Raw genomic sequence first — 144,179 nt, 5'->3', positions numbered from 1 at the left:
GAATTATTTGGTCAACAAATGCAAAGCCTCTGGTGCCTGTAGTAGTTACAGCAGTTCACTTTCATGCCAGACTGCTCCACCATTAACGTGACGTTTGTAATCAGAGCACTGGCACAAAGGTGCCTGGAGTTCAGCAAACAGTTTTTCACAGCCTTTGTTGATTTCCAAAAGGCCGATGATTCAATCAATTGCAAGGCTTTATGGCTGCTGCTGCTGGCAGGAAACAAAGTGTCATTGATTGAATTGTTACACAATGGCTTCAATAACTACACTCACGTTGGAATCCAGCCAGACTTTATATTTTGAGACGAGTGCAATGTTCATTACAAGTGTGCTTTGGCTTCTGAATTCCTCATCGCATCGACAAAACAAATTATGATGGCAACAGTGATATAGCCAATGGTTGGGATTCACATTGGCCACACTTGCATTGCTCGCTTTGTGCTACAAATGGAGACAATTGTCCGAGACCCATGGTTGTCTGTCCAAAGGACTGTCAACTTTGAAATGAAAATGGACCCGCCTGCGAGGAAAGAAATATGCTTCAACTGACAACACTTGTCTGAAAGTTGGAATTGATTCTATGCACAATGCCAAACGGTAGATCTACTTTGATGGAAACCGACTGTCACAATATTGTTATGGAAAACAGCCACAAATTTGCCTTGCCTTATCCATCATGTCAAGCCATCTGTGTATCTGTGCTAGAGAGAATTGGCCATCCTGTGGACAGACTTCCAAACCTTACATTGGCCCAGGGGAACAAGAGTACGCCATTCAGTCCTTTAAGTTTGTTCCACCATTCGGTTGAATCATAACTGATAATTCTTAGGTTCTGTAACCCTCAATACTCTTGCCTCGCAAAAATCTGCCAATCTCAGTTTTGAAATTTTCAGTTGACCAACTCTCAATTCCTGATTGTGGGAGAGAGCTTTAGATTCCCATTATCCTTTGTGAAAGAGTTTTCCTGACATCTCCCCTGAATAGCTAATGTGGTACCGCTGTTTAAGAAAGGTAGAAGGGATAATGCAGGAAACTATAGGCTGGTGAACCTCACATCGGTAGTAGGTAAATTATTGGAGAGAATTCCCAGCGACGGGATTTATACCCATTTGGAAACAAATGGACACATTAGCGATAGCCTCATTTTGTGAAGAGGAATACGTGCCTCACTAAGTTGATCGTGTTTTTTGAGGAGGTAACAAAGATGATTGATGAGGAAAGGGCGGTGGATGTTGTTTACATGGACTTCAGTAAAGGCTTTGACAAGGTGCCTCATGGCAGACTGGTTCAAAAGGTAATTCACATGTCATCAGAGGTGAGGTGGCAAGTTGGATACAGAACTGGCTCGGTCACAGAAGGCAAAGAGTAGCAGTAGAAAGGTGTTTTTCTGAATGGAAGGTTGTGACTCGTGATGTTCGACAGGGATCTGTGCTGAGGCCTCTGTTGCTTGCAGTATACATAAACGATTTGGAGGAAAATGTAGCTGGTCTGATTAGCAATTTCGCGGATGACACCAAGGTTAATGGAGTGGTAGATGGTGTTGAGGATTGTCAGAGGATACAGCAGGACATAGATAGGTTGGAGATTTCGGCAGAGAAATGGCAAATTCAGTTTAATCCAAACAAATGTGAAGTAATGCATTTTGGTAGATCTAACATAGAAGGGAAAGATACGGTAAATGGCAAAACTCTTGGAAATATAGGACGTCAGAGAGATCTCGGCGTGCAGGTCCATAGATCTTTGAAAGTGCAACACAAGTGGACAAGGTAGCCAAGAAGGTATGTGGAATGCTTGCCTTCATTGGACTGGACATCGAGTATAAAATCTGGCAAGTCATGCTGCAGTCGTATAGAACCTTGGTAAGGTCGCACTTGGAATATTGGCAACAATCCTAGTCGCCACACTATCAGAAGGATGTGGAGGCTTTGGAGAGGGTGCAGAGGAGGTTTATCAGGATGCTGCCTGGTGTGGAGGGTGTTAGCTATGCGGAGAGGCTGAATAGACTCAGAATGTTTTCAATAGAATGATGAAGGTTGAGGGGTGACCTGATAGAGGTCTACAAGATTATGAGGGGCATGGATAGAGTGGATGGGCAAGCACTCTTTCCCAGGGTGAAGCGGTCAGCCACCACACCAAGGGGCATATGATCCGTGGGGAAAAGTTTAGAGGAGATGTGTGAGGCAGGTTTTTTACACAGGGGGTGGTGAGTGCCTGGAAAGCTTTGCAAAGGGAGGTTGTGGAAGCAGATACATTAACAGCATTCAAAAGGCATCTTGGCAAATACATGGATAGGATGGGTATCGAGGGATATGGCCTAGGAAGCGCTGAGGGTTTTGGCCAAGGGTGGTATCATGACCGGTACAGGCTTGGAGGAGCAAAAAGCCTATCACTGTGCTGTATTGTTCTTTGTTCTTTAAATGGCCTAGCGCCAATTTTAAGATCATGCCCCCTTGTTACTGAGTCACCAACTATACCTTTTTGAGTATAAGAATTGGCAAGTCATGTTGCAGCTGTATAGAACCTTAGTTAGGCCACACTTGGAGTATAGTGTTCAATTCTGGTCGCCACACTACCAGAAGGATGTGGAGGCTTTAGAGAGGGTGCAGAAGAGATTTACCAGAATGTTGCCTGGTATGGAGGGCATTAGCTATGAGGAGCGGTTGAATAAACTCGGTTTGTTCTCACTGGAACGAAGGAGGTTGAGGGGAGACCTGATAGAGGTATACAAAATTATGAGGGGCATAGACAGAGTGGATAGTCAGAGGCTTTTCCCCAGGGTAGAGGGGTCAATTACTAGGGGGCATAGGTTTAAGGTGAGAGGGGCAAGGTTTAGAGTAGATGTATGAGGCAAGTTTTTTACGCAGAGGGTGGCGGGTGCCTGGAACTCGCTACCGGAGGAGGTGGTGGAAGCAGGGACGATAGTGACATTTAAGGGGCATCTTGACAAATACATGAATAGGATGGGAATAGAGGGATACGGACCCAGGAAGTGTAGAAGATTGTAGTTTAATCGGGCAGCATGGTCGGCACGGGCTTGGAGGGCCGAAGGGCCTGTTCCTGTGCTGTACATTTCTTTGTTCTTTGTTCTTTGTTGTTTTTTGTGACAAACTCATAGTGGGCTGGATTTTAACTGTTTGATGGGCAAGCATTAGGGAGCCCAGTCGTGCATGAAGAATCTGTATGTTTCAGCAATGTGCACTTGTTGGTGACTTTTCAACATGGCCATGATATGAGCAATTGACTTCCATGTGTCGTGCCCAATTAACAGAAGGAAAAAATAGTTGGACAGGTACTCTTATTTCCCACTCTACTGTTTTTTACATCTGGGTAGTGCGAAGGGGTATGATGATGACCCACAATTAGTGCAAATGGCTACGATGGTGAACCATAATTAGTGCGATGGGGTATAATGATGTCCCAAAATTAATGTGAAGGGGTATGATGATGACCCAAAATTAGTGTGACAGGGTATGATGGTGACCCACAATTAGTGTGATGGGGTATGATGGTGACCCACAATTAGTGTGACAGGGTATGATGGTGACCCACAATTAGTGTGATTCGGTATGATGGTGACCCACAATTAGTGTGATGGATATGATGGTTACCCGCAATTAGTGTGATGGGGTATGATGATGGTGATCCACAATTAGTGTGATGCGGTATGATGATTATCCACAATTAGTGTGATGGGTATGATGGTGACCCACAATTAGTGTGATGGGGTATGATGATTATCCACAATTAGTGTGATGGGTACGATGGTGACCCACAATTAGTGTGATGGGGTATGATGGTGACCCACAATTAGTGTGATTGGATATGATGGTTACCCGCAATTAGTGTGATGGGGTATGATGATGGTGATCCACAATTAGTGTGATGCGGTATGATGATTATCCACAAATAGTGTGATGGGGTATGATGGTGATCCACAATTAGTCTGATGGGGTATGATGGTGACCCACAATTAGTGTGATGCGGTATGATGATTATCCACAAATAGTGTGATGGGGTATGATGGTGACCCACAATTAGTGTGATTGGATATGATGGTTACCCGCAATTAGTGTGATGGGGTATGATGATGGTGATCCACAATTAGTCTGATGGGGTATGATGATTATCCACAATTAGTGTGATGGGTATGATGGTGACCCACAATTAGTGTGATGGGGTATGATGGTGACCCACAATTAGTGTGATGGGGCATGATGATTATCCACAATTAGTGTGATGGGTATGATGGTGACCCACAATTAGTGTGATTGGATATGATGGTTACCCGCAATTAGTGTGATGGGGTATGATGATGGTGATCCACAATTAGTGTGATGCGGTATGATGATTATCCACAAATAGTGTGATGGGGTATGATGGTGACCCACAATTAGTGTGATTGGATATGATGGTTACCCGCAATTAGTGTGATGGGGTATGATGATGGTGATCCACAATTAGTCTGATGGGGTATGATGATTATCCACAATTAGTGTGATGGGTATGATGGTGACCCACAATTAGTGTGATGGGGTATGATGGTGACCCACAATTAGTGTGATGGGGCATGATGATTATCCACAATTAGTGTGATGGGTATGATGGTGACCCACAATTAGTGTGATGGGGTATGATGATTATCCACAATTAGTGTGATGGGTATGATGGTGACCCACAATTAGTGTGATGGGGTATGATGATGATCCACAATTAGTGTGATGCGGTATGATGATTATCCACAATTAGTGTGATGGGTATGATGGTGACCCACAATTAGTGTGATGGGTATGATGGTGACCCACAATTAGTGTGATAGGGTATGATGGGGACCCACAATTAGTGTGATGGGTATGATGGTGACCCACAATTAGTGTGATGGGGTATGATGGTGACCCACAATTAGTGTGATGGGTATGATGGTGACCCACAATTAGTGTGACAGGGTATGATGGTGACCCACAATTAGTGTGACAGGGTATGATGGTGACCCACAATTAATGTGATGGGGTATGATGGTGACCCACAATTAATGTGATGGGGTATGATGATGGTGATCCACAATTAGTGTGATGGGGTATGATGATGGTGATCCACAATTAGTGTGATGCGGTATGATGATTATCCACAATTAGTGTGATGGGTATGATGGTGACCCACAATTAGTGTGATGGAGTATGATGGTGACCCACAATTATTATGATGGGTTATAGTGATGACCCACAATTAGTGTGATGGGGGGTCGGCACGGTGGTGCAGCGGTTAACACTGCTGCCTCAAAGCGCCGAGGAACCGGATTTGGTCCCTGTCACTGTCCATGTGGAGTGCATCAGTCTCACCCCCACAACCCAACGATGTGCAGCGTGATGGATTGGCCATGCTAAATTGCCCCTTAATTGGAATATTTTTTAAAAATTATTGCGATGGACTGTGATGATGATCCGCATGAGCCCATGTAAACTGAACTATTGAGATTCTGATGGGAATAAAATTGAAGGATTTTTCAAGTGTTTCAAAAGAGCAAGGTACTGTAGCAATGTGCTTACAACAGTGCAAGCCTGCAGCTAGCTATACTGCTGTTTTCCATGCGATAATGGTATTAGCTGTAAAGGCCCACATGGAGATTTAGGTGGAAATTTCTCAAAAAGTGACGAAGAGTCATTATGTGAGGGAATCGCGTGGTGATTTCACCCCAGGTGTTCGGGCATGATCCTGATCACAATTCACCCACGCCAAGTGCAACATGGCTGGAAAATCATGCCCTGCATTTCCTGCCACCTGGAGTCGGATGTCTGCCACAAAGAACAATAAGGCATGATGGGAATGTGTTGCTATGTTACAGAATCCAGTGTCAGAAGAGGTTTAATAACCTAATCAGGTTAGGAAAGATGACTGACATGGCACATTCAAATATACCCTCATGTGCATCTATCCACAATGCTCTCACTCTACCTTCACAAACTTACTCCTTTACATCGCTCCTCATAGTAAGTTACATTTTGTCCAACCATCCACCAAACATATTCCATTACTCTCAGACATAGGTTTCTTCTATTCCGACTTGGAGAAGAGTGCAGAACACGAGGGTGAGGCAGAGAACCAGAGGTGTCCCTCCAGACATTTTCACAATGACTGTGGTAGAAGAGGAGTTGTTGGAGAAGAGATGAGTCCCAACACATCCAACCATTAGAGATGGAGAGGTGGTAGTCTCCAGCTACCTGGTGATGGAATTAAGTAACACGTAACCACACAGCGAACAACATTCACTCACTCTGAATGATGAGATAAGTGAATTAGAATGATAAGAAATTAAAAAGTGTAGATGTGCAAAGGGACGGCTAGGTATCGTTGTCCATAAGTCACTGAAGGCAAGTATGCAAGCACAACAAGGTATTAGGAAGGCAAATGAAATGTTAGCCTTTATCCCAAGATATCAAGTAACCTTTTCATTTCTAAGAAATGGTGAGACAAGAGTTAGAGATGAGCAATAGATGTCTGTGACTGGGATGCTTTGTTAATGTAGGACTGCTTTGTATTGGGGATGATGGGATGGGCGTAGGCGATGGGCCAATTAGGTTCAGAATCTGGCCGTCAGATGCTGCTTCAGGCTTACAAAACCCTTGCCAAAAATTAGGGCATGCAAGGCAGCTAGGTGCATCACTGCTGATGTCCTTACAATGTCAAGTCCCTCCTCCTTCTCCTGCTCTGAAGAAGCAGCGCACTCAGACTGGACTTAATTTTTCCTTGGAGGATCAAGTTCTGCCGCCTGGGTGGAAAGTGAGGGTCTCAACAGCACCACCACTAGTAGTGGCCACTGAAGCTACAGCATGAAGGAGAGGGCATCTCGACACTGAAGTGCTTCAGAGGCAAGTGAGTTCCTTTAAAAGAGCTGGACCTAGTCAGCAGGCCCTAGTGATTGTGGGCATGGTCGCCAAACAAGGAAGGTGTCTGGGCTGCAGGGGTGACTATTGTTGCTGCTGGGTCCCTCTATGTACCCTGCAACAACCCCCCCTCTCCCCAAACAAATCTGCTGGAGGCCCAGTGATGGCAAGTGGCCCTTAATTGGGCCCACAATTGGCTCAAATGACTATAATTTCCCATCACTGATAATATGCCTTGGCGACAGGAAGACATTGGATTGAATTTGGATTTTGTTTATTGTCATGTGTACCGAGGTACAGTGAAAAGTATTTTTTTGCGAGCAGCTCAACAGATCTTTAAATACATGAAAAGAAAAGGAAATAAAAGAAAATACATAATAGGGCAACTAAAGGTACACAACATAATTACATAACACCGGCATCGGGTGAAGCATACTGGGGTGTAGTGTTAATGAGGTCAGTCCATAATAGGATCGTTTAGGAGTCTGGTAACAGCGTGGAAGAAGCTGTTTTTGTGTCTGTTTGTGCATGTTCTCAGACTTTTGTATCTCCTGCCCGATGGAAGATGTTGGAAGAGTGAGTAAGCCGGGTGGGAGGGGTCTTTGATTATGCTGTCCGCTTTCCCCAGGCAGCGGGAGGTGTAGATGGAGTCAATGGATGTGAGGCAGGCTTGTGTGATGGACTGGGCTGTGTTCACGTCTCTCTGAACTTTCTTGCGGTCTTGTGCCGAGCAGTTGCCATACCAGGCTGTGATGCAGCCCGATCGGATGCTTTCTCTGGTGCATCTGTAAACGTTGGTAAGAGTTAATGTGGGCATGCCGAATTTCCTTAGTTTCCAGAGCACATTTAGGCGCAGTTGTGCTTTCTTGGTGGTAGCGTCGACATGGGTGGACCAGGACAGATTTTTGGAGATGTGCACCCCTAGGAATTTGAAACTGCTAACCATCTCCACCTTAGCCTAGTTGATGTTGACAGGGGTGTGTGCAGTACTTTGCTTCCTGAAGTCAATGACCAGCTCTTTAGTTTTGTTGGCATTGAGGGATAGATTGTTGTCATTGCACCACTCCATTAGGTTCTCTATCTCCCTCCTGTATTCTGACTCGTCGTATTCCGAGATCCGGCCCACGATGGTCGTATCGTCAGCAAACTTGTAGATAACCAAATTGGAACCAAATTTTGCCACGCAGTTGTGTGTGTACAGTGAGTATAGTAGGGGGCTAAGTACGCAGCCTTGCGTGGTCCCGGTATTGAGGACTATTGTGGAGGAGGTGGTGTTGTTTATTCTTACTGATTGTGGTCCGTGGGTCAGAAAGTCGAGGATCAAGTTGCAGAGTGAGGACTCTCCTCCCAAAACCTATCCCTGCCATATTATCAGCCCTTCTTCCTCCCAGCACATTGGGATGCAGCTCCGCCAGGAGCTCCAGTCCCCTCTGCTATCTATGTTATGCCAGAGGTACAGCACACCATTCCCATTCTCAGTACCCAGGATGGTGCAGACTATAGGATGCCCCGAGGTCTGTCCAGGTATCTAAAGTGCATCTTCAGCCGAATGATTGCTTGCTCCATTACAGCTCCTGTTGTCAGACAGCTTTCATTGGATCTTGGGTGGATCACTGTCTGGTTTCCTAATTAGTGTCATCAGTAAGTAGCCCGAGTTACCTAGAAACCATCTGCTAATACTGCTTCGAGGTGTGAAGGGGGAGACTTGGCTTGTGCCGGATGAGAAAATCATGGAAACTCCCTTGTGCAGATGTCTCTGATAATCTTTTTGTGGTTGTACGCAAGCTGCACGTTAATGGAATGGAACTCCATGTGATTGATGACAACTCCAGGGTGGTCGGAGGTACCTTGGTTGCCATATGTGTCTGGTCGATGACTCGCTGGATATTAGCGGCTTCAGCCATAGGCACAAGGTCAAGCATTTACTTTTTCTGACTGGCCCTGTTAAACATGTCGTTGATTTTCAGATGATGCAAATATCTCCTGCAAATCGCTCGGAGACAGAAACAAGGAAATTAATGAAGGTGGTGACTTTGACGGAAACCGACAATACCTGCCCACCTGGTGCAGTTGGCAGAAGGTTTTTGTTTCAGTGGGCGACACCTGTCAGTGAGCACCTGGCATGATAACTTGAGCCTCCTGAGGCAAGGGTGCTCGGATATGTTGAAGAAGATGATCCTCTGCCTCCGGAGTTGGTGTTGGGTGTACCACAGCCTGAGAACTGCACCTCTGTGATCATTCCCTCTGTCTGTGGAGCAGCAGATGGTTCAGGGAAAGTGGCTGTAGCCTGGCCGTCGGTCCCAAGCGCCAAGATAAAGCTTCATAAGTGGCACCCATGCTGCACTGACATTTGACAGATGGGAAATGGAGATCAGGTGCACAGAACTCCAAAGCAGTTGAAATGATCTCCAAAAAGTGGAAATCACCTCCAAGGCAGTGAAGGCCCTAACTCAGCACACTTCTATGGGAAAAACATAAAAGTTAGGCAAGGAATCAACTGTGAGCTCTGAGTACTTATCAGACTTTTTGCCTGTCATGTATTCAACCTCCTCAATGAATGCTTTGCCTTGCCTTGCGTTCACTGTCAAATTCCACAAAGCCCAGAAAACTGCTGCACTCAAAGTGAAATTGCAAAGACAAGATAAAACAGCTGCTAATTGCTTTTTTACGTATTCTCATTGGCAGCCCATCTCTCCTGAGTGGGTTTGCTGCTTGCAGACAAGCACGTCGAGCTTTAAGACAAAAGTCAGCAGGTTCCTGCCATCATTTCAACATACCATCAATTTCAGTCCTTTTAACCATCCCTGGCTGGAATTTTCTGCAATCTTTGGCAACAAGCCGTGAGGTGAGGCCATAGGCAAATAGTGCCGAAAGGCCTGGGGGAGGGGTACCTGAAATCTTCCCTCTGCCAGGCTGATGCACAATCAATTGCACAAAGGCTAAAGATGGCTGCAACTGTGGCTTTATTACAGTCAGATGCGTGGCCTCCTGCTGCAGCTGGTGAAATGGCAGGGCACTGGAGGTCATGCATATTTATACAGTTCTCCATGGGCGGAGCCAGCTGGCAGGAGCTACCGGCGAACCTGTAGTGCAGGTCCTACCTTACATCTCCTAATACAGTGGTTCACCAAATTCACCCCCTGTTAAAAATGAGTCCGGCGGGGGTGACATGAAACTATATACAATTGGTGCAATTATTTACAGTGGGAGGAAAAAGAAAAGTCCATGTTGACGGTCCGGAGTCCGTCAAAGGTTCAGCCGGTCCGGTGCTTTGGTGCTTCGTTGGGAGTGGCATAACGGTGGCGGCGAAGTTGGTGCTGGCGGTGGTGGAGGTGGCACCGATGGCGGTGGTGGCGGTGCTGAAGCTGGCCAGTCATCGGGGAACTCCAGGAGCATGCTGAAGTCCTCTTTGTCCTCTTGTGCAAAAAAGGGGAGGGGGGGTAGTCTGGTGGGGTCAATATTGGTGGCGCGGTGGGAGGTGGGGGCGCATGGGTGGGGGGGGGTGTTGGGGTGGAACCTGACGGTGCCAGGTCCCTGAGTGAGACAGTATCTTGGCGGCCGTTGGGGAACTCGACATAGGCATATTGAGGGTTGGCGTGGAGCAGGTGAACCCTGTCCACCAAGGGGTCCGCCTTGTGGATTCGAACGTGCCTACGGAGAACATAGAACATAGAACATTACAGCGCAGTACAGGCCCTTCGGCCCTCGATGTTGCGCTGACCTGTGAAACCACTCTAAAGCCCATCTACACTATTCCCTTATCGTCCATAAGTCTATCCAATGACCATTTGAATGCCCTTAGTGTTGGCGAGTCCACTACTGTTGCAGGCAGGGCGTTCCACGCCCTTACTACTCTCTGAGTAAAGAACCTACCTCTCTGACATCTGTCTTATATCTATCTCCCCTCAATTTAAAGCTATGTCCCCTCATGCTAGGCATCACCATCCATGGAAAAAGGCTCTCACTGTCCACCCTATCCAATCCTCTGATCATCTTGTATGCCTCAATTAAGTCACCTCTTAACCTTCTTCTCTCTAACGAAAACAGCCTCAAGTCCCTCAGCCTTTCCTCATAAGATCGTCCCTCCATACCAGGCAACATTCTGGTAAATCTCCTCTGCACCCTTTCCAATGCTTCCACATCCTTCCTATAATGCGGCAACCAGAATTGCACGCAATACTCCAAATGCGGCCGCACCAGAGTTTTGTACAGCTGCAACATGACCTCATGGCTCCGAAACTCAATCCCTCTACCAATAAAAGCTAACACACCGTACGCCTTCTTAACAACTCTCTCAACCTGAGTGGCAACTTTCAGGGATCTATGTACATGGACACCGAGATCTCTCTGCTCATCCACACTGCCAAGACCCTTACCATAGCCCAGTACTCTGTCTTCCTGTTGTTCCTTCCAAAATGAATCACCTCACACTTTTCTGCATTAAACTCCATTTGCCACCTCTCAGCCCAGCGCTGCAGCTTATCTATGTCCCTCTGCAACTTGTAACATCCTTCCGCACTGTCCACAACTCCACCGACTTTAGTGCCATCTGCAAATTTACTCACCCATCCTTCTACGCCCTCCTCCAGGTCATTTATAAAAATGGCAAACAGCAGTGGCCCCAAAACAGATCCTTGTGGTACACCTCTAGTAACTGTACTCCAGTCTGAACACTTCTCATCAACCACCACACTTTGTCTTCTTCCAGCTAGCCAATTTCTGATCCAAACTGCTAAATCTCCCCGAATCCCATGCTTCCGTATTTTCTGCAGTAGCCTACCATGGGGAACCTTATCAAACGCTTTACTGAAATCCATATACACCACATCAACTGCTTTACCCTCATCCACCTGTTTGGTCACCTTCTCAAAGAACTCAATAAGGTTTGTGAGGCACGACCTACCCTTCACAAAACCGTGTTGACTATGTCTAATCAAATTATTCCTTTCCAGATGATTATACACCCTATCTCTTATAAATCTTTCCAAGGTTTTGCCCACAACAGAAGTAAGGCTCACTGGTCTATAGTTACTGGGGTTGTCTCTACTCCCCTTCTTGAACAAGGGGATAACATTTGCTATCCTCCAGTCTTCTGGCACTATTCCTGTAGACAAAGATGACTTAAAGATCAAAGCCAAAGGCTCAGCAATCTCCTCCCTAGCTTCCCTGAGAATCCTAGGATAAATCCCATCCGGCCCAGGGGACTTATCTATTTTCACACTTTCCAGAATTGTTAACACTTCCTGCTTATGAACCTCAAGCCCTTCTAGTCTAGTAGCCTGAATCTCAGTATTCTCCTCGACAATATTGTCTTTTTCCTGTGTGAACACTGACGAAAAATATTAATTTAGCACCTCTCCTATCTCCTTGGACTCCAAGCGCAACTTCCCACGACTGTCCTTGACTGGCCCTACTCTTACCTAGTCATTCTTTTATTCCTGACATATCTATAGAAAGCTTTAGGGTTATCCTTGATCCTACCTGCCAAAGACTTCTCATGTCCCCTCCTGGCTCTTCTTAGCTCTCTCTTTAGGTCCTTCCTAGCTAACTTGTAACTCTCGTGCACCCTAACTGAACCTTCATGTCTCATCTTTACATAAGCCTCCTTCTTCCTCTTGACAAGTGTTTCGACTGCCTTAGTAAACCACGGTTCCCTTGCTCGACCATTTCCTCCCTGCCTGACAGGTACATACTTATCAAGGACACGCAGTAGCTGTTCCTTGAACAAGCTCCACATTTCCATTGTGCCATCCCCTGCAGTTTTCCTCTCCATCTGGTGCATCCTAAGTCTTGCCTCATCGCATCATAATTGCCTTTCCCCCAGATATAACTCTTGCCCTGCGGTATGTACCTATCCCTTTCCATCACTAATGTAAACGTAATCGAATTGTGGTCGCTATCACCAAAGTGCTCACCTACCTCCAAATCTAACACCTGTCCTGATTCATTACCCAGTACCAAATACAATACGGCCTCGTCTCTCGTTGGCCTATCTACATACTGTGTCAGGAAACCCTCCTGCACACATTGGACAAAAACGGACCCATCTAAAGTAATCGAACTATAGCGTTTCCAGTCAATATTTGGAAAGTTAAAGTCCCCCAGAATAACTACCCTGTTGCTTTCGCTCCTATCCAGAATTATCTTTGCAATACTTTCCTCTACATCTCTGGAACTTTTCGGAGGCCTATAGAAAACCCCTAACAGGGTGACCTTTCCTTTCCTGTTTCTAACCTCAGCTCATACTACCTCAGTAGACGAGTCCTCATCAAATGTCCTTTCTGCCACCGTAATACTGTCCTTGACTAACAATGCCACCCTTCCCCCTCTTTTACCACCTTCCCTGAGCTCACTGAAATATCTAAACCCCGGCACCTGCAACAACCATTCCTGTCCCTGCTCTATCTATGTCTCCAAAATGGCCACAACATCGAAGTCCCAGGTACCATCCCATGCTGCAAGTTCACCCACCTTATTCCCGATGTTCCTGGCATTGAAGAAGACACACTTTAAACCACCTTCCTGCCTGCCGGTACACTCCTGCAACTTTGAAACCTTACTCATGACCTCACTACTCTCAACTTCCTGTATACTGGAGCTACAATTCAGGTTCCCACGCCCCTGCTGAACTAGTTTAAACCCTCCCGAAGGGCATTAGCAAATTTCCCCCCAGGATATTGGTACCCCTCTGGTCCATGTGTAGACAATCCCATTCGTAGAGGTCCCACCGACCCCAGAATGAGCCCCAATTATCCAGAAATCAGAAACCCTCCCTGCTGCACCATCCCTGTAGCCACGTGTTCAACTCCTCTCTTTCCCTATTCCTCGTCTCGCTATCACGTGGCACGGCTAACAACCCAGAGATAATAACTCTGTTTGTCCTAGATCTAAGTTTCCACCCTAGATTCCTGAATTCCATCCTTCCGTTCCTATCCCTTTTCCTACCTATGTCGCTGGTACCTATGTGGAGCACGACTTGGGGCTGCTCCCCCTCCCCCTTAAGGATCCCAAAAACATGGTCCGAGCATCACGCACCCTGGCACCTGGGAGGCAACACACCAACCGCGGGTCTCTCTCGTTCCCACAGAATCTCCTATCTATCCCCCTAACTATGGAGTCTCCAATGACTAATGCTCTACTCCTCTCCCCTCTTACCTTCTGAGCAACAGGGACAGACTCTGTGCCAGAGACCTGCACCCCATGGCTTACCCCTGGTAAGTCCCCGTCCCCCCCCAACAGTATCCAAAGCGGTATACTTGTTACTAAGGGGAACGACCACAGGGGATCCCTGTACTGACTGCTTCCTCCCAGCCCCTCTCACCGTCACCCATCTATCTTTATTCTTCGGCGTAACTACATCCCTGAAACTTCTATCTATGACCACCTCTGCCTCCCGAATGATCCGAAGTTCATCCAGCTCCGGCTCCAGTTCCCTAACATGGTTTCTGAGGAACTGGAGATGGGTGCATTTCCCACAGATGATATCAGCAGGGACACTGATGGCGTCCCGCACCTCAAACATTCTGCAGGAGGAACATTGCACTACCTTCCCTGCCATCCCCTCTAGATAAAAAAAAGAAAAAGAAAGAAAGAGCTTACCTGTTATTCACTCCCCTTATCAGCAAGCACTCACTCAGCAACCTTTGCGCCCTGCACGATAAGACCTGAGGGAAAATAAAATAAAAACTACTTACCAGTCCCCAGCCAATCCCTTACCTGCAGGCTGTGATGTCATGGTTCAACTTCTGTCTACTTCTACCTGACCTCGAGCCTTCCTCTTGATCTTTACAGCGGTTGTTGTTTTTTTGGTTAGAGGAGGGGGTAGGGAGCGAAAGACTGAAGAAGTGTTTCGGGTTTAAGTGTCACTTGACAACAGCTCCTCCACAAACCATCTTCAAGTTCGGGTGACCACGACGGAGGTATGCAAATTTCCCTTGCAACAGCCAATCAGCAGCTCCGCTCTACTGCCCTCTGCTGGATGAGAAGGACCGATCCTGGAGCTGCGAGCCAAGTCGGGAGCGACACCCCGGATGTGGACTTCTTGGGGAAGGTAAAAACACGTTCATGCGGTGTGTTACTAGTGCCGGTGCACAGTGGTGATCGGATGGAGTGTAGAGTGTCAGGAAGGACCTCCTGCCAGCGAGAGGCTGGGAGGTTCCTGGACGGTAAGGCGAGCTGGACGGCCCTCCAAACCGTCCCATTCTCCCGTTCTACTTGACCGTTTCCTCGGGGGTTGTAGCTGGTCATCCTGCTGGAGGCTATATCCCTGCTGAGCAGGAACTGACGCAGCTCATCGCTCATGAATGAGGATCCCCTGTCACTGTGGATGTAGGCGGGGAAACCAAACAGAGCGAAGATGGTGCTGAGGGCCTTGATGACGGTGGCGGACGTCATATCGGGGCATGGGATGGCGAAGGGGAATCTGGAGTACTCGTCGACCACACTGAGAATGTACGTGTTACGGTCGGTGGAGGGGAGGTGCCCTTTGAAATCCATGCTGAGGAATTCAAAGGGGTGGGAAACCTTCACCAGGCGCGCACGGTCTGGCTGGTAGAAGTGCGGCTTGCACTCCGCACAGACCTGGCAGTCCCTGGTGACTGTCCTTACTTCCTCGACTGAGTCGGGCAGATTGCGAGCTTTGACCAGATGGCACAATCGAGTTACCCCCGGGTGACAAAGGCTGTCGTGTAGGGCCCGGAGTTGGTCCACTTGTGCGCTGGCACATGTACCTCGGGAGAGGGCGTCTGGGGACTCGTTGAGTTTACCGGGGCGATACAAGATCTCGTAATTATAGGTGGAGAGCTCGATTCTCCACCGCAAGATTTTATCATTTTTGATCTTGCCCTGCTGTGTGTTATTGAACATGAAGGCTACCGACCGTTGGTCCGTAAGGAGGGTGAATCTCTTACCGGACAGGTAATGCCTCCAATGCCGCACAGCTTCAACGATAGCTTGGGCCTCCTTTTCGACGGATGAGTGTCGAATTTCAGAGGCATGAAGGGTGTGGGAGAAGAATGCCACGGGTCTGCCTGCCTGGTTTAGAGTGGCGGCAAGGGCGACGTCTGAAGCGTCGCTTTCTACTTGGAAAGGCAGTGACTCGTCCACTGCATGCATCCCGGCCTTGGCGATGTCTGCTCTGATGCGGGCGAAAGCGTGTTGTGCCTCGGCCGCGAGGTGGAATTGGGTGGACTGAATGAGTGGGCAGGCCTTGTCCGCATAGTTTGGGACCCACTGAGTAGGAAAAGAATCCCAGGCAGCGTTTGAGGGCCTTGGGGCAGTGGGGTAGGGAAGTTCCATGAGGGGACGCATGCGGTCGGGGTTGGGCCCGAGAAGTCCGTTTTTGGACTTTTTGGCCGAGAATGGCTAACCGGGTCATGCAGAACACACACTTCTCTTTGTTATAGATCAGGTTGAGAAGAGTGGCAGTGCGGAGGAATTTATCGATGTTGGCATCGTGGTCCTGCTGGTCATGGCCGCAGATGGTGACATTATCTAAGAACGGAAAGGTAGCCCGCAAACCGTACTGGTCGACCATTTGGTCCATCTCTCTTTGGAAGACCGAGACCCCATTTGTGACACCGAAAGGGACCCTAAGGAAGTGGTAGAGGCAACCGTTCGCCTCGAAGGCCGTGTATGGCCGGTCCGACTTCCGAATGGGGAGCTGGTGGTAGGCGGATTTCAGGTCAATTGTTGAGACGACCCGGTACTGCGCAATCTGATTGACCATATCAGATATGCGTGAGTGGGGGTACGCGTCGAGCTGCATGTACTGATTGATGGTCTGGCTGTAGTCCACGACCATCCTGTGTTTCTCCCCAGTTTTAACCACTACCACTTGGGCTCTCCAGGGCCTGTTGCTGGCCTCGATAATACCCTCCTTAAGTAGCCGCTGGACTTAGGACCTGATGAAGGTCTTGTCCTGGGTGCTGTATCGTCTGCTCCTAGTGGCAACGGGCTTGCAATCTGCAGTTAGATTGGCAAAAAGGGAGGGGGGATCGACCTTGAGGGTCGCGAGGCCGCAAACGGTAAGGGGGGGTAAGGGCCCGCCGAATTTGAGGGTGAGGCTCTGGAGGTTGCACTGGAAGTCCAGGTCCAACAGGAGTGCAGCGCAGAGATTAGGAAGGACATAGAGGCAAAATTACTAAATTCTACACCCTGGACCGTGAGGGTGACTGTACAAAAGCCTTGGATCGGGACGGAGTGGGATCCGGAGGCTAGGGAGATCCTTTGATTGCCAGGGTGAACCGTGAGGGAGCAGCGCCATACCGTATCTGGGTGAACGAAGATTTTGGTGCTCCCGGAGTCCAGCAGGCACAAGGTCGCGTGGCCATGGATTTTAACCGTCGTCGACGCGGTGGCCAGGTTGTGCGGGCGAGATTGGTCCAGCGTCATCGAAGCGAGCTGCGGGTAGCCATCGGATGCTTCGGGTGGTGAGCGTGTGCGGTTCCGATGTCGGGCTGTCCGGAGACCCTGTGGGGGACAAGATGGCGGCGCCCATGGTGCTCACATTGCAGGGTCGGGACAAGATGGCGGCGCTCATGGGGCGCACGTGGCCGAAGTGGGACAAGAGAGCGGCACCCATTGGTCGCACATGGACCCGAGAGGAGAGGATGGCGGCTCCCATTGTGCATCTGGCGTGGGGGAGGGTCGATAATGGGCTCGATCGCAGCGACTGCGTGAGCCTGGCACACAGCCGCGAAGTGGCCCTTTTTACTGCAGGCTTTTCAAACTGCAGTGTGGGCTGGGCAGTTTTGGCGGGGGTGCTTCTGCTGACCGCAGAAATAGCAGCGGGGACCCCCGGGGTTCGCGGATCGGCGTGCGGTGCAGGCGTATTGCGAAGGCAGGGCCCCGGCTGAGGAGGTCGTCGGCGGGGTCCAGGAGGGGTAGGAAGGAGTAGGAGGGTGGGCAGTGCGGCGGGAGGGATACGATTGTACGTTACGGGATGCGACCGTCATGGAGAGTGGCAAGGTTTTCGTCTCCACCAGTTCGAGCGTGGCCCCTTCCAGTAATCGTTCTTGGATGCGGTCCGATGCAATCCCCGTCACAAAGGCATCGCGCATGAGGAGATTCGCGTGTTCAGCGGCCGTAACGGCCTGACAGTCACAGTCCCGGACGAGTGGAATTAGGACCCGCCAGAAGTCTTCGATGGACTCACCAGGTAGTTGCGAGCGGGTATCGAGTACATGCCTGGCGAAGAGCGTGTTCGCCTTCTGCGCGTAGTGTTCCTTAAGGAGTTCCATTGTTTTTGCATAATTCGTGGCGTCTTGGATCAACGGGAACACGCTGGAGCTCAGTCTGGAGTACAGGACGTTTATCTTCTGAGCCTCCGTTGGTGCGGGGTCCGCTGCGTTGATGTAGGCCTCAAAACATGCTCGCCAGTGAGCAAAATCTTTCCTGGCGTCGGGCGAGTGCGGATCCAGCTGCAGGCGATCGGGCTTAATTTGGATATCCATTCTGTGGACAATCTGACTGTAATAAATTGAGCATGATCAATTGCACAAAAACTAAAGTTGGGTACAACTGTGGCTTTATTACAGTCAGATGCGAGGCCTTCTGCTGCAGCTGGCAAAATGGCAGGGCACTGGAGGTCATGCATATTTCTACAGTTGTCCGTGGGCGGAGCCAGCCGGCAGGAGCTACCGGCGAACCTGTAGTGCAGATCCTACCTTACATCTCCTATTACAGTGGTTCACCACACAGACCATTTTGCCAGCAGCATGAATTGGCAATCCGGTTGCCAGCTGGGAGGCCAACTGCATCATTAAAGTGGCCAAATGAGGACTACTAATTACCTCCATGCCACCCCAGGAAAGCAGGGCTAAGCATTCCCAAATCCCACATACCTTTCTTCGAGCGTGCCTCACACCACTTGTGTACCCTCTCCCTGGTGTGCAGCCTTGGCATTGGCCACCGCTCGAAGTGGCACTGCTCAGGCTGCTGAGCAGCCAGTCCACCAATCAGCTTGCTACACCTGGGTGTGAGCATCTGTTAGTAATCGGGGTGGCAGACCTGGCAGAAATGATTTCATTGTCTGATCCCTGTAAAATGGAGCCAAGGGTCCCGCAGATAGCCAAGGCTACATTGCCCCTAGTTTTTTGGGCATGTCTTCAGGAGCCCCGCCAGCAGAATAAAATTCAGTCTAACAAAAATGTTTCGTATCTATCCTGTTCCCAGGTCTACTGTGACATTATTGGTCATGTGTAATTGATCGACTGACCTGTCACACACATTGTAACAAACACCTGATTACATCCATTTGCCACTCATACAAAGGTCTTTGATCAAAAGGCAAAATAAAGGCACGTGAGTTTGAAATGAGTGCAATCAGTGCTCAAATTGAGGAGGTTATAAAAGAAACCAGAGAACTGGGTAGTTTTCAAGTCGCCATAATAACCAACAGTCAAGGGAAAGGTTGGAAAAGAAAAATAAGATCAATAATATTGCAAGGTTACAGTTCCCTTTCTTTACCCTGCACATCAGGGAGAGGGTAGCATAGTGGTTAACACAGTTGTTTCACAGCTCCAGGGTCCCAGGTTCGATTCCCTGCTTGGTTCACTGTCTGTGCGGAGTCTGCACGTTCTCCCCGTGTCTACGTGGGTTTCCTCCGGGTGCTCCGGTTTCCTCCCACAGTCCAAAGATGTGCGGGTTAGGTGGATTGACCACGCTAAAATTGCCCTTGGTGTCCAAAAAGGTTAGGCGGGGTTACTGGGTCACAGGGATAAGCTAGAGGTGTGGGCTTAGGTTGGGTGCTCTTTCCAAGGGCCAGTGCAGACTCGATGGGCTGAATGGCCTTCTGCACTGTAAATTCTATGTTTAGTCTAAGTTATTTGAAATTCAGTTGAAGATTATTTTCATGTAATTTGTTATGAGGACAATTTGGCAATGTTCATGGCACTTGCCAAACTTACGATTATTTCTTGTCGATAGAAGAATATATACAGGGAAACAAATAAACTTACCCACATTCCATAAGCAGCTTATGAGACTTGCATTTGCATGAGAGCTGCTGAATCTCAGCCAAATCAATTACATCCAAAATCATGTTATTTATATGCAGATACATTTTGTGACCTCAAAGTGTGAACTTCCACATTCAGCATCAGAGTTAATATTAATCCAACTTAAGCGACATGACAGATAAAATATTGCGCTCCAAGAATCATTTGCAAATTATTTAAAGATTCCATGTATTAGAAATAGAAAATATTGTAAGTGTACAAATTTCCTTTTCTCATACTTTCAAAAACCAACAAACCATGACTGGCAATTACTTTGAGCTATTAGATTTATCCTATGCCTCCATAAATTTTCACCTCAGACATCATTTAGAATTTAAAATGTTAAGGGAATTATTTTATCAAAAAATGCCAAACCATTAAGTCACTGTCATATCAAATACTGGCACTAGGCTCTCTTCCACACAACACCTCAACTGGACAAGATATAAAAAATATCATTGCCCCAAAGTTCCTTGTCTTAGAAAGAGTTACAGGATGGACACTAACTGGGATGGGGTTAATGTTTTCAGTAAGGTCTTCCATCTGTTATGGGTGAGGCTTTTCAGAACTCCAAAATGTATCATGGAGTTCAACCAACCTCTCCCTTTAATGGATCTGTTGCTTTTCCGAGCACACGGCTTTTTCCCTAGGTGTGGGATTACAATTATGGACACGTGGGTTTTTAAACACAAAACACTGTTTAATCCATGAACTCAACTTAACATCTTAAATAAACATTGGATCTCTTAACACCCCTTACTTCAAAGATAACTCAGAAAATATTGCAACAGTAAATAATTCCTTAAAATGTTCCTTCAAACTTCCAAGAAACTTAACACCTTTAAACAGTGTCACATCAAGTTAAAGGATATATATTTTTTCTGTAGAATGACAGAGACTGTTGCAAACTGGCTTTCTACTTTTAAACTGCTCTCAGCAAAAGCAGCCAGGCACCTTTTAGCTGCTCTCAGCAAAACCAAACTGGAAAACTTGCAGCTCTCTGGAAACACACAGACACTGCTTTTAAACTGAAACTAAAAACCTGCAAAACACAGACTGCAAAATGGCTGACCTGAGTTGAGCTCCACCCACTCTCTGACATCACTGTTTACTTAAAGGTACTTGGCTTACACATCCGTTTCTTAAAGGCACTCTCGCATGACACCTCCCCCCAAGAAAAAAAAATAAACCATCAACTTCAAGATGGTTTCATTTTCCACTTTTGCACCATCCACTTAGAAATGCACACAGTAAATATACATTTTCATTTAAAGAAAACATCACACGCAAACAGGTATAATAATATAGTCCATTTTTCTTTGTTCTTCTTTCTCCAGTCCCTTTGAACAAAGTCTCTGCACCATCCATCCATTCCTCTACTCCTCGGCATTTCTCTTTCGAATCAGATACTTTAGTTCACTCTGACCACAGAGCCCCTTGCAATTCTCCAATACAGGAGCATTGGTGATCACATCTTTCAGGCAGTCAAATGCCTGTTGAAAGTCCGCTGTCGATTGAAATTTTTTAGGTTTCTTTAGCAAGTCCATCAGTGGAGTAATCACGCCACATAGCTTTTGCACAACTGTTCGATCAAAGCCATTCTTGCTAAGAAATCGCATTATTTCCCTTCGTCTTGAGGATAACGGAAACTCCTCAAGGAAAGTGATTCGGACTTCTCCAAATTCACTTTCGGCTAGGTTCATCACCAAACTCGCCTCCTGAAGTCGATCAAAGAACTCCATACGATGTTTTAAATGTTCTTTCCGTGTCTGGAAGTTGTAAATAAAAGCATATAGTCCCACTTTCTCCATGCAATCCTTCAATGGTGGGACAGGATAAGAGTCCGTTCTTGTAACTGCATTCACCTTTCTATAGTCCACACACAACCGTTGGGTACCGTCTGGTTTAGGTACCATCACTATGGGTGAGCTCCATTGGCTGCAACCCACTTCACTTATGCCTTTCTTCAGTATACTCTCAATCTCTCTGTTAACCTGTGCCAATTTTAACAGGTTAAGTCTAGATGGATGTTGTTTTATCGGAAAAGCATTTCCCAAATCTAAATCATGTATAGACATTTTAGTACTTCCCAATTTATCTCTACAAACTTGCCCATGTGATATCAATAACTCTTTCAGGTCAGTTTGTTTTTCCTCTGGAAGGTAACTTAACAATTCGTCCCAATTTTTAAGAACATCCTCATTTTCCAATTTAATTTGAGGTCTGTCAAATTCACAGTCATCTGGATTTGGTTTGTCACTTTGAGTTAGAATCATTAAAACCTCCTTTTTCTCTCCTTCCCTTTCAAAGTACCTTTTAAGAATATTCACATGACACACTCGGTGAGTCTTCCATCTATCTGGTGTTTTTGCCACATAATTCACCTCACTTAATTTCCTTTCAATCTGATACGGTCCACAAAACCTTGCTTTTAAAGGCTCCCCTACCACTGGTAACAACACTAAAACTTTATCCCCACTGGCAAAACTACGAACTTTGGATTTCTTGTCCGCTACCAGTTTCATCACATTTTGTGCAACTTTCAAATGTTGTCTAGCCAATTCACCTGCTCTATTTAATCATTCCCTAAAATTTGACACGTAATCCAATAATGTACTTTCCGATTTCTCACTCACCAATTTTTCCTTAATCAATTTAAGTGGTCCTCTTACCTCATGACCAAAAATTAGTTCAAAAGGACTAAATTTGGTAGACTCATTAGGTGCATCCCTAATTGCAAACAATACGAATTTATCCCAATCCTCTTGATAATCTTGACAATACGCCCTCAACATTGTCTTTAATGCCTGATGCCACCTTTCTAACACTCCCTGCGATTCTGGATCGTACGCAGTTTATTTAAATTGTTTTATTCCTAAGCTATCTATAACTTCTTTGAATAACTTTGAAGTAAAACTCATTCCTTGATCCGATTGAGTTTCTGTGGGTAGTCCATATCTAGTAAAGAATTTAAGTAATTCCTCCACAATCCTTTTGGCTGTAATATTACGTACTGGACTGGCCTCTGGAAACCTAGTAGACACATCCATTACAGTCAAAAGATATTGATTCTCACTTTTTGTTTTAGGAAGTGGTCCTACACAATTGATTAGGACCCTTGTAAAAGGTTCCTCAAATGCTGGAATGGGTATTAAGGGCGCTGGTTTTATCACTGCTTGAGGTTTCCCTATCACTTGACATGTGTGACATGATTGACAAAATTTAACTACATCTTTATGAAGTCCAGGCCAATAAAAATGTTTCTGGATTTTAGCTTAAGTTTTCCTTATTCCCAAATGACCTCCCACTGGTACCTCATGTGCAACTCACAACACCTCCTTTCTATACCCTACCGGCAATACTACTTGATGAACGTCTGCCCACTTTTCATCCGCCTGCATATGTATAGGTCTCCATTTTCTCAACAAGACATCATTTTTACGGTAATATCATTCTGGTATACTGTCAGATTCCTCCTCCATATATGCTTTCTGATATATCCGTTTTATTTCTACATCTTTCTGTTGTAACTCCGCCAATTTTCCTGAACTAAAAATATCCGCCTCATCCTCCCCCTGTTCTTGTTCATTTTCAACCATCTGATCAAATATCGTTTCTGATAATTGCACTTCAACTTCATCTTCACTCTTTGATTTCTCCTCTTGTCTTAACCTGTTACTACACAACCTTGCAACCTTGTTACTACACAATCCGGAAAAATCCCAGGATATTCGTCCTTCAACACTTCAGTTGTCTGATTTTCCACTGGCTTATCAACCACAGTAGGCATCACTCCCACCTGCGATCCAGCTATATCATTACCCAAGATAAACTGTATTCCTGGACAAGATAGTTTATCTATTACTTCTACTACCACTTCACCACTCTTCACTGGACTTTCCAACCTTACCTTATATAATGGAACGCTACTCCTCTCACCCTGAATTCCACATATCACCACCTTTTCTGGCAACATTCTTCCCAAACTACATAATTCCTCATCTCTTATCATTAAAGATTGACTCGCCCCTGTATCTCTTAAAATTGTGACTTCTTTACAAGCTCCTCCTGACACACATGAGTAAACTTTACCCACACAAGTAAATTATTTAAAGACATCTGACACCTTCTTAACAATTACTTCTTGAACAGGCTGTACAATCATTTGCACCTCCTTCGCTTCCCTTGGGCTTTCGTTTACCACTCTAACAAACCCACTGTCGTATCCTGTTTTAACACATCTGCCTTCCCAGCGCTTTTCTTCAACCACTAACACTGTGACTTTACATGGCCTAGTTTATTACAGTGAAAACATCTGAAACTTTTCATTTCTTTTCCACCCTCCTGGATTTATTTTTTAATCTGAGGTACACTCTCTTTATTGTCTCCCATCAGATCACCTTTACCTTTACCACTTGAGTATTTCTCATGTCCCCAGTTTCTATCCCTCACCGGCTGAAACTGATGTCGGAAACCAATCTTTGATTTATGAACTAATTCATAATCATCTGCCATATCCGTTGCTAATCTCGCAGTTTTAACCCTCTGTTCTTCCACATGAGTTCTCACTACATCAGGAATTGAATTTTTAAACTCCTCCAAAAGTATAATTTCTCTGAGAGCTTCATACGTTTGGTCTATTTTCAACGCCCTTATCCACCTATCAAAATTACTCTGTTTGAACCTTTCAAACTCCATGTATGTTTGACCAAATTCTTTCCTTAAATTTCTAAACCTTTGTCTGTAAGCTTCAGGCACTAGCTCATATGCACTTAAGATGGATTTCTTCACCTCGTCATACATTCCAGACGCCTCCTCCGGTAGTGATGCAAACACTTCACTAGCTCTACCTAACAGCTTTGTTTGAATCAGTAACACCCACATGTCCTGTGGCCATTTCATTTGTTTAGCTTCCTTCTCAAATGAAATGAAAAAGGCTTCCACTTCGTTCTCGTCAAACCTTGGCAATGCTTGGACATATTTAAATAGATTCCCACCAAGCCTTCGACTATGACACTCTTTAGAACATAGAACATAGAACGATACAGCGCAGTACAGGCCCTTCGTCCCACGATGTTGCACCGAAACAAAAAGCCATCTAACCTACACTATGCCATTATCATCCATATGCTTATCCAATAATCTTTTAAATGCCCTCAATGTTGGCGAGTTCACTACTGTTGCAGGTAGGGCATTCCACGGCCTCACCACTCTTTGCGTAAAGAACCTACCTCTGACCTCTGTACTATATCTATTACCCCTCAGTTTAAAGCTATGTCCCCTCGTGCTAGCCATTTCCATCCACGGGAGAAGACTCTCACTGTCCACCCTATCTAACCCCCTGATCATTTTGTATGCCTCTATTAAGTCTCCTCTTAACCTTCTTCTCTCCAACGAAAACAACCTCAAGTCCATCAGCCTTTCCTCATAAGATTTTCCTTCCATACCAGGCAACATCCTGGTAAATCTCCTCTGCACCCGCTCCAAAGCTTCCACATCCTTCCTATAATGCGGTGACCAGAATTGCACGCAATGCTCCAAATGCGGTCGTACCAGAGTTTTGTACAGCTGCAACATGACCTCATGACTCCGGAACTCAATCCCTCTACCAATAAAGGCCAACACTCCATAGGCCTTCTTCACACCCTATCAACCTGGGTGGCAACTTTCGGGGATATATGTACATGGACACCTAGATCCCTCTGCTCATCCAAACTTCCAAGAACTTTACCATTAGCCAAATATTCCGCATTCCTGTTATTCCTTACAAAGTGAATCACCTCACACTTCTCTACATTAAACTCCATTCGCCACCTCTCAGCCCAGCTCTGCAGCTTATCTATGTCCCTCTGTAACCTGCTACATCCTTCTGCACTGTCGACAATACCACCAACTTTAGTGTCGTCCGCAAATTTACTCACCCACCCTTCTGCGCCCTCCTCTAGGTCATTGATAAAAATGACAAACAGCAACGGCCCCAGAACAGATCCTTGTGGTACGCCACTTGTAACTGAACTCCATTCTGAACATTTCCTTTCAGCTAGCCAATTTCTGATCCACATCTCTAAATCACCCTCAATCCCCAGCCTCCGTATTTTCTGCAATAGCCTACCATGGGGAACCTTATCAAACGCTTTACTGAAATCCATATACACCACATCAACTGCTCTACCCTCGTCTACCTGTTCAGTCACCTTCTCAAAGAACTCTATAAGGTTTGTGAGGCATGACCTACCCTTCACAAAGCCATGCTGACTATCCCTGATCATATTATTCCTATCTAGATGATTATAAATCTTGTCTCTTATAATCCCCTCCAAGACTTTACCCACAACAGACGTGAGGCTCACCGGTCTATAGTTGCCTGGGTTGTCTCTACTCCCCTTTTTGAACAAAGGGACCACATTTGCTAACCTCCAGTCCTCTGGCACTATTCCTGTGGCCAATGATGACATAAAAATCAAAGCCAAAGGCCCAGCAATCTCTTCCCTGGCCTCCCAGAGAATCCTAGGATAAATCCCATCAGGCCCCAGGGACTTATCTATTTTCAGCCTGTCCAGAATTGCCAACACCTCTTCCCTACGTACCTCAATGCCATCTATTCTAATAGCCTGGGTCTCAGCATTCTCCTCCACAACATTATCATTTTCCTGAGTGAATACTGACGAAAAATATTCATTTAGTATCTCGCCTATCTCTTCAGACTCCACACACAACTTCCCATCCCTGTCCTTGACTGGCCCTCCTCTTACCCTAGTCATTCTTTTATTCCTGACATACCTATAGAAAGCTTTTGGGATTTCCTTGATCCTACCTGCCAAAAACTTCTCATGTCCCCTCCTTGCTCGTCTTAGCTCTCTCTTTAGATCCTTCCTCGCTACCTTGTAACTATCCATTGCCCTCACTGAAACTTCACACCTCATCTTCACATAGGCCTCCTTCTTCCTCTTAACAAGAGATTCCACTTCTTTGATAAACCACGGTTCCCTCGCTCGACGCCTTCCTCCCTGCCTGACCGGTACGTACTTATCCAGAACACGCAGTAGCTGTTCCTTGAACAAGCTCCACTTATCCAGTGTGCCCAACACTTGCAGCCTACTTCGCCAACCTATCCCCCCCAAGTCATGTCTAATGGCATCATAATTGCCCTTCCCCCAGCTATAACTCTTGCCCTGCCGTGTATACTTATCTCTTTCCATCACTAACGTAAACGTCAGTGAATTATGGTCACTGTCCCCAAAGTGCTCCCCTACCTCCAAATCCAACACCTGGCCTGGTTCATTACCCAAAACCATATCCAAAGTGGCCTCGCCTCTTGTTGGCCTGTCAACATATTGTGTCAGGAAACCCTCCTGCACACATTGTACAAAAAACGACCCATCTAATGTAACTCGAACTATATCTTTTCCAGTCAATATTTGGAAAGTTAAAGTCTCCCATAATAACTACCCTGTTACTTTCGCTCCTATCCAGAATCATCTTCGCCATCCTTTCCTCTACATCCCTAGAACTATTTGGAGGCCTATAGAAAACTCCCAACAGGGTGACCTCTCCTTTCCTGTTTCTAACCTCAGCCCATACTACCTCTGAAGAAGAGTCCCCATCTAGTACCCTCTCCGCCACTCTCTAGCACCAAAGATAGTGATCTTTCTCACTATCCTCATCACTATCATCCAACTGTACGTTTCCCTTTACGTCTGCCAATTTTAACTGATTGTCATATTTCATGGCCATTTTCTGAAGTTCAAACTCCCTCTCTCTGTCTTTTTGTTCTGCTAGGGCTAGTCTTTCTTTTCTCCTTTCTTCTCTCTCCTTTTCTTTTTCCTCTCTCTCTCTTTCTCTTTTTTTTTCCTCTCGCTCTCTTTTTCTTTTTCCTCGCTCTCACTCTCGTATTCCAGCCGTTTTAATTCTTTCTGATGTTCCATTTGTTTAATTTGCAACTGAATTTTTGCCATTTCCAATGAGTCAATCTCTATCTCAGGCAACTTTAAATGCTTAACCACCGCCATAATTACCTCATCTTTTCACATTTTATCAGGTAAGTTTAACTGCAATGTTTTTGCCAAATCTGACGAATGTGATATAAAATAGTTACTTGAGAGATATTAGTTAATGTAATGTAGAAATAAGCCACTTTGATTCTGGCAAGTAGAGACAAAGGATTTTAGACCGCATGGAAAAAAGCAGGAAGATGTGTGTCTATGAGAGTGATGCTGAATTGATAGGGGCCGGAGAAAGGGATTGGAAGTGAGCCAATCAGAATAGATCAAACAAGTCAGGAGGGACATAGGATGACCTATGGGTGTCGAGTATGTGAAACTTGATGCCATTTGAATGTATCAGTACTGATCTCTTTGTCTGGGACATTCACTTAGTCCCGGGTCTGCAGAGAGCAACATGTTATCTGTATCACTGTGGACTAGGTAGCTTGCAAGCTGAATAAAATAACTATTGTTATACTTGCAAATCCATCTCGACTTTTATTGAGGCCAGACTGACGGATAAAGAAATTTGGGATTCAACATTTGGTGCCGAAAACCGGGATTTCTCAGGGCGATCCTGGTCCAACTGCGAAATCAGAATTAGACTGATTATAAACAGGAGGATGGGGAACGAGGGCCCTCAATGTAGAACTGGAAAATGACCGCGCATTGATTGTTCCCCTCTTCTTATCGTCTGATTAATCTGGTCACTCGCAGTTGGCACAGAAAGACCGCCTCGACGAAATCACAGGTCAGTCTGGGGATTAGCAATTTAATTGATGGGATTTCATATTGTTGATTCGGCTTGGGTTAGGGTTTTGGGTTGATGTGACATCTCAAATGATGATTCAATTCCAAGTATAAGGGTTCAGAGGCTGATGGGTCTTCAGTAATGAAGGATCAGTCTATTATATGGGGTTCAGGGGTTGATGGGACTTCAGTACTGAAGGTTCAGTCCAGTATAACTGTTTTTAAATCTGAAGATGGTTCAACTCTATGTGTGAGTGTTTTAAATATATAGTTGATTAAGCTAAAATTGTCTCCTTGGACTGTATTGGTGAAAAACGCAGTTCCGAGGACTAGTTGAGATTGTGGGGAATGCTGCATATTGGTTGAAGCAGAAGTCTCTCAAAGGGTTAACAGCCGCAGGCAACATCAAAAGACAGACAGTGCTTCTCACTCAGGCTTTGAGATAACAGCAGCAGCCTGTAGTGTAATCGGATACCTTTCCTTTGAGTCAGTGAACACCAGCAAAGTTACGTTTTGAATTAATTAAAGGAAACCAGTGGGTTTCTCCACCTCTTTGATAAAAGTTATTATTTTCGAAAGCAATTGATTGAAATTGCCAGAATCTTAAGTTTTACTTACTTGAAATAAGGTTTATCTCATTTTATCAGGAGATTAATAGAAACTTAAAGGAGGTCACGGACAGCATTTTTTAAAAAGTGTAAATCTGGAGATGATAGTTGATTTTGCCAACACTTATGTGAATGTAAAAGAAAAAAAAACTTGTTAAAAGAAAAATTGTTAAGATAAAGAAATAATTAAGTTGTAAATGTTATACAAGTTTGTGTTAAGCAAATTGTAAATTTGGTTCTGAGTTGAGATCAGAGCTAAGCTTGCAAGTTGCAGTAATTCAATTAGAATTTTCAAACATTTTTAAGTTTTTTAAAAAAAGCGCAAGTAGAGACAGGAAAGACGCGGGTCAAACAAGAGATGAGCTATGTAGTTCAATGGCTGGCCTTGAATTGACAGAAAAAGAAAAATTCAATAATTTGGAAAAGTAAGCATATCACCTAAGTCTCTCCAAACTAAGCAGAAACCACAAGGTTCGGGAACAAAGGAAGCTGAAACAGATTCTTTTGAAGAGAAAGAACTCCCCCTAGTGACAGGGAGAGATGTTGAAGTCCTGGAGCAGCCAGGGGAAATAGCTAGAGTGCCCCCTGGTGACATTCGGAGACAGTTACCGATTAGGAAGATGCGAAACCCCGACGCAGTGACTACGGGAGCGAACCCCACGATAGACGTTTACTTCCCATGGACACCCAGTGAGATGATGGCTATTATGGCTACAATCCCAGATAGAAAAAAATCTCCTGCTGCCTTCGTGGATTCCTTGAGAACTACCATCTCAATTTATCAAGCTGATTCAAGGGACCTCTGGGCCCTAGTCCAGCAGATTTTAACCCCAGCAGAGTACCGCAATTATCTTAACTACCTGAATTATGCTAGTCATGCTGCACTTCAGCAGGCCTATGCGTTAGACGACGATAGAAGGACACAGATCCTGAATGCGTTGAATAGCACATTTTAAAGGCCCATAAATCTTTCTGTTATCTTAGACCTAAAACCTAAGAAGACTGAAGAGCCAGAGGAATTTCTGGAGCGTTTTAATGAAATCTACTGTGGGCAGCCAGGCGACTTGCCACATCAAAATGGCCAGAATTCCCCTCAATATTGTGCTATGTTAATGCATTGCCTACCACCTTCTGTGGTTACTGCTGTGAAATGTAATAACATGAATTGGACAGAGAACGACCCTTCCCAGATGGCAAGGGCAGTCAGATTTTATTGGAAGGAGGGTGTAGGCCAGGAAGGAGGCTCAGTTACAAAGGTTAAGACTGAGTATGTAATGAAAAAGGATGATCTGCGACCCCAACAAGCGGCAGAAATGGTAGTTTACCAGCAGGAGCCCCAATATTGTGACTTTGGGTAGGTGGATCAGCGAGGGGGAGGATATCAAACCCACCCAAAGGGACCCTCAGCTCCTTTTTATGGCCCACCGAATGAATCAACAGCTCTACAACCGCAGCCCCCTCTGAGGGGCCATTGGTCTACTGGAAGAAGAGGACGGGGCAGATATAGAGGGAGCAATGCATGTTTTAATTGCGGCTGTGCAGATCACTGGCAACAGGAATGCCCCTTTAAAAGACAGGCAGCAGAAGGAGAGGGTACCCACCAAGGGGAGGACAGACGAGATACACTGACTTCTCCCAGGAAAACCCTTTCCCAACACAGGATTGACTAGCTAATTTAGCCATAAGGACTCTCCAATCGGACAGGGAACCTATTATCTCTCTGCAGATAGGAGATCAACATCACTCATTTGTAATCGACACCGGGGCAGCCATGTCTTCTGTGCAATCAGCACTTAAATTACCATTATCCGACCACACGCAGCAATTGTCAGCGTTCCAAGGACAGGTGTGTGAGTATCCTATTTCTGAACCTGTGACAGTCACTTACGAGAATAAGTCTGCAGAGCATCAGTTTGTAGTGACTACTGGATTGGACTGTAACTTGTTGGCCCGAGATTTACTGTGTATCTTCCAGCTACAGCTAGAATGCGGAGATGAGGGGGTAACGGTTACATCATGGAGGATGAGACAACAGTGCTATATTTCTATCACCCCCCAGTGGTGGACATTAGACGTTGAACAGTCACTGCATCACGTTACCCTGGCCTATGACAGAACTGGACGAAACAGGGAGTTGGAGGACAAATACCGGCCATTACTTGAGACCGAATGGCCAGTCAAGGTTACAGCCACAGTCACGGGAAAAGAAGGTACAGCCGATTTTGTTACAATATCACCACATTTATGGCCACAGTCAGCTTCGGTAAGCCCTCATATTACACGTCAGGTCCATGACCAGTACCATGCCAGGGATATGGGGCGAATGGTCAGGAGGGCAGTGGATCATTCGGATCCAACAGAGTACGCACTTCAAGTCATGCCGGACGGCACTACCATAAAAAATTTTTGAGGTCCCTGAAACAATTAACACTCGACTGCAGCATCACAGGGGACATGATGTGTTGGAATATGTCAATCCACAGGTCTGGGCGGAATACCCATCACAAGTGGGAAAGACAAATGTTACACCTATTAAGGTGATGATTAAGGATCATGTAAAGCTACCTTCCATTCGACAATACCCCCTGAAATCTCAAGCTGCTCCATCAATAGATAAATTAATTCAAGAGCTGTTGAAACAGGGTATTTTGGTCCCTTGCCAATCAGAATGTAACACCCCCATACTTGCTGTGCCTAAACCAGCCAAACCAGACCAGTACCGATTAGTACAGGATTTACGTTCAATCAATGCCATCGCATAGCCGTTACATGCTCTCACCCTCCAACAGGATATTACGGTGTATAGCTCCCACTCGGTAATCGCACTATTGGGGCAACTGCAGACTCAGCATCATACCGCAGCTCGTCAGAATAGGTATGAGATATACCTTTTGAACAATCCACGTCTGACATTTAACCACTGTACCACTATCAATCCAGCCTGTTTTCTTAGTGGTCCCCCTGTCCATGAAGACGCACCTGGCCACGACTGTTTAGCCTTGATTCAGGAAACTACCACAATAAGGGGCGATTTGAGTGACATTTCGTCAGAACAACCTGACATGATTATGTGTGGTCAAATATCCCACCGGGGTTTAGTTAATGACCTACTGCAGGCCCTCCTTATGCCCGCGCAGATTTCCGTTATTAAATGCGCTGCCCACACGAATGGTACAACCCCAGTTGATGTTGGTAATGAATGAGCAGATTGTGCAGCGCGAACAGCCGCGCAAATTCAGCAAGTGAGACTAAACGATCTACTATAAATATGTCTGCTTCTGACAAGTCAATGCCAACCATCCAAGACGTCACAAGGTTACAGGAGGACGCTCCTGAGAGTGATAAACAAATGTGGAAACGGTTAGGTTGTACATATGATTCTGTTTCCTCTTTATGGACCACGCCTGCACATCAGACTTGTATGTCTGATGTGCTGGCTTTATGGGTCATTGAATGTGTACACTTTGCAACTCATTGTGGGGCTCGAGGGACTAGTGATTTGTTGCTGGACACTTGGTGGCACCCTAAAATGCAGGGGTTGGCCCAAAGTATCAGTAATCGGTGTTTGATTTGTCAGCAATATAACACCGGAAAAGGTATCCCTTGTGGGATGGGGCAAACCCCGTTGCCCAGTGGTCCCTTTGAGACGCTCCAAATGGATTACATTGAGTTGGAAAGGTGTCAATGTTATAAATATGTTTTGGTCATTGTGGATGTGTTCAGCAGATGGGTTGAGGCGTATCCGACTATCGATAATAAAGCTGCTACTGTGGTTAAAGTCTTGATGAGGGAAATCATTCCCCGGTACGGTATACCAGCTCAGTTAAGTTCTGATAATGGGCCTCATTTTATTGGACAAATTAACAAGGAGTTTTGCTCCCAGTTGGGCATACGCCAGCAGTTACACTGTGCTTACAGACCGCAGGCGGCCGGGTTGGTTGAGAGACACAATCAGACCCTCAAAACTAAATTGGCTAAATTAAGAGCAGACACGGGACTGACATGGCTTAAGTTGCTCCCCGTTGCCCTCTTCCAGCTGCGGGTTACACCTGCGGGACCGGCCCGGCTCTCTCCCGCCAAGATTCTTTATGGCAGGCCTCTTAGAACTCCCTGGAGCCTGCATTTTCCCAGACTGGTTCAGTTTCATCAGATGACTGAAGAGATGACCACCTATGTTCTAGCCCTCACGCAAGTGCTCAAGGAACTCCATGGCCAGGTCCGCGCGGCTCACCAGCCATCGCCCCCAGTACCGAGCTCACTTTCAGTCCAGCCCGGTAGTTATGTCATGGTCAAAAATTGCACTAGGAAGGGGTCGGAGCCGCGATGGGACGGGCCCTTCCAAGTTCTCCTTACCACCCCCACAGCAGTTAAAGTGGAGGGGCAAAGTGCTTGGGTCCACCTACATCACTGTAAATTGAGTCCATCTCCACTACTGTAAAAGGTCGGATACTAACCTGCCTCCCTTCTCCAGTGCTATTTTACAGGTGTGGAGCATGATGGGGTGGCTACGCACCGTCTGTGTGATATTTGGCCTCACTTCGCTTGGCGTGTTATTGGCGATGGACATGGAAAAGGGGAATATTATGTATCTGTGTAGCCCCAACCAATCTACAAGGTTACATCACCTCTGCAAAGGTGATGTTCTTCGCTGCCCCCATATACGAGGACATGGAATCGACTCATGGAAGGTCATCAAAGTTAAGGAGAATGCAGGAGTCATGAAGCTGTTGCACCGGTCCCGGCGATGGGAAGGGACCATTATATGGACATTGCCTTGTTTTTGGAATACATGTAAATTTGATTTTGGATGTGTTAAGAGTGGTACAATAAAGGTAAAATCAGGCTGTCAGAAGAGCGTAGGAAGAGGCTATGAGAAAGTGAAAGGGACTAGAGAGGATAGGGCGTATGAGAAGGGAAGTACAGCTAGAACGTAGGTTACCGAGAGATACACTTAAGTTAGTTAAAGGCCAAACTGAGGAAAACCCGGGTAGTAAACCTTGGGAGCCCTCGGGGCAATAACCAAGGAGTTGTCTCAGCTACGGTTGTTTGCAATGCAGAACCGGTATGCTCTTGACTATCTTCTGGCCCGTGAGAGTGGGGTATACGCCATAGTGCAGGGCAAGTGTATCATGGGAGTTTAGGACTTGACCGCTAACATCACTAAATTTATGGATTGCATACGGGATCACTTAGACGGAATGCAGGATCCTGGCTCTTGGGGTAACTGGGGATTTGGAGGTTGGAAGGACTGGTTGATAAATATGGTCATGTATTTAGTGGTGGCTATCGGCTGCATCTTTGTGGGCCCAGCCATCCTTAAATGTGTGATGGGTAGAATGCGGGGTGCACTGGAACAGATCAACGCCCCTAAAATCTTAGCTGTCAAAATTCACGAGGGTGCAGCAGATGAAGGGGGGCTACGCCAGGAATTGGAAATGCAGTAACAGATCTTTTTAGATGAGGAACCGTAGCTATGGATTGGATAGTTCGGTTATCATGGAATGATAAAAGGAGGGAATGACGAATGTGATATAAAATAGTTACTTTAGAGATATTAGTTAATGTAATGTAGAAATAAGCCACTTTGATTCTGGCAAGTAGAGACAAAGGATTTTAGACCGCATGGAAAAAAGCAGGAAGAGGTGTGTCTATGAGAGTGATGCTGAATTGATAGGGGCCGGAGAAAGGGATTGGAAGTGAGCCAATCAGAATAGATCAAACAAGTCAGGAGGGACATAGGATGACCTATGGGTGTCGAGTATGTGAAACGTGATGCCATTTGAATGTATCAGTACTGATCTCTTTGTCTGGGACATTCACTTAGTCCCGGGGCTGCAGAGAGCAACATGTTATCTGTATCACTGTGGACTAGGTAGCTTGCAAGCTGAATAAAATAACTATTGTTATACTTGCAAATCCATCTCGACTTTTATTGAGGCCAGACTGACGGATAAAGAAATTTGGGATTCAACAAATCTAACTGTCTGCGTTTCGTTTCTGCCCGTAAAGTACTACGTGTGATATTCTCCACCCCCAAAAACTTCTGAGCCTCTGAAAGAGCCATTGTTCACAACACTCTCCCCACTTAAACTAAAATACCACACCGGAAAATCAACAATCATTCACTTTGTTCACAAAAGCTAATCCAATAGATAGACTTTTATCCCGGACGAGCCCCCAATTGTAATGAGCGAGGCTTTTCAGAACCCCAAAATGTATCATGGAGTTCGACCAACCTCTCCCTTTAATGGATTTCTTGCTTTTCCGAGCACACAGCTTTTTCCCTAGGTGTGGGATTACAATTATGGACACATGGGTTTTTAAACACAAAACACTGTTTATTCCATGAACTCAACTTAACATCTTAAATAAACATTGGATCTCTTAACACCCCTTACTTCAAAGATAACTCAGAAAATATTGCAACAGTAAATAACTCTTTAAAATGTTCCATCAAACTTCCAAGAGACTTAACACCTTTAAACAGTATCACATCAGGTTAAAGGATATATATTTTTTCTGTAGAATGGCAGAGACTGTCGCAAACTGGCTTTCTACTTTTAAACTGCTCTCAGCAAAACCAGCCAGGCACTTTTTAGCTGCTCTCAGCAAAACCAAACTGCAAAACTTGCAGCTCTCTGGAAACACACAGACACTGCTTTTAAACTGAAACTAAAAACCTGCAAAACACAGACTGCAAAATGGCTGACCTGAGCTGAGCTCCTCCCACTCTCTGACATCACTGTTTTCTGAAAGGTACATGGCTTACACATCCATTTCTTGAAGGCACTCTTGCATGACACATCCTTTTTTGGATATATTTAGCATGCAAATACAGAGGTGGGAGCGTAATAAGTGCCACCCTTTTCAGTATTATGTGAGGTATTTTCTCAAGTTCAGCATTCACAGTCAATCCTATTAGCAAGCCTTGCACATTCCCATGTTCTGAATAGTGAGATCTGAAATTTTAACAGAGAAACGTTGAGCGCGATTCTCCCAAAAGGGAACAAAGTCCCATAGTGAATGCCTTTAGCCACGTGTTTCCTGGCGCTCGCAGTGCCGAGAAATACATGGCTATTTAACAAGACCCACATTGTATAAGGGGTCTGAATGGGGACCGCGCGGCAGAGGCCGCACATGTTCAATATGCCATGAACATTGCTCCGCTCGCCGGAGCAACCCCAGTGTAACGAGAGATGGTCCTCCAACGTCCCCGAAGCGATTCCCAACCTTTCCCCCATCCCGAACACAACCCATCCCGAACACACTTTGGGAGCATCCCCCCCCCCCTCACTACAACCTCCGTAACACCCAAGCAGGGCACCCCCAGCCTGATCAGACATGTGCAAATATGCCAGCTTGGCACCACCAACCTGGCAGTGCCTATGCCAGCTGGCACCCAGTTGGCACTGCCAAGGTGCCAGGCTGTCACTGTCCTGGGGCAACCAGGTGGCACTGCCAGGGTGCCCAGGCAGCACCGGCAGTGTCAGGGCACCAGCCTGCCCGGGCCTCTGATCCCCTGGGAAACCCCCACAAGTGCCATTCCATCTGGTCCCCATTTGTGGAGACCACACGACCTCTGAGGCAAAGGAGATAAATCCCAAAGCCTCAGGTGCTTTGGGAATCTGCACATTAGAGTGTGGCTAGCTGTCTTGCTCTAATGTGCAGCTTTGCCAAAAAGTGATCCTGCCCACAATGGGCGGGATTTACATTGCAACGACTCGCGAGATTGTGTTGGATCTCGTGAGGCATTGCGAGCTGGGTAGATCCTGGGAATGGGGTGTCCAGGCTTTCATTGGCCATGTTGCGCTGCGGTGAGCTGCTTTTCTGGTGCAGCGTGGCCATTGGTTCGTGCCCCTTAACTTTACACACTGAGCATGGTTGATCCTACTCTCTTTGGGTTGTGCATATGCTTTCATGAACTGAGACTCCAGCTCTATCAGCTGGTATCAGGTGAATGAATAATAAACATTTTAACTGTACATTTTTCCACTACCAACAATGCACAAAACTGATAAAGATACTGCACAACATTTCCTTACATGGGCCCTGAAGTTCCAATGGTTTGGTTTGTAGGAAGCCTGAAGAGCTGTTTGACTGGAGAGCATAGTTGGTATTTGGACCACCCCATGCTGCCAGGAATCCGCAACCAGAGAATCTCGCCACCAGCTAATGCCCAGAGAATGCCGCTGCATTTGCAGACTGCTGGCACTCAGGGGATTGCCAGAGGCCAGGAATCTGCTGTCAAAATCAGATGAGGAGCTTTTGGGCTCAGGCGTACCTCAGTTGCTGGGGCTGCAAAGACAAACTTGGAAACAGTGGGGATGTCTGCTGCACTCCTCAGATTTCAAGGCACGATGTAGGACTGCATCTGCCTTCAGAACGAGGTGACCGCACCAACTTGCCAAAGCACTGAGGTCAACACTGGTAGGGTGGCGGTCGTCATGGAGATCTTGGATCAGGACTTCAGTCCTGCTCTGCTGTAGGAGGTGCACTTCATTGCTGAGGCACTTGCTGGCAGCTATCAGTACCAATGCTAGAGGGAAAATCGGGCTCTTTGAGTTCACTCCAGCTGCCCTTCCATCTCAAGGAAGCAGTCAGTAGTCAGCCTCCACCTCTGCTTTGGATATTGGGAAGGTGTAGTTGCACAGATTGGGCACGCTGTTAATCACAGTGGCACAGTAGTTAGTGTCATAATATTGTAGAGGGTGCCATCTCCGCTACTCCACTACTGGGCCGATATCTGGGGTTTGAATATCTGTGTGTGTCTCTCTCCAGCTGGCACTGAAACTTCAGAGGCCAGGGGATGTCGCACTGGGACACTTCCACTGAAGAGAGCACTGATTCAAGCCTGCCGTTTATTCCTAACCGACAGCCTGAGACTTATATCACACAGATCTCCAGACCCCTACCAATACCCAGGTGATTCTCTCTCTTACCGGTGGTGCAACAGCCACCCGGTTCCTACTCCACTAGAGTAGCTTTCCCAAGAGAGAGAATAGGACACTGCTGTTTATTCCCTAACCAGCAGTCTGTCCTGAGTGAATCGCTCAAGATGACCCTCGATTCCTGAACCCGGAATTAAGGTGAGGAGTATTTTAACAATGACTTGGTCAGAGGTCGCTGGTGAAAGATTGAAGAATTTAAACGACTCCAATTGTCATCAAATCAAGGTTTATTGTAAAACCCAGGTCAAAATCATCAACAGAAGAAACACAATACAATCTTATGCTCTAATATACACTATGTCTATTCAAAAGTAATATAGCGGACACAACGAAAATTCTTATGCTTACACGGGTTTTAGCAATATCACAAGGCACAAAAACAAGTTCCCTTCCCCAAAGCCTCAACCACTATTAAAGTCAAGGGAGTTTCGTAAGCTGCTGCGGAGTACTTACGGTCACAGGCTGCAGAGGTCAAGTCAGGGGTGCAGAGGTCGAGCCACGAACGAAGAGACCCCTACTTGAAAACACAGCCCCTTTTATATAGTTATACCTGGCTTTGTTCTGTGATCGGCCAGCCCCTTTTGCATTGAAAAGGTAAGTTTTTAAAGTTCCCGCTGGTCCCGCCCCCTTTGAGCCGGTCAGAGCTGTATGTTTCCGGGTATTCCTTGCAGGTCCGCTTCTTCCAGCTAGGCAGACCTGCGCGATTTGAATTTGGCGCTGGCTCCGCCCCCTTCTTTCAGTGAGTTTCTGCCGGCAGCTTCTGTCAAGCTTGGAGTACCTCCCCCAGGTCCGCCTCCAACTTGGTTTTTCTGCCGGTAGCTTCTGTCAAGCTTGGAGTACCTCCCCCAGGTCCGCCTCCAACTTGGTTTTTTCAGACCTGCGCGATTTGAATTTGGCGCTGGCTCCGCCCCCCTCCTCCCAGTGAGTTTCTGCCGGTAGCTCCTGTCAAGATTGGAGTACCTCCCCCAGGTCCGCCTCCAACTTGGTTTTTCTCTACCGCTGATTTTCTAGGGGCTTTTCCAGCGCAATATGCTGGACTCAGACAGTCTGATTTCTAGTTTAACGAGGTTAGGCTCTTCTGTGGAGAATTTCAGTGTCTTCCAGCTGCTCCGGAGATGGCTGCTATTCTCACCTCGCTATGTTGATGGGGTGTTAATTGGATTCTGCTCTGGTGGAGGCCAGGTCATTTACATCTGCATGGGGCTATGACCATCCCATTGTCCTGCTTGCAGGCAGGCCCCCTGTGTATTCCCGTGCCCCTTGGTCTGTGTTTTGATCTTATCTCGTTGTCTGGCTCCTTCTTCCTTGTAGCTCCTAGGGGGGGGTTTGTAAATACTTATGTTCCCTACTCAGCTCAGCGGACCAGGCCTGCTGGGAAAACTGGTTCCGTTCTCTTGGCTGAAAAGTCAGTTTACAGTCTCTGAGTTTTTATTCTTGGGCAGTTCCAAAAAGGCCGAATTGCCCGAAAACCTTACAATATACACCAGTATATCATGGTGCAGACACACACACTGATGGACACACAGCAAGACCAATCAACACACACAACACCGCAGCCAATCACCAGTTAGAGCACACTCACTATAAAGACAGGGGGGCATCAGTTTTCCCGCTCATTCGGGATGCAGCCTCTCAGAAGGACAGAGCTTACAGCACAGATCTTCACCATGTGCTGAGCGCATAGACTGATTAGGACAGGCATAGGTCTTTAGTTTAAGCTAACATTGTGTTAACCCACAGTGAAAGTATGTTCAACAGTTTCTAGCTTAATAAAATAGTGTTGTACTATTTTATGTATTGGTGACCTGTAGGTGTTCCTCGGATCCAGAGCACCCAACACATCATGGTACCAGGAGTTGAGGGATGTTAGAACTTCTTAGACCTACCTGCAAGTGATCTGCCTTCCACCAGCATACAGCCATCCTGCAACATGGACAGTGTCCGCCCGCCGCCGCCGCTCCGCATCACCGTTAACCTGGGGACCAACTGGAAGATATTCAAACAATGCTTCCAGCTCTACCTTGAAGCCACAGATCAGGAAGCTGCCTCAGACACCAGGAAGATCGCTCTCTTCCTATCCACGGCCGGGGAACATGCCATCCACATTTTCAATTCTCTCACCTTTGCTGATGGTGAAGATCAATCAAAATTCAAGACGGTCCTCCTTAAGTTTGACAGTCACTGCGACATCGAGGTCAATGAAAGTTTCGAGCGCTATGTATTCCAACACCCTTGCGCAGTCCTGTAATTACGGGCCCACCTCCGACTCCATGATATTTGACCAGATCGTTTTAGGTGTTCAGTTGGACCCCCTACGCCAGCATCTCCTCAAGGTAAAGCAGCTCACCCTAGCGATTGCCATCGAGACCTGTGTGCTAAATGAACACGCCACTAGTCGGTATTCCCACATCCAAGCGGCTGAAACGGCGCGGCAAGGTCCCCACGAGGCAGAATGGGCCCAAGCAATCGAGCAACTCCAGGGCCTCAGCCTGGATGAGAGCGGCCATTTCACGCTCTTTTCGCGGACTCCCGCGCTTGTGTGCACCGAACGAGGGGACGGCGACGTCGACGAACGTACTACGCAGGCGCGCACCACGTATGGCCGGGCCACGCATGCGCGGTGGCGCAGCGAGCGTACTGATGCTACAACGTGCGGCAACTGTGGCTCCGCCCATTTAAAGCGGCAATGTCCTGCCAGATCCCGACGATGCCTGCAATGTGGCAAACTTGGCCACTGTGCTGCTTTATGCAGATCAGCTCAGCCTGCCAACTCTTGTCGCTCCAGCCAGCCTCGCAGGAATGTCCGGGCCATTCAACTCACCGTCACCGAGCCCGATTCGGACCTGTTAACCGATATTGACACCGAGGACCCGAAGGCGCCTTTTCGAGTCGGTATCATTACAAAAAACAGGGTGTCCCCGAAGCAAAGAATCCAGCCTCTACAGGTATACAGCATCGATCCAGACGATGAGTGGTGTGCCACCCTTACAGTCAACCGGTCCCAAATACGATTCCGCCTGGACACCAGTGCCTCCGCCAGTCTCATTGCGCGGTCTGACCTCCAAAGCATTCGTGTCAAACCAGCCATCCTGCCATCAGCATGCCAGCTATTAGATTATAATGGCAATGCCATTACTGCCAGCGGCTCATGCCAACTTGGAGTGATGAACAGGTCATGCAAAGCCATCCTTCCCTTTGAAATTGTGGGCTCCTCGAAAGCCTCCCTGCTTGGTGCGCTGGCATGCAAGCTGTTGAACCTAGTTCAGAGAGTTCACTCTCTCTCTCCTGCTGACGCGTCTGCCTTTCAGAACACTGACTTCAGGGCACAGCTCAACGCCATTATCAACCAGTACCATGACGTCTTCGAGGGCATGGGCACGCTCCCATACACCTAAAAGATTTTATTAAAACCGAATGCCACGCCTGTGATGCACGCACCTCGCAGGGTCCCAGCACCCCTTAAGGACCGCCTCAAGCAGCAGCTGCAGGACCTCCAGGACCAAGGAGTGATTTCCAAAGTCACGGAACCGATCGACTGGGTCAGTTCCATGGTATGTGTAAAAAAGCCTTCCGGCGAATTGAGACTTTGCATTGATCCCAAGGATCTCAATCGCAATATTATGAGAGAGCACTATCCACTTCCCAAGCGCGAAGAGCTCACATGTGAGATGGCTCGCACCAAACACTTTGCGAAACTGAATGCCTCAAAAGGATTCTGGCAAGTCCAGCTCGATAAATCCAGCAGGAAACTGCACGTTTAACACCCCCCTTTGGAAGATATTGTTACAACAGGATGCCATTTGGGATCATCTCTGCATCAGAAGTGTTCCATAGGATTATGGAACAAATGATGGAAGGTATTGAAGGTGTTCGTGTCTATGTCGATGACATAATCATTTGGTCCACCACCCCGCAGGAGCATGTTAGTCGCCTCCAGAGCGTATTCAAACGTACACATGAGCATAGCCTCCGCCTCAACAGGGCCAAGTGCTCTTTTGGTCAGACAGAACTTAAGTTCCTGGGGGACCACATCTCCCAATTGGATGTGCAGCCGGATGCGGACAAGGTAGCTGCCATCACAGCTATGAAAACACCAGAGGACAAGAAGGCGGTCCTCCGATTCCTGGGCATGGTCAATATTTTAGGGAAATTCATCCCTAACCTCGCCTCTCATATCATGGCTCTCAGGAACCTGGTCAGGAAGACGACAGACTTCCAATGGCTCCCTGCCCACGAGCGCGAATGGAGGGAACTCAAGGCAAAACTGACCGCGGCCCCGGTCTTTGCCTTCTTTGATCCAGCAAAGGAGACCAAAATTTCGACCGATGCCAGTCAATCCGGTATTGGGGCAGTGCTCCTCGTGCATGTAAAGAAACCTTTGCTCGATACGGCATCCTGCTCACGGTTATGTCGGACAATTGCCCCTGCTTTGCCAGCCAAGAATGATCCAACTTTGCCAGGCAATACAATTTTGCACATGTGACGTCCAGTCCCCTGTACCCCCAATCCAACGGCAAAGCAGAGAAGGGAGTACATATCGTCAAACGGCTCCTATGCAAGGCTGCCGATGCTGGGTCTGATTTCTACCTTGCCATGCTGGCCTATCGCTCCGCCGCACTGTCCACTGACCTGTCGCCAGCCCAATTACTCATTAGTCGCACCCTGAGGACGACGGTGCCGTCCATCCATGTCCCAGACCTCGATCACGTTCTGGTCCTTCGCCGGATGCAGCTGTCTCGTGCACAGCACAAGGCGGCTCATGACTCCCGTGCAGCTGATCTCCCTGCTCTGGCTCCAGATGACAATGTTCGCGTCCATCTTCCGGATGGTGGCTGGTCTTCGACCGCTGTTGTCCTTCGGCAGGTGGCCCCCCGCTCATTCCTGGTTCGTCTACCGGATGGCTCTATTCTGCACCGCAATCGACGTGCCCTTCGTCGTGTTACACGCTCACCACGTGATCCTCCAGTATCACCTCGCCCTCCTGCTGACCCTGCCACGGACTATGCAGAGCTCCCTTTCACTCTGTCTCCCCCTGACTTTGACGCAGTCCAGCCCGCTCCTAAACCGGTGGCTCTCGACCCACCCTTGAGGCGGTCAACCAGAATTTGTCACCCACCTCAGAGACTAAATTTATGAACTTTTCGAATTTATTGACTCTCTGAATTATTTTGTTGCTTTGTTTGATTGTTTCCCTGGTTTGTACATAGTGTTGATCTTGTTACTCTTGTTGCATACTGCTTCTCTGCACCACGCACCTTCCCATGTAAATAGTTTAGTTCTCATGTACATCGTCCTGTAAATATGTCTTCGCACCCCATACGTAGTTAGGAACATTATCACCACACATTATTTATTGTCACACACATACATTTTTTTATAAAAGGGGGATGTCATAATATACACCAGTATATCATGATGCAGACACACACACTGATGGACACATAGCAAGACCAATCAACACACACAACACAGCAGCCAATCACCAGTTAGAACACACTCACTATAAAGACAGAGGGCATCAGTTTTCCCGCTCATTCGGGATGCAGCCTCTCAGAAGGACAGAGCTTACAGCTTGCAGCACAGATCTTCACCATGTGCTGAGTGCATAGACTGGTTAGGACAGGCATAGGTCTTTAGTTTAATCTAACATTGTGTTAACCCACAGTGAAAGTATGTTCAACAGTTTCTAGCTTAATAAAATAGTGTTGTACTATTTTAAGTGTTGGTGGCCTGTATGTGTTCCACGGATCCAGAGCATCCAACATATCAGTTAGCACTTCTGTCTCAGAGCGCCAGGGACCCGGGTCTAATTCCAGCCTTGGGTGACTGTGTGGAGTTTGTGCATTCCCGCTGTGTTTGCGTGGCTTTCCGCTGGGTGCTCCGGTTTCCTCTCAGAGTCCAAAGATGTGCAGGTTAGGTGGATTGGCCATGCTAAATTGCCCCTTAGTGTCCAAAAGGTTAGTTGGGGTTACTGGGTTACGGCGATAGGGTGGGGTGTGGGTCAAGGTAGCGTGCTCTTTCAGAGCGCGGTACACACTTGATGGGCCAAATGGCCTCCTTCTGCACTGCAGTGATTCTATGATTCTAAGAATTGTATGAAATGTTTGCCATTGTATGTACACTCTCAATAATGTCACCTTGTCTCTGGCTCCTTGTTATGAGTGTTTATGTGTCAATCAGATGTGAATCTTTTGTTCCTGCACAAGATAAAGGTAAGTGTCACAGTCCAGGGCCCCTTCTCTGTGCAGTGTATAACCTTCTGTGCATAGTAAATGTCTGACTTTAAAGTCACTCTCTACAGCAGTGAGGCAGACATTTCAGTGTGGCTTGTGTTTGATGCAAGAAATTTGTACCCACGCATTACAGGATTCCCTGATGTTCTTTGTGTGCTCTCAGTACCCATGAGACAGGCTGCCCCATCCCCTGGGCAGCACGATAGCATAGTGGTTAGCACAGTTGCTTCATTGCTCCAGGGCCCAGGTTCGATTCCCGGCTTGGGTCACTGTGTGCGGAGTCTGCACATCCTCCCCGTGTGTGCGTGGGTTTCCTCCGGGTGCTCCGCTTTCCTCCCATAGTCCAAAGATGTGCGGGTTAGGTGGATTGGCCATGTTAAATTGCCCTTAGTGTCCAAACAGGTCAAGTGGGGTTACGGGGATAGGGTGGAGGTGTGGGCTTGGGTAGGGTGCTCTTTCCAACTGCCAGTGCAGACTCGATCGGCCGAAAGGCTTCCTTCAGCACTGTAAATTCTATGATTCCCTCCCCTCATCTCAACGGCATTTCTGACAGGTGGCGGTATGGTGCTGAAGGGAAGAAATAAAGTTTCCGAGGACCAAGTGCGGTTAAAGACCATGTGCCCGCTGTATCTCAGCAACATCTCCATGGTATAACCCTCTTCACAGGGCGTATGTGTGCTGAATATCTCAGGAGTATCCTCACAGCACCTCGTCAATCTTATGGCAATGAGGACCTCACAAACATGCCTGCTTTGTCTGACCAGTGCAATGGCCACATCCCCTGCATACTGCATTCCTCAGCATCCTCATCACCTTCGACCTCCTCCTCATCAGAGGAGGTGTGGAGTTCTACCATCTCCTCATCCCCAGGTGCTCCCCATCTTTGCATTGGCAAGTTGTGTAGAGTGCAACAAGCCTCGATAATGTGTAACCCCTTCTCGATAGTGTACTAGAGTGCTCCGGCAGATCTGTCGAGATACTGGAACATCAACTCCAGGATGCCAGTGGTGTTCTCCACCAAACTCTGGGTTGCGACATGAGCTTTATTGTGCCTCCTCGCAGCAGGGATCTGAGGCTGTCATAGTGTATTTCGGAGATGTCAGGGATCTGAGGCGTACTGTGGATGTATGAGTCATGGATGTTTCCAGGGTATCTTGCACAAACCTGCATGATCCGTTTGTTATGGTTGCAGCCTAGCTGAACATTAAGTGAGTGGAATCCTTTGTGGTTCACATTCTGGATTGCTTGTTGTCAGGGAGAATTAAGAGTCATGTGAGTGCAGTTGGTGGCACTCTGCACCTGTGGGAATCCCAGAACTCTTGCTTTCTGGTTCACATGATCTCTGTCAAAGTTTTAAAAGATATATTTGTATTGGAAATTTTTATCAACAAAATAATGTAAAATGATCTCTGTCAAAGTTGACAAAGTTGTGTGCCTTGGCAACATGTGATCTGTGAACTGCTGGAGACCTTTGTGGATTGGGCGAGATCCCGGAAGGAGCCCTGCTCTAGAAATGGAGTGTAGCGGTCACTCTCACTGCCACTGGCAGTGGATGCCTTCTGAGTTTCCATGGCATCAATCCTGCAGAAGGTGACACACATGCGTGAGCAGGTCCCTCGACATGCACAGGCATTTTCAACACTGGTTCTTGCTCATCTGCAGGTAGCACATGCATCCTTTATAGACCTGGGTCTATTGGTGCATCTATGAAGGATGGCTGTCTGGGGTTCATCCTCTACAAGTGGAGGAGACCCTGTTGAGAGTTCTGATCTTGCCTTTGGAGAGTTAGGTGCCTCTGTTGCATTCTTCTCCCTCTTCTCTCCTGCCCATAAACAACAAGGCAGACAGCAAGATCACCAAGCTCCATCATGGTCTCCTCACAGTGCAATATCAAAGAGAGAGATGTGAGAGTCAGTAATCATCTCCTAAGGACTACTCTTGGTCAAGTCATTGCCTGCGGATGCCTGTCAAGGTCCTTTTATGCATGCTGGAGAGCCGTGGCCATCACATGGGTGCCCAGTGTTTATTGCTCATGCTGGTTGACCAAACCTCACCCCGCCCATCCCTCATCACTGTTTCACACCATGTGACGGAGTGGGGACAGCTTCGGCCACTGAACTGCATCGTGAACTCTCATCTCAGGTGCAGGCATTGTCCTAAGCTGCATCCCAAGGCCTTGTGCTTGCTTGGGCCATGAGGGTGACTTTACAATCTCTACTTAAACATAGCGCAAGGGATTAGGAGTGTACCCCCTATCAGTTTTGCCAGGTGCATGCTTTTTAAAGGCAGTCCTAAACTGCGCTGTTTAAAGTTACGCCAACATGGGATTTCAATTTGACGTGGGGTGCTGGTAATTCCGGAGTGTGGTCACGACAATGAGATGCAAATACATTAAAATTAGGCTTCCAACGGTCAACAGCGGAAAATGTGCCCGTCATTGATGGGGGGAGGGGAAAATCGCTTCCTGGATTTATGTCACTGGGAAACGTGCCTCGGGCCTCCTCATGAGATCTTCCAATCTTGCCACCGAACACGCCCATCCTGATCGGGTGCAGAAAATCCCAGCCAATATGCTTACATGTCACTCACCAAAGAACATCCATACAGCAATTATTTAAAGGGACAGGGATCCAATTTTCAGGTAAGGTAATTTAGATTTATTTATTTTATTGTAGTTTCTGTTCTGGTGAGTTTCTTGATGTTGCAGAGTGTTTCTGCATTCTCACAAGGAGAGCAGGGGATTTGGTGGCCTGTCAACTCAACAGCCAGAACTGCGGTTGCCCTGGCTATGCAACATGAGAAGGAGACCAAGCAAAGGCTATTTGGGGATAGGCTCCGCACAACGTCTGCTGTCAAGTTGTAGCTGGATTCCTTGATTCTCCAAGATAGTGACAGGAGCATGTCTCACAGGCCTCCTAACGTATCCAGCATCTCAGTGTATAACCTCGGCAGCTTTTTTCTGTAAGCTGCCTCATTAAATTCCTCATCTGAATACCTGCAGAAATAAAACTGCAGTAACCTCACCCTCTGGTGAGTTGGCACACAAACTATTCTTTGCCCCTGTCTTAGCTGTAGATCACTTGTGTCCAGTGACTCGTCACATGCAGATCCTGATTCAGTGTTAGCCTCAGGTATCTGCGGTGCCAGTATTTTAGCTGGTGACTTTAAATGTTGTTGTAATATGCCTTTAAGGGATAGTAGCATGACATCACTAGAGGGGAAGTGTGTCATGCGGTCCAGGCTTTGTTTCACTTTTGCTTTTGAGTAGAGCGCTCCCACACAGCTCTGCTGCTGACGTCTTCAAGCTTTCTGCCTTTGTATAAATGTTCTCATGTGTCAATGTAAATAAATGAACCCACAATGTGATTATGCAATCCCATATGAGCGATTCAGATATAATTATAACAACACATCAAATGTCAGATTAATTAAGGAGCCATCTTCATTGGTGCTGTGGGTTGCCTTCCTTTTTCTACCTCGGGCTGCTGTGGCTGGGGAAATAGGAGTGCTTGTGGTCCTAAGGCAGCAACATCTGTAACAAGATAATGAATTAATAAATAGAAGGTGCACAAATTGGAATAAAAGGGCAGTGATATCGCTGTTACAACAACATGATTGTAAAGTGATGGGGGTGAAAACCTTGGGAAAGATGGGAAGAAAGGAAAAGGAGGTGGGCCAGTTAAAGGACAGCATTGAGAAATTATCTCGGCTCAGAAGATCAAGATGTTGAATCAGTTTGTTCGGTGATTTGGGGGCTGTACAAGCACCTATCAGGATTTTAGCTGTGTGTGCTCCTGGCTCATGTAAGTGTTCCAGCTAGCTTATAATGGCAAAGTCCAATTAAAGCAATATGGGAGATAATTGGACTGGTTTATGGCTGTGAAAACAGAAGAAACATATACTTCTGTAACATTATACCTCCAACAATTTGTGATCTGTGGGATTCAGCCATTGACATGGTGAAGAGACTTTGGGGAGACATATGAGACCTGTGAAACTTTGCTTTGTGAAGAAGTTCTTAAATCAACATGAAGGACTAGAAGTGACTGAAGCCTAACTGGAGAGATGCGCACCTAAGAAGAAAAGGTAAAGAATAAGTTGAAGAGGTTTCAGTACAGGCCTGGAAGTTGAAGAATCCACCAGAGTGAATGGAATTCCATTGCAAGATCCTGAAGAAATTGGTTGAGTTTACAAAAAATTTTAAACAAAGGAAACTGCCGAGAGGATAAAAAAAAAAAGCAGGGGTACCAGTGAAACGCAATACAGACTGAGTTTTATCAGCCCTCTAAGCTGCACGGGAAATAGCTTCAAACACTCTCATTTTAAATTAGGAGAGCAGATTTTTTTCCCAAACTAAAACTGAATCATAATTAATTTCCAATTCACCTGCATTGATACATGTTCTGCAAAATACAACATCCCCAAGGTGTTTTCAGAGATCTGCCCAGCAGCAAGAACCCAAGACAAAGGGAAGTCAAGTGTATCCAGGCAACTGCAACTTGAGTAAAAAGTTTACTGTCTTAAAGTGGCAAACACGTTTAAAGCGGTAAATAGCTAAGATCAACTGTAGTATCTGCTCGGCCTTGTGGATAAGATTTGGCATGTCTCTCTTGTGAGGACCATGAATTGGATTCACTTTCCATTTGAATTTGTTTTTGGAGCAGGCAAGGAACTGGATTATGTTGGGGGGGGGGGGTGGGGTGGCAGTGTCGAACCTCGGAGCAGAGGTCGGACCACCAGGAGAGTCAGAACTCGGGGGATGTCGGACATCGAAGGGGTCGGGTCAGGACTGTGTGGTGAAGTCAGTTTGCGGGGGGGAAAGGCTACGGTCAAGTCAGGTTTGGGGGTGGGTGCACTGGGAGGGGGGGGGGTGGAGGTCGAGTCGGGTCATGGACAAGAGTTGGTCCTTGGGCGGATGTAGGGGTGAGAGCCGAGCTGTGCCAGCAGCAGGAGGGGTAGAATCCTTAGTGGGGGGGTGAATCCCACGGTGGGGGATTAGTTTGTCATGTGGTGGAGGGAGTTCCCTTGTGGTTTGGCTGATGGGGTGTGAGGGTTGGCGATAGTCCTGTGCGTGCGGTCAGTCTGGGTCTTTGCAGTAATTACCCAGAAGTTAGAAGAGGCTTTAATTCTTTAAACTTTTTCTGGATAACTTTTGGTGTGACCCAGTTGGAACCATCCAAAGTTGTTGTTTTTTTCATTTTGCAGGATGTGGGTGCCACTCGCTAGGCCAGCATTTATTGCCCATCCCTAGTTGCCCTTTGTAGCGCACACAGACTCCATGAGACAAATATAGTGAAGTCGATGAGGCTTTATTAAGCGTGTCTGTTCCCCAGCAGCTCGATAGTAAACTGGCCTGCGGGGAAGACACCGGCTTCTTATACTCCGCCTTCAGGGCGGAGCTTGAGGTCAACGGCCAACCAGGACCCGGGATCTGTCAGCCAATGACATTAGGGCTTCCAGTCCCACATGACCCCCAATACATACTACCACATTCACCCCTTGTCAAAAATGAACCCGGCGGGGTGATGCTTCATATGGTGGTAAGGGTTTACAGGGCTGGTCCTGGGAGGATAGAACATTCACATGGTAGTACAGTATTGGACAGTTTCGATCTGTTGCAACTATTTACAGAGGGTATAGGGAAAAAAACAAAATGTTCTTTGAACAGTCCATCTTTGTTTTACATCGACGCCACGAGTCGGTCGGGCGGTCTGGTCGTCCGTGTCGATCGCCTCGGCCCTGGCGGTGGTGGTGGTGCTTGTGCCAGTGTTGTCGCCTCCAGGAGCTGTACGGTTTCAGCTGTCGGTGCAAAGGGGAGGGGGACTGATCCTCCTGGGAAGGGGGCGGTCGCGGGGTGCGGCGGTGGCAGGAAGGGGGGCGGTTGGGTTGATGGTGTCGGGGGGGTGTGCGTGGTGCCGGCGGGCGCCAGATCCCGCAGGGAGACCGTGTCCTGTCGGCCGTCGGGGTACTCCACGTAGGCGTACTGGGGGTTTGCGTGGAGGAGGTGAACCCTTTCGACCAACGGGTCTGCCTTATGTGCTCGCACATGCTTTCGGAGCAGGATGGGTCCTGGGGCCGCCAGCCAGGTCGGCAGCGACGTTCCAGAGGAGGACCTCCTAGGGAAGACAAGGAGACGCTCGTGAGGCGTTTGATTAGTGCTTGTACATAATAACGACCGGATGGAATGGAGAGCGTCCGGGAGGACCTCCTGCCACCGTGAAACTGGGAGATCCCTGGACCGTAGGGCCAGTAGGGCGGCCTTCCAGACCGTGCCGTTCTCCCTTTCTACTTGCCCGTTCCCCCGGGAGTTGTAGCTGGTCGTCCTGCTTGAGGCTATGCCCTTGCTGAGCAGGAACTGGCGCAGCTCGTCACTCATGAAATAGGACCCCCTGTCGCTGTGGACGTATGCAGGGTAACCGAACAGTGTGAAGATGCTGGTCAGGGCTTTAATGACTGTGGCCGCGGTCATGTCGGAGCAGGGAATGGCAAAAGGGAAGCGGGAGTATTCGTCCACTACATTAAGAAAATATGCGTTGCGGTCGGTGGAGGGGAGGGGCCCTTTGAAATCGAGACTGAGGCGTTCAAAGGGGCGGGAAGCCTTAATCAGGTGCGCTCCATCTGGCCTGAAAAAATGCGGCTTGCATTCCGCGCAGATGTGGCAGTCCCTTGTGACTGTACGGACCTCTTCTAAAGAGTATGGGAGATTGCGGGACTTGATGAAGTGGTAAAACCGAGTGACCCCCGGGTGGCAGAGGTCCTCGTGGAGGGTTTGGAGGCGGTCAATTTGTGCGTTGGCACATGTGCCGCGGGATAGGGCATCGGACGGCTCGTTCAGCTTTCCGGGCCGGTACAAGATCTCATAGTTGAAGGTGGAGAGCTCGATCCTCCACCTTAAGATCTTGTCATTTTTAATTTTGCCCCGCTGTGCATTATCGAACATGAAAGCTACCGACCGTTGGTCAGTGAGGAGAGTGAATCTCCTGCCGGCCAGGTAATGCCTCCAATGTCGCACAGCTTCCACTATGGCTTGGGCTTCCTTTTCCACTGAGGAGTGGCGGATTTCTGAGGCGTGGAGGGTTCGGGAGAAAAAGGCCACGGGTCTGCCCGCTTGGTTAAGGGTGGCCGCTAGAGCTACGTCGGAGGCGTCGCTCTCGACCTGGAAGGGGAGGGACTCGTCGATGGCGCGCATCGTGGCCTTTGCGATGTCCGCTTTGATGCGGCTGAAGGCCTGGCAAGCCTCTGTCGACAGAGGGAAGGTCGTGGTCTGTATTAGGGGGCGGGCCTTGTCTGCGTACTGGGGGACCCACTGGGCGTAGTATGAAAAGAACCCCAAGCAGCGTTTCAGGGCTTTTGGGCAGTGCGGGAGGGGAAATTCCATGAGTGCGCGCATACGTTCGGGGTCGGGGCCTATTATCCCATTGCGTACTATGTAGCCCAGAATGGCTAGCCGGTCGGTGCTAAAAACGCACTTGTCCTCGTTGTACGTGAGGTTCAAGGCTTTGGCGGTCTGGAGGAATTTTTGGAGGTTGGCGTCGTGGTCCTGCTGGTCGTGGCCGCAGATGGTTACATTGTCGAGATACGGGAACGTGGCCCGTAACCCATGTTGGTCAACCATCCGGTCCATCTCCCGTTGGAAGACCGAGACCACGTTTGTGATGCCAAAAGGGACCCTTAGGAAATGGTATAATCGCCCGTCTGCCTCGAAGGCTGTGTACTTGCGGTCACTTGGGCGGATGGGGAGCTGATGGTAGGCGGACTTGAGGTCCACGGTGGAGAAGACTTTATACTGGGCAATCCGATTGACCATGTTGGATATGCGGGGGAGAGGGTACGTGTCTAGTTGTGTGTACCTGTTGATGGTCTGGCTATAGTCAATGACCATCCTTTGTTTCTCCCCTGTCTTCACTACTACCACCTGCGCTCTCCAGGGATTATTGCTGGCCTGGATTATGCCCTCCTTTAGTAGCCGCTGGACTTCGGACCGAATGAAGGTCCGGTCCTGGGCGCTGTACCATCTGCTCCTAGTGGCGACGGGTTTGCAATCCGGGGTGAGGTTCGCAAACAAGGACGGGGGTTGCACCTTGAGGGTAGCGAGGCCGCAGATAGTGAGTGGGGGTATGGGGCCGCCGAATTTAAACGTAAGGCTCTGTAGATTACATTGGAAATCTAATCCCAGCAAGGTGGGGGCACAGAGTTGGGGAAGGACGTTAAGTTTGTAGTTTTTGAACTCCCTCCCCTGCACCGTTAGGGTAACTATGCAGAATCCCTGGATCTGTACGGAGTGGGATCCTGCAGCTAGGCAAATCTTTTGTGCGCTGGGATAGGTGGTCAAGGAACAGCGTCTTACCGTGTCGGGGTGTATAAAGCTTTCCGTGCTCCCGGAGTCGACTAGGCATGGCGTCTCGTGGCCGTTAATTAGGACCGTTGTCGTCGTCGCCTGGAGTGTCCGGGGCCGAGCCTGATCGAGCGTAACCGAAGCGAGCCGTGGTTGTAGTAGTGGGGTGGGGTCCGTTGTTGCCGTCCAAGATGGCGTCGGGGATGGACAAAATGGCCGCCCCCATACATCGCACGTGGCTGGGGGGTCACAAGATGGCGGCGGGGGTGGACAAAATGGCCGCCCCCATGCGTCGTACAGGTCTGGGGTGGTCCAAGATGGCGGCGCCCTTCCTCCCCTCGTGGTGGCCGGGACCCAAAATGGCGGCGTCTGCGGGTCGCACAACGGCACCCCTCCTCCCCTCGTGGTGGCCGGGACCCAAAATGGCAGCGTCTGCGGGTCGCACATAGTGTGCTGGGGGGTCTGGGGACCGCTAGGACCGCGAGCGCTAGGACCGCGTGGAGCTCCCTCACCGCGAGCGCTAGGACCGCGAGCGCTAGGACCGCGCGGAACTCCCTCACCGGTGACAGCGGTGGTCGGGGCCCAAGTCGGCAGCGCCGGCGGGTCAGGCGTGGGGCCGCGAGCGCAAGGAGCGCGAGGAGCTCCCTCACCGGGGACAGCGGTGGTCGGGGTCCAAGTAGGTGGCGCCGGCGGGTCAGGCGTGGGGCGCGGGACGGGGGTGAGGGTGGCGTTAGGGACGCGAAAAAATCCCTCCTCTCCGTGGAGAGTGTTGGCCGGGACCCAAAGCGGTAGCGCCGGCGGCGGGTCGTACATGGGCTGCGGGGAGGGGGGTTGGGGAGCGTAGGCGGCGTGCAGGGCTCCCAGTTCTCCCGGGACCGCGGTGGTCGGGACCCAGAGCGGCTGCGCCTGCGGGTCGCACATGGCGTGCTGGGGGGGTTGGGACGCATAGACTGCTTGCAGGGCTCCCTGTGCTCCCGGGACGGCGGCGACCACGCGGGATCGGCACACCACCGCATAATGGCCCTTTTTCCCGCAGCTTTTGCAGATGGCTGCGCGGGCCGGACAGCGCTGTCGGGGGTGTTTCGCCTGGCCGCAGAAATAACAGCGGGCCCCCCCGGTGCGACTCGGCGTTTGGACCGCGCAAGCCTGTGGGGTGTCCGGGGGGGGGGTAGGGGGTTTGACGCGACTGTTACGTACGGGGCCCAATGGCCTGCCACGCGGTCAGGGCCGTAGGCGCGGGTATTACGCACGGCCACGTCTAGGGAGGCTGCTAAGGCCCGTGCCTCTGAGAGTCCTAGCGACTCTTTTTCTAGAAGTCTTTGGCGGATTTGGGAGGATTGCATACCTGCCACAAAAGCGTCGCGCATTAACATGTCCGTGTGTTCGTTTGCGTTCACCGACGGGCAGCTGCAGGCTCGTCCCAAAATCAGCAGCACAGCGTAGAACTCGTCCATCGATTCTCCGGGAGCTTGCCGTCTTGTCGCGAGCTGGTAGCGAGCATAGATTTGGTTAACTGGGCGAACGTAGAGACTTCTGAGTGCTGCGAACGCCGTCTGGAAATCGCGGTGTCTTCAATGAGGGTGAAAATCTCCGTGCTCACCCTCGAGTGCAGGACCTGCAGTTTTTGGTCTTCTGAGACTCGGCCGGTGGTCGTTCTGATGTAGGCCTCGAAGCAAGTCTGCCAGTGTTTGAAGGCTGCTGCCGCATTCACTGCGTGGGGGCTGATCCTCAGGCATTCTGGAATGATCCTGAGCTCCATAGTCCTTTTTAGGCACGCTTAATAAATTGTAGCGCACAAAGACTCCATGAGACGAATATAGTGAAGTCGATGAGGCTTTATTAAGCGTGTCTGTTCCCCAGCAGCTCGATAGTAAACTGGCCTGCAGGGGAAGACACCGGCTTCTTATACTCTGCCTTCAGGGCGGAGCTTGAGGTCAACGGCCAACCAGGACCCGGGATCTGTCAGCCAATGACATTAGGGCTTCCAGTCCCACATGACCCCCAATACATACTACCACACCCTTCAGAAGGTGGTGGTGAATTGCCTTCTTGAACCACTCAGTCCCTGAGATATGGGTAAACCCACAGTGCTATTAGCGAGAGTTCTTGGATTTTGACCCAGCGACAGTGAAGGAATGGCAATATATTTCTAAGTCAGGGTGGTGATTTGGAGGGGAGATTCCAGATGATGGTGTTCCCAGGTATCTGCCTCTCTTGTCCTTCTAGATGGTAGTGGTCGTGGGTTTGGAAAGAGCTGCCTCAGAAACCTTGGTGAGTTACAGCAGTGCATCTTGTAGATGGTACACACGGCTGCAACTGTTCGTCAGTGGTGGAGGGACTGAATGTTTGTGGAAGAGGTGCCAATCTAGCGGGCTGCTTTGTCCTGGATGGTATTGAGCCTCTTGAGTGTTGTTGGAGCTGCACTCATCCAAGAAAGTGTAGAATATTCCATTACACTCCTGACTTGTGCCTCATAGATGGTGGACAGGCTTTGGGGGGTCAGGAGGTGAGTTACACGCTGCAGGATTTCTGGCCTTTGACCTAAATCTGCGATTTAAATGGTATTTTCCGATGTTCCCCAGTTCAGGGCAATTACCCACAGAGGTTTGAACTTCTGAACAAATACCATGCACACCTTACAGCTGTAATGTTCCAAGAGGGGTTCCCCAGCCCTCCTTCTGGGTAGACCCCTTCCCCAATCTGACGCTGGGGAGTTCGATAGTTATGGCCCATTCTGTTTTAAGGCAATTATTGAGCTGGAATCTATGCTGCACATGTGAATGCCATTGGAACTCAGCAGAGGCTCAAACATCTTAGCAACATCCATTGAGTTGGATCTATAAACCTGAATGCACTTTTTGAAACTTTTCTCAGAAGCTCAGTCTCAAGAGATTGAGCTTCAAGATAAAGTTTTGGAGGTCTAAAACTTGTACAACTCTGACTGTGGCAAAGAAAGTGACCCCAGCTCTCAGCTTTTACACCACAGTGGATATGTGACAGATCAACAAAGTTGCTAAACATTCCTATATGAGGAAAGTCAGCAATGCCCCCTTTGACAGGGCAACTTAATTAATGCAACTAACAGCGGTCCTAGACAGAGGAGCGAGACGATGATCATTTTCATATTGCTCTATTCCCCAGCGGATAGCACAGTTGTGAACATATTCCCCAGGGGATAGCACAGTTGTGAACCTATTCCCCAGGGGATAGCACAGTTGTGAACATTGTTTTTGCTAACTGTATATATATGATCAAAAATTGTGCAGTTCATTTGCAATGAGAGTAATAGCTTCTTGTAAGTGAATTCATCATATTTGAAACTGGCATTTTTTAATGTACTTCATCAGTTCTATTTCAACAACAAGAGTAAAGGTTAAGATGATTATTAGATAACAAGTGGTAGTGGAGATTTCCAAGGCTCATTGCACCTCTTCATAGGACCAACAGTCCAGCAGCCAAGCATTATAATGAAGTGCACATGAACCTATCTTTAAACATTAAACCAAATGCAACTTCTTTCTTTCGACAACTGAGCTCCAAACGCATTTGGCACACCTTCACAGATGAATAGACTACTGTTGCTTGTGAGTATTAACGCATCCACGGTCTGCCTCCTCTCATCAACCTCTGTGTGATCTAAGCAAAATTCTTGCTCCTTCCAGTCAAGCATCACAGTCTAAACCTGAGCCTCAACATCAGCATAGCCCCATCATTCTACAAATCAAATCTTTCAGAAATGTATTATAATCATTGATAAAGGTCATTAGCGTCTGTCAGCAAAGACACTCCTTTTAATCATGCAAAATGTGGTGAGGGGGTTTTCAATGACCCCATACTAAAGAGCCTCCAAGGTGACCAAGATCTTAAAAAGTCAGTTGGGCACATGTTTATCATAATTAGATGTTTTAGTAAAGGAGTTGAAGTACAAGCTCGGAGCAGCCATCTGGAAGATTGTTATGGGATTGATTGGCAGTAAAATTGCCTGCTAGTGCCCATTAAGGAGCATTTTGTTGGGTAGTGTTTGATTTAACATCCTTTCCTGACAGTGACTGGTTGAAGGGAAGTAAACGTTTTAAGGTTCATTTGTTGCTGGAGGGGATTTTTGAAACACATTGGGGGACTTCTGTGGGGCACTTGTTCAAGTCTTCATGAATACTGTCAACATTTATTCTGAAAATTGTCAGAAGACTTCACCTAAAAAGTGTAAGTGCTATGTTATTCTACCTTATTAGACACTTTACAGGTAGAAGGGAAAAGGGGGTCATGGAAATCTTACAAGGTCTGTGGGAGAAATGGTTGGAGGACTTGAAGCCAGGCAGAGCAGCACCCGCTGCTGCAAAAGAGAGAGAGAGAGAAGAGGTGCATTAAGGTGAGATTTGGACACCCCTTAGAATTGGATCTGCTATATTGTGGTAAAAGATCGAAACCATTCAAACCTGTAAGTTGTGGTAACTGAGACTTTATTCCGAAACATACTTAACCTGCTCCTATAGAGTGCATGCCTGATATCAAGGCTGTGTGATATATTTATTTTTGGTTATCACGTTTACAGTATAAATTCATAAGCAGCATTATACTAGCTGGAGCTGTAATTTAACTAACTGAAAGCTAAAGTCTGTGCTTTTTATTACACTTATGCTTCAGTTAGGAAAACAAAGATAGTTTTAAGGGATTTATATTTGTATTGGTAAACGTTAGAAATAAAGTATAGTTTACAGTGGGTTTAATTTAATGTTTCTATGCCTGGAAGGGTAAAACCTATAGTTAGATCCGTGCTAGACAAAGGTGTTTGTTTGTGTGGGATTTGCTTAAGTTCCAACTGTATTTCTACTGTGCTTAAAGAGGGCTACAGTGTGAAGAATAAATAAACCAGCTGTGGTTATTTAGCAACTGGAGTCTTGTAAGGCAGAGAAGCTTTTCGGTTTTAGTTAGCTAATATGGTTGCAGCTGGAGATAGATAGTGAGAGAAAAGGCATCTCTCACAGCTCTACTAGAAGCAGTTGGTTTAGATGACTAGAGAGGGAACATCTCTCTCAACTTTGCGAGAAGAAAAGCAATACCATGGAGTAATGGTTACAAAAAACAAGTGCAGAGATCTGAAGAGTTACTCATTAAGGATACTAGAGAAATGAAGAGATGTTTCTGAGAAGTCTGAGGTTAAGGGACTAGAACAGAGCACTATTCAATAAAGACAGATCAAGCTGAGGAGAAGGCTGAGATGCCAGAAAGATATTTGAAGTGATTTTGGGGTTTGTGGGATTTTACTACAGCCTGCAAAATGTGAGTTGAAATAATTATGGAGATCTTGAAATTTGTGTAAAAACAGTTAAGATAAAGGAAAACTAAAAAAGGCGTTGGTGTAAAATTCTGGACGGGATTCAATGTTAAAAGTAGACCAGGAGCTTTGTTTAAAAATTACACCTGGAAAACCTGGTCTGGTTTTCGAATGCAAACCATTAAGGGAATGCATACATTTGAGAGAAGGTTTTAAAGTGTATTTTTGGGAGGAGAGTTTGGAAACTCTTTCATGCCAAGCAGCTGGGGGATTCTGAGAAGACAGCCATAATCATTCACTTGGGGTTCAGAGTGGAGAGTGTATTGGCCCACAATCATCTTGTGTGCTTAAAAGGGACTTTGTGTTAATGGCACCATTGTAGATTAATATGTATTTTGTAATCCGTGTTAATCCTAAAACCTGTGTGTAATTATTAAAAGAAGAGGGGAGTATTGTATCATAATAGAATTTTTTTCATGTTTAATAAATGTGTTTTCTTGTTGTTGAAATTAATTAGTGGTCCTGTGATTCTGTTCCTCCATGTTTTATATATAAAAAGTAAAAGTTATAATATCCACTGGGATCATCATTTACCCATTCTGCGAAGATCATTAGGTTTGTGATTGCTACTTTCCCACACCAGCACGCCGAGAAAGGGCTCTAATAACTATTCTTTTAAAGCTTCTAATGCTCATTACTACATTTGCCTACTTCAAAGCTATTAATGTCAAATTATTTCAATTACCCTACTTCACCTCGATCAGGAACTCCAGTACTACAAATGTCATCTCAGTTGATCCCTGGGGCAAGCTGAAACCTGTGCTGAGTGTTAGCCAGCACTTGCTGCACCTTCAGTGAAAATTGATGAGTGGAACCCCCACCCCACATACTACTCCACGCACATCCACTCATCATTGGAGAACTAAACCTGAAGGCTGAACACCTCCAGGCAAATTCAAATTGTGATCATCAGCAATGTGTACCAAAATTGCATCCTAAAACCAAACACTCAAACAGACAAAATGTAATGATCATCCTCAGAATCCTAATGATCCGAGCTCGAAATAAGATCAGATCAAACATTTCAGACATTTAGTGTGGTTTTGCAAAAGGTAAAAGAAACACAAAATGCAGTCTACCTTTTCAAAACATTGTAGGAAAGAGTCATTGAAATGAAAAATGACATCTGCCTGTTTTATTGATTATATTGAAACATTTTATGAAGTTCTACACCATCACCCCATGAAAATGCTGGAAGACATTAACATCATAGGGAAAGATTTTTGATTCATCAGAAATATTTAATGGAATCAAATGGCAATGATCGGATACAAGAACAAATTTGATAATTGAAAAGGGGTTAGACAAGGCTATGTCCGCTCATCGGACTGTCTCCTCCAATACAGTGAATTAATTCTCCGAGAAGTTGGAGGATATAAAGACAGCTAGGTGCGAGAGTCATCTACAACATCTACTATGCCAACACCATACTTACAGCAATAGCTGAAGAAGACTTGCAACAGTTAGTTGATACAGGCATAAAGAAAAGTGGTAGTAGATACAGGTTTACACTCAACTGCAAGAAAACTTAGGCTATGGTAATTATAAAGAGAAAGGACATTCCAGTGTGTGACACCACAGTAAGTGGAAGCAAGTTGGACCCGTCACTCAATTCAAATATCTCAGAAGAACAGTAACATCCGATGTCAAAAGCAATACTGAAATCCCAAAAATAATTAGAGAAGCCAGAAGTGTTTTTTTTAAAATTAAGCAGCATTGTCAGAAATGTCAGCTTGAGGCTTGAAACCAGAATCCATGTACTAAAATGCATTGTCTGCTCATTAATGAATTATATATTTGAAGCTTAGAACATTGGGAAAGAAACAGAAAAGAAAATCACCGGCTTTAAATGTGGTGCATAAGAAAGATTCCAAAGGTAAGCTGGGTGGAGAAAAGAACTAATGAAGAAGTATGATGAATGAGGTCGGAAGAATAAGCAAACTCTCAAATAATATCAAAAGAAGACAAATTAGAGTTATTCTCGGACATGTTTTCTATGCAGAAGTGTTGGTGCCTCAACGCCGTCCGATGGATTAATGGAATAAGAGCAAGAAGGCGACAGCAAAGGAAGCAGTCAGATAACATTAAAGATGGGCTTAACCAGAACTCCAACAATGAAGTCATTCACTTTTGCTAAGATCAAAAAATCTGGAAATTAATGGTCAACCAATATGAAAAGTTGACAATGACAATCCTATTCTAACACTTCTTATAAATGCCATTCAATTGCCTGGGCCTGACATGTAGTTGACCTCTGAAAGATATTAATAGCACTTGAGATGGAGGTGGCCCTTCTTTTAGGATAGACAGTCTAACGTTTTGTTTTCCACTCCTTGACAGCCTGGTCCTGCAAAGGTGAAAGCCCTAAATTCAAACTCACTTTCTTCAGCATTTATGCTGTTATTACACCATGACAGCATTAGAAAGATAACATTGATTTAATTTTTATTGCATTTGGGTACATTTGTCATTACGTATTAAACGCATGTTTACAGTGTTCTCAACAATGCAAACCTTATGCTGGTCAAAATCTCCTCAGTCAGAAAAATGGCTGAGAACAGTGATTCGGTACAATGTGTATACAAGCAAAACTGCTCCAAGGAGACCCACTCTAAGAAGCTAGGCATTGAATAGTTGGAACACTCCAGGGATTCCATTGGGAATCTTTGCTAACTTAACCATGAAGGATTGTAAACTCGTTCTTCTGCCACTAATCCTCACACCACCTTCTTTGGCTTGGTGTTAACATTTTTCAGAGTACGTTTCTGTGCTTTGGAATCTTTTTCTGGGAAAAGCAGTATAGAATTAAAAGTTGCAATTGTTGAGCTTGGGCCCTGATGCGCAATCAATTACTCTTGAGACAAGGTGAGTCGTAACTAATAGGCTTTAATCTGCTAGAACTGTTCCCCAGCAGCTTCGATACAGAAAGTGAAGGCTGCTGGGACGGCATTTGTTCTTATACTCCGCCTCTCAGGGCGGAGCTATGTACATCAGCCAATGGTGGATTCCTGGGTCTAGCCAATGGTCATCCACCTCTCAGGTACCGCAATACCTGGTATTACCACATTCACCCCCTGTTAAAAAAAGAGCCCAGCGGGGTGATGGCCAGCGTTAATGTCGCCTTTCGCATGGTCGGACCAAGTATGGAGGTGCCGTGATGTCGAGGGTAATAGCAAAGTGTTCATGGTGCAGCAATCAGTCGATCGGCTGGCCTGGTCATCCTTCTGGAGTGTCTGGGCTTCGCCAATGATCCTGATGGGGGTCCCGGCAGTTGCGACTCCGGGAACGTGGTGTCGTCCTCCCAGGCAGATTTGTCACCCCTAGGCAGCGCTGATGGGGCAAAACGTGGGCGGGGGGGCGCCTGTAGGGGGCGTCGGTGCTTGTTCGGGCCTAGGCAGGGGCAGCGGGAGTACTGACCCTCCAGTCAGGTGCTGCGGGGAGGGTGGGAGTGGGGGCACTGGTGCGGGTGCACGTGGGGCTCCGGCGGGCGCCAGGTCCCGAAGAGAGACCGTGTCTTGGCGGCCGTCAGGGAACGCTACATAGGCGTACTGGGGGTTGGCGTGCAGCAGGTGGACCCTCTCGACCAACGGGTCCGACTTGTGCGCCCTAACATGTTTCCGAAGCAGGATTGGTCCAGGTGTCGCTAGCCAGGTTGGAAGCGAGGTCCCGGAGGAGGACTTCCTGGGGAAAACAAGGAGACGTTCATAAGGTGTCTGATTTGTGGTTGTACAGAGCAGCGACCGGATGGAGTGAAGGACCATCGGGAGGGCTTCCTGCCTGCGGGAGACTGGGAGATTCCTGGACCATAGGGCCAGCAGGACGGTCTTCCAGACCGTGCCGTTCTCCCTCTCTACCTGCCCGTTTCCCCGGGGGTTGTAACTGGTCGTTCTGCTCGAGGCGATGCCTTTGCTGAGCAGGAATTGACGCAGTTCGTCACTCATAAAGAATGACCCCCTATCACTGTGAATGAATGCGGGGAAACCGAACAGTGTAAAGATACCCTGGAGGGCCTTGGTGACGGTGGTTGTGGTCATGTCTGGGCAGGGGATGGCGAATGGGAACCGGGAGTACTCGTCAATCACGTTCAGGAAGTATGTGTTGCGGTCGGTGGAGGGGAGGGGGCCTTTGAAGTCCTGACCGAGGCGTTCAAAGGGACAGGAAGCCTTTATCAAGTGCGCCCTCTCTGGCCGGTAGAAGTGCGGTTTGCACTCCGCGCAGAATTGGCAGTCCCTGGTGACGGTCCTGACCTCCTCGATGGAGTAGGGCAGGTTGCGAGTCTTGATAAAATGAAAGAAATGAGTGACCCCCGGGTCGCAGAGGTCCTCGTGGAGGGATCGGAGGCGGTCCACTTGTGCGGTGGCACAAGTGCCGCGCGACAGGACATCAGGAGGCTCATTCAGCTTTCCCGGACGGTACAAGATCTCGTAATTGTAGGTGGAGAGTTCGATCCTCCACCGCAAGATCTTGTCGTTCTTAATCTTGCCCCGCTGCGCATTATCGAACATGAAGGCAACCGACCGTTGGTCCGTGAGGAGAGTGAGTCTCCTGCCGGCCAGGTAATGCCTCCAGTGTCGCACAGCTTCTACTATGGCCTGGGCCTCCTTTTCGATCGAGGAGTGGCGAATTTCGGAAGCATGGAGGGTACGGGTGAAGAAAGCCACAGGCCTGCCCACTTGGTTGAGGGTGGCCGCCAGAGCTACGTCGGACGCATCGCTCTCGACCTGGAAGGGGAGGAACTCGTCGATGGCGCGCATCGTGGCTTGAACAATGTCTGCTTTGATGCGGCTGAAGGCCTGGCGGGCCTCCGTCGACAGGGGGAAGGTTGTGGACTGGATCAGGGGTCGAGCCTTGTCTGTGTAATTGAGGACCTACTGTGCATAATAGCTGAAGAACCCGAGGCAGCGCTTTAGGGCCTTGGGGCAGTGAGGGAGGGGGAACTCCATGAGGGGCGCATGCGCTCAGGGTCGGGGCCTATGACTCCACTTCGCACTACGTAGCCTAGAATGGCTAGACGGTCGGTGCTAAACATGCATTTATCCTTATTGTAAGTCAGATTAAGGATATTCGCGGTCTGGAGAAATTTTCGGAGGTTGGTGTCGTGGTCCTGCTGGTCATGGCCGCAGATGGTGACGTTATCACGATACGGGAACGTTGCGCGTAAGCCGTACCGGTCAACCATTCGGTCCATCTCTCGGAAGACCGAGACCCCGTTCGTGACACCGAAGGGAACCCTTAAAAAGTGATAGGACCGCCCGTCTGCTTCGAAGGCAGTGTACTGGCGGTCACCATTACTGAGGGGTAGCTGGTGGTAGGCAGACTTGAGATCCACCGTGGAGAAAACATTGTATTGCGCAATCCTGTTCACCAGGTCGGCTATACGGGCTAAGGGGGTACGCATCCAGCTGCGTAAACCTGTTGATGGACTGGCTGTAGTCAATGACCATCCTATGCTTCTCCCCGTCTTTACCACCACTACTTGAGCCCTCCAGGGACTGTTGCTCGCTTCGATGACCCCTTCCCTCAGCAGCCTCTGGACCTCCAACCTGATAAAGGTCTGGTCTTGGGCACTGTACCGTCTGCTCCTGGTGGCGATGGGTTTTCAATCCGGGTTGAGGTTCGCAAACAGGGAGGGTGGGTCGACCTGAAGGGTCGCGAGGCCGCAGACAGTAAGGCGTGGTATGGGGCCACCAAATTTAAAAGTCAGGCTTTGCAGATGGCATTGGAAGTCCAGCCCCAGGAGGGTAGAGGTGCGGCAGGACGTAGAGACGGAAATTGTGAAATTGTGGAATTCCCTGCCTTGGACAGTGAGGTTTGCTAGGCAGAACCCCTTTATCTCCACCGCGTGTGACCCGGAGGCCGGGGAGATCTTTTGGTTTACAGGATGGGTGACAAGAGAACAGTGCCTTACCGTGTCGGGGTGAACAAAGCTTTCCGTGCTCCCAGAGTCGATCAAGCACGACGTCACGTGGCCGTTGATGGAGATCGTCGTTGTAGCTTTCGCAAGCGTCCGGGGCCGACTCTGGTCCAGAGTCACCGAGGCCAGCTGCAGTAATGGAGAGTTCTGGTCGGGCAGCGTGTAGTCAGCTGTTCTGGGGGCCTGGGGCCCCAACCAAGATGGCGTCAGCCATGGGTCGCACATGGAGTCCGGGGATAAAGAAGATGGTGGCGGCGAGGGACAAAATGGCGGCGCCCACCCGTCCAGCATGGTGGCCGGGGGGTGAAATGGCCGTGCCCGCGGGTCGCACGTGGCCTGAGGATAGGGGGGTGGCGGTGGGCGGCCGGGGCCTGAAAGGGGGGCTGCCGATAGTCGCTGGAGACCGCGGCCACGGCGCGGGCCTGGCAGACCCCGACATAGTAGCCCTTCTCGCCGCACCCTTTGCAGATGGCGGTGCGGTCCGGGCAGCGCGGGCCGGGATGATTCGCCTGCCCACAGAAGAAACAGTGTTGTCAGGCGGCAGTAGCGGGCCGTCTCGCCGCGCAGGCTTGCGTGGTCAGGGGAAAAGTCTGAGGGGCTGCCTCAACGGGGTGCCTCGCAGCCCAGGGGGCTGCCGCTCGTCCGGGAGCAAAGGCCAGTGCGTTTTTATAGGCAACGTCCATGGACCCCGCCAGGGCCCGTGCCTCAGTAAGTCCCAGAGTGTCCATTTCTAGGAGCCTTCGGAGGATATCGGGGGAGGTCATACCTGCCACGAAAGCATCCCTGATCAAAAGTTCCGTGTACTCGTTTCCCAAAACTGGCGGGCAGCCATAGTTTCGGCCCAGCACCAGCAGCGCCCGGTAGAAGTCTTCCAACATTTCCTCGGGGCTTTGGCTCCTAGTCGCCAGCAGGTGACGAGCGTAGACCTGGTTCACAGGACGGATATAATGTCCTTCTAGCAGCTCGATCTCTGCAGCATAATTCTCCGCCTCCTCGATCAGAGGGTAGATCCCAGGGCTGACCCGCGAGCGTAGAAGGTACATCTTTTGTCTTTCCGTAGGGGTGCTGGTGGCCATGTCGAGGTAGCCCTTAAAGCACGCCAGCCAATGTTTGAAGATAGCAGCAGATTTGTCCGCGTGGTGGCTGAGCTGAAGGCACTCCGGTTTGATACGGAGATCCATCCTTTCAACTTAAGTTGTAGCAGGTTAAATTGATGCGAAATCAATTACTCTTGAGACAAGGTGAGTTGTAACTAATAGGTTTTAATCTGCTAGAACTGTTCCCCAGCAGCTTCGATACAGAAAGTGAAGGCTGCTGGGATGGCATCAGTTCTTATACTCCGCCACTCAGGGCGGAGCTATGTACATCAGCCAATGGTAGACTCCTAGGTCTAGCCAATGGTCATCCACCTCTCAGGTACCGCAAAAACTGGTATTACCACAGGCACCACTTACGTGAGGAAGTAAAAGTGATGATTGTAGCAGGAACAAGAACAGGGTGTGATGTATTAGGTGTTCTGGATCACAAAAGGTCACCAATACTGGAAGTGGTGCAATTCTATTTTATTATAAGGTTAACTATATTAACATACTTGAACTGTGGGTAAATGCAATACCAGCTTTAACTGTTGACCCTTGCCTAGTCCTAATCAGGTGATGCACTCAGCACATGGTGAATGTCTGCGTTGCAGGCTGTGAGCTCTGTGCTCTGAGCTGGCTGCTACTAGAATGAGCGGGAACTCTCCTGTCCCCTGTCTTTATAGTGCGTGTGCTCTCACTGGTTATCGGCTGCGGTGTTGTGTATGCTGATTGGTCCCACTGCATGTCCATCAGTGTGTGTGTGTGTGTCTGCATCATAATATACTGGTGTATATTATGACATCCCCCCTTTTATATAAAGAACATGTGCCTGCGTGACAATAAATATTGTGTAGTGAATGTACCTGACTATGTGTGTGCGTATTATTTACATGACTATGTACATGAGGCTAATCTATTTACACGGGAAGGTGCCTGGTGCAGAGAAATAGGGTGTCACACCAACAACGAAATGAACATTATGAACAAACTACTGGAACGATGAAACAGGATAACAGAACAGATCAAAGAGTCCAACATTGTAAAACTCACAAATTAAGTCTCTGAGGTGGGCGACGAATTCTGGTTGACCGTCTCAAGGGTGGGTCAGGAGCCACCGGCTGAGGAATGGGCTGGGCCATGGCAGAGTGAGGAGGATGCAGAGTATTCACAATCTCCACATAGTCCAGGTTGGGGACAACAGGAGGGCGTGGCACCGGTGGAGGATCACGTAGCGAGCGTGGAACGAGATGAAGGGCACGCCGATTGCAGCGGCGAATGGAACCATCTGGCAGATGAACCAGGAACGAGCGGGGAGACACCTGCCAAAGAACCACAGCAATTGCAGACCAGCCACTCTCCGGAAGGTGGATGCGGATGTTGTCATCCGGCGCCAGAGCAGGGAGATCAGTCGCCCAAGCGTCATGCGCCGCCTTGTGTTGTGCACGAGACTGTTGCATCCGCTGAAGGACCGGAACGTGGTCAAGGTCTGGGACGTGAATGGATGGCACCGTGGTCCTGAGGGTGCGACCCATGAGCAGCAGGACTGGCAACAGGCCCGTGGAGAGTGGGGCCGAACGATAGGCAAGCAAGGCGAGGTAGAAGTCGGATCCTGCATCGGCAGCCTTGCAGAGGAGCCATTTGACGATGCGGATGCCCTTTTCTGCTTTGCCATTGGATTGGGGTGCAGGGGACTGGATGTCACATGCACAAAGTTGTACCTGCTGGCAAAGGTGGACCATTCCTGGCTCGCGAAGCAGGGGCCATTGTCCGACATCACAGTGAGTGGGATGCCGTGACGAGCAAAGGTCTCCTTGCAGGCATGGATGACCGCCGATGATGTGATGTCGTGCGGGCGTACGACCTCCGGGTAGTTCGAAAAATAGTCTACAATCAGAATATAGTCCCTGCCGAGCGCATGGAACAGGTCAACCCCTACCTTAGACCAAAGGGACGTGACCAACTCATGGGGCTGTAGGGTCTCACGTGGTTGGGCCGGCTGGAACCGCTGACAGGTGGGGCAGTTGAGCACTGTGTTGGCGATGTCCTCATTGATGCTGGGCCAGTACACAGCCTCTCAGGCCTTCCGTCGGCACTTCTCCACGCCAAGATGGCCCTCGTGTCGCTGTTCCAAAATGAGCTGACGCATGCTGTGCGGGATCACGATGCGGTGCAGCTTCAAGAGGACACCATCGACTACTGCCAGATCATCTCTGATATTGTAGAACTGTGGGCATTGGCCCTTGAGCCACCCGCCCATCATGTGGCGCATGACACGCTGTAGTAGGGGATCAGCTGCAGTCTCGCGGCGAATGTGGATAATGCGTTCACCCGTGGCCGGCAGATTGGAGGCCGTGAAGGCCACATGGGCGTCAACCTGGCAGACGAACCCCTCTGGGTCACATGGGGTGTTGACTGCCCTGGACAGAGCGTTGGCTATGATCAGGTCCTTGCCCGGGGTGTATAGGAGCTGGAAATAGTACCGCCAGAGTTTAAGCAGAATGCGCTGGATCGAGGGGTCATATCATTCAGCTCTTTTTGTATAATGTTGACCAGCGGGCAATGGTCGGTCTCGACAGTGAATTGGGGGAGGCCGTACACGTAATCATGAAATTTGTCAACCCCAGTCAACAGGCCCAGCCACTCCTTTTCGATCTGTGCGTAGCCCTGTTCCGTGGGTGTCATGACACGTGACGCATATGTAACAGGGGCCCATGGTGAAGCCTCATCGCGTTGCAGGAGCACCGTCCCAACGCCGGATTGGCTGGCATCCGTTGAAATTTTTGTTTCCTTCGTGGGATCAAAAAATGCCAATACCGGGGCCCTGGTAAGCTTGGTCTTAAGCTCCTCCCATTCGAGCTCGTGGGCGGGAAGCCATTGGAGGTCTATCGTCTTCCTGACCAGGTTCCGGAGGCGAGGTTGGGGATGAACTTCCCCAGGAAGTTGACCATGCCAAAAAATCGGAGGACCGCCTTCTTATCCGCTGGCTTCTGCATGGCCGTGATGGCTGCCACCTTGTCCGCATCCGACCGCACACCCAACCGGGAGATGTGGTCCCCTAGGAACTTGAGTTCTGTCTGGCCGAAGGAACATTTGGCTCTGTTGAGGCGAAGGCCTTGGTCCCGTATTCGTTTGAAAACATGCTGGATGTAACTGATATGCTACTGCTGGGTGGTGGACCAAATGATGATGTCGTCAACATAGACGCGCACATCCTCAATGCATTCCATAATTTGCTCCATGATCCGGTGGAATACTTCTGATGCCAATATAACCCCAAACGGCATCCTGTTGTAGCAGTATCTGCCGAACGGGGTATTAAAGCTACACAGCTTTCTGCTGGACCTATCTAGTTGAATTTGCCAGAATCCTTTCGAGTTTGTTTGGTGAAGATGTTGGCCCGAACCATCTCGCACGTGATCTCCTCGCGCTTGGGGATAGGGTAATGCTCCCTCATTATGTTGCGATTCAGATCCTTTGGGTCAATGCAGATCCGGAGCTCGCCGGAGGGCTACTTTACGCACACCATGGAACTGACCCAGTTGGTTGGTTCCGTCACTCTGGAGAGCACTCCTTGGTCCTGGAGGTCCTGCAGCTTCTGCTTGAGGTGGTCCTTGAGGGGTGCTGGGACTCTGCGAGCGTGGCGTCTTGTTTGAGCAGGATTTTGTAAGTGTATGGAAGCGTGCCCATGCATTCGAAAACGCCGCGGTGCTTGTCGATGATGGCATTGAGTTGCGCCCTGAAGTCCGCATCCTGGAAGACAGATGTGTCCTCTGGAGAGAGAGAGTGTACTCGTTGAACGAGGTTTAGGAGTTTGCACACCTGTGCGTCTAGCAGAGAGTCCTTTGAGGTGCCCACGATCTCGAAGGGAAGGATGGCTTTTCGCGAGTTGTGCGTCACTTCGAGTTGGCATGAACCGGTGCAGGAATGACGTTGCCATTGTAGTCCAGTAGTTGGCAGGTCGACGGAAGAATGGTTGGTTTAACCCCAAGGGTCTGAAAGGCTGACCACGCTTGGAGATTAGCGGAAGCACCAGTGTCCAGGCGGAATTGTATCTGGGATCGGTTTACCATCAGTGTGGCACACCACTCGTCGTCTGAATCAATGCTGTGCACCGACAGTGGCTGGTGGTTTTGATTCGGGGACAGCCTGTTCTTTGTTATAACAGCGACTCGAAAAGGCTCCCTCGGGTCCTCAGTGTCACTGGTCTGCGGGAAGTCGCAATCGGACTCGGTTTGGGGGTAGGTAACTGCTTGTTGCAGGGTTCTTCGGAGGTTTATTTTATTTCCTGGTTCAATTTGAGGCATTGTGCTGTCATTCCAGGTGAAGGAAGGTTGTTTTACAGCTTTAAAAGATTTTTTCTTTGATTTGAGACGTTTCCCCTTTAAATGAGCTTGCTCCGGGGCCTCTGAGGTCATGACGCGTGTGACGTAGCACGTAGGAGGCGTTTGCACATGTGCAGATCGCGGTTCCTTTACTGATGGCCGTTTTCGTGATTGCGCATGCGCGGCGTCGCGCAACTGCGCAAGTGCAGTCCCTGTAGAAAGATGGCCACCGACCAAAATCGTCCTCTCCTCCGGGATTTCGGCCTCGAGGTGCGTACTGGCGCTTCTCTTACCTTTCCTTGCTGGTTGGAGTGTGTTTTCCTCACAGTATTTGCCGAATTTGTCCAGGACTGCCTGGAAGTCGCTCCTGTTTTGCCCCTTGGAGAACTTGAATTTTTTAAAGATTTCTTCTGCTCTGGCACCGGCGATGGTGAGGAGAAGCTATGTTTGTTCAGGATCGGCCAGGTCTTCCAGTTCGGCTGCCAGCAGGAAGATTTCAAACTTTTGCCAGAATTCCGCCAGTTTTCGGGGAGATCGCCGTGGCACTGGAGCTGCTGTGGAATCCGGATCTTTAAACATCTTGCCTGGGTATCGTTGCTGGTTGTCACTGTACGGAGAGGTGGCGGCAATTCGGAGCGGCGGCGGCGGGTTGATGTTCTCCATTCTTCAGGATGCCGGAATGCTGATTAGTTGCAGGTGGGTCTCAGAAGTGCTAGTATGCAATCACTCCTTGTACCATGATGTGTTGGGTGTTCTGGATCACAACAGGTCACCAACACTGGAAGTGGTGCAACTCTATTTTATTATAAGGTTAACTATATTAACATACTTGAACTGTGGGTAAATGCAATACCAGCTTTTACTGTTGACCCTTGCCTAGTCCTAACCAGGTGATGCACTCAGCACATGGTGAATGTCTGCGTTGCAGGTTGTGAGCTCTGTGCTCCGAGCTGGCTGCTACTAGAATGAGCGGGAACTCTCCTGTCCCCTGTCTTTATAGTGCGTGTGCTCTCACTGGTGATTGGCTGCGGTGTTGTGTATGCTGATTGGTTCCACTGCATGTCCATCAGTGAGTGTGTGTGTGTCTGCACCATGATATACTGGTGTATATTATGACAGGGTGGAGAAGGCAATTAATTTGCTGGCAACAAATGCCTTAAAGAAGATATAATGGGGTAATTAGTTATAGTAGAGCTGTCACAACAGAAGGAGGGCTGAACAAAATGAAGTTGGGATATTCAAAACAAATAAAGGGGGAATTGGAGAGAATGTTATCAATGGGAAAATGGAAAGTATGGTAGGATTGGGGAAGGGGATGCAATTGTGAATGGAGATAGAAATAGATATGTGGTCAGGGATGACCTTGTCCAAGATTGAACCTCAGATACATTTGAACCATGGGCAATGATTATCTACTGTTGTCTTTCTTGATCAGAGTTCTCAGTTATTGACAATAGAATGTATTAATGCCAAGATTGGAAAAGCATGTAGTGGTTTTAATGAGGAATTTAAATTTAATATGGATTGGAATAAGCAGACTAGGTCATGTCAGAAAGATAGAAAATATTTTGAGTGTGATCAGAATGGTTTTCTTCAACAATATGTCCTGGAAAATGAAGGAGGATGGGGGGCATCCATATTATTTCCAGTAATCGGTAATGAGCCAAATATGTTAAATAACCAAGTGAAGTATGAAAATGATCTATCTGATAACTTATAAAGGAGATGGCCATTTTTACTTTGAAAAATAAAAGCATTGAATATGAACAATTTTCCTTGACAAAATGGACTACTGACGATCAAGTGACCTTTTTTGGCGATTTCTGTACAAACAGGGTATAATTTATGTTTGGGCATGTCTCTAGGAGGTCACTAAAATGCAAATAACCTTTTTGTGGACATTCCATTGAACAGACATCAGAATGAAACAGATTGCTTGTGGAATAAACAGATACTATTGTCTACATATTCTAGGAAGCTGAGACACAATAGTCACCCATACTTGATGTCTGTAAAGTGAAAATCTAAAAGATGTGTGTGAAGGAAGCCATTCTATCACAAGAAAGTGCAAATTGCCGACATACATCCCCCATTGTATGAACAATCGGAGCATTGATACTGTGGTTATATGGCAGGAACAGGCTTATGATAGGAAACACTTGTTAATTCACAATGACATCTCATATCAGGCAGTCTTGGACAAAGACCACAGAGGGGAGGGATCTCACCCAGAAAAGGAAGAACACTGCTCAGAGAATTCACCGCAGGCAATGAAGTGGGACTGATTCACTTTACCTGCAGAATTATATCTTCTTTACAAAGGCTCAATCACAAGTTCACTTGGAAAATCTAGAAACCTGTCAAAGCATGGAATACATCACTACAAGTATATAGTCAGAAACTTTCAACATCTATTGTCTTCAACGAACCAAGAGAAAATCCTTCGGCCTGCAACTACCATCTTGACGACTGATAATGGAAGTGACTTTCTTGATTCTTTATAAAATTGTGCCTGCCATATTTCTTGTAACCACTTTTTCTCATGTGTATGTGCGTTTTGTGTGAATGAGTGTGTGGGTGTTGTTGCGTTAGCATTTTGGATATTGAGAAAAAGGGTGTTTGTTCTTTATTCAATTTAAACCTATTATATCTACTTGTGAAAGACACAGCACTTACGGGCCTAAAACATTTCTTCTTTACAATAGACCTTGCTGCAGTCAGTTGAGAAAAGGGGAAATCATCCCACGTCTCTCTGCCCCCTCTCTGTAACATAACAAAAGTAATATGACTGAGGTCAATGTTGCAATTGAAAGAGAGAAATGCACAACAGTTGTGAAGATTTTAGATTTAGGTAAGGCTGACTCCAGCAGGTTGAGCCAGATCTGTTAAAGGGTAAAATGTATTCAAAACGGAATTTAATGTGATACAGAACCAATGCATATCACTGAAGAACAAGAACTTTATTTGACAAAGTTGGCAGACATAGTACAGTGCAGAAGAAGGCCATTCAGCCCATCGAGTCTGCACCGACCCACTTAAGCCCTCACTTCAACCCTATCCCCTTAACCCAATAGCCCCTCCTAACCTTTTTTGGACACTAAGGGCAATTTAGCATGGCCAATCCACCTAACCTGCACGTCTTTGGACTGTGGGAGGAAACCGGAGCACCCGGAGGAAATCCACACAGACACGGAGAGAATGTGCAGACTCCGCACAGACAGTGACCCAGCAGGGAATCGAACCTGGGACCCTGGCACTGTGAAGCCACAGTGCTAATGACTATGCTACCGTGCTGCCCACGGATGACAAAAGAAATAAAAGGCAACATAAAAACAAAAGGAAACACATCCCAAGAAGTAAGTATTGGTACAGATCCTGGTGACTAGGACAGATGTAAAGAACAATAAAAAGGTGGTGAAATAGATCATTAAAAACTACAAAAAGAGTGCAAAAAAAAACTTGCAATGGATATAAAAATCAAGACCATCTTTTATACTTGAAAGAGGAAAGAAAGGGTGATCAGAAGCAACCTGGGTCCCTTGGAAACTGACCATGATGTTTCTGTGGATGAAAATAAGGAAAGGGAAGACCTGATTAATTACATTGCACCATAGATAAATACATCCCGGACATCCCAAGGAAACACATGTTGAATCTGGGATGGGAAATCACTAAATGGAAATAAGCAAAGTAAAAATAATGAAGAAAATAATGGCACTAAAGAGCGACCAATCTCCAAGACCAATGGCTTAAAGGATTTAAAGAATACTGGGCGAGGGCATTTCTGTGCCATTCTATGATGTTTGAAAGTTTTCTCAAAGTAGAACCATCCCTTTAGATTGGAAAATTGACACTTTTAAAAAAAGGTAAGAAAGGGATCCCAGGGAATTATAGATCAGTTAGCTTAACATAAGTTGGCAGGGATTTGCTGGAATCTATAATTAAGCACAGGGTGACTGATCACCTTGACATTTTTCAGTTGATCAGAGAGAGCCAGCATGGATTTGTCATGCCTGATTAACCTGATCACATTTCTTGAGGAAGTAACTATAGTAGTAAACAGGGAAATGTCTTTGGATGTTATTTATATGGATTTCCAGAAGGCATTTGATAAAGCTCCTCATAAGTGACAGTTGGCTAAAATTGAAGTTTATGGAATTGAAGGCTCATTATTGACTTGGTTAAGAAATTGGCTGAGTGGGAGAAGACAGAGTTGGGGTAATAGGGGAAATACTCTAAATCAAAGAATGTGACAAGTGGTGTTCTCCAAGGATCTGTGTATGGGTCTCAATTATTCACCACATCTATTAACCATTTACATGAAAGAAGAAGGGTAATAATCGATGGCTATTCTTGCAAATGGAAATCTGTTTCAAGGGGTGGCACGGTAGCATAGTGGTTAGCAATGTTGTTTCACAGCTCCAGGGTCCCAGCTCCGATTCCCAGCTTGGGCCACTGTCTGTGCGGAGTCTGCACATTCTTCCCGTGTCTGCGTGGGTTTCCTCCGGGTGCTCCGGTTTCCTCCCATAGTTCAAAGATGTGCAGGTTAGGTGGACTGGACATTCTGAATTCTCCCTCAGTGTACCTGAACAGGCGCCGTGGTGTGGCGACAAGGGAATTTTCACAGTAACTTCATTGCAAGCCTACGTGTGACATTAATAAAGATTCTTCTATTCTTCTTCTATCTTTGAGTCATGTTTTGTAGAACCATAGAAAAATCACCATTATAAATTCCCCTGTTTTTGACTGTAAGGAGGAAGGTTGTCTTCACCAATCTTTTTCTCTTCACATACCTATAGAAAATTTTACAGTCAGGTTTTATGTTCCCAGCAAACTTACTCTCATATTCTATTTTCCCCTTCTTGATACACCTTGATGGGCTGAAGGGCTTCTTCTGCGCTACAGTAATCAATACCTTTGTCCTCCTTTGCTGAATTCTTGACTGCTCCCAATCCTTAGACTTGTTTTGCTTGGTCAACTTGTATGCTTCTTCCTTGGCTCAAATACAATCTCCAATTTCCCCGTAAGCCATGGATTGGCCACCTTTCCTGTTTTACTTTTGTGATGGACAGGAGCAAACAATTGTTGCAGGTCCCCCATGTTTTCCATTGCCTGTTCACACTCATCCCTTTAATTAACATTTCCCAATTGATCATAGCCAACTCACGTCTCACATCATCGTAGTCTCCTTCATTAAGATGCAGGACCCTAGTTTCAGAATCCACTACGTCGCCCTCCACCTTGATCAATAAATTCTATCATATTATGGTCGCTCACCCCTAAGGGGTCTCGCACAACTAGGTTGCCAATGATTCTGTTCTCATTATTCAGTATCCAGTCTAGGATGGCCTGTTCTCTAGTTGGTACCTCAACATATTGGCACAGAAAACCATCCCCTACACACTCCAAGAATTCCACCTCTACAGTATTGTAACTAATTTGATTTGCCCAATCTATATGTAGATTTAAATCACCCATAATTACAGTTGTTTCATGGGATGTGGCATCACCGGCAATAATAAGAATCCTTCTTCCTGTCCTTAATTGCCCTTGAGAAGGCGGAGATGAGCTAAGTTATTGAAATGCTGCATTCCATCTGTTTTGACTTTGGTGGTACAACTGAATGACTTGCCAGGCCATTTTGAAGGGTAATTAAGGGTCAACCACTTTTCTGTGGGTCTGGAGTCACATGGAGATCAGTCCAAGTAAGGACGGTAGATATCCTGCTCTAAAGGACACGTGAAACAGTTGGGTTTTTATTTCAATTGATGGTAATTTCATGGTGACTATTATTGAGACTAGTCCTAATTCCAGAGTTTTTATGAATTAATGGAAAAGCTAGCATGGTTGGATGTGAGCACATGTCCACAGAGCATTAGCATGGTCCACGGTATTACTAGACCAGTGATATTATCACTATGTCACCATCTGCCTATAATTGATCGATCTGCAGATATCAACAGATCAATAGTATTAATACATTTTGGAAACTTAATTTCAATGTGGGTAAATGTGAGGTTGTCTATTTAGGATCTTAAAAAGGATAGATCATTGTACCTTTTGAACAATGAAATACTCAGAACGGTGGAGGTCCACAGAGAATTAGGAATTCAAGTATAAAGATCATTAAAAAGCCATAGAGAGGTATAGAAAATAAGAATAAAAGAAATGTCAATAGAATGCTGAACTTTATACCTAGAGGAACTGGAATTTAAGAGGGAAGGAGTTGCCCTACAGCTAATTGAAAAGCCTATTTAGACCACATCTGGAGTATTGTGTTCAGTCTTGGATGCCATACCTTAAGTAGAATGGGCCTTAGAAGGAGTGCTGCATAGATTTACTTTGTCTCAAATTGTTAAGTCACTAGGCAAGATAACACAAGCTATGGCTGGATTTCATAGAATTTAGAAGCTTATGTCATGTTTTTGTAATTATATAGGCATCTATCACTCAACGAATTGCATAAACACATTGCAGTGTTAATGTAAGACTACTTAGAACATAGAACATACAGTGCAGAAGGAGGCCATTCGGCCCATCGAGTGTGCATTGACCCACTTAAGCCCTCACTTCCAACCTATCCCCCTGATGCAACAACCCCTCCTAACCTTTTTGGACACTAAGGGCAATTTCGCATGACCAATCCACAGGCACATAAGAGCTATACAAAGGTAGAACATTAGCTTCTCCTTCTTGGGCAGTGCCTGAGCATCGAGGATGATTTGCTTCCACTCCGGGGAGGTGGGTTCATGGTGGCTGAATCCGCAGACTCTGCCACAGGTTTGGCAGATGGTGTTTTATGAGGTGGGTCACTAAGATGTTCTGGATTCTGCACTCTCTTTCCGTTGTATACGCTTGGCCTCCATGTGCTCCACCCTATGATGGTCGATGTAATTTGCATCTTTGTGGATGCATTTTCCCCAGCTTGTGCGTTCTATGGCAAGTGATTCCCATGGTCGGTGGGGATATTACATTTATTTAGGGAGGCTTTCAGATTGTCCTTGTAGTGTTTTCTTTTCCCTCCTTGTGATCGCTTGTCATCGCGGAGCTCGGAGTAGAGCACTTGTTTTGGGAGTCTTGTGTCGGGTAATCGGGCAATGTGGCCCTTCCATCGCAGCTGGTCGAGCGTGACCAGTGCTTTGATACTGTGGATATTGGCCTGGGCGAGAACATTAGCAACAGAGCTATATGTGCTGTGTTCTCAGGCAAAATTGAAACTGCGACAAGACCACATGACAAACCTCCCTTCCAGTGATGGTATACTGCTATCCCTTCAGGGCACATTACACATCCTATTCAGGGATTTGATCAAGAGTTTAATGATGTTCAGGGGAACTTACTGGGAAGAAGCTATTCACATTGGTTCGGGAGTCCAGTGCGAGGGAAGACTTTCTAAAAATTAGAATCAGGTTTTTCATGAGTGAAGTAAGGAAAGACTTACACGTAAAGGATGACAACAGTTTGGAGGTATCTTTCACAAATGGCAATTGATGCCAGGCCAATAGTTAATTTAAAATCTGGGTTTGGTATATCTTTGTTAACCAAACACAAAGATCAATATGGAGCTAGGTCACAGATCAGCCATGACTTTGTTGAATGGGAGATCAGATTTGAGGGGCTAAATCGTCTACTCACATCGCTATAGTTCTTTGTTTTTATAACCGTATCTTTGAGCACTTCCTCATTCCATACAATGGATGTCAATTTTCTGTTAACCACTGATTTTCATCAAAACTGCTTTTTCTAGGTTCATAAACCTGTAATTTGGGAGTTTACTCAGCTGGCTTTCAGGGTTTGATATGATGATTTATTCTTTAGATTCATATATAAAAACAAAATTCAAGAGGTAAGTGCTGAGTCAAAAATCAGAGTTTATGTTTATCTAAATATTTTTCTTGCTAAATGTGGACTCATATCAAAGCAAGTTGGAGGACATGAATGTGGTGATATGCATGCACACATAAATGTATATAGTTGTATAAATGTATCAAGTTGCATATCAGTACATGTAATCATTGGTATGACCTCCAGCCAGCGGGTGGCATCACACATCCATCATGTGACTGGAGTAACCCGTCAGTTGGTAGTAGGACGTACAACAGGATAGTTGCACTTAGAGCAGCTCCCAAGGAATTCAAGTAACTTTGTTTGTATATAAATCTGTTTGTTACCTTTCCACGTGTTTGATAATAAATCATTGTTCCAGTTGAAGACATCTATGTTCTGTGTGTATCTTTGTCAATGGTAGAACCACAGAACACAACATGGTATCAGGAGTTCAGAATGTTTAAAGTAACAACAGAAGAGACGTGGTGAAATAGGCCAAAGACCGATATAAAAGAAATTTCTCCACTGATTTGGTGAACTATGGCTATTTGCAACACAACGCAGCAGACGACGGTGAAGTTTGAGATGGAAGGTTTAAAGGCACCCCACCAGCTTCACGTCTCTGGTAGCATAGACTAAAACTGGCTCATTTTCAAACAACAGTTTGGACACTATGTCTTAGCCCTTGGCCTCCCAGACGCAGCCTGGTGAGAGGTACATTGCGTTGCTGATCACGGTAGCAGGTCCTCAAGCAATGGAAATCTACAATATCTTCGCTTTTGATAGCGAAGAGGGAAGCAGGAGCTACGATGAGGTGATAAATTACTTTGATCAGCACTGCTCTCTGAAAAAAAAAAATATTTGAAAGATATCTATTTCGAATGGGTACCAAAAACATAGATGAATCATTCAATAGCTTTGTGACGGACCTGAGGTTGAATGCCCAGTCTTGTAATTTCGATAATCTACAGTCATCGATGATCCGTGAACAAATTGGCTTTGGGACACAGAATGATAGGCTCCGAGAGAGATTGTTGAGGGAAAAAAAACGTCACATTAGAAAATGGCAGGCAACTGAGTTGGCTGCACAGCAGATCAGTATGCTCAGCTTAAGAAATGTTGGCACCAATCTCGGAGAAGACGCTGGCGCCATAAAAACTGTGACGTAGTTGAAAAAGAAACGTGGGGCGAAATTCTCCCCCAACGGCGCGATGTCCGCCGACTGGCGCCAAAAACGACACCAATCAGACGGGCATCGCGCCGGCCCAAAGGTGCGGAATGCTCCGCATCTTTGGGGGCCGAGCCCCAACATTGAGGGGCTAGGCCGACGCCGGAGGGATTTCCGCCCCGCCAGCTGGCGGAAATGGCGTTTGTTGCCCCGCCAGCTGGCGTGTAAATGCGGCGCATGCGCGGGAGCGTCAGCGGCTGCTGACAGTTTCCCGCGCATGCGCAGTGGGGAGAGTCACTTCTGTCTCCGCCATGGTGGAGGCCGTGGCGGAGGCGGAAGGGAAAGAGGCCTGCCCGCAGATTGGTGGGCCCCGATCGCGGGCCAGGCCACCGTGGGGGCACCCCCCGGGGTCAGATCGCCCCGCGCCCCCCCAGGACCCCGGAGCCAGCCCACGCCGCCTGGTCCCGCCGGTAAATACCAGCTTTGATTTACGCCGGCGGGACAGGCAATTTCTGGGCGGGACTTCGGCCCATCCGGGCCGGAGAATTGAGCGGGGGGTCCCGCCAACCGGCGCGGCCCGATTCCCGCCCCCGCCCAATCTCCAGTACCGGAGACTTCGGCGGGGGCGGGATTCACGGCGGCCAACAGCCAATCTCCGACCCAGTGGGAGGTCGGAGAATGACGCCCGTGGTCTCAATGCGGGTGGCCATTTTGGGCGGCCGACCAGATCTGCCATTTTGTGGAAGAAAAGTGGCAATAGACATTTGCCACATCAGTGTCTTGCACTTGCAAATGTTTGTCACGAGTGTGGCAGAATGGATCATTTTGCTAGGTGATGCACCGACTGTTGACCGAACAGAATCGAAGAGTGTGGATAAGAATAAATGCATCAACGACTGGGCTGATGTGAGCATGATATTAGAAAGGGACTCAATGGTTTGATCAGGCAAAGCCAAAAAACATTTCTCAACATTTGCAGCCACAGTGAGGTGGATGCAGGGACCATAGAGGACAGATAGATAATCCCGCAAATGGTTAATGGCACGTCAATCAACTGTAAGCTCGATACGTGAACAAGGGCCAATCTGATCCCACTGTCAGTGGTGGGACGACTAAAAATCAAGCCAAAAATGGTGTCTAGAGCAGTACTCCTGAAGGATTACAACGATCATCAGATCACGACCTTCGGAGCATGCAGGCTCAAAGTCACAGTCAAGGACAGAACGTGCTTGATAATATTATCCATAGTGGAGACAGCGCGTGAATCACTCATTGCAGTGGAGGCGTGTGAAGTGCTTGGGCTCGTTAAGCGGGTGAACACTGCAGAAAACATGGCACCCCGCCGATACATATACATTTAATCAATCTTGAAGGACTATCCAGAGGTATTTCAAGTATCTGGCACTCTGCCTTTTACATATTGCTTCCAGTTTAAGGAGAATGCAAAGCCAGTCGTGCACACTCCCAGACGTGTGCCTACTCCGCTGAAGGATAAACAAAAGGTCGAGAGACATGGAATGACGACATTAGGAGTCATCAGGTGCACAGAAGAGCCCAGCGATTGGGTCAACTACTTGGTCTGTGTGAAAAAGAGGAACGGCGACCTGAGGCTATGTATGGACCCCAAGGATCTCAACCTGAACATTGGAAAGGGAGCACTACCCAATCCCGAAGAGGGAAGAGATAGCATGCAAAATGGCTGGAGCAACGTGTTTCAGCAAGTTGGACACATCGCAAGGCTTCTGGGCAGCTTAAGCTTGACAACATAAGCACAAGGTTGTGTACCTTCAACGCTCCCTTTGGGTGCTACTGCTTCCTGCAAATGCCGTTCGGCATAATTCCGGTGTCTGAAATTTTCCATTGTGCCATGGAGCACGTAGTGGAAGGATTACCAGGCGTCTGCGTTTATGCCGAAGGTATTATAATCTGGGGGTCCACACGTGAGGCGCATGGTGGAAAGCTTCTTCAAGTCCTACAAAGGGTAAGAAAAAACAGCCTCAAGCTCAATCAAACAAAATGCCAAATCGGATTTGGTACCATCACCTTTTTAGGGGACAGGCTCTCGGGAAAAGATGTGCAGCCAGATAACAAAAAGATTAAAGCCATTCTAACGCTGCCACAGGCCACAGACAAAAAAGTGTCTTACGCATACTTGGATGAGCAATTTTGTGGGCACGTTTATTCCTAACCTAGCCTCCAAAACGTCCCAGCTAACAGACTTAATAAAAAAGGACGTAGTTTTTCGGTGGTCTCCCAAACACGAGCAGGAGTGGCAAGCATTGTGTATCTCGCTGACGACAGCGCCAGTCCTTGCCTTCTTTGACTAGACAAAAAAGACGAAGGTTCCGACTGATGCACCCCAGGTGGCCTTGGTGCGGTATTTCTGCAGCAGGGTGCAGACGACAGCTGGCTGCCGGTGGCATACGTGTAAAGAGCGAGGACCGAAACAGAGTGCAGGTATAGATAGAACATAGAACACAGCACAATACAGGCCTTTTGGTCCATGATGTTGTGCCAACAATTTATCCTAATCTAAGGCTAACCTAACCTACAGCCCTTCAATTTACTGCTGTCCATGTGCCTGTCCAAGAGTCACTTAAATGTCCCTAATGACACTGACTCCACCACCTCTGCTGGCAGTGCATTCCACACACCCACCACTCTCTGTGTAAAGAACCAACCTCTGACATCTCCCCTATACCTTCCTCCAATCACCTTAAAATGATGTCCCCCCTCGTGACAGCCATTTCCACCCTGGGGAAAAGTCTCTGGCTATCCACTCTATCCAAGCCTCTCATCACCTTGGACACCTCTATCAAGTCACCTCTCTTCCTTCTTCGTTCCAGTCAGAAAAGCCCTAGCTCCCTCAATCTTTCTTCATAAGACATGCCCTCCATTCCAGGCAGCATCCTGGTAAATCTCCTCTGTACCCTCTCCAAAGCATCCACATCCTTCCTATAATGAGGCAACCAGAACTGGACACAATATTCCAAGTGTGGTCTAACTAGAGTTTTATAAAGTTGCAGCAAAACCTCGTGGCTCTTAAACTCAATCCCACTGTTAATGAAAGCCAACATACCATACGCCTTCTTAACAGCCTTATCAACCTGGGTGGCAACCTTGAGGGATCTATGTACGTGGACCCTCCTCCTGACTTCTCCCGCTCGCGGCAGTTGTGCACAGCCTTCTCCTGGGGGGGGGGGGGACAGAAAATGCCAGTGTTAGGCACATGGAGCACAGGGGATGGGTAGCTGGCGGCCTCAGTATACAGAGCACCCAGCCATGGCGGCCATTATAGGTTCCGGCATATGGTGCAGGGTGGGCGTTCAGCCGCACTCCGGGTAGATGTGATAGTGTCAGGTTACAGGTATGTGGGAGGGGGGTTGGCGTCAGGGGATGAGTGCTGCCTACTCACCATGGCCGTCCCAATGAGGTTGTGTAGTTTTTTTTACTGATGGCCAATCCGGATGGCGTTGCCCACGGGCCTGACCACCTGTGCCCAGGGCATGCTGCACAACGGCAGCTAGCAGCTAGGGTACAGGGTCATTCTCCTCTTCTCCACAGCGTCCAGGTGCGTCACCGCTCAGCGTCCGCGAAACGTGGGGTCACGCATCTTGCTGCCACCTTGTTGGCTGGGATGGTGTGTGTGGGGAGTGAAGTGTGTATATGTGGCTGCAGCTTGTCAGCCTCCTGAGTGTCAATCGCGAAGCTGGTGAATCCGGCACCGTTTCTCATTGGAATGGATTGTGTTCCACCTGGTGCCGGTGCTAGCCCCTTACCAGCAGAATTGTTCCAGGTGCAGCACCAGTTTTGTTGTTGTGAAAGTTCACACATTCTGCGTCGACGTCAAGACTGAGGGTGGGACTCTCCGCTTGCCGATGCCGAAATCGGGAAACAAGCTTGGAGAATAGCCTCCGATGCCAAAGTCGCGGTAGGTGCCAGTTTGGCGCCAAACCGGGATGCACCAGCACCACGATGATGGAGTAGATGTGTCCTCACCGCGCAGGGTAAAAGTACAGTAGGCATAACATTAGCGGGTCTGACACCCTATTCTCCGGGGCCTCCGAGATTCACCGCCTCCGATGGGTCATGTTTCCTGCGCCCGTGCCAACCTAACTGGTGTCAAACATCCTGGCCTTACAGACCTAACATTACGCCGAGGTGGTTCCCCAGACGATACAGCAGGCGTGGAGGAGGCCTGCTGTGACTCCCACCCTGCGACAAGAGTCCCTGTTGGTGCATGTCTCCTGGGGCTACCCGGCCTGGACGAGCCCAGCCGCTGCTCGGGTGGCATGGTGTTGCCCTGTTCTGCCCGCTGCCCACCAGATGCACAAGGGACAGGAGAGGGATGGGGGAAGGCCGAGGTGCTGCGGTCTTCTGGCACCTCCCCTGTGAGAGTCATCGGCACGGTCCCAAGCACCTACTCCTCCCTCGGAGTGCCCCATGGCCCCCGAGCTATTCCATTGGGCAGAAGCCATCCCCTGACGCCTCCCCGCCACCTGACGCAGCCAGTCCTGCCGTCTCGACCAGGGTCTGCATGCTCGCAGTCATGGAGCACAGGAAGTGGACCATCTCCACCTGGGACTGCACCACACCCTGTGGGTCTGTGCCACATCAGCCAGTGACCTGGGCCACCTCCCTCTGGGTCTGAGCCACCCTGCCCAGTGTCTGCGCTACGCCGGCCAGCACCTGGGCAATTCCGCAGGCGTTCCCAGCCATGGCCTGCTGTGACTGGGCCATACTAAGGAGTGCTGCTGCAGTGTCCAGGTGGCTCCGGCACATGGCAGCCTGTGAGAGGGCAGCCCTGTCCTGGGCCTTGGCCACTGCCTGCACAGAATGCCCCAGGCCTTGGACACAGTAGCGCCTTCCACCTGGGCTATCCCTACATGCGAGCTGGTCAGTCCATTACTCGGTCCTTTTGGATCCTGGGGTAGGGGTGCTGTGGACGGTTGGTGCACGGGGAGGCGGGGGGGGGGGGGGGGAAGAGCTGAAACCGCTGCCCGCAATGGTTCCACCGCGGATGTCACCTGTCCAGTGTCATCCTGGGTGTCATGTATGACCGGCATCACCTCCTGCTCCTACATGCTGATGGAGTCCTCCACCTGCACCTGCAGGTGCTGGATGCCAGCCGTGATCCCCTCTTGTGGTCCCTGGGTCACTGGCTGCATCTGCACCCTGGTTGGGACTGGATGTTCCAGAAGCCCGGGACCCTTCTGGGTGGCATCTGGTTCCTGGGGTCGGCCAGCCCTCTGACTGTCCGGCCCCTCAGCTGCTCCTACCTCCACCTGCTGTACCGGATGCAATGTGTGGTGTGCACCATAGTGTCCCAGGATCCTCTTCACTAATGTGCCCAACCGAGGTGATATTCTCTGGGATGGAGGAGGGTGTAGGAAAGTCGGTGTCCCACTCCGACCAGAGCTCCGGATTGTCCTCAGTCTCGGGCAGTGGGCTGGTGTTCGGACTGCTCTCCCCGTCAGTGCTCAGCTGTCTGGGGGGGGGGGGGGGCTCTTGCACTGGCTGCTGCGGGGGGGACTCCGGATGGACCAACACCTTCTCCGGCCAGTCCTGTAAGACGTAAGACGACAAAGATTATTAGACAGGAGGCCGGGGGTGTGTAGGGGCCGGGGTTGAGTGAAGTGAAGGGGGTGAGGGGGGTGCGGCGGGGAGGAAGGGTTTGTGAGGCGAGAGGGTATGGGGAGGATGTCCACACATGTGTCATGGGGATCCGCAACTAGGCAGGGTCTCACTTCCTCGCCCGCCGCCGAACTCCACCTCGGTGACCTCCTTTTCCTCCGGGACGCCGACCATGTCCAGTGCCCACTGCTCAGGCATGGTGAGGGGCCGCAGTTCTGGGATCTCCCTCCGGTCTTCTCCCGCTCCCGGCAGTTGTGCGCGGCCTTCTCTTGGGGGGATGTGGGGGGCGGGTGGGGGAACATATACAACGACGCCATTAGATGGTCCGAAGCATGCAGCTAGATTGTGGCCTCAGTGGCCAGGGCACCTGGCCATGGCAGCTGGCATGTGGGGCAGGGTGGGGTTTTGACCAAACCCCGGGGGGGCGGGGGGGGGGAAGGAGCCAGGTTACGGGTGTGTGGGGTGGGGGCTGGGTTAGTGTCAGGGGCATAAGGCAGTCAACTCACCTTGGCCGCCCTGAGGAGGTTGTGGAGTTTCTTACGGCCAGTCTGGACGACGTTGCCATGGCGCTGACCGCCTCTGCCACCTGCGTCCAGACACGGCGAACGGCGCCACCTGCGCCTAGACACGGCAAACGGCGGCACTGACCGGACTTCTTCTTTTTTTAAAAAAAATATAAATTTAGAGTACCCAATTAATATTTTCCAATTAAGGGGCAATTTAGCGTGGCCAATCCACCTAGCCTGCACATCTTTGGGTTGTGGGGGCGAAACCCACGCAAACACGGGGAGAATGTGCAAACTCCACATGGATGGACAGTGACCCAGAGCCGGGATCGAACCTGGGACCTCGGCGCCGTGAGGCAGCAGGGCTAACCCACTGCGCCAACGTGCTGCCCTCACCGACCGGACTTCTTCCTAGGCCAGGGTCGTCCTTCTCTCCTCCACGGCGTCTTGGAGAGTGTCCAGTTCAGCGTCCCTGAACTGTGGCGCTGCTCTCCTTCCAGCCATCCTGTTGGCTTGGACGGTGAGCGTGGCAGATGGATCTTTTAAGTGCAGCTGCGGCATGTGAGCCTCTGTGCGCCAATCACGAACCCGGCGAATCCGGCACCGTTTTGCATGGAATCAGTTGTGTTCCAAGTGGCGATGGTGCTGGCCCATTTAGAGTTGCTGAATCAGTGCAGCTGTTGCGCCGTTTTTTTCTGTCGTAAAACGCCACTGTTTCCACGCCGGTGTCGGCACTTAATCTCAAAATCGGAGAATCCAGCCGTCAGTCTCAGAAGTGGAGAATCCCGCCCCACATCTCTGTCATTTCAAACATGAATTCAAATTTTTCCTTGTTAAAATTTTCCAGGACTTTTGTGAGGGCCACGAAGAATCCAGCACGAGTTTGTAGAATAGAAAGAAATAACATTTATTTACAATTACATATATATGCAACAGCAGCAGCAGTACTCCCTTGCTGCTCACTCCTCTCTAGCTGGTTCCATACTAGCCAGTTCTATTTATGCAGGGACTCTGCTAATCATTTCTCCGCCCCCCCTCATTGGGGAATCTCATACTCCCTAAGGATTGTGGGATTGCCATTAGTCCTCAGCCAGTGGTAAGCAGGCAGGTTATAACATCGCTCTCCCCCCCCAAAGTCCAAGCAATCCACCGAAGGCCATGGCGAAGGAGGGCGTCGGACTTGTTTTGCCGCAGGCTGGACACCATTTGCACGAGGCGCTGGATCGGGCGGCGTGTAACGAGATGGAGAATGGCGCTTCCGTGATGGACGGCGTAACGGTTGTATATCCACGGCTCATGGGACCGAGTACTCCCCCTCTGAGACGTCCTGTGTCTCCATTGTCATAATATACACCAGTATATCATGGTGCAGATACACAAACACTGATGGACACACAGCAAGACCAATCAACACACACAACACCACAGCCAATCACCAGTTAGAGCACACTCACTAGAAAGACAGGGGGCATTAGAGTTCCCGCTCATTCGGGATGCAGCCTCCTAGAAGGACAGAGCTTACAGCACAGATCTTCACCATGTGCTGAGTGCATAGACTGGTTCGGACAGGCATAGGTCTTTAGTTTAATCTAACATCGTGTTAACCCACAGTGAAAGTATGTTCAACAGTTTCTCACTGAATAAAATAGTGTTGCACTATTTTAAGTGTTGGTGGCCTGTATGTGTTCCACGGATCCAGAGCACCCAACACATCATCCGTCTCCGTCCACTGCCTCCGACATCTCGGCGTCTCTATCTCCACGCGGTTCTGCAACAACCTGCGCAGGCTTTGAGTGCGGCGCCAGAGGAAGATTGTGAGCAATACACTCCACTGTGTCTGGTTTCTGTGGCTGTAGAAGTGAGTTCCATTGGCAGGGATCTTTGGAAGAAAGTCTTCTGGACTGAACGTGGTCTACATGTTTGCGCTGGAGATGACCCTGGGCTTGCACCTGGTAAGAGATAGGGCCCGTTCGGCGAAAGATAACGCCAGGGACACACTGGGCACCACCAGCAAAATTTTGAACCAGCACTGGGTCACCAGGCGCAAACTGCCGAATCGGCCGATGCAGAGAAAGGCCATGTCCCTGCCGTTCTTGAGTGTGGTGTACTTTTGCGCCAAGTCCGGGAAAATCATGCTAAGGTGGGTACAAAGTCTCCGGCCCATTAGGAGTTCTGCGGGAGCTACCCCAGTCACCGCATGTGGAGTGGTCCTGTATGAAAACAAAAAACGAGCCAGTCTCGTGTCCATAGACCCGGAGGTTGCTTCTTCAGGCCCCGTTTGAATGTTTGCACTGCGCGCTCCACCAACCCACTGGAAGCCGGGTGGTGTGGAGCGATGCGGGTATGGTGTATGCCGTTCATCTTCATGAACCTCGCAAACTCCTGACTTATGAACGGAGTGCTGTTGTCCGTGACCAGCACCTCGGGGAGGCCATGCGTACTGAAAGACAAATGCATCTTCTCAATTGTTGCGCAGGTCGTTGTGCCTACCATCTTATGCACCTCTAACCATTTAGACTGGGCATCGATTAATAGAAGAAACATGGATCCTTGAAAAGGGCCGGTGAAATCCGCATGCAAGCACGCCCAAAGCCGCCCTGGCCATTCCCAGTGATGTAGGAGCGTGGCCAGCGGAAGCTTCTGATGCTCCTGGCAAATGGACCAGTTTTGGGCCACCTTCTCAATGTCAGAGTTGAGGCCTGGTCACCAGATGTAACTCGGGGCCAACATTTTCATTTTGGTCACGCCCGGATGCCCATTGTGCAAGTCCTTTAGTATCAGCTTCTGTCCTTTTTCCGAGACAATCACACGCGTCCCCCACAAGAGAATACTGTCTTCCACGCTAAATTCCGACAGCTAGGAGGAAAATGCCTGTGCTGAACCTTTGACAGGACTGGCTCCGTCTGGGTCCACTCACGGATCTGTGATGCCGTGACAGGCAAGGAGTCCATAAAACTTAGGGCACCTACCTCACCGGTCGTGGGGGTCGACATGGGGCCGGTCGACAAAGGCAATCGGCTCAGTGCATCGGCATTCGCTATCTGGGTCCCTGGTTTATGCTCCAGAGAATACTCGTAGGCAGCGAGCAACAAAGCCCAGCGCTGGATCCGTGCGGAAGCAATGGGCGGTATTGGCTTATCGTCTCTGATAGGTCCCAGCAGAGGCTTATGATTAGTCACGACAGTAAAGTGGCAGCCATACACGTACTGGTGGAAGCATTTCAATGCAAAGACCACCGCCAGGCCCTCCTTCTCAATCTGCACGTACTTCTTTTACGCTGCAGTCAATGTTCGGGAGGCGAAAGCTATCAGCCGGTCGGCCCCGTCCTCCATCTTGTGGGGACAGGATGGCCCCAATACCATATGGGGATGCATCACACGTGATGAGCAAAGGCTTTCCAGGATCATAGTGGGTTAGTAACCCAGACGGCGACAATTGCTGGTTTACCCGCCGGAAAGCGGTTTCTTGCGGCTGACCCCAAACCCAGGTGTGATTCTTCTTTAGCAGAAGGTGCAACGGGGCTAGCATAGTTGCCAGATTGGGGAGGAATTTCCCGTAATAGTTTACGAGGCCGAGAAAAGAACGAAGATGCGAAGTGTCAGTCGGGGCGGGGCCCTGTTGAATTCCGTGCACCTTGTCTGCGATGGGGTGCAAACCTTTGTGGTCCACCCGATAACCCAGGTAGACTACTTCCTTCGTCTGAAAGACGCACTTTGTACGACGTAAACGGACACCAGCCTCTGAAAAACGTCTAAGGACAGCCTCCAGATTTTCCAAATGTTCCTGCTCCGACGTCCCTGTAATCAAAACGGCGTCACGTAGAGATCTTCTATGCGGGGCATTGGATATCGGTCGAGCTGGGAAGCCGTATTCACTGTCAGTTTATAGTCGCCGCACAAGCGAACTGTGGCATTTGGCGGTACAATTGGTACAAACAGGTACAATTGGCGCTGCCCAGTGTTATGAGCCAGGGTTTAGAGAACCCCAAAGTGTATCATGGAATTCACTTGACCCACAACGTTTAATAGATTGTGGTATGGGGAACACTCTACAGGTGTGGTACAGCAGAAATGGAAAAGTATTTTTTAAAGCAAAACAATGTTTATTCTAGGAACTCCAGTTAACCTTTTTAAAACATACAGTGAGCATCTTAGCAACCATTAATTCAAATACAACCCCCAAAGAATACAACACTAAGTAATCCTTTAAGTTTGCCTTTTAACATCCATAAGACTTAAAACACCTTTTACCAGAAGCACATCAGTTTAAAGTCACTACTGTTATTAGTTTTAAATCACCAGGATCGATTTTTAGCCTTTAGATTCCAGAGAGAGTTTCATACACCTTCTGGCTGTGACTGCAGCTATCCAGCTCTGAAAACGAAACTAAAACACACCCTGCAGCAAACAGCCTAAAACAAAAGTAAAAAGCTGACAGCCAGCCAGGCTCCACCCACTCTCTGACATCACTGCAGTAGTAAACACCAATTTCTTAAAGGTACTCTCACGACAGATATTTATATACACACCCATTTATAAACACCCATTTCTTAAAGGTACTCTCACATGATGGCAGTCAGCGAAATGGACGGGCCTGATAATACCCAAGGACTCCAAACGAGTGAGCTCCAATTCTACCTTCTCGAGCGAGGCATAAGGCACCAGGCGCACCCAGAAATAGAGCGCTGTGGCTCCTGGTTCGACTTGGATACGGGCTACGGCCCCTTTTATTTTCCCCAAATCGGGCTAGAATACATCTGGGTACTGTCCTAGCAACTCCGTCAACCCTCTTGAACCTGTTTGGAGGATGTGCTGCCACTGCAGCCGCAAATGGCGCAACCAGTCCCGACCCAACAGGCTGGGCCCATGGCCGCGCACCACGATAAGTGGGAAACCCCCCTCCTGGCATCCATAAACAACAGGGGTCATCGTAGTTCCTGCAATGTCCAATGGTTCCCCCGTGTAGGTGGCCAACCTGGCCTGTGTATCAGTTCATGTAAGGGTCTGTATACCCTGCTTGATGTGATCGAATGTCCTCTGGACGATCACGGAGACCGCTGCACGTGTGTCCAACTCCATCTCAAGCGTGTGGCCATTGACCCGTACTGTCACCTTAATGGGGGCCACACGGGGAGCTGCCACACAATGCAGCTGCAGTCAGTCGTCCTCCGTCTCCACGTCCTCGGGAGTAGTCGCCACAGATTCATGCAACTGGAAGGTACGGCCCCTGGGCTGGCCCCAGTTTCTTTCGGAACGACGGTGCCTCTGGAACCCCCAGGACTGGCGTCCGCGATGGGGTCAGCACCCACAAGTCCGACACTGACATGGCTCCTCATCCATCGGTTCTGGAGAAGGCTCCCTACGGGGAGGAATGTCCGGCAGCCACTGGCGTCAATCCGGATGCTGCCCCGCCCAAGGTACCGCAGAGGTGCGGGGAGACGCTTTTGGACGGAAGGGGTTGCGCCCCAAGTCACCTCCATTCCCTGTAGCTCCTGCACTCCCCGTTCTGCGCTCCCTCCACTTGGGACAACACTATATGAATGGCCTGTTGAAAAGTCAATGTTGGCTCGGCTAAAAACCTTCTCTGGGTGGCCACGTTGTTAATACTGCAAACCAAATGATCGCATAACATTTCTGACAAGGTCTCACCGTAGTCACAGTACTCCGCAATCCTGCGATCCTGGATAGAAACTTTCCAAGGGATTCTCCAGGGGTCCTCTCAGCGGTATTAAACCGGTAACGCTGGACTATCGTGGATGCGGTTCGGTTAAAATGTTGCCCCACTAAGGTCACAAGTTCATCAAATGTCTTGGTGTCCGGCGCAGCTGGATATGTAAGGCTCCTTATCACCCCAAACGTATGCGGGCCGCAGGCGGTGAGAAAAATGACCATCTGGCGCTCATTTTCAGTGATGTTGTTTGCCCGGAAATAGTAATGCATCCGTTGTGCGTACTGGTTCCAGCTTTCCAGCGCAGCATCAAAAACATCCAAACGTCCGTACAGAGGCATGGTATAATAGAAAACATCTTCCAACCTGTATCCAACAAAAATCCAGGGAGGTGGCTTCAGCAGTGTAGACAGCTATCCACTTTAACCCTTGACGCCAGTTTTGTGAGGGCCACGAAGAATCCAGCACGAGTTTGGAGAATAGAAAGAAATAACATTTATTTACAATTACATATATACACAACAACAGCAGCAGTACTCCCTTGCTGCTCACTTCTCTCTAGCTGGTTCCATACTGGCCAGCTCTATTTATGCAGGGACTCTGCTAATCATTTCTTCGTCCCCCTCATTGGGGAAGCTCATACTCCATAAGGATTGTGGGATTGTCATTAGTTCCTAGCCAGTGGTAAGCAGGCAGGTTATAACAATGACCAAACTCAAAGACCTTCAATATGGCAGACTCTGTGAAATTAAACAGAGTAATTTTCATGAGTATTTTCCTGAACAACGTGCGGGATTCTCCGGTCTGCCAGCTGTGTGTAGCTCGGCCACACACCGTTCGCTGCCAGCAGGATTTTATCTTCCCGCCGCTAGTCAATGGGGTTTCCCATTGTAACCACATCATGCCGCCGGGAAACCTGTGAGCGGGGTTTGCTGCTGGAGGGAAAAGCGAATCACAACGAACGGAGAATTCTGGTTGATGTTCAATTTTTCTTCCTGATAAACATATCAGCCACTATGTCCTTTCTGTTTGTCTCAGTGCTGTGTTGACATAGTTCTGTCCATTTCCTTGGCACATGTCATTTTCGTTTAGTTCAGGGCAGATGAAACCTGACTAATCTACTCTCACCTCCATCTCCAGCGTAAGCTGCAATAACACAGAATACTATTTTACTCAAAAATCAATGTTGAAGAGGTAGCCCAGGGCAGAAATTAAGAAGAATTTCAACTGAATAGACTTTTCTCTGCCTACCTAGGAATCCAAGGGTGCGCGGCAAATTTCTGCTACACCCCGCTGGCTGGATGCTCCTTTACACCAGACGGTCAATGGGGTTTCCCACTGTGGGGCAGCCTCACGTCGTCGGGAAACCCCCGGGCTGCTGGAAAAATGGAGTATCCCGCCGGCGGACAATACTGCCCCAGATATTTCATTTGAATACAAAGGGTATTTTGACTTATTATCGCATTCAGGAATTATTGGGCTGGATTCTTCCTTTTTGGGACAACGTCCCCAAGCTGGCATCAAAACGGTGGGGTTTTACTCCTGAAAATTCTGGATTAAAGGGACACAAATTCACAGCCCTGCAGGGGGCTAGCAGGGACCCGGAGTAAGTTTTGCAGCTTCTGCTGCAGATCCGGGCCCCCCCCACTTCCAAGTCAGAGGCCGAGCATGCGCACGGCGGCTGCTTCCAGCGACTGTGCCATGCTCCATGGCGGACTCAGACCACGGAGCTCGACCCACAGAAGGAGTTCCCCCGATCAGCCGTGCACCCGATGCTCAAACCCCGCACAAGCACTCCCCAGCCGCCTCTAAGGCCTCCGATCCGCCCGCCCCCAACCAGGGTGGCCGCGGACTCAGTCCGCAGCTTCCACGCGAGTAACCTGACCAGCTGGACCAGGTTAGTTCCACGCCGTCGCGACTTCGGCCAGTCGGGGGCGGAGAACGTCGGAGCGGGCCTCTGGCAATGGCCCCCGGCGGCATGGCATACTCCCCAGTGTAGCTGCTTTTTGGTGCCTGGAGAATCGGCGAACCGCCGCCAGTCTTGATTGCTGCATCAAACTGGATTCTCTGCCCTGCCTCCGGATTCAATTTCGGCGTCGGGATGCGGAGAATCCAGCCCCTGGCTTTAAATCTCTATCATGAGCCACAGGGTCAAATTTACTTCTGAAATGCAATTTTTAAAAAATAGATTTAGAGTGCCCAATTATTCTTTTTCCAATTAAGGGGCAATTTAGCGTGGCCAATCCACCTAACCTGCACATCTTTGGGTTGTGGGGGTGAAGCCCACGCAGTTATGGGGAGAATGTGCAAACTCCACACGGACAGTGACCCAGGGCCGGGATTCGACCCTGGCTCCTCAGCGACATAGAAAGGAGTGCTAACCCACTGTGTCACATGCTGCCCTCTGAGGTGCAATTTTGACTGTTATTTGTTTCACATTCCCTTGCTTTAAATTCAGATTCAAGAGATGTGGAAAAATAAAAGGTGCACATCTTTTTTAAGCTACTATCCCTGATAGTAGCTTAAAAGTAAGCTCCGCCCAGCAGGCAGCGTATAAAAGTGTCTGCTCTCCTGCGCTGCTTCCATTCTAGTTCCAGCTGCAGGAGGCACAACACCTTGTGCAATAAAGCCTCGATTGTTTCACCATTCACGTCTCGTGGTCATTGACGGTACATCAATTTATTGCACAAGATTTTAAAAGATGGATCTCCCAATCAAGCCTGATCGCCTGCAGCTGAGCTCTCACGCAGCCAATGCCACGTTTACCTTCAACCACTAGCGAGCCTGCTTCAAAGGCTACCTCAGAGCAGCCACTGAACAACCCTCGGACTCACAGAAGCTCCAAGTCCTCTACTCGTTTGTGAGCCCTGAAATTTTCCCCCTTATCCGGGATGCGCCCACCTACTCAGAAGCGATGCCGCTCCTAAATGGACATTACGTTAAACCGGTGAACCATGTGTATGCCAGGCACCTTCTGGCCACGAGACGGCAACTCCCCGGGGAGACTCTGGATAATTTCTTGTGGGCCCTACAGATCCTTGGTAGGAACTGTGACTGCCAGGCAGTTTCAGCAGTCCAGCACACCGAACTTTTAATCAGAGACGCTTATGTCACGGGCATTGTAGAGGGTTCCATCTCTGCTACTCCACTACTGGGCCGATATCTGGGGTTTGAGTATCTGTGTGTGTCTCTCTCCAGCTGGCACTGAAACTTCAGAGGCCAGGGGATGCCGCACTGGGACACCTCCACGGAAGAGAGCACTGAATCAAGCCTGCCGTTTATCCCGAACCGGAAGCCTGAGGCTTATATCACACAGATATCCAGACCCCCACTAATGCCCAGGTGATTCTCTCTCTTGCCGGTGGTGCAACACCCACCCGGTTCCTACTTCGCTGGAGTAGCTTTCCCAAGAGAGAGAATAGGACACTGCTGTTTATTACCTAACCAGCAGCCTGTCCTGAGTGAACGGGTTTGAATCGTTCAAGATGGCCCTAGATTCTCGACCCCGGAATTAAGGTGAGGAATATCTTAACAATGACTTGGTCAGAGATCGCTGGTGAGAGATTGAAGAATTGAAACGACTCCAATTATCAGCAAATCAAGGTTTATTGCAAAACCCAGGTCAAAATCATCAAACAGAAGAAATTATAATAAAATCTTAAACTCTAACACAAACTAAGTCTATTCAGGAAGTACTATAACGGACACAACGTAAAATCTTATTGTTACACAATTTTAGCAATGACATGGAACACAAATCAAGTCCCCTTCCCCAAAGCCTCAACCACTATCAAAGTCAAGGGAGTTTCGCAAGCTGCTGCAGGGTACTTACGGTCACAGGCTGCGAGAGGTCAAGTCGAAGGTGGAGAGGTCAAGCCAAGAGACCCTCAATCGAAACACAGCCCCTTTTATATCCGTTTTACCTGGCTTTTTCCTGTGTTCGGCCAGCCCCTTTTGCATTGAATCCATAAGGTTTAAAGTTCCCGCTGGTCCTGCCCCCTTTGAGCCGGTCAGACCTGTCAAGATGGGAGTACTTCCCCTAGGTCCGCCTCCAGTCTGCTTTTTGAGATTACGAGGTTGAGCTCCCTTGTGAAGATTTTCAAAGTCTTCCATCTGCTCTGGAGATCGCTGCTATGTTGATGGGGTGTTGATTGGATTCTGCTCTGGTGGAGGCCAAGTCATTTACATCTGCATGGGGCTATGACCATCCCATTGTCCTGCTTGCAGGCAGGCCCCTTACAGCATTACCATGCCCCTTTGTCTCTGTGTTTAATCTTATCTAGTTGTCTGGCTCCTTCTTCCTTGTAGCTCCTGGGGGGGGTTTGTAAATACCTATGCCCCTACTCAGCTCAGCGGACCAAGCCTGCTGGGAAATTTGGTTACGTTCCTTTGGCTGAAAAGTGTCCAGATTACAGTCTCTGGGTTTTATTCTTGGGCAGTCCAAAAAGGGCCGAATTGCCCGAAAACCTTACAGCATGCAGTGTACGTATGTTCGCCAGCGACTACTGGAAGGGGGTAAGCTCGATCTTGCGGAGACTAGGCTGCTTGAAAATTCAGTAGAAGTGGCCTCCCATAACCTGGAGTCCTACACCCCCGACCGCGCGGCACCGTCGTGGGCATCGTGGCCCCACCGGCTGCCGACTCCAGCTCACCGCAAGCCTGCGCCGCGCGGCAGCCAGCCAACTCTGGGGGGCCTCAAGTGTTATTTTTGTGGTCAAAGCAAACACCCAAGGCAACGCTGCCCAGTGCGGAGCGCGACCTGCAACGGGTGTGGGAAGAAAGGACACTTTGTTTCTGTTTGCCAGGCCCGGTCAGTCGTCGCTGTTTCCAGGCCCGGCATTTCTACATCCCCCATGTGCGACCCAGGGGCGCCGCCATCTTCTCCTCCGCAAGCCACGTGCGGCCCGTGGGTGCCACCATCTTTGATGCCGCCCGCCATGTGCGCGCCATGGGCGCGATCATCTTCGGCACCATTTTGGACCGCGCCTCAGGACCCCGGCTTGTCTGGTCGTTTGCCGCCTACTGCTACCTCCGCCACCGCTGATCAGCCCGGTACCTCCTACCATCCGCAGCTCACCTCCATCACCCTGGATCAGTCTCGGCCCCGCAACCTCGCAACCGCTACGACAACGGTGAAGATCAACGTGCACGAGACAATCTGCCTCTTTGACACCGGGAGCACAGAGAGTTTCATCCACCCCACTACGATAAGGCGCTGCTCCCTCCTGGTCCACCCCGTCACCCAGAAAATCTCCCTGGCATCCGGATCCCATTCCGTTGAAATCCGGGGTACTGTATCGCGACCCTCACCGTCCAGGGCGTAGAGTTCAGCAAGTTCAAGCTCTACGTCCTCCCCCACCTCTGCGCTGCCCTGTTGCTCGGCCTGGATTTTCAATGCCATTTCCAAAGCCTTACTTTGAAATTCGGCGGACCCCTGCTCCCCCCCCTCACCGTCTGCGGCCTCACGACCCTTAAGGTCGATCCACCTTCACTGTTTGCAAACCTCACCCCGGACTGCAACCCCGTCGCCACAAGGAGCAGATGGTACAGTGCCCAGGACAGGACCTTCATCAGGTCAGAGGTCCAACAGCTTCTGCGTGAGGGGATCATTGAGGCCAGCAACAGTCCCTGGAGAGCTCAAGTAGTGGTGGTGAAGACTGGGGAGAAGAAAAGGCTGGTCATTGACTGCAGTCAGACCATCAACCGGTACACGCAGCTCGACGCCTACCCCCTCCCACACATATCTAACATGGTCAATCAGATTGCGCAGTATCGAGTCTTCTCTACAGTTGACTTGAAGTCCGCCTCCCACCAGCTCCCCATCCGCCCGGAGGACCGCCAATATACTGCATTCTAAGCAGATGACTGCCTCTATCACACCCTCAGAGTTCCCTTCGGCATCACCAATGGGGTCTCGGTCTTCCAGCAGGAGATGGACCGAATGGTTGACCAGTACGGGCTGCGGGCCACCTTCCCGTACCTAGATAATGTCACCATCTGCGGCCACGATCAGCAGGACCACGACGCAAACCTTCAAAAATTCCTCCATACCGCCAAACTCCTTAACCTCACATACAATAAAGAGAAATGCATGTTCCGCACCAAACGCATAGCCATCCTTGGCTACGTAGTGGAAAATGGAGTCCTAGGGCCCGACCGCGACCGCATGCGCCCCTCCTGGAACTCTCCCTACCTCACTGCCCCAAGGCCCTGAAACGATGCCTGGGGTTTTTCTCATATTACGCCCAGTGGATCCCTAATTATGTGGACAAGGCCCGCCCACTCATCAAGTTCACAGTTTTTCCCCTGACGGCTGAAGCCCGCCAGGCCTTCAACCACATCAAGGTGGACATCACCAAGGCCACGATGCACGCAGTCGATGAGTCCCACCTCTTTCAGGTGGAGAGCAATGCATCGGACGTGGCTCTGGCCGCCACCCTCAACCAGGCGGGCAGACCCGTGGCCTTCTTTTCCTGCATCCTCCATGCCTCCGAATTCAGAACTCCTCGGTCGAAAAGGAGGCCCAAGCCATTGTGGAAGCTGTGCGACATTGGAGGCATTACCTGGCCGGCAAGAGATTCACTCTCCTCACTGACCAGCGGTCGGTTGCCTTCATGTTTAATAATTCACAGCGGGACAAGATCAAAAATGACACGATCTTAAAGTGGGGGATCGAGCTCTCACCTATAATTATGAGATCTTGTATCGCCCGGGGAAGCTCAACGAGCCCCCTGATGCCCTATCCCGCGGGACATGTGCCAGCGAAAAGTGGACCGACTCCGGGCTCTCCACTATGACCTCTGCCACCCGGGGGTCACCTGCTCCTTCCATTTTGTCGGTCCCGCAACCTGCCCTACTCCATGAGGAGGCCAGGACCGTCACCAGAGACTGCCAAGTCTGCGCGGAGTGCGAGCCACATTTCCACCGGCCAGATAGAGGGCATCTGGTGAAGGCCTCCCGCCCCTTTGAACGCCTCAGCGTGGACTTTAAAGGGCCCCTCCCCTCCACCGACCGTAACGTGTAATTCCTCATCGTAATTGACGAGTGCTCCCGGTTTCCATTCGCCATTCCGTGCCCCGACATGACTTCTGCCACGGTAATCAAATCCCTGCACAGCATCTTCACTCTGTTCGGTTTCCCCACCTATGTCCACAGCGATCGGGGATCCTCGTTCTTGAGCGATGAGCTGCGTCAGTTCCTGCTCAGCGAGGGCATTGCCTCGAGCAGGTCGACCAGCTACAACCCCTGGGGAAACGGGCAGGTGGAGAGGGAGAACGGGACAGTCTGGAAAGCCATCCTGCTGGCCCTGCGGTCTAAAAATCTCCCGGTCTCCCGCTGGCAGGAGGTCCTCCCCGCCGCGCTCCACTCCATCCGGTTGCTCCTCTGCACCACCACTAATGAGACCCCTCACGAGCGTGTGTTTGCCTTCCCCAGGAAGTCCACCTCCGGGGTCTCGCTCCCAACATGGCTGACAGTTCCTGGACCTGTCCTCCTCCGGAAGCATGTGCGATCCATAAATCGGACCCCTTGGTCGAGAAAATCCACCTCCTACATGCAAACCCGCAGTACGCCTACGTGGCACACCCCGATGGGCGCCAAGACACAGTCTCCCTCCGGGTCTTTGCACCCGCTGGGTCCCCACCCACGACCCCGACCTGACACCACCCCCCTACCCAGGTTGCCTCATTCACCCCGGCGCCACCCACCCTCCCACCAGCGAACCTCACCGCAGCCCCCACCTCATCCACCCATCGGATTCACTCAGAGGTGACGAAGATGAGGACAACACGCTCCCGGAGTCGCAGGTGACTACGTCGGCGCCCACATCACCACCAGGACTGAGGCGATCGCGGCGGACGGTCAAAGCCCCCAACAGACTCAATTTGTAATGTTTTCATCACCCCCGACGGACTATTTTTAAACAGGGGGTGAATGTGGTAGACACCACTAGTGGTATATTGTATGTATTACAGCACTGTCCATATATTACAGGTACGACGATTAATCCCTGTCAGCTGGCTCCGCCCAGCAGGCGGCGTATAAAAGTGTCTGCTCTCCTGCGCTGCTTCCATTCTGGTTCCAGCTGCAGGAGGCACAACATCTTGTGCAATAAAGCCTCGATTGTTTCACCATTCTCGTCTCGTGGTAATTGACGGTACATCATCTAGGTTGGGTCCTCTTTCGGAGGGTCAGTGCAGACTTGATGGGTTGAATGGCCTCCTTCTGCACTGTAGGGATTCTATGATTTATTGGTTAAAAAATTTGGAAATATATTGTTCGCATAATTTACATAAGGGTGGATTATTCAACCATCACGACTGTATCTGCTGACGATGACTGGATACATAAGGAGTTACATCTGAAGAGATATTTTCTTTGAATTCAGCATCCCCGAAAAAGAGATAAGAAACATATGCATTTATATAGTGCCTTTTACTATTTCAACGTGTCCCAAAGCGATGTACAGCTGGGAAAGATTATTTTAAGTATTGCCGCTGTTAACCAGTTTGCATCAATTTGCCCATTGTGTCACAGAAAGCAACAGGAAACCGACAACATAATCTGTTTTAATGATGTTGGTTGAGGGATAAATACAAATTAGGATCAATATTGGCTCATTTTGATCTTGTAAAGGGGTTTAGAAAGGGGTTTGATGTGGATTTTTGCATCAGCTGTGAGTCCACATGGCTGCATTGCATAGGAACTGTCTGGATCATGATGCATAATCATCACGACTAAATTGAGCAGTTTAGATGGACTAGTTAGTCTTCTCTTGTTAGACATTTCTAAATGTTTGTACGTATCAATGGTAACTCAGAGTCAAGCTGATTGGACAAACCATTTGCCACCTTGTTTGCCATGTCCCCATCCTAAGAAGAAAGAATAACATGCAGTCAAACTTAGGAATATGGACCAGTAAATTATTTTATTTAAAATGAAACAGGAAAAGCAAGGTCATCTCATGAATATTAGGGCTGGGCGGCATGGTGGTGCAGTGGTTAGCACTGCTGCCTACGGCGCTGAGGACCCGGCTGCATGGGTTTGATCCCGGGCACTGGGTAACTGTCCGTGTGGAGTTTGCACCTTCTCCCCGTGTCTGCATGGGTTTCACCCCCACAACCCAAAGATTTGTAGGTTAGGTGGATTGGCCACGCTAAATTGCCCCTTCATTGGAAAAAAATCATCAGGAACTCTAAATTAATTTTTAAACAAATGAAGAGTAATGCTGAAAACTTCAACTTTAGGTTAAGTGCCCATAAATTTGCAGGTTAGGTGGGGTTACGGGGATTGTGTGGGGGAGTAGACATAGGTAGGATGCTCTTTCAGTGGGTCGGTGTAGACTCTATGGGCCGAATGGCCTCCTTCTGCACTGTAGGGATTCTATGATTACCCTGAATATCTGTATCCCAGTCTAATCTACGGCTCCGATAATAAATTCCGACTGCAAGTGTGCATTACATGGGTTGAAGATTTGCAACCTCGGTATATTTATAGCAATTACAAACATTCACTAATCTTGACAAAATATCAAAAACAACAATTATGTCTATCCTGTACTAACCTCAATATAAGAATGACTTCTTGAAACACAATCAATTTTTTCTGATGCACAGTATTCTCTCAGCAGAGTCCTCTGACCAGGCTTGTAACCCCAAAGGTTCCAAATTGATTCGTCAAGTGATTGCAGCCAGCAAAATATAAACCTACAACCCGTAATTCCTAACTACAGAGTTTTTGTCAAACTGTCTCCGAAGATGCATGGTGCTCACCAATATTCCCCTTGAAATCTGCCGCACACAATTACTTTTTTATCAATGTGTGGCCCCTTTAATTTTTCCATGCGATTGCTATACATCCGCGTACACACTGTGGCCCAGTTCCTGGTGAAAATCCCAGAAATGGCTGAAATTTCTAAACACTAGCCTGAGTGTTCCATTTTCACGGGGGCTGGAGTGGGGTGTCTGTGTTTGTGCACACGGTTTATGGAGCAGCTGGCCATTTAAATCACCAGCTGCATCAATTGGGATTCCTTTGGCCAGAAGTGTGAAACCTGAAGTGTGCCGATTCAACCAGGTTAGAGGTGTCTGAATTTGGTAAATTTGTTTGGATAGACAGGAAACCCTTTTGCAGATGTAATGTACCCCTTGGATATGGTCCTGGGACATCTTTAGGAGAGCTAAGGCCATCTTTGGGAGAGATAAGGTGCCATTTGGGATTGATAAAAGTGAACATGATTATTCACACTTAATGTACAGTGTCATTGAAACTGTCAAGCTGTCACCGAACTGTCAAAGAATGGTCAAGCTGTCAAAGTATCTTCAAAGACTCCAAAGCTGAAGTTAAGGAGCTGTCAAATCTGTCAAAGAACTATCAAATCTATCAAGGAGCTTTCAAGCGATTCTAGAGTAATTGGCATAGGGTATTAGGTATACAGTTGTGTTGACATGAGTTGGCACTAAATTGACATCAGGACTTAAAAGGGCCAGGGGGATGAGTGTGGCATGCTGGTATTAGGAAAAATGGGGGCTGGGTAGAGAGGCATTGGTTGGCATAGTGGTTATGAAAGCCAAGTAGCTGGGTGGTGGGCACTAGGTGGCACACACAGGCATGGATGAGGCATGGAGAGTGTGTGGGAGTATGGGGGGGGTGTGAGCACTGAGGGATGGAGGGATGTTTATTGTTTTATTCTTTTCTGTTTCTTGATTTCAACATGGTGCGAGAGCGCAGGTCACCCACTTAATAAGGTTTAACTTTTTTGGGCAGAGAGAAGAAGATGCATTTTGAGATTTTCAGTAATCCCAAATTCCAAGCCAGACCAGGGGCTGGATTCTCTGCCGGCGGGATGCTCCGTTTTGCCGGCAGCCCGGGGGTTTCCCGACGGCATGGGACTGCCCCACAAATGGGAAACCTCATTGACTAGCCGACGTAACGGAGAATCCTGCCGGCGGGGTGAAACAGAAATGTGGCGCGGCGGGGGGAGAATCCAGTCCCTGATGTCTGTCATATGATGTTCCCCAACCCCACAATAGCCCAAAAAGAATAGATATGACAGATTAATTATCACTTACTGTACATTTTCCTATAACCAATTAAAATGTCTAGCCTTTATTTTTATGCACTACACTTGACCTTTCTATTATTTTACTCATGTAAGTATAAATTTGATTTGATTTGATTTATTGTCACATGTACTGAAATACAGTGAAAAGTATTTTTCTGCAGCTGAGGGAACGTACACAGTACGTACATAGTAGACAAAAGAATAATCAACAGAGAACATTGACAAATGGTACATCGACAAACAGTGATTGGTTACAGTGCGGAACAAGGTGCCAAACAAAGCAAATACATGAGCAAAAGCAACATAGGGCGTCGTGAATAGTGTTCTTACAAGGAACAGATCAGTCCGAGGGGGAGTCGCTGAGGAGTCTTGTGGCTGTGGGGAAGAAGCTGTTCCTATGTCTGGATGTGCCGGTCTTCAGACTTCTGTATCTTCTGCCTGATGGAAGGGTCTGGAAGAAGGCAATGCCTGGGTGTGAGGGGTCTCTGATAATGCTGTCTGCCTTCCTGAGGCAGTGGGAGGTGTATACAGGGTCCATGTGGGGGTGGCAAGCTTGTGTGATGCGTTGGGCTGAGTTCACCACACTCTGCAGTTTCTTGCGATCTTGGACTGAGCAGTTGCCATACCAGGCTGTAATGCAGTCAGATAGGATGCTCTCTATCACACATCTGTTGAAGTATGTGAGAGCCGATGCAGACATGCCAAATTTCTTTAGCTTCCGTAGGAAGTAGAGATGTTGTTTCTTGACTGTTGCATCAACGTGAGTGTCCTGGTGATGGTGATGGTAACCCCCAGGAACTTAAAGCTATCGACCATCTCCACTTCGGAGCCATTGATGCAGATGGGAGTGTGTGTCTTGCTCCGCTTCCTGAAGTCGATGATCAGTTCCTTTGTCTTTCCAACATTTAGAGAGAGGATGTTTTCGATACACCATGCAACCAAGTGATTTATCTCCCTCCTGTACTCTGATTCGTCGTTGTTTGACATACGGCCCACCACAGTCATATCATCCTCAAACTTATAGATTGAGTTGGAGTTAAATCTTGCCACACAGTCATGTGTATATAGGGAATACAGTAGAGGACTGAGCACACATCCTTGCGGGGCTCCGGTGTTGAGGACTATTGTGGAGGAGGTGCTGTTGCCTATCCTGACAGATTGCGGTCTGTTGGTGAGGAAGTTGAGGATCCAGCTGCACAGGGAGGGGTCAAGTCCAAGATTGCAGAGTTTGGCTATTAGTCTTGTCAGGATAATGGTGTTGAAGGCGGAGCTGTAGTCGATGAACAGCAGTCTTGCATAGATGTCCTTGTTGTTGAGGTGTTCAAGTGTTGATTGTAGAGCCAGGCAGATAGCATTTGCTGTGGGCTGGTTGCGGTGATAGGCAAACTGCAGTGGATCGTGACCATCTGGGAGGCTGGCAGTGATCCGTCTCATGACTAACCGCTCAAAGCATTTCATGATGACAGACGTCAGAGCCACCGGTCGGTAGTCGTTGAGGCAGGCTAACTTGTTCTTCTTTGGTACACATGAGCAGTGCATCCCAACATTTTTCCCTTTGTGACCCTATTTTAATGGGGTGAAAATTGGGAGGGTGATGGGGGTGAGTTCAAGCTGCTTGAGTACAGGCAATGGAAGAAACTAAGGCACCTACCATTTTTGCAGATGCTGTTTGTGGCAGACATCAGGGACTATGTCCCCACACCGTCGTGAAAACTGTGATCTTTTAGGCCAGGGTCCCCGCACCTCCGGGTCAGAGACCACGCATGCGCACGGCGGTGGCCTCCAGTGGCTGTGCCGTGCTCCATGGCGGACGCAGCCCGCGGACGTGGACCGCCGAAATAGTGCCCCATATCGGCCACTCGCCTGACTTGGACCACCCGCACACTTAGCCCCCAGTCCCGAATGACTCCCCCCGCCCTCCGATCGGCCTGGCCCCGGCTGTGGCGGCCGCAGACCGAATCTGCAGCCGCCTTGAGAGTTTCTCGAACGGCAGGACCACATTATAAACACGTCGTCGGGAATTTGGCCAGTCGGGGATGGAGAATAGCGGATGGGCCGCAGGCAATGGCCTGAGGCAGTGGGTACTCGGCGAGTACCCCGCATTTCGGGGGGTGGAGAATCGCGGAACCAGCGCCGGTCCCGATTTCGCGCAGGAAAGAGGATTCTCCGCCCCGTCGCCGAACGCGATTTCAGCTTCGGGGTGCGGAGAATCTAGCCCCAGGCCTCACAGCTCACTTCATTAGGCCCCGCCCACCACAGATTTAGAGGGACCCTGCAGGCAATCCCTGTGATGTCAGATTTGAGGCTTTTTTTCATTCATGGGCTGTGGGGCCTCGTTGGGTGGGCCAGCATTTATTGCTCATCCCTAATTGCCCTTGAAATGAGTGACTTGCTAGAGTATTTCAGAGAGCAGTTAAAACTCAAGCACATTGCCGTGGATCGGCAGTCACAGGTAGGCCAGAGCAGGTAAAAGTGGCAGATTCTGTTCCCTGAAGGACATTAATGATCCAGATGTGCTTTTAATTCCAGATTTTATTGGATTCACATTTCACCATCTGTCATGGTGGGATTTGAACCAAGGTCCCCTGGGTAATACGCTGGGTTTCTGGATTACTAGTCCAGTGAAAATACTACAAAGGCACTGCCTCCTCACTCGCTCCACTCTATAGCTGCCATTTCAGCCTCCGAGCTTGTGACCCTGATTGCTTGTCCCCTGACCCCACTATGGAGCACAGCCCACAGTTTGGGAAGCCCTGTATTAGACGCTATGTACTTCCAAGTGCAATAGTCCTCAGACATATATCAGCTAAATTATAGTTTGGTGTCTGACCTGCATTCTGTGATAAGTTTCATTAAATTATTGGTAACCTGAAGTGTGTGAATACAGAATGCATGAGCAGTGCCAGATGGGACTTGAGTAATTAACCCTTCCATTTTTGGAATAACATTAGTCTCCATGGCAACTCTTGACAAACACACTCTTTGGCATTGTATTGTTGTCCTCACTCAGAGTGCCTGGAAAATGAAATGAAGAAGATAGCTGTAAACGGCGTTCAATAATCAAATAAAGGCCACAGCAGCATGATGTACATGCATGCGCACAAAGAAGTGAATGATACATAAAGCCAAATACTGATATCTGAGTCAGATAGCATGATATGATCTAATATGTTTATCTTCCTATTTTTCGTACTATTTCAGCCGAGAATTTGGCAAATGTCTGGAATGCAATTTTCCAGAGATTTTTAATTATTATAACTGTAAGCTTATGTTTTGTCAACCCTTAGCGATACCAAGAATAACACATTTATCAATTCTGGCAACAGTAATTTAAAATAATTATTTGGTATTTGTTTACAACTAGAAGATGTTACAAGCAAGTTGAGCATGCAAAGGATAACTCTTGTCCAAATGGCAAATTTGTATTTTGAAATGAGCTGAATAAATATGTACACACACAGTACACCTCAGACAATCATTCAGTTCTCTGCTTTCTGGAGGATCCATTAAGCTCTGAACTCATTTTCCTGTAACATTGTTAGCTTTTGGCAATGCATCAGAACTCCTGAACTACACACACAAGTGGAAAGAAAGATGCTTTTTAGATGATGTAGGATGAGCACCAGATGTCTATTGGGGAACATCTGTAATTGGAGTTGTAAGGCTGACCTGATAACACTGGTGATTTGTTATAAATGAGTCCTGTAGTTAATAACAGAGAGATATATATGTCCACTGATTTTTTAAAAACATAGGGCGAAACTCTCCGCCTCACGCCACCGATAGCAGAGTTACCGATGGGGCGGAGAATCCAGCGTCATGAAGGAAAACGGGCTGGCGTCCATCCGTTTCTGATGCTCCGGCCTTCCACTGGCAGCGGGTTCGAGGTTTAAGATCATTAAGCCCCATTTGCATCCATTTAATGGGCCAGGCACCATATTCTCCGAGACTGCGTGATTCTCCGGTCCTCTGGGCCGGGAATTACGTGGGTGGGAATCACTACTGGTCCTAGCAAGCGTGGCCCTGACATGGTGGACCTTGGGGATAACTCTTTAAGGGAGTTGTTCCCAAAGCCCATCCGAGCCCCCCCCACACACACATACAATGCAAGGCCTGCCCACTGCACCTGACAAAACTTCCTGACAGGGATCTCTCTTCTGAGGGCTTCCTGACAGGGGTCTCTCTTCTGAGGGCTTCCTGACAGGGATCTCTCTTCTGAGGGCTTCCTGACAGGGGTCTCTTTGGGGACTGAATTGTGATGTGGGGAGGGGGGTGGGGTGGAAGAATGGCCAGCTGCGGGACCTCGGTATTGGGCCACCGCTCAAAATGGCAGACCGATAGCTGCATTCCCTCATGTATCCCTCGCCATGCATAAATTTGCATGGTGAAGGATTGACTCTGAAAGCAAACCAGGTCCAATTAAGTTCAAGCGGGAGAACATTGGGCTGGATTCTCCGATTTTCAGGCTTTAGGCTGGATTCTTCGATTTTCAGGCTATGTCCTGATGCAGGCATGGGAACGGTGGCGTTATATGACCTAAATATCGGTGCAAAACGGCCACCGACCCTCTGTTTTGTGGGGGGCTAGCAGACAGGCAGCATGGAGCACCCAGCTCTAGCTGCCGATATGATGGGAGAATTGCCTGGTCCATTGCCGCACATGCGCACGGCGGTGACCTGCAGCGGCTGCGCCATGCAACATGGCACAGCCGCGCGCGGACCCGGCCTGCCAAATAGTGCCCCCCTTTGGCCAGGCTCGCAATCCCCGGACCTCCCCCAACCCTTGTCAAGTGATAGGGAAACCTCAAGCAGTGATAAAACCAGCGCCCTTAATACCCATTCCAGCATTTGAGGAACATTTTACAAGGGTCCTAATTGATTGCGTAGGACCGCTTCCTAAAACGAAAAGTCAGAATCAATATCTTTTTACTATAATGGATGTGTCTACTAGGTTTCCAGAGGCCATTCCAGTATGTAATATTACAGCTAAAAATATTGTGGAGGAGTTACTTAAATTCTTTACTAGATATGGACTACCCACAGACATACAATCGGACCAAGGATCAAATTTTACCTCAAGGTTGTTCAAAGAAGTTATGGATAGCTCAGGAATAAAACAATTTAAATCAACTGCGTACCATCCAGAATCGCAGGGAGCAGTAGAAAGGTGGCATCAGATATTAAAGACAATGTTGAGGGCTTATTGTCATGATTATCCAGAGGATTGGGAATTCCATTTGTACTGTTTGCAATTAGGGATGCAGCTAATGAGTCAACCAAATTCAGTCCTTTTGAACTAATTTTTGGTCATGAGGTAAGAGGACCACTTAAAATCATAGATGCTGAAGGAAAAATTGGCGAGTGAGAAATCGGAAATTACATTATTAGATTACGTGTCAAATTTTAGGGAATGATTAAATAGAGCAGGTGAATTGGCGAGACAACATTTAAAAGTTACACAAAATTTGATGATACGGGTAGCGGACAAGAAATCCAAAGTTCGTAGTTTTGCCAGTGGAAATAGAGTTTACTGTTGTTACCAGTGGTAGGTGAGCCTTTAAAAGCAATGTTTTGTGGACCTTATCAGATTGAAAGGAAATTAAGTGAGGTGAATTATGTGGTTAAAAACACCAGATAGAAGGAAGACTCACCGAGTGTGTCATGTGAATATGCTTATAAGGTACTTTGAAATGGAAGGAGAGAAAAAGGAGGAGGTTTTAATGATTCTAACTCAAAGTGACAAACCAAATCTAGATGACTATGAATTTGACATACCTCAAATTAAATTGGAAAATGAGGATGTTCTTAAAAATTGGGATAAATTGTTGAGTTACCTTCCAGAAGAAAAACGGACTGACCTGAAAGAGTTATTGATATCACATGGGCAAGTTTGTAGATATAAATTGGGAAGTACTAAAATGGCTATACATGATGGAGAGGTTTGAAATGCTGTTCCAATCAAACAACATCCATATAGACTTAACCCTTTAAAATTGGCACAGGTTAACAAAGAGATTGAGAGTTTGCTAAAAAATGGCATAATTGAAGTGGGTTGCAGCCAATGGAACTCACCCATAGTGATAGTACCTAAACCAGATGGTACCGAACGGTTGTGTGTGGACTATAGAAAGGTTAATGCAATTACAAGAATGGACTCTTATCCTATCCCACGTCTGGAGGATTGCATTGAGAAAGTGGGACAATGAGCTTTTATTTCAAAACTGGATTTACTTAAAAGGTTACTGACAGGTACCTTTATCCAAAAGGGTGAAGGAGATTTCAGCTTTTGTGACTGCAGATGGTACATACCAATTCAAAGTTATGCTGCAGCCACCTGGGTTGGCCACTTCCCGACTTTAAAATGGAGATCCGCAAAGAATGCAGGGAAATTCAGTCAACGCAGGCAAAACAAGCAGGTGAAAAGTTTCCTGTGTATCAGAACTTGCAGGAATCCAGACAGCACTGAAACTGACAACCATCTACATATTAATGAATGATCCCCGGGAACAATTGGAAACATTTAGTAAAACAAGGCCAAGCCAGACTCCTCGGCGCCAGCAGGAGCCAAGACAAAGGAAGGCCAACGGACACTTAGGGACCGCCCAGCGATCAGGGAACAGCTCCAGTATTGGAGAAATCGATCCAAGTGATCAGAACGTGATCCAATCACTTGGAACCAGGTACGGGGTCCACCAAAAAGGGCGCAAAGCCCCTGGGGACTATAAAATAGAGTCCCCAAGTTCAATTCGTCCTTCGTGGCAGGGTCTCTCAGCAGCTCGAAACAACCCTTGAACGTGACCTGCCTAGTAGCTGCATCAATCAGTAAGTCTCCAGTCAATGCACGCTACGAGATAGGCGCTCCTATCTACCAGTCTATACCAGCTTTGAAGCCTGCAGACTCAGAATCGAACGAAAGGCCATTTGTTCCCCTGACCTGGTGAGCCAGTTCCAAAGCTAAGTATAGGCCTTTTAGTGTTAGAGATAATCTAGTACATAGAGTTTATGCATGAGTAGTGATTGACTGTGTATAATAAATGTGTTTTGATTTGAAACTTACTAACTGGTGTATTGAGTTATTGATCAGTACTTGAACATGAATCTCGTGGTGGTATCATAAAGATACCTGGCGACTCTAGAGCAAAGGTTATAAAACAGAGCAAATTAAGTAAAGACACAACGAGCAACATTTATTGCTGTGTCTGAGCCAAATTGAGAACCAACCAAAGGTTAGCAACATTTAGTGGCGACTCCGCCAGGACTCGACTTAGAAGTTGCCTAACCACTCCGAGAGACCTCAAAATTTGAATTCAGAATCCAATTGGGAACAGAAACATTCACAAGTGTTCAAGCAGTTCTGATCAATCCTCATAATTCGGAAGCGTGTTAATGCATGTGTAACTAATAGGGCTATAAGGTAAAACTGATAGATTTTGTTGCAAAAAACTGTCGGGAGTTTGTATTCCGGAAAATAGCGAAAGCCGTACCTATGTTTACAGCACCACCTTAGTACCCCTCGTTCCAAAATTTAAAAGAGCATTCAGATAGGAAAAATGGCAATGAATGCAATGGAACGCCTCATGAACCCTCAAGAATATGTGGTCGCAGTGACCAGCAACAGAGTAGGACAGTGTCCCGTTTGGGAAGAAGAGATCAGGAAATATCTCAAAGGGAAGGGATGGCCCCTTTGGAGTGAATTCTGTGATAATGAGGAAACAGGTCCCGGGAGTATAGGATATACTTGGTGGGAGAACTTGAGCGAAATCCATAAGAAGAGCTTAGGGAAAGCTCGCAAGCCGATGGCAATCGTGTACTGTCTGGCACAATTGCGAGGCACAGAGGAGGTCGTTCGGACGCTCCGCAAAGAGAGAGAGACATCGAATGAGCAAGGTCGATGTTAGTGAGATCGAGAGAGAGAATATAGAGTTGAGAAGGAAGTTGGCAGCAAAGGACGGAGAGGTGGATGATGCCAAGCGGGCACACCAGTCTTGTCTAGCGCATCTGAGCAGATTCCGAACACAATATGAAAAGGCCTATCAGGACACGCAATGTGCAGTCCTGGTAAGAGAAGAGACAGAGAAACAGGTATAGGCATTGCACAAAGGCAGTGCAGCGATTTAAAATCAGCGTTAAGAGCACTCCATGCTGCCACCACGGAGCACAGACAAAGCTCAGTGGATCATTCAAAATGCCGGAAGCAGATTGCGGAACTGCAGTCTTTACTTTCAGTACAAAATGGGTTTCAGAGCACCTTTGGATCCCAATTAGATGAAGAAGACGGCCCTGATTGGCAAGAACTAAACAAAACCACGCATAGGTATGTTCAGGGAACATGTGCGCAAGGAAAGCCCCAAAAGAGAAAAGCACTCCAACCCCCCACAGAGCAGATAGATCAGGCACCCTTTGAATCCAGTAACCACCGACCGCACAGTCACATCGGACGGAGACGTGGAATTCCTTTACACCACCCCCTTAACCGTGACCCAATTACGGGACGCGTGCAAAAAGATCACTCCGTTCCTCCCCACCTCAGACCCCCACCACTTCTTTGCTAGAGTGAAGCAGCAGGCGACCATGTACGGCCTGGATGAGCGTGAGCAAGTGAAGCCCACAGTCTTAAGCTTAGGCCCTTCAGTTGTAGCAGCCCTTCCCGACCCATAGAATGTATGAGGAGGCACCCTTGCAGAGATGCACACGGCGATCCTAGGACTGATCGGTTATAACAGAGGTGACCCAGTAGAAGGCCTGAATAAGTACAGGCAGAAGAAAAAAGAACACCCCACAGCGTTTGCTGGACGCCTGTGGATCCATTTTACAGCCATTTTCGGAGACTTAGAACGCGCCCATTTGTCCCCAGACAACATGGCCAAATGGACCCGCACCCTTATCTCCCATGCCACAGAGGCAGGACAAAAAGCTTGTACCAATTATGACCCCTCGGAAGAAACGCACAACGAAAAGTGGGTTTTAAAAATGTTGTCCCGCACCTGGGAGCAATCTGTCCACAACAAACCCGCAATTAGAAAATCCGAAGAATAGCAGGCAGAGGCAGATATTTAGGCAGTTAAAGCGCACCAGAACCCCGCATGGATGAAAGAAGGCATGAACAGCCCCCCACAGAAACCACAGGAATGCTACAATTGTGGACAGTTGGGACATAACGCACGAGAATGTCAAGCCCCCCTGAAACAGCAACAGCATCAGCCCGCCAATGCCCCCCGAACCAGCAACGACACCAACAGCCCCGACCCCCCACCCAGGGAACCATACCCAAGGGAACAATGCACCAGAGAGCCTGCTCCACCTTATGTGCCCCAGGGGTCATGTTACAACTGTCAGCAGCCAGGACACTTTGCCCGAGATTGCAAGAGACCCTCCCCACCAGCTAGACTAGCCCCCAGATATGAAAGAGAACACCACCCACAGCAGCTACAAGATACCAGCTGCCCCATGCAAACTGTGAGCGCTTACCCACCACTTCTCATGGCAGCGATACCTCAGCAATGCCACTTCATTTTTGTTTCGCTCCTCCTTCCTCTCTTCTTCGGTCACGCTACACTACCTCCATATGCTAGTTACACCCCAGTCCAAATGTGATTTACGATGTCCTTTCTGATGGAACCTGCATCTCGTTTGTTGAATGTTTGTTCGTTAGTGTTATCATTAAGTGTTGTGTGGAAACTCGGAAAGTTTTTCATGGCCCCATGTCACCACCCCTTTGACGCCCAATGATTGTTAAAGGAACAAGTTTGTCCCAGACAATAGTTCAGAGGAACTAGTCTGTCGACAGAAAATTGTTAAAGGAACAAGTTTGTCCCAGACAATAGTTCAGAGGAACTAGTCTGTCGGCAGACACCAATCATAACTACTCTCCTGATTTGAAGGTAATCTCGAGAGGCAGCCCCCACGACGACCACATTCTTACCCGTTCTTGCTGGTTGCTCAGGCAGTGGAGAAACGGCATTGATCCCCGCCCTGCCTGAGGACCCCCCATCTGATCAGCTACGCTCGGGTAGAGCACATACGGCATTGATCACCGTCCTACCCGGGGATTCCATCGAAATCTTACCCACTGCGGCCCATACGCACCCCATTTTGGCTCGGTACGTTCAAAATTCTTTTGCTTGGTGTTGGCAAACCCTAGGTTGCTTCCCTATACTATTTACATCCTCAAACACTGGGATGGTAAATCACACAGGCTGCGAGACGGCTTGCAGTACGGCAGTATTTTCTTAGATGTCTAGTCCAAATATTCGTTTTTTTTTAAAAATGAGGGAGTCATACATGGTGACCAATTATAAAGGGAAATTGGCACTAAAAGACAGTCATGCTAACGTTCAAGATATTAAACAAGATAGTAACAGAAACTATGCTTGATCCACAGAATTCCAGAAGCTCCAGGAAGAGAGAAGAGACGATAAGAGAAGAGAAGAAGAGAACAATGAAGACGGCATACATGTTTTTCGTTATAATGTGTATTCGGTTACGCGCGAACGCGAACCCCCTGACCCCAACCCCCCCGGCCATCAATGATTCATTTTCTCATAGCACCCAGAGCCCAGTGACAAGTAACAACACACCATCATGGTGTGATAGGTTTATAACATGGTACTCCCTTTCATACGTAATTGAATCCCTTTTAACATTGGCAATATTCTGCAGCATCATGCAGACTATCCGCATGAGAAAATGGCGAAGGAAGCCTACCGCTCTCGCACCCCGGTATACAGGATGAGATCCCCTATTTTCGTTTTTCACCAGGCCCCCGAACCCCTGGATCTACAATAAAGGACATTCGTTTGTGTCATTTGTGAATAAAGAAAGATTGTACAACTCTGTGCTTGACCTCCAAGCCAGGGGAAAATGTGAATGCTGCTATTATTTTTGTATTGTTAGGAAGTCAATATGATTGGATGTTCAAGTGAGTGTAGTTTATGAGAGATAGTTAGAGGTACCGTTTTTTAATGCATGCCTCTGTTGTGACATAGCGCCACTTAGAATTGTTAGTTAAAATTTTCATTGCATAATTATGGTCGCTGGGTCAAGGAGTGAAGACGATGCAGTTATGTGATCCTTCACGCTTCGCATTAGGGATCACAAGGAGGGTGTGTAGCCATCTGGGTTGGCCACTTTCCGACGTTAAAATGGAGATCCGCAAAGAATGCAGGGAAATTCAGTCAACGCAGGCAAAGCAAGCAGGTGCAAGGTTTCCTGTGTATCAGAACTTGCAGGAACGCAGACAGCACTGAAACTGACAACCATCTACATATTAATGAGCGATCCCCGGGAACAATTGGAAACATTTAGTAAAACAAGGCCAAGCCAGACTCCTCGGTGCCAGCAGGAGCCAAGACAAAGGAAGGCCAATGGACACTTAGGGACCGCCCAGCGATTAGGGAACAGCTCCAGTACCGGAGAAATCGATCCAAGTGATCAGAACGTGATCCAATCACTTGGAACCAGGTACGGGGTCTGCCCAAAAGGGCGCGAAGCCCCTGGGGACTATAAAATAGAGTCCCCAAGTTCAATTCGTCCTTCTTGGCAGGGTCTCTCAGCAGTTCGAAACAACCCTTGAACGCGACCTGCCTAGTAGCTGCATCAACCAAGTAAGCCTCCAGTCAACGCACGCTACGAGATAGGCACTCCTAGCTACCAGTCCATACTAGCTTTGAATCCCGCAGACTCAGAATCAAACAAAAGGCCATTTGTTCCCCTGACCTGGTGGGCCAGTTCCAAAGCGAAGTATAGGCCTTTTAGTGTCAGAGATGGTCTAGTAAGTAGAGTTTATGCATGAGTAGTGATTGTCTGTGTATAATAAATGTGTTTTGATTTGAAACTTACTAACTGGTGTATTGAGTTATTGATCAGTACTTGAACTTGAACCTCGTGGTGGTATCTTAAAGATACCTGGCGACTCCAGAGCAAAAGTTATAAGACAGAGCAAATTGAGACACAACGAGTAACATTTACTGCTGTGTCTGAACCAAATTGAGAACCAACCAAAAGTTAGCAACAATGCCATTTGGCATGAAAAATGCCCCTGCCACATTTCAACGGTTAACTAACGAAGTTGTTTCAGGATTACCCAATTGTGCGGTATACATCGACGATCTGGTCATTTTCAGCCAGACATGGAAAGAACATTTAAAACATCTGATGGAGTTATTCGATCGACTTCAGGAGACGGGTTTGGTGATAAACCTAGCCCAAAGTGAATTTAGAAACGCCCAAGTCACTTTCCTTGGCCATACAATCGGACAAGGTCGAATGGTCCCACGGGATGTGAAACCAAAAGTTATTGGGGAGTTTCCAATACCCTCGACACAAAGGGAAATAATGCGATTTCTTGGCATGAGTGGATTTGATCGAACATTTGTGCAAAATGTTTGTAACGTGATTGCTCTACTAATGGACTTGCTGAAGAAACGTCGAAAATTTCAGTGGACAGCGGAGTTTCAACAGGCATTTGACTGCCTGAAAGTTGTGATAACCAATGTTCCTGTGTTGGAGAATTACAAGGGACTCTGTGATCAGATTGAACGAAAGTATCTGACTTTAAAGAGACATGCCGAGGCGTAGAGAAATGGATGGATCGTAAGGAGACCTTCTTGTTCAAAGAGACTGTCAATCGAGAGGGATTCCAGTTGGAGGAAGGACAAAAATGGACTATATTATTATACCTGTTTGCGTGTTGTTTTTTTAAACGAGAAAGTATATTTACTGTGTGCATTTCTTAAAGGATAGTGAAAAGGTGAAAAATGAAACAATCTTGAAGTTGATGGTTTACTTTTTTTTCTTGAGGGGAGGTGTCATGTGAGAGTACCTTTAAGAAATGGGTGTTTTTTCTAGAATAACTGTAGTTGGTGTACCTTTAATAAATGGGTGCTTATTACTGCAGTGATGTCAGAATGTGGGTGGAGCTGGGCTGTCTGTCAGCTTTTAGTTTCACTTTGAGAAAAGCTTGTGTGTGTCTGTATTTTTTTGGTTTTGTTTCAGTGTTGGAGCTGCAATCAGCCACAGAATGTGTAATGTTGTTCTCTCTGCCATTTAAAGACTATCTCTTGATCATTTGGTGAAGTCTGCACATCCTCCCCGTGTATGGTGGGTTTCCTCCGGGTGCTCCGGTTTCCTCTCACAGTCCAAAGATGTGCAGGTTAGGTGGATTGGCCATGATAAATTGCCCTTAGTGTCCAAAATTGCCCTTAGTTTTGGGTGGGGTTACTGGGTTATGGGGATCGGGTGGAGGTGTTGACCTTGGGTGGGGTGCTCTTTCCAAGAGCCGGTGCAGTCTCGATGGGCTGAATGGCCTCCTTCTGCACTGTAAATTCTATGTTAATCTATGTTAAAAGGAAAGTAAGGATTACTTAGTGTATTCTTTGGAGGTTGTATTTGAATTAATTGTTGCTAAGATGTTCACTGTATGTTTTAAAAAGGTTAACTTGAGTTCATAGAATAAACATTCTTTTGCTTTAAAAAATGCTTTTCCATTCCTGCTGTACCACACCTGTCGAGTGGGCCGTGTGCTCCCCATACCACAATCTACTAAACGTTGTGAGTCAGGTGAACTCCATGATACACTTTGGGGCTCTCTAAAGCCTGGCCCATAACAGTGGTACCCATTTTGAGAACCCCAGAACATTCTGATGAGTAAATTTAAAATTGACACCTTTACTGGACACTATTAGATGTTGTTTTGAAATGTTGATTTTAATGCAATGATTCATCGTAGCATTCTATCATGCAAAATTGCTCCCTACATTGACCATCATTGTGTAAGTGTCTTCCATTCCGGTACTTTTTCCATTGTGGAATGGGACATAATGCATTTAAAACCGTGGGCTAGATTCTCTGCACCCAGATGCCAAAATCGTGTTCAGCGATGTGGCAAAGGATCTGTTTTGGCCCCGAAATTGGGAGCGGCGTGGTTTTTAAATTCTTCGCCCCCTGAAAATCTATCCACCGCCTCAGGCCATTGCCTGAGGCCTGCCCCTCGATGCTCCGTCCCCGACTGGCCGAATTCCCAAAGGCTTGGGACTTTCAGGCTCCAGCCATTCGGGAACCTCACGAGGTGACTGCGGACTAAGTCCTTGGCCGCCACAGTCGGAGTAGGGCCGAATGGCGGGCAGGGGGGGTTTCATTCGGGTTGGGAGCAATGTGTGCGGGTGGTCTGGGACGCGCGAGCGGCCGATGCAGGACAGTATTTCGACGGTCCTGGTCCACGGGCTGAATCCACCATGGAGCACGGAGCGGCCGCTGCATGGAGCACGAAGCGGCCGCTGCAGGGCGCCGCCATGCGCTTGCGTGGCTTCTGACCCAGAAGTGCTGGCGGCCATATCGGCAGCTAGAGCTGCGAGCTCTACAATGGCTCCCTGCTAGTCCCCAGGAAAATGGTGAATCTGTGGCGTTTTGACGCCAGATTTCCTGGCGTTGAGACCACAGTTTACACAACGGCGTGGGGACTTAGTCCCAAAAATGGAGAATCCAGCACCATATGTGAAAAACGGTATTATCAGACTCTGCTGTCACATTTTGTGTCAGGATTTAAATTGACTGCCGCTCTGGCAGTTAATGAAAAACAGCTTTTACAAGTTGACGGTGATCTCTGCCCCTGCTTCTCTGCATTGATTGACAGACATTCTGCTTTGAAATGGAAATGGAACACCAATCTGTTCTGTCAGTTTCTGTCAATGGAGCTGGAAGTTTTTGTTATGATATTGGTATCCATTATGAATAAATGGCTGGATGTAAAAATCCCTCATGACTTCAGCTCACCATTTACTCCATTGATCCAAGAATGATTGAAATTTTTAAGAGGGTGTCATAACAGAATATGTCTTTGATGTGGTTTCTTGTTTATTTATAAACCTACTATACATTTAAAGTGTCATGATATTCAGGTAAACATCATAGCACATACATACTGATAGACAGATCAACGGACCAATCAACACACACACAACACCACAGCCAATCACAGGCAAGAGCATACACAGTACAAAACAGGGAACACGACACTTCCTGAGCATTCCAGCAGGAGACAGCTCAGGGCACAGAGCTCATAGCAAGCCACTCAGACATCCACCACGTGCTGAGCGCCACTACAAGATAGTATTAGGAATAGGTCCATAGATTCTAGGGTTATGATCGAACCTCAGTAACCAGTTTACCACTGTAAATAAATGTTCGCAATAAAACTGAGTTGTACCATTCGCAACCGTGTCGGTTCGTCTGTGTAGCAGAGTACCCAACACATCATAAAGGATTACAATTTTGTTGTTTGCTCTGGAGCAGTTTTCTCCCCCCATACAGAATGGACGGAACTCAATGAAAATAACTCTATGTCCGGTTTTGGGCGCATTTAGCGAGGCAACCTAGCACCCGGGAACCTTGGCACTACCAGCCTGGCACCATAAAATTGCCCCTTCCAGTCTGGCAGTTCCACCTGGGCACCCCACAGTGCCAGGCTGGCAGTACCAAAGTTTCTGGGTGCCAGAGGAAGTGCCAATGTGCCACCCTATCCTGTCATTGACCACCAGTGAGTCTCTAATGACCTGAGAGACTCCCCAGGTGCCATTATGATTGGCTCACGTTTATGTAAACCAGTACTAAACGGCACGCTGGCAACGTCTCCCAGGCTCAGCCAGTGTACCCAGGTCCTGGGAGAATCCAGCAAACGCATATTTAAATATACTGATATGGATCTTACCCAGTGAGAGTGAGATCCAGATCGCGCTGCCTTGCGAGGTTCGGTTGAATCTTGTGAGGTGTTGAATGTCAAGACTCTCATGAGAGGGCTCTCCCAAGCTTCAACGGCCTCGTCGCAACCCCAAGTCTGGTGCACCGAGGCCATGAAATCGTGCCTGGTATATTCTGATTCAGGGTTTTATTAACTGGTTACAGGTTTAATATTTTCCTCTTTGGTTACAAAATTATTCCTATTGGTACTGCATATTCCTAAGGACTGTACATAGAGCACACTGGGTGAGTGGCTATGAAGGAAACATAGGGGACCTGAGGATATCAGGTGGCATGGGTATGCTGGTGGCTGGGGGGATAGCATGATCATCTTGAGGGGGCAAGGGGTGGCAGAGGGATGGATGGTGGTATAGGAATGGTGAGGGATGTGGTTTAGAGGGCCTTTAAGCGATGCTGGGCCGCTGCACTGGAGAACTAAGTTGTGGCCTTTGAATCGGCCCAATTCTGCAGCTACACTCCTCACAAATTCCATCGCGGCTTGAAAAATACCAGATGTGTGTGAAAAGAAAAAAATCCCAGGCAAAGTCAAAAATGGGTTGGATGTGCGTTTCGTGAGATACAAACAAGTGTGCAGAATTGGGTTTTCACAAGCCCACAAGACAATCTGGCCCATCTGAGTCAAAATGTGATGTGTTCCAGAGACTTGAGCACAAAAATCTATGCCGACATTCCAGTACAGTCCTGAAGGATTGATGAGACATTAAACTGAGGGCCTCTCTGCTCTCTCAAGCAGATACCAATGATCCGGTGATACTATTTCCGAACAGAGCCAGAGCAGGAGAGTTACCGGCAGTATCCTGGTCAATATGTATCCCTCAATTTGCACCATTAAAAAAAGCTGATGAAGTGGTCATCATCACAATGCTGTTTGTGGGTGCTCACTGTGGTGCTGCTATCTGTGTGCAAATCTGGCTGCAGTACTTCATATGTTCGGACAGTGACTCCATCACAACAGTACTCCATTGGTTGAAAGGGCTTTGGGATGTGCTGTGGTTCTGCATGGCACCCTATAAATGCATGACCTTTTTAAATTAATAAATATAGCTAAAAGTTAAGCTCCCTAAATGAATGCTTGTCAGACATCTCTCGTAATTCTTTCCAATTTCCAGATATACCAATTATCCCTACTTAGTCTTCTACTGTCTAACCAATCTCCTAATCTGGCCAATAATTTGCTGTCAACCCCATGAGTTTTAATATAAATTACAGTCTTTTATATGGAACCATATAAAATAAATCCATAGATATTTCCCTTCCACTGTTTTGGTTACTTCCATTACAAAAGAAATGTATTAGGTTTGTTAGACATGACTTATGTTTCCAAATCCATACCAGTTTTCTCTCATCAGCTCAAATCTCTCTCATTAATCAGTCACTTTGACCTTAATTATAGATTGCAATAATTATAAAGTTCAAGGCAGTAATTTCTGAACTTTTCATCAATAAAGCGCACTTTAATCAGAGCATGTCAGGATATAATAACAGAATTGAAAATAAACTGACTACAAAACAGAAAACAGAGATTCTGGTTTAAAGACAGTTTCTCAGACTAATGGAAGATGGGAAATGTATATGATAGGAATCAGTTCTAGACCCAATGTTTATCATCCTTTCCACAAATGATGTGAAATCAGGAATTGGAGGTACAATACAAAATTTGCAGATGACATCAAATAGGAGGATATAGTTAACACTGAGGAACACTTCACCAAAATATAAAAAGATGTTGGGATGGATTATCCGCCACTGGTAGCGGAATTCTTCATGCAGTGGAGAATCCAGCATCGGGCAAAATACAGGATCAGACCAGGTGCCAATGCTCGGGTCCCCCGCTGGGGGAGGCACTGAGGTTCAAGCCCCACACCAGCGGGTCCTCTGGACTGGAATTCACCTGGACAAGAATTGGTGCAGGTGGCTTGAATGGCTTTCAAACAGTCATAGAATCATAGAAGTTTACAGCATGGAAACAGGCCCTTCGGCCCAACCAGTCCATGCCGCCCAGTTTTTTACCATTAAGCTAGTCCCAGTTGCCCGCACTTGGCCCATAACCCTCTATACCCATCTTACCCATGTAACTATCTAAATGCTTTTTAAAAGACACAATTGTACCCGCTTCTACTACTACCTCTGGCAGCCCATTCCAGACACTCACTACCCTCTGAGTGAAGAAATTGCCCCTCTGGGCCCTTCTGAATCTCTCCCCTCTCACCTTAAACCTATGCCCTCTAGTTTTAGACTCCCCTACCTTTGGGAAAAGATGTTGACTATCTACCTTATCTATGCCCCTCATTATTTTATAGACCTCTATAAGATCACCCCTAAGCCTCCTACGCTCCAGGGAAAAAAGTTCCAGTCTATCCAGCCTCTCCTTATAACTCAAACCATCAAGTCCCGGCAACATCCTAGTAAATCTTTTCTGCACTCTTTCTAGTTTAATAATATCCTTTCTATAATAGGGTGACCAGAACTGCACACAGTATTCCAAGTGTGGCCGTACCAATGTCTTGTACAACTTCAACAAGACGTCCCAACTCCTATATTCAATGTTCTGACCAATGAAACCAAGCATGCCGAATGCCTTCTTCACCACTCTGTCCACCTGCGACTCCACCTTCAAGGAGCTATGAACCTGTACTCCTAGATCTCTTTGTTCTATAACTCTCCCCAACGCCATACCATTAACTGAGTAGGTCCTGGCCTGATTCGATCTGCCAAAATGCATCACCTCACATTTATCTAAATTAAACTCCATCTGCCATTCGTCGGCCCACTGGCCTAATTGATCAAGATCCCGTTGCAATCCTAGATAACCTTCTTCACTATCCACTGTGCCACCAATCTTGGTGTCATCTGCAAACTTACTAACCATGCCTCCTAAATTCTCATCCAAATCATTAATATAAATCACAAATAACAGTGGACCCAGCACCGATCCCTGAGGCACACCACTGGTCACAGGCCTCCAGTTTGAAAAACAACCCTCTACAACCACCCTCTGCCTTCTGTCGTCCAGCCAATTTTGAATCCAATTGGCAACCTCACCGTGGATCCCGTGAGCTTTAACCTTCTGCAACAACCTACCATGCGGTACCTTGTCAAAGGCTTTGCTAAAGTCCATGTAGACAACGTCTACTGCACTACCCTCATCTACCTTCTTGGTCACTCCCTCAAAAAACTCAATCAAATTTGTGAGACATGATTTTCCACGCACAAAGCCATGCTGACTGCCCCGAATCAGTCCTTGCCTCTCTAAATGCTTGTACATCCTGTCTCTCAGAATACCTTCTAGCAACTTACCTACTACAGACGTTAGGCTCACCGGTCTGTAGTTCCCAGGCTTTTCCCTGCTGCCCTCCTTAAACAAGGGCACAACATTCGCCACTCTCCAATCTTCAGGCACCTCACCTGTGGCTGCCAATGATTCAAATATCTCGGTTAGGGGACCCGCAATTTCCTCCCTAGCCTCCCACAACATCCTGGGATACATTTCATCAGGTCCCGGGGATTTATCTACCTTGATGCGCTTTAAGACTTCCAGCACCTCCTCCTCTGTAATATGCACACTTCTCAAGACATCACTATTTATTTCCCTTAGTTTCCTAACATCCATGCCTTTCTCCACCGTGAATACCGATGAGAAATATTCATTCAGGATCTCACCCAACTCTTGTGGCTCTGCACATAGATGCCCTTGTTGATCCTTAAGAGGCCCTACTCTGTCCCTAGTTACTCTTTTCCCCTTTATGTATCTGTAGAATCTCTTTGGATTCTCCCTTGCATTACTTGCCAAAGCAATTTCATGTCCCCTTTTTGCCCTCCTGATTTCCCTCTTAACTCTATTTCGACAATCTCTATACTCTTCAAGGGATCTACTTGATCCCAGTTGCTTATGTACGTCATATGCCTCCTTCTTCTTTTTGACCAGAGTCTCAATATCTCGAGTCATCCAGGGTTCCCTACTTCTACCAGCCTTGCCCTTCACTCTAAAGGGAATGTGCTTACCCTGCACCCTGGTTAACACATTTTTAAAAGCCTCCCATTTACCAGCCGTCCCTTTGTCTGCCACTAGTCTCCCCCAATCTACCTCTGCAAGTTCCTGTCTGATACCATCAAAATTGGCCTTGCCCCAATTAAGAATTTTAACTCTTGGGCCAGACCTATCATTCTCCATAGCTATCTTAAAACTAATGGAATTATGGTCACTTGTCCCAAAGTGATCCCTCACTAGCACCTGGGAGGCTGTGAAACTAATGGCAATTTTTTATAAACATCTCGCTATGATTGACAGCTCCAGGACCACACCAAAGACAGTTACGTGCTTTCTGCCGAGAAAAATGAGAGAACTTAAAGCACTTAACTTGTTAGTTTCACAGCTGATTACTTGAAAGCCATTTAAGCGTGAAGGGAACAAAAACAGAAAAAACTGGACAATCTCAATGGGTCTGGCTTAATCTGTGGAGAGAGAAGGGAGCTAACGTTTCGAGTTTGGATGACTCTTATGATACAGCCCCTTTCACATTGAGTTGTATAAAAAGAACAAATTCAAGTGCCACACCAGTACCCACAACAGGAAGGGTGCAATTCAACCAAAATAAAACAGAATACAATTCTGGATGAGATTAGCAGAGTTGTTCAGGACATTGTAGTGCTGCGAATGACCTCGCTATCTATCAACCGAGGCTGCACAGAGCCACATTTCCTGCACTGAGGAGCTCCTGACGAGCTGACCTCTTCAGTGCAGGAAGGGATTGGGCCGCCATTTTAGAATGGCGCCCGATCTCACAATCCCCCGACACACCTCCAGAACCTCCCCCTTTCAACCCCAAGAATTCCCAAATGCCCAACTCACCTGTCAGGGGTCCTCAGGCAGCCCCCCCCCCCCCCACATGCAGGCAGGACACCTCCAGGCCCAATCTCCGGTGCGGACACAATGCCAGCTGGGCATTTTGACAGTGCCAGCCTGGCACCATGGCAATGCCCATGCAAGCAGGGCAGTGCCACCGAGCACCCAGTTGGCACTGTCAGGAAGTCTAGGTGGCACTGCCAGGGTGCCATCAGCAATGCAAAGATACCAGCCTGGCCAGAGGACAACCACCCGGGGGTCTCCGATCGCATGGGAGACCCTCCCAGGTGCCGTTTCGCTTGGTTCCCATTCAGTACTGAATGGTGCCCGAATGGATCTCCTTGGCTTCTAAGATGACATTACTCTGTCCATTATGGGCGAGATCCAGATTGCGATGTCTCGCGAGATCTAACCAGATCTTGCAAAGCACAATGGCTGTCATGAAGCCAGGGGGGAGGGGGATTCTCCAGGCGTCTACTGGCCGTGTCACGCCCCTGTTTGGCCACAAAGCGGGCCCTAATTCTCCATTCACCAACAGTCCGGACTCCTGAGAGTGCAAATCCCATACTCTGGATCCCACTACCTCATGGGACGTCCTGCCATTGTGCTCAAAGTTCTGTGCGTCATAAATCAGCTTGTCCAGTAACATGAAGACCCATGCCAAAAACTCACAGCCCTGATTAGATATCTTCTTAGAATTGAGGGACAGTCAACAACACCGTCACTGCTCCTCTGTACTGAGCAACACATCATCCTCTGTCATCGCTGAATAGTTAACAGCATGTGGGAGTTGTGAGATGTGGGTTAGAGGCTTGCAGCTGTGTTTAAGTGTGTGAGCATGAGGTGAAGCTATGCAGCTTAGATGGGAGTCCTGATTGTTAGAGGTTGTTGATGGGTGAGCGATGGGAGTGGTCAATTGAACAATGGTTGAAGCTAATCATGCATTTGATAACTATAGAATGTGAAGATATATCCACTGACCTAGGTGATTTGAGCTAGGTTATGGAACTTCTTTTGGATTTGTATAAAAGTCCTTGAGCTAAAATCTTGGTATTGACTGCCACAGTAATCTGCTCCCATTACCTTCTCCTTGGATAGCCTTATGTTCCACTTCAGATCTAGGGGATTTTTCCTCCTGCCCATTCCCACCACAAAAACCTCCAGTGTGGTATCCAAAAACGCAAAAATCTTAGTGCACCTTCTCGCCCATGGTCAATCTTTTTATCTGTTGCACAGCACTATTTACATGAGGTATTGTCCCTTCTCTTCAGTCTTGGTATGAAACCTCACCCTCAATTGGAATGTAGCCTTACCTACTGTTGTAGTACAACTCCTTTAAGGGGACGGATTTTGCAGTCCATTTGACCAGCTTACGACCAATCGCGTAGGAGTGCGCGAACCCAGACCAATAGAGAGAAAGCGCGGGGCGCTGGGAGCAGTATTGCCTCGAGCCACCACATTGGCGATGAGGTAAACGGTTCAATCGTTCGTCTTCAGCAATTCGGGATTCGAGGAGGGAAGGAAGAAGCCTCCAAAGACAGACAAGAATTAGGAACTCTCGGTGGTAGTACCCAAAAAGTGAGTGAAAATGCCATTAAGTGGAAAGTTCGACTCGTTCAACCAGGGACATCAAGCAGCTCCACTATTTCTTCACAGCAAATGAAATAACGGGAGAAGACAAGCAGAGGGTGATACCTTTGATGTTTTGTGGCCTTCAAACATACAACCTGATAAGAAATCGTACATCTTCAGAGGCTCCCGACTGAACCATCAACAAGTTAGCCATTGTTGTGGGAAAAATCAACCACTTCAAGAGTCAGACTCGCTGTGATCAGATAAATGCAGTTTTATTGTTACACGAAGCTTCGGGAGAAAGCGTATGTACCCCGCGGTACAGTAGACAGCCTTTCTCCCGGTTTGAAGGGCAGTCATTCATTTTATACTTTGGGTTCACAATGAGCCCAGATACAAAACAATTATCACCTTGTTATCTTTAAACATTTTATAGATTGTACATCACTATTTGTAAGCATTTTGCCATTTACACATGGCCACAGTCAAAGAGGTTTAACAGGTTACAGGCAGCAGGAAGGTAGTATTGATTGTCCCTTTGTTTTAGGAAATGGCCCAAGACATTCGTATTAGCATATCATTGTGTACACCTTGGCTGAAGTCAGCTTTATTCAAGTGGTGTCCCGCATTTATGTATTTCTTAATCTTCCTGTCTGGCTTCCTTTGTTCTGGATCTGTTCCTATCTGTCCTACTGGCACCCCGCTGGACTCCAGGCATCAGTTATGTCTGCTTTATTCTCTGTGTCTCCATCTTGTGTGTCAGGCAGCCATCTTCTGTGCCAAGTGCTCTTTTGAACCATTTCCCACTTCAGACATGTTGGTCAAGGAAGATTTTCAGCCCCAGGCCCTCAGTAATCCTAGAATCAGGATGTGGTATAAATTGAACTTTCCTATTAGGGGCTCAGAAAAGTCCATCTCCATCTTGGTAGCCAGGCTCTGCCAAATGGCCGAGCGTTGTGAATTTGGTGCAGCGCTCAGCGATATGCTACATGGCCATCCAGTGTACAGAATTAACAACCTCAGAATCCAGAGGAAACTCCTGGTTGAAACTAAAATCATGGTCGACAAAGCAATCGAGATAGCTCAGGGGACATGGTCTGTCAAAAAAGACAATTCTGAGATCCAAAGCATGCCGGAAGGGGAAGTGAATCAGCTGCAGGGCAGTATGGCGGTGAGGCGCGTGGCGAGATTAAAAGGCACAGTAAACAACCAAACATGGTCCTTGGGACCAAATTGAATTCAGAGAACTGGGGGAAAAAATGGGTCATCAGCCCAAGACAGAGGTGGATTCCCATCGATGTGGGAGAAAACACCTCCAGGTCGCTTGCCGTTGTCGCGAGTTTGTCTGTTTTCGTTGTAACCGAAAAGGCCATAATACAGGCATATTACCACGCAAGGGAAAGTGCGCCAATCCAAAAAACCATCAGCAGCAGCAATCCATGACACCACTGAAGCAAGTGGAGAAGAGCACTGAGGAGGAGCACTAAATGTGTCATCTGAATGTCGTCAAAGTAAATAAGACAGCCCCAATCAAAATAGATTTTTGAAGGTGGAGATCGATCCTGGGGCATTGGTTACAGTTGTGGGGGAACAGACATTTGATTGCATTCGAGAAGGGGATCAGACCTTGAATTTGGTTCACACAATGGCAAAGCTGTCAACCTATAGAGGGGAAACCCTAAAAATTCTTGGTACCACAGGTACGTCAGCAACTTACAAAGAACAAGAGGCCCATGTACTCAATAAGAACAAGAGGCCCAGGTACGGCAGCAACTTAGAGGCCCAGCTACCTTTGATTGTCGTAGAAAGGCACAGACAAAATTTATGTTGATCTAGAGTTGACACTTACGTTTTTTAGAGCCAGACCAGTCCCTTACACTCTGCGCCGAAAGGTTGAAGCTGAGCTAAAGCGATTAGAGGAACTGGGAATAATTAAACCAGTGCAATTTTCTGAGTGGACAGCCCCTATACTCCCCAGACTGATCAATAAGAATACGAGGGGAATCACAATCAACCAGTCTCCAGTGTACTGGCTCCAGCCACCACACCAAAGTTTTGAAAGTTACCTTTGTGAGCTTTTAGAAAAACTATCAAAATCTTCCTTAGAGAATTACACCCTTGTTTAAAAAAAGGGCACAGATGTGAAGCCCAGAAAATACAGGTTAACTGGTTTCAGCTTTTAGAAATGTTAATGTTCAACAAAATTAAAATCATTTTGGAAAACATGGGTTAGTTAAAGGAAGCCAGCATAGATTTGAGGCAAATCATGTTTGGCCTGTTTGAGGGGTAACAGAGAGCGTGGACAAGGGTAATGCTGTTAATGTGGTGGCAAATGGACTTCCAAAAGACAAGTGACAGGATGTGGCACATCCCGTGAGAAAACTTATGGGACAAAACGGACACGAGTAAAAATGATTTGAAATTAGGTGAATGGCCTTTTTCTGCTTTAAATAATATGTAATTTGTAAATACTAAATTGTCAGGTCATAACTTCAAAGTGTGGGAATAAGAGTAGGCCCTTGAGTCTCCACGGCCATTCAGTTGTTTATGCTTGATTGGTACCTCAACTCTATTTACCTGCCAAGGGCAGTATGGTGGCTCAGTGGTTAGCATTTCTGCCTGAAGGTGCCGAGGACCCGGGTTCCATCCCGGGTCACTATTCGTGTGGAGTTTGCACATTCTCCCTGTGTCTGCGTGCGTCTCACCCCCACAACCCAAAGATGTGCAGGGTAGGTGGATTAGCCACGCTAAATTGCCTCTTAATTGGAAAAAAAAAGAGTTGGGTACTTTAAATGTATTTTAGAAACTCTATTTACCTGCCTTGCTCCCTATTTCTTGGTACTTGTGTTGCAAATTTCAATTAACTCATCAGCTACTGCCATGTTGTGGATAGGAACAGCTCCTGATTTTCACTACCTATTGTAAAACAAATGCATCTTAATTTAGTGCCTCATTAACCCAGCTCTAATTTTATTATGTCTCCGTGTCCTGATCCTCCCACCAAAAGAAATGTTTCCTCTAAATCCACCCTTCCAAATTCCCTTTTATTTAAACAGTCTGATCAGATAATTCCTCAACCTTTGATGAAATCTAAACCAAGTTATGCACCCTGTCCGCATACATTTTTCCTTGAAGTCCGTGCTATTGTTTTGGTGAATCTGCGTTGTGCTCCACTCCAAGACAAATATAACTTATGCAGTTCAGTCCCCCAAAATGAATGCAATACTACAAGCAGGTCTTAACCAAGGATCTGTGTGACTGAAGGTTCACTGTGTCAGTTTTGTATTCCAACCATTTTATTTGACTTTTGGAGTTCTTTTCGTAGGAGTTCACTAGCTTCTTGTAATCTTTGTGCATGGCATCATCATCATAGAATTCCTACAGTGCAGAAAGAGGCCATTTGCTCCTCTGCATCTCGTCGGTCATGAAAAATATATTTTGACTCGTCTTCCTCCAATCTAAAATGGATGGCTTCTTATTTCCCCACATTGATCTTCATCTGCTGTAGTTTGTCCACTCACTTAGACTGTCTCTATCTCATTTTAACATTCTGTGGCTATCCAGACAACTTACGTGTCATGTGAGAATTTGTACACTACTCTCTTCATTACCTCATTCAATATAAATTTCCTAGATTTTAGAAGATTGACAAATATTAAAAATAAAATTCTCACAGGTTGGAGAGGGTATTTAGTGTAATAGTGCTTTGAGATTGCACCTATTGTTCACTTGACATTGCCCTACAGAATTGTGCCAGTCGAGAGAATCTGCAAGCAGGAGCACAGAGTACAAAGAAACTCTTTTAATAGAAGTAGCCATGTTACTGATGCACATTTAGTTCTTGTCTGTCTCTGGCTGTTTCTAGTCCCAAGAACCTCATGGGGTACATACTGGGAGGTTGTTCCTCCTGGTTGGGAGTTTAAAGCTAAGAATTATAGGGTTGAAATTTTCTTTAGTTTGGAATGGGCGAGCCAAGCATTTCCTGACATTGTGCTCTCAACTTTGGAAAGTCAAGATGTGGAGATGCCGGCGTTGGACTGGGGTGAGCACAGTAAGACGTTTTACAACACCAGGTTAAAGTCCAACAGGTTTGTTTCGATGTCACTAGCTTTCGGAGCGCTGCTCCTTGCTCAGGTGAATGAAGAGGTATGTTCCAGAAACATATATATAGACATATTCAAAGATGCCAGACAATGCTTGGAATGCGAGCATTAGCAGGTGATTAAATCTTTACAGATCCAGAGGTGGGGTAACCCCAGGTTAAAGAGGTGTGAATTGTGTCAAGCCAGGACAGTTGGTAGGATTTCGCAGGCCAGATAGTGGGGGATGAATGTAATGCGACATGAATCCCAGGTCCCGGTTGAGGCCGCACTCATGTGTGCGGAACTTGGCTATAAGCTTCTGCTCGGCGATTCTGCGTTGTCGCGCGTCCTGAAGTCAACCCATTGATCCAGAGTTCAAGGGCTGAATTCTCCGATTTTGAAACTCTGCTGACACCGGCGTCAAATCGATGGAGTTTCACGCTCCATGGCGGACTCGGACGGTGGAGCCAGACCCAAGAAAGAGACCCTCCGATCAGCCACGCGCCCGACCCTCAAACCCTGCACAAACATTTCCCGGCCGCCTATAAGGCGTCCCCCTCGCCTCCGATCCGCCCGTCCCCAACCACGCGAGTATCTCGACCGGCTGGAGCACATTAGTTCCACGCCGTCGGGACTTCGGCCAGTCGGGGGCGGAGGATTGCTCAGCGGGCCTCTGGCAATGGTCCAAGGCAGTGCGGCGTATTCCCTGAGCACGCCGCTTTTCGGGACCCACAGAATCGGTGAACCAATTTCTTGCGGGAACATCAATTCTCTCCCCCCCCCCCCCCCTCCCGCCCCACGCCCCCCCCCCCCCCCCCCGCCCCCAACGCCGGCCGCGATTTCGGTGCAAGGGTGCGGAGAATCCAGCCCCTAGTCTCTGAGCATCTGGTGTGGGCTGTAGCCTGGACCATCATTTCCCAGAGCAAGCCTGAGGTAGAAGCAAAGGTAGCCAAGTGCTGAGGCCAACAGGTAAGAAGACCGGCCTCCATTTATTGGTGCATTCACCCAGCTCTGTTCATCATGGTTAGGCCCCTTCACCTTCACTCCTTATCTGTACTCAACCCTCCCCCCCCCCCCCACCTACTTCTATGCCTCCTCCATTCTCCATGCCCCAATGCCTCATCTGTACCCACAATGACCCTCCAGGCCTCCATATCCCTTCCGTAGCCCTAATATCTTTCATTCCATTCATGTATCCTCCATGCCAACTCACCCACTATCCACTACATGCAACACCTATGAGCCATTTATATCACCAGGACGTCTTTGAAATGTTCATGGAACAAAATCAGGTACTCAAAAGCCCCTTGAATAAAATGGCTCAATTACAAGCTCATAAAACACAGGCATTCATACTCCCATTGAGAGAAACCTTTAACTAAAATAGTGCTAACAGGTAAAAATATTGGACCCCATCTTGATGCATGTAACTAACGATGAGGGTGGTCTGTGCTGGCTGTTCACAAAGTTGACACGCTGTCTGCATTACAGTGAACAAGAGTGCGATAGTCACACATCACCATTTCCACCATGGTTTACAGCAGCCATCCAATTGAATCCCCATTGTAATTAATCAAGTTTAGACTTGCTAGCATGTGATTACAAGAACAACAACTTGCATTTATATGACATTTTTAACATGGCAAAATGTTCCAAGGTGGTCGAGACAAAACATGGGTTGGGGAATTAATGATCAGAGTCATGATTAATTTATATCCATCTTGTCCCAGCAAAATCAGAGTAAATAAACTTCTGGTCTTAAAATATGTCTCAGAAAAAACCTTATAGAAGTTGTCATGAACGTATAGTTGTGATATTATAGATTTTGGGGTAAAAGTTAATCTTCCTTTTTAAATGGACACAAGAAGCCTTTAAAATGGCTCCAAATTCTCACCTGACCTTTTCAACTGCAATGTGGTTAAGCTTCCAGAAATCTTTAAGTGGTTGCAGCCAGACATACACAGACATGAAAAGACTTTTGAAATTCAATGACTCCTAAAACAGACATCTGACAAGGGGACCTCCGATCACTTTATGGGATTACCACTTGTCTTATTAAGAAGATGACTTGGCGTTTTGTCTAGCTAGATGACATGATAGCAGCCATTGAATATTTTTGAACTGAAGAAGACAAGCTACGAACAGCCATTTGGTGTGCAGAACCACAGGAAGAATTCTGTGAAACAACCTCAGGAGAGCTTTTGGCCAAGGGAGGACAAAGAGGGAGATTTTTGAGAAATTAACTGCTGTTTCTTCTGTAAAAGTCCACAAAATATATAAGTGCCTGTAATGTCTCAGACAAGCAATCACTCTAGTCGCAATGTCTGTCGAGCGAAAAGTTTGGTTTTATTCAGGTTACGAGACACTCCTCCTACTCCCCGGCTGGGGTATTTCCCAGCAGTCTCGGAAAAGGGGGATTAGCCCCCACCCCCTCATCTGGGTAGAGGGCATTCAGGTGAGGCCACAGGGACTCTGATGTTGCTGTTCCCTGGGCCTCCTGTAGGGTTATAACACCCCCACCACCCCCCCCCAGTCTAATACATTGTCCATCTCGATGGAAGGGGGAAATCCTTTGCCCTTTTCGGCAAGGGCTGATTATCTGGTGCCCGCCATTCCAGACCCGGAGGAGAGTAACAGACTGGGGAGCGTCGGTTCTTGGTCAAACGTCTGGGTGGTTCCTCAGCTTTTTATGTGTCGATTTATGTGGGCAAATACTCCCATGTCCGACTCCTGGTTGGACTGGTCGATCACCCCCATTTTGGAGTCCAAGGTCCAGTCGTCCTGCTGGGTACCACCGGCAACTGCTCCGGAGAAGCATTGTGCTGGTCAAGGAGACACAGCCTGAGTGAGTGAGACACAGACAGAGTGAGAATTTGGTAATTTGGTGCAGTGAGGTAACCAGGAAAGGTAAGTGGTTAATCTAATTTTGGTGTTTTTCAGTTAAAAGTGCAGTGTAGATTAGTGTCTGATTGGCTGAAGCTGCCCCCACCCTAATTGCTGAGAGGCAGTTATCTGGCAGTCACCTGAGGCCTGTTAAGGGGCACAAAGGTACACATTGTTTTCTTTTCTTTGAAGTTTTAGTGTGAGTCATCCTAAAGTCTGTATAAAAGACAGATAGAATGCGCACTTAGTAAGCATTGCGCTGGTCAAGGAGACACAGCCTGAGTGAGTGAGACGCAGACAGAGTGAGAATTTGGTAATTTGCTGCAGTGAGGTAACCAGGAAAGGTAAGTGGTTAATCTAATTTTGTTGTTTTTCAGTTAAAAGTGCAGTGTAGATTAGTGTCTGATTGGCTGAAGCTGCCCCCACCCTAATTGCTGAGAGGCAGTTATCTGGCAGTCACCTGAGGCCTGTTAAGGGGCACAAAGGTACACATTGTATTCTTCTCTTTGAAGTTTTAGTGTGAGTCATCCTAAGTCTGTATAAAAGACAGACAGAAAGCGCACTTAGTAAGCATTGCACTGGTCAAGGAGACACAGCCTGAGTGAGTGAGACACAGACAGAGTGAGAATTTGGTAATTTGGTGCAGTGAGGTAATTCGGTGAAGAGTGGGAGAAGGTGCTTTTTCCCCGACTGTTTTGTTCTCTCTCTTTCTCCGGGCCTAATTTCGGGAGCTGTTCGGAGGAGGAGGAGGAGTCTCTGTGAGTAAAAAAACCTAACGGTAACTTTGTTTTCCAGTTTTTTCCCCCCAAAAGTGACGTCAGAGGGAAGCTGTGATCTGATTGGTCGATAGCAAATCTGCCCCAAATTTAAAAAAAGCACAGCTAAACTCGTAAACTTAAATTAAACTAATTAATTAATTAGTGATGGCTGGTCAGGTGATGTGCTTGAGCTGCTTGATGTGGGAGCTGGCAGATCCCATCGCGAGCTGCAGCGACATCTGCAGTAAATGTTGGCTGCTCGAAGAGCTCCGGCTCAGAGTTGATGAGCTGGAGTCTGAGCTTCAAACACTGAGGCACATCCGGGAGGGAGAGACTTACCTGGACACTGTGTTTCAGGAGGCAGTGACACCTGTCAGAGTAAGTCGTTTAAATCCTGCCAGTGGCCAGGGACAGCAGGGTGTGACTGCAAGTCAGGCAGGTAAAGGGAACCAGCAGTCAGGAACTCAGGAGCCTCAGCCCTTGACCCTGTCCAACAGGTATGAGGCACTTGCTCCCTGTTTGGATGGCGGACAGGGCTGCAGGAAGGATGAGTCAGCTGACCAAGGCACCATGGTTCAGCAGGCCATTCAAGGGGAGGGAGTAAATAGGCAAGTTATAGTTGTAGGGGATTCTATTGTCAGGGGGATAGATAGTATCCTTTGTGAGCAGGATAAAGAGTCCCGCATGGTATGTTGCCTGCCCGGTGCTAGGGTGCGGGACATCTCTGACCGGCTTGAAAGGATACTGGAGAGGGAGGGGGAGGATCCAGTTGTTGTGGTCCATGTCGGTACCAACAACATAGGCAAGTCTAGAAAAGAGGACCTGTTTAGAGATTATAAAGAGCTAGGATTCAAATTAAAAAACAGATCCTCAAGGGTCATAATCTCCGGATTACTGCCCGAGCCACGTGCAAATTGGCATAGGGAGGCAAGAATAAGGGAAGTTAACACGTGGCTGAAAGAATGGTGTGGGAAAGAGGGGTTCTTTTTCATGGGACACTGGCATCAGTTTTGGGACAGGGGGGACCTATACCGTTGGGATGGTCTCCACCTGAACCGAGCTGGGACCAGTGTTCTGGCGAAAAGAGTAAATAAGGTGGTCGATAGGACTTTAAACTAGAGATTGGGGGGGGGGAAGGGAAAGTCAGGGAACCAAGAGGTGAAGTAATCAGTGGGAAGAGTAGCTGCTTAGGAATACAAAAAAGCACGAAAAGACAAAACTCAGGTGAGGTTACGTTAGTCCCAATCCCACAAAATATGACACAGTGTATGGAAAGGCTCAGTAAACCAAGGTCCACCACACTAAGAAAACAAAAAGGGACGGTCAATAGAGAATTAAAGGTGCTATATTTAAATGCGCGCAGTGTACGGAACAAGGTAGATGAGCTTGTGGCCCAGATTGTGACTGGCAGGTATGATGTGGTAGGCATCACAGAGACGTGGTTGCAGGGGGTTCAGGACTGGCATTTAAATATCCAGGGATTCACAACCTATCGAAAAGACAGAGAGGTGGGCAGAGGTGGCAGGGTTGCCTTGTTAATTAGGAATGAAATTAAATCAATAGCAGTAAACGACATAGGGTCAGATGATGTGGAGTCTGTGTGGGTAGAGTTGAGGAACCACAAAGGCAAAAAAACCATAATGGGAGTTATGTACAGGCCTCCTAACAGTGGTCAGGACCGGGGGCACAAAATGCACCACGACATAGAAAGTGCATGTCAGAAAGGCAAGGTTACAGTGATCATGGGGGACTTCAATATGCAGGTGGACTGGGTAAATAATGCTGCCAGTGGACCCAAGGAAAGGGAATTCATTGAATGTTTACAGGAGGGCTTTTTGGAACAGCTTGTGATGGAGCCCACGAGTGAACAGGCCATTCTGGACTTAGTGTTATGTAATGAGCCAGACTTGATTAAAGATCTTAAAGTAAGGGAACACTTAGGAGGCAGTGATCATAATATGGTAGAATTCAATCTCCAATTTGAAAGAAAGAAGGTAGAATCAGATGTAAAGGTGTTACAGTTAAATAAAGGTAACTACAGGGGCATGAGGGAGGAACTGACGAAAATCGACTGGGAGCAGAGCCTAGTGGGAAAGACAGTAGAACAGCAATGGCAGGAGTTTCTGGGAGTAATTGAGGACACAGTACAGGGGTTCATCCCAAAGAAAAGAAAGGTTATCAGAGGGGAGATTAGGCAGCCTTGGCTGACAAAGGAAGTTAGGGAATGCATCAAAGCAAAAGAGAAAGCCTACAATGTGGCAAAGAGTAGTGGGAAGTCAGAAGATTGGGAAGGCTACAAAAACAAACAGAGGATAACAAAGAGAGAAATAAGGAAAGAGAGGAGCAATGATGAAGGTAGGCTAGCCAGTAACATTAGGAATGATAGTAAAAGTTTCTTTCAATACATTAAAAACAAACGGGAGGCAAAAGTAGATATTGGGCCACTCCAAAATGACGTTGGTAATCTAGTGATGGGAGACAAGGAAATAGCTGAGGAACTAAATAAGTACTTTGCGTCAGTCTTCACAGTAGAAGATATGCGTAATATCCCAACAATTCAGGAGAGTCAGGGGGCAGAGTTGAATATGGTAGCCATCACAAAGGGGAAAGTACTAGAGAAACTAAGAGGTCTAAAAATTGATAACTCTCCAGGCACAGATGGGCTACATCCTAGAGTTCTAAAGGAGATAGCTGAAGAAATAGTGGAGGCGTTAGTTATGATCTTTCAAAAGTCACTGGAGTCAGGGAAAGTCCCAGAGGATTGGAAAATCGCTGTTGTAACCCCCTTGTTCAAGAAGGGAACAAGGAAAAAGATGGAAAATTATAGGCCAATTAGCCTAACCTCGGTTGTTGGCAAGATTCTAGAATCCATTGTTAAGGATGAGATTTCTAAATTCTTGGAAGTGCAGGGTTGGATTAGGACAAGTCAGCATGGATTTAGTAAGGGGAGGTCGTGCCTGACAAACCTGTTAGAGTTCTTTGAAGAGATAACAAATAGGTTAGACCAAGGAGAGCCAATGGATGTTATCTATCTTGACTTCCAAAAGGCCTTTGATAAGGTGCCTCACGGGAGACTGTTGAGTAAAATAAGGGCCCATGGTATTCGAGGCAAGGTACTAACATGGATTGATGATTGACTGTCAGGCAGAAGGCAGAGAGTTGGGATAAAAGGTTCTTTTTCGGAATGGCAACCGGTGACGAGTGGTGTCCCGCAGGGTTCAGTGTTGGGCCACAGCTGTTCTCTCTCTATATTAACGATCTAGGTGACGGGACTGGGGGCATTCTGGCTAAGTTTGCCGATGATACAAAGATAGGTGGAGGGGCAGGTAGTATGGAGGAGGTGGGGAGGCTGCAGAAAGATTTAGACAGTTTAGGAGAGTGGTCCAAGAAATGGCTGATGAAATTCAACGTGGGCAAGTGCGAGGTCTTGCACTTTGGAAAAAAGAATAGAGGCATGGACTATTTTCTAAACGGTGACAAAATTCATAATGCTGAAGTGCAAAGGGACTTGGGAGTCCTAGTCCAAGATTCTCTAAAGGTAAACTTGCAGGTTGAGTCCGTAATTAAGAAAGCAAATGCAATGTTGTCATTTATCTCAAGAGGCTTGGAATATAAAAGCAGGGATGTACTTCTGAAGCTTTATAAAGCATTAGTTAGGCCCCAATTAGAATACTGTGAGCAATTTTGGGCCCCACACCTCAGGAAGGACATACTGGCACTGGAGTGGGTCCAGCGGAGAGTCACATGGATGATCCCAGGAATGGTAGGCCTAACATACGGTGAACGTCTGAGGATCCTGGGATTATATTCATTGGAGTTTAGGAGGTTGAGGGGAGATCTAATAGAAACTTACAAGATAATGAATGGCTTAGATAGGGTGGACGTAGGGAAGTTGTTTCCATTAGCAGGGGAGACTAGGACCCGGGGGCACAGCCTTAGAATAAAAGGGAGTCACTTTAGAACAGAGATGAGGAGAAATTTCTTCGGCCAGAGAGTGGTGGGTCTGTGGAATTCATTGCCACAGAGGGCGATGGAGGCCGGGACGTTGCGTGTCTTTAAGACAGAAGTTGATAAATTCTTGATTTCTCGAGGAATTAAGGGCTATGGAGAGAGAGCGGGTAAATGGAGTTGAAATCAGCCATGATTGAATGGTGGAGTGGACTCGATAGGCCAAATGGCCTTACTTCCGCTCCTATGTCTTATGGTCTTATGGAGGGAGGGGCACCACTGGTCCGGGATCCGTGGTCAGTCCTCGGGTAAGTGTTCCAACTGGTGGACAGTCCAATGATGCTGTAACAGGCACTGGAACCTGCTTGTATCATGGTAATAACAATGGCCTTGAGACATTGGACTGGGCCATGTGGGTAAAAGAAGTGTGCAGAGATTCCAGTCTGTCACAGAGCCATCAACATTTCTACGCTAATAAACAGGACAGATGTATTAAATCAAAAGCAAAACTTTCAGATACACCAGTCAGGCAACAGGGCATAGGTTTGTAAAGGCAAGTTCGGAACAGAAACATTTATTTACACAGAGGGTGATTAAGATCGGGAATGGTTCAACAGGAAGGGTGCTTGAGGTCAGGATGCTGGAAGCATTCAGGAAATAGTTTGATGTGATATTAGAGAGAGATGGTCGTGTTGATATTCTGGAAGAGTGAGATCAAAAGGGCTGGTGCTTTTTTTACATTGCATACTATCTTGTGAATTGATCACAATCTGAACCAAATACCATAGTTTCCCGGTATCATCTTCACCATGACCTAACTGAACAGTAGATTGTCCTCAAAAATATGCATATCCAGTACTCATTTGTCCCTTTGAAAAGCAGAAAATGAATCGTCATGATTTAAAGCCTGAATGATTAGAATCAGGGATTAAATTTCACCACAGTCCTCAGGCTGTCAAAATATTAGTCAGAGCTTCAAATGTTAGATGCTCTGTGTGTTGCCTGTTTTTATACAATGCCAGTGGTGTGCTAGTGATGTGATGTCACATCTTCTGAACTGCAACAAAACTGAGCAAATTCTTGCCATAGCAACAGAGTGCATTGACCCACATGATCACTGAACTGTGTTGGGTCCTACTCCCCCTCTGCCAGATGTTAAATATCTGTGTGAAATCATTCTTTCAATATAATGAAAGCATTGACATTTCTCATCACTTTCATTCTTCCATCAATTAAGGACAATAAGGTCTTAGGAAGGCCTTAGGCCTTCACTCACATGAGGAGTGAAATGTTAATTATGCAACTTGTGGGGCAGAAATAATAAATTGGTGGTGTTTTTTTCAATTGTGTTTGTGTCACTGCCAGTTATTCACATTTCCAGGTATGCCTGATCTTTAATAAAAAGCAACATACTGTGGATGCTGGAAATCTGAAATAAAAACAGAAAATGCTCGATAAACTTATAGGTCTGGCAGCATATATGGAGAGAGAAGATGATTCGGCCCATCGAGTCTGCACCAACCCTCTGAAATAGCACCTACCAAGGTCCACTTCACCGCCTATTCCCGTGACCCCATCCAGGGCGGCACGGTAGCACAGTGGGTAGCACAGTTGCTTCACAGCTCCAGAATTGCAGGTTCGATTCTCGGCTTGGGTCACTGTCTGTGCGGAGTCTACACGTTCTCCCTGTGTCTGCGTGAGTTTCCTCCGGGTGATCCCGTTTCCTCCCCACAAGTCCCGAAAGACATGCTGTAAGGTGAATTGGATATTCTGAATTCTCCCTCTGTGTACCCGAACAGGCGTCGGAATATGGAGACGAGAGGCTTTTCACAGTAACTTCATTGCAGTATTAATGTAAGCCTACTTGTGACAGTAAGGATTATTATTATTATTACCTAACCTGCACATCTTGGATTGTGGGAGGAAATCGGAGCATCCAGAGGAAACCCACGCAGACACGGGGAGAATGTGCAAACTCTACACAGACAGTCACCCAAGGCTGGAATTGAACCCAGGTCCCTGACACTGATGCAGCAGTGCTAACCACTGTGCCATCGTGCTACCCAGAAGGGACATATGGAATCGAGAGTTAACTTTTTTTCTCTCTCCACCGATGCTGCCAGACCTGCTGAGCTATCCAGCATGTTCTGTTTTTGTGCCTGATTTTTATATTGGTAATGCTGAAAAGGTGATGTGTGCTGCCTACTGACAAACCATCACGAATGGTGCCGACAACTGGCTGCTCAAAGATGGTAGACATCATCCTTGCAAGATTGCTCTCCTGATTTTTCTTGGCTCCTGCTGGCAGATGCTGAAGTACTGTTCAGTGGATCTAGAATTCAGAGCCATTAGTGGAAGGTGTTGTCAATAGTGCTATCAAGTGGCACTCACACAGAACTCATTGAACACTTCTGAAATATTGGCAGTTATCTTTCTCAAAAGTTCACTATCAAAGAGGAGATCTAGTGCAGAAGGAACTGTGACGGCACAACTTCCAAAAAATTGCACCACCAGGCCTTCAACAATAAGGATCTCCATAAGATAACAAGGCGTTAGTCTACATTGCTATTGTTGTCACCATCCTTTCATATGACAGTGAGACTTGGGTCACCTACCAGAGGTACGCCTTAGTGCGAGAGGATTTCCACCAGTGGTGCCTCCACAGGATTCTCAATATCAAGTGGGAAGACAGGTGAACAAACTCCAGTATCTTCTTTGAAGACAATTTCTCCAGCATTGCAACCATGATCATACAAAATCAGCTCCACTAATCTGAACGCAGCATCTGCACAACAAATAATCTGCATCCAAAGCAGACCCTCGATTCATGACTTGGGGATGATGTGTGGGGTGGGATTCTCTCAGCCCGGAGCCGGGCAGAGAATCCCCGCGACCGGTGTGAATCGCGCTATGCCACCCCGCAGAGCGGAGAATCGGCGGCATTGGCGCCTGCGTGGTTGGCGCAGCCCCGGTCGGGGGCCACTCTACGTTGCTGGCCCGCCGATTCTCGGCCCGGGGTGGGCCGAGCGGCTGTCGTAAAAACGCCGAGTCCCACCAGCGCCATCCACACCTGCTCTCAGCCAGCAGGAACTCGGCGTGGTAGGGTCGGGGGGCGGCCTGTGGGGGGGGGGGGGGGGGTCCGACCCTGAGGGGGGCCTCCGATGTGGCCTGGCCTGCGATCGGGGCCTCTCTTGGTGGCGGCCTCCTTTCCTCTTCGCCGGCCCCTGTAGTCCTGCGCCATGTTGCGTCGGGGCCGGCATGTTGAAGAAAGCCACTGCGCATGCACACGTTGGCGCCGGTGCCACTGCGCATGCGCGGAACCCGCGGCGCCCAGTTCATGCCGGGATCAGCAGCTGGAGTGGCGTGAACTGCTCCAGTGCCATGCTGGCCCCTGTAGGGGCCTGAATTGCTGATCCTGAGGCCTGTTGACATCATCGGCGTCAACACTTAGCCTCAGGATCACAGAACCCCGCCCCTGATCTCAAGGACAGAGAAATGTTTCAAGGAAACTCTGAAGCCATCATAAAACTTGCCATGCTCCTTTGACAGAACTTTTCAAACCTCTATCACCTAGAAGAACAAGGACAGTAGATGTTTGAGAACACCAGTACTCGCAAGTTCCTCTCCAAGGCCCATACCATCCTGACTATCGTCCTTCCTTCATTATGACTGGGTTGAAAAGTTCTGTCAAAGTAGTATTGGCAAGTTTGGTGATACATCTTGACAACAGTGCACACTACTGTAATTGTGTTCAGGTGGTGGAGGGAGTGTTTTTTTTTAAAGTGATGTATGGGGTGCCAATCAAGTTGGGTAATTTGACCTCGATGGTGTGGAGCTTCTTCAGTGTGTTGGAGCTGCACTCAAGCAGTCAAGTGGAGAATATTCCATGACACTCCTGATTATGCCTTGTGGAAGGCAGACATGTTTTGGGGAGACAGAAGGTGAGTTACTTGCAACAGAATTCCCACGCTTTGACCTGCTTTGTAGCCACAGTATTTGTATGGTTAGTCCAGTTAAGTTTCTGGTCAATAGTAAACCCAAGTATCTTGATTCAGCAATAGTGGATGCGTGTGTTTCCTCCGGGTGCTCCGGTTTCCTCCCACAAGTCCCGAAAGACGTGCTGTTAGGTAATTTGGACATTTTGAATGCTCCCTCAGTCTATCTGAACAGGCGCCGGAATGTGGCGACTAGGGGCTTTTCACAGTAACTTAATTCAATGTAAGCCTACTTGTGACAATAAAGATTATTATTATTAAATTCTGGAACTCTCTTTATAACAGCACTGTGGGTATATCTACACCAGATGGACTGCAATGGTTCAGGAAAGCAGTTCACCACCACCTTCTTCAGGGCAATTAAAGAGGAGCAATGAAATCTGGCCTTCTCACTGATGCTCACATGCATTGAAAGAATAGAAGAAAATCAAAATCGAAGCAAAGTTTTACCCAACGACATTCTTTATTGCCCAAATGTTATTTGTCAATATATAAGTTCTAAGGTCACTATTGTGATTCGATTAGTAACCTATTGATTAATTATCGCACATGTTTTCTCCAATGTCTGTAACATAAAGGTAGGCCAATATATATAGCTTTGTGGAAAATTACAAAGGGTAGATTTGAAATTAATGTTTCTTCTAATCATGTACCATGAGCTATCATTTCCTTCCATCCACTAATGTGCTGTGAGTATAATGCAAATTAAGGAAAACATATCCCAGCGATGTGAACTAAGATACTTGTTTTCAAGATTAATTAGACTGACCTGAATATCAGTGGAATCCAAATAAATGGCTACAAGCCCCTGAGGTTGATATACAAAGATAAGTTCACCCCCAATAAATTGATGATTTAAAAAAAAATATTTCCATGTAAAATAAAGATTCTGTGTAACACCAAACAATATGAAAATTGTTTTACTATTCCTACCTTGTAGGAAACAACAATGTGCAATAATAGGGTGGATTTTCCATTGCCCTTTGCCAGTATCGTGATTCCTAATGGAGTGGAGAATGGAGCATCAAGAGAAAAATGGATTTGGCGTCCTTTTGATGCTCTGATTCCCCGCCAGAGGCATGGGCGCGCTTTCCGTCCCGTGCTGGTGCTGGTGGGAGAATGCAAATTGGTGATTTGTATCCATTTCCATTTCACTAATGGGCTTGAAGCCCAAGTCACCCCAACCCCCATTATCCACCAACCCCCAAAGCTGAAAGTCCTCCGGACAGGTTTTGGTGCAAGCTTGCCCAAGCGTAGCCCTGACATGCTGGACCCCGCAGTGTCTCACAGAGGTCAGTGCACAACCGAGGTGACCCCCAAAGTCCATCGGAAAGCCCCCCTCCCACCACACTGCAAATTCTGCGCCCCCCCCCGTTGACAAGTAGGGACATCCTTTCCCCATCATGTGAATAACGGGTCACCCCTCTCCCCCCCCCCCTCCCCCCCACAGCAGGCATGCATGAGGGTGACCCAAACCCCCCACCATTGACAACCCCCCTGCCTCCCATGTCAGTGGTAGGGAAACTAGTGGAGAAAATTCTGAAGGAGGGAATCTATCTCCACTTGGAGAGGCAAGATTTGATCAGGAATAGTCAGCATGGCTTTGTCAAAGAGAGGTCACACCTAACAAATTTCATTGAATTTTTTGAACATTTGACCAGGTGTGTAGATGAGGGTAGTGCAGTTGATGCAGCTTACATGGATTTCAGCAAAGCCTTTGACAGCGTCCCACATGAAAGATTTATAACAAAGGCAAATGACATGGGATGTAGGGTAACTTGATAGGGTGGATTCAAAATTAGCTTAGCTGTAGGAGACAGAGGGTGATGGGTTATGGGGATAGGGTGGAGGTGTGGGCTTAGGTCGGGTGCTCTTTCAGGGGCGGGAAAGACTCGATGGGTTGAATGGCCTCCTTCTGCACCGTAAATTCTATGATTCTATGACAGACAGCTGCATTAGTGAGTGGAAGTCAGTGTCCAGTGGCGTAGCACAGGGATCTGTGCTGGGTCCCCTATTCTTTGCCATTTATATAAATGACATAGAAGACTATGTGGGGGAAGACTATGTAGGGGTAGGATCAGTAAGTTTGCGGATTAAACAAAGATTGGCCGGGAGGGTTAGCAGTGGGGTTGAGTGTCTTGGTTACAGGAATATATAGACAGGATGGTCAAATGGGCAGAAAAGTGGCAGATGGAATTTAACCCTGAAAATTGTGAGGTGATACACTCTGGAAGGAGTAATGTGATAAGGAAGTATTCAATGAATGGCCTGACACTGGGAAGTTCTGAGGAACAAAGGGCCCTTGGAGTGTTTGTCCATAGATCTCTGAAGGCAGAACGGCAGGTTAATAGGGTGGTGATAAAGGTATATGGTACATTTGTCTTTATCAATTGAGGCATAGATTACAAAAGCAGGGTCCTCACTTTGGAGTTGTATCGGACTCTGGTGAGGCCACAGCTGGAGTAGTGTGTGCAATGCTAGTCGCCACATTAACGGATGAGGCTGGAGGGGGTGCAGAGGTGATTCACCAGGGATGTTGCCTGGGATGGAACATTTAAGTTATGAAGAGAGGTTGGATAGGCTTGGGCTGTTTTCTCTGGAGCAGAGAAGACTGAGGGGTGACCTGATTGAGGTATAAAGATTATGAGGGGCATGGACAGGGTGGATAGGGAGCTGCCGTTCCTCTTAGCTGAAGTGTCAGTTACGAGGGGACACAACTTCAAGGTGGGGGCAGTAGGTTCAAAGGGATTTGAGGAAAAATGTTTTATCCAGAGGGAGTTGATAGTATGGAATGCACTGCCTGGGAGAGTGGTAGAGGCGGGTTGCTTTACATCCTTTAAAAAGTACCTTGATGAGCACTTGGCACATCATAACATTCAAGGCTATGGGCCAAGTGGTGGCAAATGGGATTAGGTAGGCAGGGCAGGTGATTTTCATGCGGCGGTGCAGACTCAATGGGCTGACGGGCCTGTTATGCACAGTGTTATTCTGTGATTTTATGATTCCCCATATTCTTTCCACCAAAATGCATCACCTCACACTTCTCCGCATTGAACTTCACCTGTCACCAACTGCCCACTCCACGAACCTGTCTATGTCTTGTGTCATCTACAAACTCTGAAACTGTCCCCTGCACACCAAGATCTCGACCATTAATATATTTTAGGAAAAGCAAGGGTCTCTATAATGACCCCTGGGGAACACCACTACAAACCTTCCTCCAGCTTGAAAAACATCCATTGACCATTACTCTCTACTACCTATTACTCATCTAATTTTATATGCACTTTACTATTGTCCCTTCAGTTGTAACATTCCTCACTGTTATGCGGCACTGTATCGAATGCCTTCTGGACGTCCATGTGCATCACATTAACAGCATTACCTTCATCAACGACTTCTGTTACCTTCTCAAAAAATCTCCAGCAAGATATTTAAACATGATTTCCCCTTTCGAAATCCATGCTGTCTCTTCCTGATCAACCCATATTTTTTCATGTGACTACTAATTTTATCCCGAATAATTGTTTCTGGAAACTTGACCACAATTGATGTTAAACTGACTGGCCTGTAATTGCTGGCGCTATCCTTACACCCTTTTTTGAACAAGGGTATAACATTTGCAATGCTCCAACCCTCTGGCACCTCCCCTGAGTCTAGAGAAGACTGGAAGATATGGCCACGCCCCTTGGAATTTCATTTTCACTTCATTCAATATCCTTGGATGCATTTCATCTGGTCCTGCCAGTACAGACAGAGGCCAGTGATTTGTGCACCTTTTCAGTTCACTGTCTTCCCACTGTGGCAAATATAGCAGAGACTGGCATGCCAGAGTTGGAATCCTGAGCCACATCAGGCGATGCTCAACACAGGGTAGAACTCCATGGTGCAAACCGTTGTCTTACAAGACACATGGCTTAAATGATCCTTCCATCACCACCCAGCAGCACCTCCTGACAAGTTGTTTGTGCATCCTGCCCAAAAGCTCAACAGAGTAAAATCTACCCATTGAACTTTCCTCTCAACTTCAAATAGTGCAGCCACAGACGAATATCACCATATAATAGCGGGGAAAGAAAAGAAAAGGCTGACCATCAACTTCTCAGGTAAACTAGAGGTGGGAAATTAACACAGCACAATCAGCATCACGCACCTCCTGAGGACAAATAAAAGTAAATTGTACAAATGCATCATATGCTTTTATGAAGTTAAAGGGTTGAACATCCTGAACAAAGTTGATGGATAAAGTATTTCCCCTGACATATTAAATATTCAAGAACTCATAGTGAATAAGACAATTTCATCCACAAAATCATTTGAATTCTGTTAAGAAAGATCCCCAAATTTTAGCAGGAACTGTGCCAGCAGAAAAACAAAGTGCAGGACACATGGCGAATAAAAAGCCAGTCCCTTCAAATTAAACTCTCTGCATTGCAGGATCTAAATTATTCAGTGCTGTCAAGTGTTGTAAAAGCCACTGGTAGCATAATACACTGAGATTTCCTTCTCCCCCCACCACGGGCTTTTCTTAACTGTAACCTTCTGACAAAAACACACCTTTTGATTTAGCTTTGCCGACATCAAAGGTAGACGATAACATACACGTTGTTGCATCAAAGGTAGAAAAAACAGAACACCATAGTCCATCTCGTTTTCATCCCAGTAGTGGCATTGTGCAATGATAATGGGGTTGTTGACCAATCGAGGCGATCAAGTTCTCTCAATTAGCCTCCAACAGGCCCAGTTTGCTGTGGGGGCTCTCCTCACCTCCTGCTGTAATGTAGTAATGATTAACATAATCCTCAGGGAAGCAGCATGACGATTGAAACTATCCCTTTAAGGGGCTCTTAATTTATCCCTCCGTTTATTTGATTTGGTTTGATTGTTTGTTGAAAAGATTATAACAGCTGAAACAAAGTTATTGCCAGAACAAGTGAACTTTGGGTTTGCTTTAACATTGAGTTAACAACTTTGTTTAATTAGCAGACAGAAGCATTCTACTTCTGTTTATTAACCCCTTTGTTAACAATAGACACACTGTGCACTTTTAACACAGAATCCATGCTATTTTGAGCATTCTCTGAAATGGTTTAAGTG

The 144,179-nt window shown here is 47.7% G+C and overlaps 1 long non-coding RNA gene across 1 annotated transcript; it reads right to left on the bottom strand.

The window, feature by feature from the left end:
* Positions 1–47,838: 47,838 nt before the first annotated feature.
* On the bottom strand, positions 47,839–143,741 carry LOC140409510 (uncharacterized). Its single transcript, XR_011940366.1, has 3 exons — positions 143,640–143,741; positions 140,016–140,190; positions 47,839–47,932 (listed from the first exon to the last, which is right to left on the bottom strand). It is a non-coding gene; the product is annotated as an uncharacterized lncRNA (long non-coding RNA).
* Between the last annotated feature and the right edge of the window lie 438 nt (positions 143,742–144,179).

This window comes from Scyliorhinus torazame, chromosome 3 (genome assembly GCF_047496885.1).
Source record: "Scyliorhinus torazame isolate Kashiwa2021f chromosome 3, sScyTor2.1, whole genome shotgun sequence".
Lineage (NCBI taxonomy): Eukaryota > Metazoa > Chordata > Chondrichthyes > Carcharhiniformes > Scyliorhinidae > Scyliorhinus > Scyliorhinus torazame.
This window is presented reverse-complemented; position numbering and strand designations above follow the sequence as displayed.